Here is a 141,591-nt window from a genome sequence, read left to right as displayed (position 1 = left end):
TTTTTTTAATTCATTCACAAAATGTTTAAAAATTGTTTTGTGTGTGTGCGCTCTGTTCCAGCTTCATCTTTGTCAAAGCACTATATAAATCAATATGTATTGTATTGTATTGTGTGTAGGGTGACTGGTGGGGAGCTGTTTGAGGACATTGTCGCCAGAGAGTATTACAGCGAGGCAGACGCCAGGTGCGTTCCCATTGATGTCTTCGCCCTATTTATGAACCCTTTTCTTGTTTTTGGTTGTTGCACCGTTGTGAGCATGCGGTTCTCTAAATGCCATTTTATGAATAAGTTATGAAGAGCTGGGATTGTAGTTTGTTGACGAGCATATGAACCACCCGCTTGGAACACGCACGGACGCATGCGCATTCACGCAATAAATCAGAATCAGAAAACCTTTATTCTTAGCATATTCTTCACAGCTGAAACATACAAACCTGCTCTATAAATTGAAGTTATACAGTTTCTAAAAAAAAAAATCAGAATTTCTAAATCATGTAGTTGTATCATTTAGATGAAATTTTCATTTAGAATAAAAGTGACGGAAAACAAAACAAAAATTGCTTTTCTAAACAGTGTAGCATCTACTTTTTTCATATGGACTCTCCACCCAAGTATGACATGCATACTATATGTGTGCGCAGCCACTGCATCAATCAGATCCTCGAGAGTGTGAGCCACATCCACCAGCATGACATCGTACACCGGGACCTGAAGGTGAGCCACGATCGCGTTATTCCTTTCCTCTCCTCATCATCCCTCCTCTCCTGTTTTGTCTGCATCCTCTCCTTCGACTCGCCTCGCTCTCTTCTGGTAGCAGCATGCCGACAATGGGACGGATTCTATTTCTGGCGTGGGATGACGTGATGTCGGGTGACGATTTCAACTACCCGCCTCCCGTCAAAGCTAAATTAGTCACCCCCGACCTCATCTATGTACTAATTCTGACCTCATCTATGTACTAATAGCATAGTCAAGGGTGGCAGACAATAATCAATCCCACATGAATCTTCACAAAACTGCCAAAACCCAAGACCCTAAGCAGTCACGTAACAGAGAAAGTGGTAAATTGAGACAATTTTCACTCTTTGCTCTACGCAGACGAATATACATTGTAGCAAAAGATGAAAAGGTTTCTTCAGCCGTCATCTGTACTTCCTTGAAGGTGTCGGACGTTTCGCTTCTTATCCAAGAGGCTTCTTCAGTGAACTAAAGTCTAGCTGGTAGTTTCGGCCCTATATATATCCCTACTGTCCAGACGTGGCGGTGCCGGACTCTGCTATGATTGGTCCCTGCTCTCAGGTTGGGGGAGCAGGGCACTACTCCCTGCGGCTCCACTGATTACTTCTATTGTCCTGACTGACGACTCGCCTGATTGCCCCATTTGCCCTGGTATCACCTCATCAGCAGGACTAGGCCTATGTTGCCAAAGCAGTCTGTTGTACGAACGATCCAAATTGAACCTCACACCACCATGGCGGTTAAGAGCTTACACAGACGTATTGTAGCAAAAGGTGATTTCTTCCTTTCCTCACAAGCATTAAAATACTGTATTTGCATTGTAGCCTCCTTTTTTATATTACAATGCGATTTACTTGCTTTACGGTGCCCCCTATGGATTGTAGTGTGAAATACAAGCTATGGTTTCACCAACATATCATCTAAACCTGTGTTCTGGTATTGACAAGAGCCTGCTTGCTTGATTATTAAATAAAAAACAACAATATATAGATATAGATATAGGGATAGAGAGAGATAATCAGCAAACATGCCATCTGGGCTGGGTTGCCATAGTAAACCAGCGGTGAGGTCACGAAGCTGTCCGCTATTGCAGTAGTGACTCATTATGTCACCTCCTATTCATTCATTTCTCTGCTCCATGCGGCATGGAAACATGCTGTAGTCAACATGTTAGAAATGCATCCGACTGAATGTATACTGACGTGTGTGTGTGTGCGTGTGCATGTGTTTGCGTCTGCTCCAGCCAGAGAATCTTCTCCTAGCCAGTAAGATGAAGGGAGCAGCAGTCAAGCTCGCTGACTTTGGTCTGGCCATTGAAGTGCAGGGGGACCAGCAAGCCTGGTTCGGTAGGTCACAGTTTGGTCCATTTCATTTTTTTTAAGCTGCCCTGATAAAATTATTATTCAAAGTGGGATGCACTGTTGGTGAAAACAAAATAACTTGTGGATGAGGTGTTATTTAAGTTGTCGTCAAAGCGGCTTCTTTTATCATTTCATCACAAAATTTGTTTGCACCTTCATACAAATCACTGTAATTTTCTATTCTGTGTATCTTTAAAATATGCTGCATTTCGATGTTGATATTGACCTGTGAAAGACAATGATTCATCACCTTACTGATATTAAACCCCCCCCCCTCCCCCTCCCCCAATTCCACTTTCACATAATGATATCATGATTTGGTTTGCGTGTGTCCAGGCTTTGCGGGAACTCCTGGATATTTATCACCAGAGGTTTTGAGGAAGGACCCGTATGGCAAGCCGGTGGATATCTGGGCATGCGGTTCGTATGTCGAGCCTTCATCATCCCGATATAACACGAACCCGGCCACTCATTTGCACATGGCATGTATGTGTACATCAGGTGTGATCCTGTACATCCTGCTGGTGGGCTACCCTCCCTTCTGGGACGAGGATCAGCACAAACTGTACCAGCAGATCAAGGCTGGAGCATACGACGTCAGTACATTATATCTGTTTCTGTTGTGAAAATATAGTGTTTCTTGAACTCATTCACTGCCAGACAATGTGCAAAAATGTGTCCTCTCCAGTGCCAGGGTTTTTGTCATTGTCACTCAAATTGCAGGACCCACAGAATATGGAATTTTACAACTACATAAACATTCAATACAGCGTAAGAAACCTTAGACTTTCTTCTTTCATCAGAAAAAAAGTGTTAATTCCCAAGTTATTTGAGTCTGCAGTTAAATGGGGGTGGGGGTGCAAAATACAATACAATATATACATATTCATTTATATAGAGGTTTAACAACAACTGAAACTGTAACAAAGCGCTAACATGGACAAATGTTGGCCCCTCGTGGAGATGAAATACATCGCCAGAGACTCTAACCACCCTTTACAACATAAACTAGGAGTTATCAGAACCCTCCAGCATAGGGCTAAACTAATACCAACTAGCACTGAAGGTAGAGAAAAGGAGTCAAAACATATCAGGAGAGCACTCACTAACTGTGGGTACCCTCAGTGGTCATTCAACAAATGTCAGAAAGAAAGAATAGCGAACGAAACCAATAATTCTCAAGATTCTAAAAGGAGAGGAGTAGCAGTACCGTACATTGCAGGAGTTTCTGAAAAATTACAAAGAGTCCTTTGGCAACATAAAATTCCTACTTATTTCAAACCGATAAACACGTTAAGGCAAAAATTAGTGCATCCTAAAGATAGGCTACCAAATGAAAAACAAAGTAATGTAGTTTATTCCATACATTGTAAGAATGAAAATTGTAAAGAGCAGTACATTGGGGAGACTCAACAAATTCTCAAAAAAAGACTTTATCAACATCGCAGGGATAATACTAGTGGGCCTCAATCGGCAGTACATTTGCACCTAAAAGCTACTAACCACTCATTTGACGACAATGAGGTTAAAATCTTAGCGAAAGAACATAGATGGTTTGAAAGGGGGGTAAAAGAGGCGATTCTTATAAAACAACAAAATCCTTCATTAAACCGGTCTGGTGGTGTGAGGTTCAATTTGGATCGTTCATACAATAGCCTGCTCAGGCAAAACAGGTTAGGCAACTTTCGCAATGCTGATGAGGGTCGTTATGCTGATGAGGTGATACCGGGGGGAGTGGGGGTAATAGGCCAATCGTTAGTCAGGAATGTAGGAACAATCAGTGGGGCCACAGGGGGGGGTCTCGCGCCCCCCCCAACCTGAGAGTAGGGACCTATCATAGCTGTGTCCGGCGCCACCAGGTCTGGACATTAGGGTTATATATATGGGGCCGATACGACCAGTCAGACTTTAGTTCGCTGACGAAGTCTCTTGGATAGGAGGCGAAACGTCCGAAACCTTCACTTTTGTACAGATGACGGCTGAAGAAACCTTCTCATCGATACATCGCCAGAGGTCTGACCAGCGCTTTGTCAGCACCCCCACAAGAAAAACCAAAACCCGAACAAATTTGGGAATGGCGCTGCACGTCATATTTTCAATTCCTGAATAAATTAGTGAATGGCAGTGAATGAATTAAAACAGGACACACAACAACTTCACTGATCGACATGGTATTAAGTGGACCAATCAACTGTAATAGGATATCTTGGAGAAAAAAAAACAAATCAAAATTTAATACATTCGGGAATGGCAGCAAATGAGTTAAATATTTGCTTCCTATCAGACCAGGTTGAGGCATGCCCTCAGAAAAAATGAAGAGTGAAAAGGCCACAGAAAAAAAATAAAAGGAAAAAACACTGGGGGGGTCGCAGAATAATGGGTGTTCTGCCACAAATGGCCCACGGGCCATAGTTTGGACACAGTTGTTTGAACTAGTAAATCACATCTTGAATGAAAAAAAATGTCACGCCTCAAATGAGCCGCTAAGAAATAAGGCGGAAATACTGGATTCTTATTTTTTTCTCCCCAAGTGATTGATTTAAAAATTTATAGCTGCAATAAAGTCAAAAGGATTCATATATCGGTGATTTATATGGCAAGTGACGACTTCTGGTGGAGACTTGTTTTGACCCAGATTGCGGTTTTCCCTGCATTTGAATATGTACCCACCCCATATGAGAAGAAGGCTCGACGACAGAAAATATTAGTTGTTAGTCATTGCAATGATCATTTGAATATTTATGTATTTGTGTCTACAAATGTGTATATATTGTTTTCAGTTCCCATCACCGGAGTGGGACACGGTGACCCCTGAGGCCAAGAATCTGATCAATCAGATGCTAACCATTAACCCCACCAAAAGGATTACTGCCGACCAGGCTCTTAAACATCCTTGGGTCTGCGTAAGTTTAATATACAGCATCTTCTACTTCTTGGACTCTGCCCCCCACCCTCCTAACACTTACCAACGAATGAAGTCATGTGCTGACTTCATTTGAGGGGCAAAGTCCCCAAAACGTACTTTCCATCACTTCATAGGACACGTCACTGTCTCGTATTAATTTTCCTGTTTGTGTTTGTTCCCAATGCGTACAGTGTGGTCTTGTTTTTGATCGATTTATTTATTAATTTTTAAGAAAAGTGTGTTTATTTTTAATCTGTTGCCACTATTGTCGAGCATTTATTCATTTTTTTGTTAGTCATGCTTAAATGGGCACTTGTGCAATGTTTTGAATAATCATTTTATTAAAAAAGAATATTAAAATTGCTGATCGGATTTGGGTGGTGGGCAGTTGTTAAAAGTTGGAGATTTTATTTTCACATTGTATCGCCAAGCCATACACGAGTGCCAGAAAATGAATCTTAAATGTAGCCATTTTTTTAATGTCTGAGTTATGTTTTAAGACGTAAAAGCGCCTCATATGATACTTGCACTATGTACAGTTTTTTAATGAAACGGTTTTGCACATTTACATTTGCACAGTATACAGTTGACATTTTTATTTTGTTATGCTTAGAATATCTTGTTTTCTATCCTTTCATCCCCCCGCCCCCATCCCCTTTCAAATTCCTGCTGTGGACTGCAAATTTCCCGATTGTGGGAGGAATAAAGGTTTTCTGATCTGAGCCATACTTGCCATTGGCCCAAAATTACAGAACAAAGGCGCAAGAAGTGAATACTTATTTGCTTGAAGTTAATTTCAACAAAGCTAGGAAAAGGTTGAACTTTTAGCTTTTTTCCCAGAGGAACAACACCACTTTTCATAGGGCCTTTTTGTCAAAGTGACCAAAAAAAATCCCGCAATACATTTTCAATCCTGTGTCCCCCCATAACCACCTTTACCCACCGTTGTATTGTTAAATTGGAAAATTAAACGTTGTTTCATATGCAAGAAGCTAATGCTAACCAGTTTTATTCGTACTGTACTTATTAAGCTTAAACATAACCCATTTTGACCTGCAGTAAGATTTTGCAAGTCAAATGGAAGAAATGAAAGGGTCTCAATTTGATGGAAGAGGTCTTAAAAAGATCTTCAATTCTTTCATTTTGATTCTACTTGTGTATTTATGTGGAATTCTTACTCGTTTACTACAGCAACGCTCCACTGTGGCCTCTATGATGCACCGCCAAGAGACGGTGGAGTGCCTGCGCAAGTTCAATGCCAGGAGAAAACTGAAGGTGAATGTTCGCACGTACGATCAATAAATGAAATGATGTTCCGGTAATTTCATAGCCCAAATTTCTTTACAGGGAGCCATTCTCACCACAATGCTCGTGTCCAGAAATTTCTCTGGTAAGTTGCAGTCGGTTACTTTATTTTGGTGTTTTTTGTTTGTTTGGTCTTGGATCAATTCAAAATGTCAGAGAAGTTGACACAAGTCTTATTCGTTCTTCGGTCTGAGTAGTGCACATCAGATTGTTGCCTTGATCCAGGTGCGTTAATGCCTTAATGACTTTGACGTTTTAATGCGTCTGTTGCGTCACACGAGTGTATGATTTTGAAGTGCGTCTTTCAACACTTTCATGTCTTTCAATTCCTTGATCTCCTTGTTGTGCGTATCACCCTGACGCATAGCACACGCTTGCAAATTGTATAAAAGGAGCTGTCGCGGGACAGAGAGAGTGTAAGTAAAGTCGTTCCCGTGGGTCCGCTGCCAACTATTTTCTTTTCCTTAATCCAAACGGAGTTATGGGATGCGGCTGAGATCTTGCCTTAGTTATTGGAGGTTTAAAATCTAATGGGAATTACGGCTTTGTTTTGGGTCTATCTTCGTTGAAGGCGTCACAGGTGAATGTTGGTTTTTTTTTGGTGGGGTCTGCGGCCTCCTCTAAAATGGGTTTAGAGGAGGTTTAAAGCTACTGAGCGTCTCATTTGGTCACACAGCACTTGAGTCGTTTCTGTTCAAGTCAGAACACAATCGGCTCCATCGTGTTTTCCCAACTAGTAGGTGAAGCTGACGTTGCAGTTCTTGTCTTTTGTCAATCAATGCTCTTTTTTTGGACAGACATCACTGCATCGCCTCAGTGACACAACATCGAAATTGAAGTCCTTTTGCTCACTCAATCTCGCAGTCTATGAATTCACAGTATGTTATTTCTCCTTCAACACCACCGGCAATTGAGACTGCAATGAGTGATATTGGTCACAGGTGTGAATGAATGTCTTGGCTCGCTGGCCTGTGTGAGAATCAGCTAGCCAGCTAGCTCGCTTGAGAAACTCGCTAGCTAGCTAGCGTTAGAAGCTAACATAATCTATGTTTAGTCAGCGCTTGTTCTTGACGAACCTCACATAGATAAGACTGAAATGCACCACACCAGTCAGAAGATCCAATTTGAAGCCTTTTGTTCAAAGAAAGTTGCGAGATAACCAATCACACAGACATATAGGCAATCCTTCGACAGTTCAATGTCCAAAATTGTATAGATTTTGGTCAGATGGTGCGACTTTTAAATCATTCCAACAAAGGTACAGAATGGAATTTAAACTGTAAACAAAGCTGCCGTCCCATCTCCCCAACCATGATCCCCTTTCCACACCCCACATTGAATTCCTTTCTGTCCCGCCGTAGTGGGACGGCAGCACACCAGTCCCGCCGCCACCACCAGCACTGCTGCCATGGCGCAGGAAGGTACAATTGTGACCCACCGTCACCATCTTTTGCATTTGGGTTTGTCGGCATGAGGTCTGCGGCAATGCCCCGGTACAACAAACCCCAGCCCCCCCCCCCCTGTTACTCGCTGACCAGACCATTTAGATTGGTCATTGTCAGATAAATGGAGGCTACAAAGAAAGCTCCGATGTTGATCACTCCACATTTCTGCATGTGCTGGATTCTTGGATTTCATGCCTACACTTAAACATGCAAGACAGTTCTGCACCATTACAGAGTGAACCCTCACCTGCTACTGATTTTATTTATGTATTTATTGAAAATAATGTCAACAATTTGCTGCAATATACACATAGTTGTGGCTATCCACATATTCTTGTGCTCACTAACATAGTAATTTTATGGCAGATTCTGAGTTTTACAACCTGACCTTGGAACGATTACTCAACTCAGTACACATCAAACAGCAGATAGGAAATAATTCTTCAAAGAAGCAGCTTCAGGCTGTTTGATGTTCCTTCCAGTTGTTTACTGTAAAAATCTGAAAAAAAAGATTATCACATGGCTGGTGGTTTTAAACGACTGCAGATCTTTGCCTTTAAGTCTGCTAGCTTATTGCTAACAAATAACGTCATTGATGGCATTCACGTGGCAACGTCATGACGTATAAAGGAATGTATATTTGAACCCAAACTGTGGAGACAAATAATATAATAATACCCACGGGTATACGTTCTTTATCCTCGGCAAAAATGGGTTCATTTTACATCTGCACATTTTGCTCTTTCCCGTAAATAGCGAGGGTTCACTGTAATATAATTAAAATAATAACTCTTTGTGTCTGAGTTCGAAAACGCTCCCATTCCTGCCACCTTTGCATCAGTTGATAACCCTGACCGGCCAATGCCTGCGTACGTGCCAGTGTGCATGCGACATGCTCCAATGGATGACCGGTGATGACTGCTTGTTTGGTTTGCATGTTGAAAAATGACCATAACATTTCAATTTCTTTGCGGGTATACATTAAAGTGGAAATCAGATAAATATTAATCACCACCCGATCATACAATACACATTTTTTCATCTACACTTACGAAAGGAGCCCTGAAGTACTTGGCTCCTGCTGGTATTCAATGTCAAGGTTTGATTGTTGTCTTTTGAAGTGAATGCTGCATGTCAAAAAGCATGATGCCCACAATGGTGGTCTTGTCTGGGTTCTTCAAAGGCTAACCCGAATCAATTCCTTTGACCTTTTTTTTAACACTGCCACTCTTTCAACTCTTTAACACGGCAGGTAAGGAGAGTACCGCGAGAAGGCGACATTCGGAATGTAATGATGATTTTTGACCACTTTCCCGACTGTCAACCTTGAGCGTAGTTGACATTGCAACTTTCAAAGTTAGATATTTTTTTCCAATTGGAAATCATAGAATACATTGACTCCCTTCAAATAAGTGTCGTTTTTTTCACTATTAAAACATGTTTGGAAAAAGAATGTCAGTACCTATACAAGTGTTTATAAATAAACAATTCTGAAAACTTATATGCAAATTGTACTTTAAAGTTAAAAATAACTGAACTGAAGTGAACAAATTTAATTTACCTATTTGAAAACAGTAAAAACAAAGAATAATAAAAATAAAAATTTACACTGTGCGTAGGTTGACCGTTGGTCAAATCAGCAACAGGCTGTTTATGAAATGTTCCAGCGCTGGTGTATGGCGTAAAATGACAGCTTCAATTCAAAATGTTTGACTTGTTCAATTTCAGGCATGGGTCTTTCAGAGCTTTTTATTTATTGTTTTTTTTTTTTTTTTTGCGCACGCAATTTTGTGCCGTTAGAATATATGGATGTCATTTAATTCCAGGGGGGGGGGTTTCTCAGTAAATCTTGTTGCTGTGTTATACTTTGGGAACCCTTTAAAATATAATACAGTGATACCTCCGCTTAGTAACTTAATTGGTTCCCAGAAAGTGCGTGTAAAGCGAAAAGTTTGTCTTCCAAATAAGAAACCATACAAATGAGAATAATCCATTCCCAGTTTCCTATAAAACCTAATTTTCTACTAAATAAGCCTTAAAACTACACAAAATATACCTTATTTTATGTATAATAAATGTGCTATTGTATTGTAATTAAAGAAATAAACTGTACTGTAAAATAAAGTCGTTTTATTTACCTTTGTGATGGTTGTTGATGTAGTTGTCTCTTGATGATATCCCAGTGAAGTTGCCATTCTTTCTTGGTGATAATACCCTCACTCACACTGTCCCCTGCTAGCTGCTTTTCATTAATCCAAAGTTTTCAACCTCTTCTATTGCCTGAGACTGTTTCTTAGATAATGCAGAAAATCCCTTATCCACACGTCGCAATGGTCGACTTAGCGTACTGGTACTGGGACGCTAAGTCACACAAACGCACACCTCGTTCGTGTTTTTCGATGATCTTCTTCTGCTCTATCGTAATTTTCTTTGATGTCCTCTTCGGCTTAACACTAGCTTGTGGTGGGGTCTTTTTCGGTCCCATAATAGTAAAAGTACACTCGATAACAAACCATGTCCGCACTCAAAGAATGTAGGTGACGAAAACTAGTCCGCCGGCCGCCATGGTGCTTTTCAACCTTGTGGTTTGGTGTTCTTCTGCCGAAAACTAGTCCGCCAGCCACCTGTGTGGTTTGGTTCGTCCGCTGAAAGCTAGTTTGTCAGCCAAGACTATATGCTCGCGAATTTAATGTTCGTGAGGCGAAATGTTTGTGAGCTGAAGCATTCGTACGCTGAGGTATCACTGTACGTATATTTTAAGACAGACTCTTTTCTGTGTCACTTCCATTCTAGCATCATTTCATTAGCCTAATTTTGTATGTTTGTTTGTTTGTGTGTTTTTTCTTTTATTGTTGTTTCAGAACATTTTGACTTAATGCCTATCCTTTCTGTGTTACAGCTTGCAAAACACTCTTAAATAAAAAGTCGGACGGCGTGAAGGTATGTTTCCCCCGAGCTCACTTGGTATTAATAACCTTCAGTGACTTTCTATTTTTCGTTCATATTCTCAGACGTGCACAGATTTTACTTGGTCGTATTGTTTTATGTTTTTGCTGAAGCCAGCTTAGTCCCACTTAATGTTTGTGCATGCAATCGAGAGTCAGCGTTATTTAAAGGGTTGGCGCCAAAAGACTTAAATAGGGATTCAAAACCTGCACGTGCAACTTGTAGAGAAAAAACAAAATTAGCTCTCCGTCGTATTGGATTTATTGAACAATATCTGAGTAATGTAATTCAGTAAAATCCACCACTTTGTTGTGCTTTAAATATTTTGTGCGGCTATTTTTTTTTTAATTTTTTTTTGATTCCCCAGCGTATTTGCTTTTTTTTTTTTTTTTTTAAACCATGACGATTACAACAATCGTCAATTATTCGCAGATGTACACATTTTTGCTTCCGGGCATGGCATCATAACCCCTGAAAAAATATATGATTCATAAAATATTTAGGTAAAAGTAAATATATATCTAAATAAAAGTTTTAAAGCAAACCATTCTAATATTTTTTTCGAGCACATACCAATTGTCAGCTATTCACGGATTTTGGCTGTTAAGTAAAGAAATTAATTGTTTGACTGTCTTTGGCATCAAGTGGAGGCAGCGGCGCCTTCATCCTTCCGCTTTTGTATTTATTTATTTTGTGTAGTTTTAAGGCTTAGAAAATTATAAAGTAGAAGATGATGTTTTATGGGGACTTAGGGACATATTATTCTCATTTTAATGGTTTCCCACGGGAAATTAATTTTTGGGATACACACTTTTCACCTTACACACTGTCTGGGAACCAATTGAGTTTGTAAGCCTAGGTATCACTGTATTTGAGTTACTTTCGGGTTGAGTGAACGCTGGCGCGTGTGGCTGCCGCTGCTTACCCATAGGAAAATTAAGCCTGTGACTTTTAAGTGACCTTGAGAGTTTTGAAAGGCTCTTATAAATGAAATATTATTATTATTATTATTATTATTATTATTATTATTCGTGGTCATCACAGTCCCGTGTCTTTCATTGGAAAAAAAAATTCTAAACAATTTCTAAAAAGGAACTGGCTTGAAGTAATCTATATTTTTAAAATGAAATGACTGAAATAAATGACCTTTTTCTAATTTATTGCGCTGCACCTGAATACTTTCATGACCTGAATGCTTTGAGACTTTTTTTTCTTCTCAATGGCTCACAATTTATTTAAGCACTCAGCTTTTTCTCCGCCTTTGTGCGCTAAAATGTGCCCGCTTCTTAGTTTTGATTATGATTGTCTCGCTCCTTTATTTTCCTCCCCCTCTTCATCGCTGTCTTGTCAGAAAAGGAAGTCCAGTTCGAGTGTTTGTTTGATGGTGAGATGTTGAGCCCTTGTCGCTCGCCCGATCGCTCGCTGTCTATTTGTTCATCCGGTTGTCTGTCTTGATACGTCTTTTAATAAGTCTTCCCCAGGCAAAGACGCTTGAGCCACGTGTCGCTTTTCATGATGTTTCATTCATGTTCTGATGGTCGTCCTCCATCCTTGCATATCTTTGTGCCATTAGCGTTCAAAAACACACACATCTTGTTGTTTTGACGTCGATGACTGGAGGAAGAGGAGATATGGAATAGAAAGGCACTCCCATTTCGCCAGGGAGCAAACCGTGTGCTGTTGTCGTTTCTTTTCTTTCTTTTTTTTGCGATGTGTATGTTGTCATGGAATGCCCTGTTATTCACTGGCCACTTGACCTTCATCCATCCATCATTCATCCCTGCATGGTAAAGTGTTTCCTACCTCTCGCCAGGATACGCAGACCACTGTCGTGCACAACCCAACTGAGGGTACCAAGGTAAGACGCTTGAATTAGTAATAAAATAATAAAATAGTAATAAAATAGAATAAATATATTTTATACAATATTTGTATGTATATTTAAAAAATACCTCATAGGACTCATTAATATTTAATAAAAATTATAAAATCAAATTGAAAATAGTCATGTAAAAAGCTTAAAAATCAGGAATAAATATTTTCTGTGTATTGTAGAATTCTTAGTATACTCAAAAAATATAAATATATATATTTTTTCTCATTAAACAATTCCATAAAATGTATTACCTAAAGTAATAAAAATACGGAGACTAAGAAGACTATTTACATATTACAAAGTAGCCAGATCATAATTTCTTTGTTTTTACCCCGTATTAAACCTGAAAGATAATACACCACAATTGGTCAGCTAAATTTTTCTATCATCACTGTCCTGTGATAAACACATGTTCATTTTTGTCCTGTGATAGACACGTCAATTTTGTCATTGTTTAAAACAAATTATGTTCATGAGGTGTACGCAGTTCAGGTATTCCATTAATGTAAACAATCCCAAAAATGGACAAACATATTTTTAAAAGGGCAGTGACAATATGCTCGGACATTGCACAGGTTCAATAAATATTTTTCTAGAGCCTTGAAATCAAAACATATACACAAATATATATAATATATGTTATCATACAGTCCATCAAACATATACTTGAACACGACCGTGGCTGATTTGTGCTTCCGAGAGGTCTTCGTTCTTTGTGTGTCCATTTGTCCATTCATCAGGTTTGTTTTGTATGGTGTTTTTTTTGTTTTTGTTTTTAAATCTCTTTGTCAAGCATTTGGTGTTGTTCTCCCGGCAGGGCTCAACGGAGAGTTGCAACAATGCCGAAGAGGAGGAGATGAAAGGTAGGAAAGGTAACTTGTCCACTTTCACCTTCTCAGCATGCTGTTTCTCTCTCATCAATTCTCAAATGACGTTGCTAGCCAAAACAACAGCACCCACTCCGGATGGGATCCAGTCTCTCAGTTGGAACTCAAATGTGCTGTCTTGTCAATCAACAATTTGGTTTCCTTTTGCATAACAGACAGTTATTTAGTTTTATCAGCGGTTCCATTGACTTCCATTGTGCGACTGGTTAGCATGTCCGCCTCGCAGTGCAGAGTTCGATTCTGACTCCTGGTTAGAGTTTGCATGTCCACCCGTGCCTGTGTGGATTTTCTCCCAGGTTCTCAGCTTTGCTCCCACATTACATAAACATGCATGGCAGATTAATGTAGGAAACATTCTAAACTGCCTCTAGGTGAGATTGTTTGCATAAAAGCTTGTTCATGTAATTTGGCTTGCAACCAGTTCAGCCGATTGTCCGAGGACAGCTGCGATTGGCTCCAGCATGCCAGCGTGCAACCCTTGTGAGAGACAAGCAGATTTGAAAATGGATGCATGTTATATAGAAACAAAAGTTATATTTTGCCACAGTCAGCAAATTGTTTTCGATTAAATACTGTGATTTTATACTGTACCAGGGGGCAGCATTTGCCTTTTGTCCATGTTAGCGCTTTGTTACAGCTTCAGCTTCTGTTGTTCAAGCGCTATATAAATCAAAATGTGTATATTGAATTGTATTTTGTACAGCCACCCCATTTCCAGCTCGGATAACCACAGACCCATATAATTTAGGAATTAACTCTTTTTTTTTGATGAAAGAAGAGAGTTTCTAAGGTTTCTTACGCTGACTTGAATGTGTATTTAGTCCTAAAACTCAATATTCTGTGAGTCCTGCAATTTCAGTGAAAATGACAAAAACCCTGACACTCAAGTGGACCCATTTTTGCACATTGTAGGCAGTAAATGAGTTATAAATATGCAAGCACTATCTTATAATATCCATACTTTTTTTTTTTTTTTTTTTTTGGGGGGGGGGGGTATTTCCAGTATCAATGCAGACGCTCTTGTCCGTGACCTGGCCACATTAGCATGTGTGTGGTGTCGTGCCTGAACGGCACATGGTGGCACTGTCACTTAATCCTGTAATTAGTCTCAGGACCTCCTGATCTTCTTAGAAAAAGTCCAGGGCTGACAAAGCACGTCATGAAAGAAAATTGCCTGGGAGATCTTGTGTGTGTTCCCTGACGAGGAAGAAACCCTTACATGACAGGACAAGATGATGACAGGTTTCTTCTCTAGTGGTAAATGCTAATATGTTAGCATTAGCGAATGTGAAACATTGTAAAGCGTGTGATGAGGATGTTACTGAGTTTTAGTGCTGAATTCCTAATCTGAGACTTTTACTTCTAACTCATTAAAATTGACTAAATCGTGACACTGGAAAATATGCTGTGATAACCTCACATCCCTCACACCAACCGAGAATCATTACACCCCTCCCCACACCAACACCCCCTGACCACTTCCCAAGTCCCAACCACTTTGTCCTCTCCATCAATCACCTCCTCTTGAATGACACGTTCCAGTCCTCTGCTGCCACCTCGTGGCACTCAGGACCTTTTGCAGACATTCGTCTCGGGACTTTCAGCAGCCCACAAAAATCGATCATGCTGGATGTGTCGCTTCTCGTTTTCCAATAAATCGGTGAAATGATGATGACACCTTTGGTCAACGCATATTTTAAGCTATTTGAACTCCCGTTCATGTGTTTTGTAGTCTTTAATTTACTGTTTAGGCGCTTTAGGGTGTGTAACTTCTAATTGATTTGGGGTTTTGAATCATTGAAAGATGCACACTATACTTACTGTATATACATTTCTATAAATTGTTTAGATGCTGTTCGTTTGTTTTCTGGTTAAGTTGAATTAACTTGAATATTTGGGGCTCTGGTGAGCTTTTATATTTTGGGAAATATTAAGAAACGTGACAAAAACCAGATGATATCAAATTCAATCGTAATTCCTCTGAATCGAATCGAAAAAGTATCATCCTTGAATGATATTGTTACCCATAAAAACTAGAGATGAATTTGTCTTTTTCTTTGTTTCAATGTCATTAACTTCTTGTTTTAGCATCTTAACTTTTGTGTTTTTTTTGTGTCGAAAATATTCTTTGTTGGCTGTTTCTGTTTCCACATCTCTAATTTCGTTTTGTTGTGCTTTGGAAAGTTTTTGAATTCCTGTTTGTCTGCTTTCAGGGCGCAAACAAGAGATCATCAAGATGACCGAGCAGCTGATTGAAGCCATCAACAATGGCGACTTTGAAGCTTACACGTATGTTTTTTTTGTGTTCTTTTTACGATTATGGGTTTATCTCCAAATTTGAAACAAAATTCATGTTTATGACACCGGTTGACCTGTTATTGTACAACCTCTGTCAGATGAAACATCATTTAAATGGGAGTAAATTTACGTTGAGGATACTGCTGGATGCATACAATGTCCGCCTATGCTATTTGAGTGCAAAAATACGCTCCGATAGTGTCCGTGAAGTTTCCTGTATCATTTTTGTTGTCACGTGACAGGAGAATCTGTGATCCAGGCTTGACCTCCTTTGAGCCAGAAGCTTTGGGGAATCTGGTGGAGGGCATGGACTTCCACAAGTTCTACTTTGACAACTGTACGTTTTACTTTTTGCTCCTCGTTTATACTCGTCGATCACAATGTTGGATACTCCTTCATAATTGAAACACACGTTGTTTGTGGACTGTCTTGATTATTCAATGTGGCAACGGAAGATAAATGAAATAAAATTAACACAAAAGTATCTCAAAATCTCTCTCTCTCTCTCTCTCTCTCTCTCTCTCTCTCTCTCTCTCTCTCTCTCTCTCTCTCTCTCTCTCTCTCTCTCTCTCTCTCTCTCTCTCTCTCTCTCTCTCTCTCTCTCTCTCTCTCTCTCTCTCTCTCTCTCTCTCTCTCTCTCTCTCTCTCTCTCTCTCTCTCTCTCTCTCTCTCTCTCTCTCTCTCTATATATATATATATATATATATATATATATATATATATATATATATATATATATATATATTTGCCTTTTAAATAACCTTTATGGGCATCATTAAAAAAAATCTTCCTAATGATTTCATTTCTTTTTTTCTTATTTCTAAATATAAATAAATTTGGAATGTGTTGACTGATTTTTTTTTTAACTTAAAGTTTTTTTTCTTTAACTTTTCGATGCTAAAGCAATAACATCATTAGTCATAATAAAAAATACAATCCAATACATGTAATACTATTTTTTTTTATGACATAACAAGCAAATTAAAAAAAATCAATTTCTCAGTGAATACAAATGTCAATGTTGTCAAATGTAATCATAATAGTACTCGATTGGTGGTTGTATTTGTAATGTCTGATTTCTTTCTCTTTTTTGTATATTTAATTATATGCATTTAAATTATTTCCGACTTCAAGTTTTTTCAAAAAAGTATGAAAAAAAATATAATAATTATTATAATTATATAATATTATTATATAATTATTATCATTAAAAATTATATATATACAGTAAAGTCTCATTATATCGATATCGGATATATCGATAGTCCCGGTTATATCGATACTATTTCTATGCACGCACGGAGAAAATTACATGCAAACAGGGTCGGATATATCGATAGTCCCGGTTATATCGATATTTTTTCGGACTCCCTTGAATATCGATATAACGAGACTTTACTGTAATAATAAATACATTTTTTAAATTCCTTAATTAAATAAACTCCACAGACTCCAGTAAATACATACATAAATCCTCCCTGCTACTATTTCAAAAAGCAATTATAATTTAGTAATATTGTTCTCATCATCTTTGCATGTATTTTGCATGTAATGATTTCATGCTACCCTCTGACTTGATGAAACTAACCTAGCCCTCCATCTGCTTCCTTCTCTCCGATCAGTGTTGAGTAAGAACAGCAAGCCGGTGCACACCACCATCCTGAACCCTCACGTGCACATGATGGGCGAGGATGCGGCGTGCATCGCTTACATCCGCCTGACGCAATACATGGACGCGCAGGGCCACCCGCGTTCCTGCCAGTCGGAAGAGACGCGGGTGTGGCAGCGCCGCGACGCCAAGTGGCTCAACGTCCACTTCCACTGCTCGGGAGCTCCCGCCGCGCTGCTACAGTGAACGCCACGCGTGGTATGGGCGACATATGCGCAACTTCTGTTGATTACCAGCATTTGTTTTCCTCTTGGGGGTTACATCACAAGAAAGGAAATAGTGTCAGGCTGCTTAATTTATGGTTCTATTCATTGTTTCTGTGAAGATGCATTAGTGGCTGCGGTTGCGTTATGCAGCCTTTAGAGCAGGGGTGTCCAAAGTTGGTCCTCGAGGGCCGCTGTCCTGCCTGTTTTGCAGCTCTCCGAGGAGCAACACACCTCATTCAAATGATCAGCTCATCAGCCAGCTCTGAAGCAGCATCAAAATGGTCCCGATGATTTGAATCAGGTGCGTTGCTCCTGGGAGAGCTGCAAAACAGGCAAGACGGCGGCCCTCGAGGAGTGACTTTGGACACCCCTGCTCTAGATGAAGCTCCACTAAAGAAAATGCAATACAATACAGCTCAATTTAATAATAATAATAATCCAACCAATGGCGGCCGTTGTTAACCCGGGCCTCGACCGATCCGGTATGGGATTCATAGGTTTGATTCGCATATTTGTTTTGGCAATTTTTTTTACGTCGGATGCGCTTCCTGACACAACCCTCTGTATTTATCCGGGCTTGGGACCGGCACAATAAGACACTGGCTTGTGCCCCCTTGTGGCTACATTAATTTAATAATAATAATAATAATAATAATAATAATAGTAATGATTGTAATACATTTCATTTATAAGCGTCTTAGAGCAGTGGTGTCAAACTCATTTTAGTCATGGGACAATTTGGAGTTATGTCTTCAATTGGAGGGCCATTGTAACAGTGAAACCAAGTCATTCACTGCCAGACAATGTTCAAAAATGTGTCCGCTCCAGTGATTTCCAGGGTTTTTGTCATTTTCACTCAAATTGCAGAAACCACAGAATGTTGAGTTTTAGCACTACATAAACATTCAATGCAGCGTTAGGAATTAACTTTTTTTTCTAAAAGAAGAAGAGAATCTATGGTTTCTAAGTTATATGGGTCTGGAGTTATCTGAGCTTGAAATGAGGGCGGTTATACAAAATACAATACGTACATCTTGATTTCTATAGCGCTTTAACAACAGCTGAATCTGTAACAAAGTACTAACATGGATAAAAGGCAAATGTTGCCCCCTTGTGGGAGGGAAAAAAACATTGCCAGAGGTCTGGCCAGCGCTATATCTGCACTCCCCGCAAGAAAACCAAAACCCAAAAAAATTCGGGAATGGCGTGCCATGTCACACTTTTCAATTCCTGAAAAAGTTCGGGAATGCCAGCGAATTAGTTAATTGATTACTAACTTTGAAATGAGTCAATTATAATATTTGTTCTACTGAGTCTAAATAAGGTAAAAATATTGCAAAATCTCAACATTATTTGTGACACATTACAATTTAACATTTCGGTACATATAACGGTTGACACACATGATTTGCTTTCGCGGGCCAAATAACACCACTTGGCGGTCCAGATCTGGTCCACGGGCCTTGAGTTTGACACCATGAGATAGAACTTTCATAACCGCTGCCGTTGTGACAAAGTGCTTTACAGGACATTTAAAATACTAAAACCTATTCCTACAAAGTCATGACTATTTTTGACGTTCGTCCTTACTCAGCTCGTCTTCAACTCTTGAAGCTATTTGGTGGAGCGTCGACTCACTGCCGTACCTGCAAGCTTCCCGGCCTGGAACGAGGGTAACAACTTACAAGCTGAATGGGGCACAATACAATATTGATGACAATGTCAAAAGAGGGAATCGACAAACATAAAAACAACAAAACCACTTTGAAAAACAGACAACAACAACAACAAATTAGCTTGACTGAAAGAGCAGGAGGCCCGCTAAAGGACCGCTGTGGTTCCTCCCTGTTGATGGTGCATGTTTGCTGGGGATGCACGGGTTCAATGCCGCCGCCCCACCCCTGTCGTCTTGTCTGCTTGCACACACACACACACACACACACACACACACACACACACACACACACACACACACACACACACACACACACACACACACACACACATAGACATACACAAAGCGAATTATGAGGCACGAATGAGAAAATAGCATAAACGTCCAATTTTGGACTTTGTTTAGCCACATTACTTAAAGGGACCTTCATTTTTTTATGCTGATTATTTTCTACTCTTATTGGTGTTTTTTTTAATGTATTTTACCATACTTTGGGGAGTTTTATTTAATGCGTGAATTGATATAATGTATTGATATGCGAGATGTACAGTGTGGGAAGCCGTTTGAGCATTTATTTTATACTTGATATCCATGTTAATATCGACTATACTCTTTGTTTTCATTAGTAAGGCAATTCAATGTACAAATAGATTGATTGTCTGACTAGTCAAAATATTCCCGCTACTCGTGTCACTTTTGAACAACACTTTTGAACCTGATCGCTAAGGTCCTGTGCTGCTCTAGGGAACACTACTACGCCTATCTAAAAGGCATGTGTTACATACTAGTATTCTTGTGAACTCTACTTGTTGCTCATTTGTAGTTTTGCCACACTAGTGACATGTATCCTAAAATAGTCTGGCAAAGCTTTCCACAGTGTGGGGATGTCATACAGTAGGTGTAAAAAAAAGATTCCCAATGCAGCATAGTTGCTCGAGTAGTCCACTGAATTAATACTACAGAAAACTGCTTGAGCTCCTGTCACTGTCCTTGATATCCAATTTAAGATAGATGCATTAGTACACTCTTTGTCCTCGCGAGTCAGAAAATTCTGCACACTCGTGCAATATATTACGGTACTTTTTTTGGGAGGTCCTCAATGTCATCATGTGGTGTATAAAACTTCACTTGGACATAGTCATTCTGCAAAGAACTAGATTAGGTTAGATTAGATTAGCCTTTATTAGTCATGCAGTTGAGAAATTTACATTTCACAGCAGCAAAGTTGAAAAGTAGAAAAACAAAATACAGGAGCTGCTGTGAAGGTAGCCACTCTCGCTGCGCCGTCTTGAAGTCAAAAGGAAATTGTAGAAAAATCAATTTGATTACTTATTTGATACTCTTGACATCCACTTCAATATAGCTTCAATGTATGACAGTATGTTCACTTGGAAGACAATTCAATGCTCAAGTAAAATGACTAGAACACTTTTTAATCACTGCTTATACCATGTTTAGCCTACTGACACCCAATTAAACCTACAGGGTTACAAAAGTAACATTTTTGGCCTGACTAAAAAGCAGAACTGGAACAAAACAGATGAAAAAATCAGTTGAAAATTTCTTTGATTAAATAATCGACGAAAAGGTTTCTTCAGCCGTCATCTGTACTTCTTTGAACGTGTCGGATGTTTCCCTTCTTATCCAAGAAACTTTGGCAAACTAAAGTCTTACCGGTGGTTTAGGCCATATATATATATATATATATATATATATATATATATATATATATATATATATATATATATATATATATATATATATATATACAGTAAAGTCTCGTTATATCGATATCGGATATATCGATAGTCCCGGTTATATCGATATTTTTTCGGACTCCCTTGAATATCGATATAACGAGACTTTACTGTATATATATATATCCCTACTGTCCAGACATGGCAGTGCCGGACTCTGCTATGATAGGTCCCTGCTCTCAGGTTGGGGGGGAACAGAGGACTACTCCCTGCCACTCCGCTGATTGTTCCTATTGTTCTGACTAACGACTGGTCTGAATGCCCCACTTCTACCGGTATCACCTCATCAGTATTCCTAATCCTATTTTGCCCAAGTAAGCTGTTGTACGAACGATACAAATTGAACCTCACCCCACCAAACCGGTTTAATGAAGGATTTAGTTGTTTTATAAGAATCGCTTCTTTTACTTCCCTTTCAAACCATCTATGTTCTTTCGCTAAGATTTAACCTCATTGTCTTCAAATGAGTGGTTGCGAGCTTTTAGGTGCAAATGTACTGCCGATTGAGGCCCACTCGTATTATCCCTGCGATGTTGACAGTCTTTTTCTGAGACACTCATTTGTCTCAATGACAAAATTTGACGACAATTAGGTTAAAAAAAAGTCCTCTGCTCCCCCCAACCTGAGAGCAGGGTCCTATCATAGCAGAGTCCGACACCGCCGTGTCTGCACAGTAGGGATATATATATAGGGCCTAACTACCAGTAAGACTTTAGTTTGCTGACGAAGTTTCTTGGATAAGAAGCGAAACGTCCGACACCTTCAAAGAAGTACAGATGACGGCTGAAGAAACCTTTTCATCGATGGACCACTCCTGTACGACTGAGAGCTTACACAGACGTTTTGATTAAATAAGTCACAAAAAAATGTTTATGGGTGTTATTATTTTGAAAGGCCTAATATCCACCGATACAATGACCTGGTTTCGTGTTCGTCACGATTGTCAGCTTGCGTCACATCCTATTAGCCTCCTCAACTCTGTTATTAGCACAGCAATGCCGTTTTTTGCTAATAACGGGTTAAGTACAAATACTACATTTAAATTCCAATGTTGCCCTACTTGGGTGCAGAAATGTCATAAAGATTGGGGAGGGGGGTCGCCAAGACACAGTCATTCGAATAGTGCACTGAAATGTCTTGCTAATTAGGGACTGTGTGTGCACTAGCACATGGGCCTTCAGATGGTTATCAAGTAGATGGAATAAATGCTCAAACTATTCTCCGTATACGTTTGCGTCAGCATGATTCCACGTCAACTGGCATGTACTGTTTCTCCGACTGTTTTTCTTCGTACCCCCTCGTCTTAATCGTGATGATAAATGATGATGTCACTCCCCTCTGCCCCTCCGTCTCGTGTTTCTCGTCCATCTCGACTTGCCGTATTTGTGTGTTTCGCTTCTACAAGCATGTTTGTGGACCATCGGGTGAAACACGAGGCAAAGAACAACAAAAGAAAAAGAAAAAAAAATGTTTTAAAAAATGAAGGCATGATGGGAGGAATTTTCCAAAAGGAGATTTTTGTTTTTTATTTTTGTTTTTGTTTTTTCTGGCTGAAGGCAATCGACCGGCAGGTCCCTTCTTCATTGTAAATGTTGTACTTGTTGTTTAGTGTTTTGGATGTTTTTTCAAAGTCAGAACTGGAAAAAGGGTTTTCATGTATGAAACTGCTGCAAGCCTTTGCTACTGTCACACACGTTACAAGAAGTCACATGAGCACATGCAATCCAAAACCGTCCCTTTAAGAGGAAACTGCGCAAACGGTTTTTGTACCGTCGTAACTTGGTCTAATATCATGTCACCGAAATTGTGACACCATCAGCCACATTTTTTATGATGGCTCATCATCAGATCTTTGATTTTTTTTCTGGATATTCACAATCTCAAATCACCTCTGAACCACTCAAATTACTTTATTTGGTAGTTTCTTCACATTTTGTGGTTTTCATTTGTCTAGTATGTTTTTCTTTTGTTTTTTTTCCCCATGATTAGAATAAAAACATTGATTTTTTTATGAAAAGTTTATTCAATAATAATTTTATTCATTTCATTCAAAAAATGTTTTTCTTAATTGTCATTTTTCTTCACTGAATTACTCTTGTTGTCTGTTTCATTTTTATTTTTTTTATTTGTGTTTGATTTCAGGGTTTCAAGATTTTAAAATAATTTAAATCCCATTAAAAATCTGACAAGCATGAAAAAAATACTTTTTTTACATCTCAACATGAGTTATTACTATTATAATTGTTTATTTTACTTCATTTTGACTTCATTTTAACATATTATCAGCCCCCCGCCTCCAACTTTTACGTGATCATTTTAACATCAGGTCAACATCGTGCACTGTACATGTCACTTTTTTTACATTTTGGGAGTGTGATCCCATCCATGATGTCACTCTGGTTTCTTGGCTTCGATTTTCCACCTGACAGAAAAGACAGGGTATGGCTCTACTTTTAAATCTTTGTGTTGTACATAATGTCACGTGACCAAATATAAAGTGATTGCACCAACTACCTAAACTTTAAACACGTTCATCCACTGTGCAGCTTTTGCATCACCTAAATATTTACTGTTTGCAGAGAAAAAAAAAAAGTACACTTGTTGTCCAAGCCACAGCAACCGTAGATAAATATTGAAAATATATGCAGTTTTACACCATGATGATGATGATAATGCTAATGATGAAATATGCATGTGTACTTTCTAGTTATTTTTCACTTTGAACTGGATGGACAATTGAGAATTTCTCATGTCACCGAGTAGAAGAAAGCCTTATTAGCTTTTTGGTGAGAGTATGTTGTTAAAAAAAAATAAAAACGAAAGAATGACATATGATAAAGTCGGATGCCAGGTTTGTTTTTGCATGGGCATAAAATTAATTAATGACAGTGGTACATTTTCAAAGCTGTTTGTGTGGATGGTTGTTCTTCATAGCTTGGTTATTACTGGAATATTGAAGTGTATTTAATAAAAAAATATTTCAACAGTTTGCAGTTTTCCTTATTGTTTTTTTAAACGTTCGTATAAATTGTTGTGAATACTAGTTTTGTCAAAATTATATATATCTTGATTTTAATCAGAAAGTGTGTTAGCATAATGCTTTATGACCGTGTATTGTAGGCCAGAAGGCACATTTCAAATCATTTCATCATCTAATGTTTTTTTTTACCCTTAATTCTAATGATTTGATATTGTTAATTTCTTGTTAATAATTCAACATATTTAGAGAAAATGAAGGGTTCTTTCTAGTGTCTTTTTATCGGGACAGACTATCCCTATAAAAAGCATGAAAAATACTATCCGGTCGAGCGGAGTGTTGCTTTGACACAGGGCACCATTCAAATTCGCCGTAGGGGGGCGCCACAGACAAAATTACTGAAATAGTTTATTTGTTGCCGGAATACTCTATTCACCCCCCATTACCTGATAATTTCAGTCGCAGCTAAAATAATGCACTGCAATTACTGATTCCTGGAGTGTTTCACTTTGAAAAGAGGAAAAAATATTCCTATATATGACAATGGCCTTTGCATTCTTTTTGTTCAACAGGACAATATTTCCCGATGATTAGTCCACACGGGTCTGCATGATTAAACGAAGGGGCGGGGGGGGGGGGGGGTGCGGGTATTTGCTAAACATTGATTTCCAATTTCAGCACCAGCAGAGTGGGAGAACATCAGTGACACCTTCATCGTCCAGGATATTCCCACCAATATTTACTTATTTTCATGCCATACCAAATTGTGATTTTTCAATAGCAAAACTAAACGTTTTTTCAATCATCTCTAAAACAGTGAGAAGCTGCTGTTGGTTTTATGCAATATGTGTGCCATTCGGAATACATACATAAAGCAGGTCGATTTGGTATGTAGTATTTTGAATCCAGTACAAGCGTGCGTCGTTGTAAAAGCAAACCGAAACCAAGAGGACTACTTCTTTGTTGTGCTGAAGGGTTTTTTTTTCGGGTAAGCAATCGTCTAAAAACTCCTGTTACCCTTATCCCAGGTCATGTGTTTTCAATTAAAGAGTCATCCATCACTCGTTGATTATGTGTCTCCTGTGCTCTGGGCAGTGATCTGGAATTAATATACAAGTTGCCGGGCCACCACAAATACCCTCGTGTGCATCCTTACTTGTCAAAGACAACAAATGTGAATTTTATTCACCTCACACTTAAGCTATCGTTTAGCCATTACCACCTTCACACACAAAAAGACCCACACCATTTTGAGTGTTTAAGGTTGTTTGAATAAATATCAATTTCTTGTATATATTATATATGGAATTGGACCAACCTCAAGGAGATTTCACTTTATAAAAATGTATCATCGTACGTGTGCAAAAGTACACAGGTATGTTTAAACAATTGGATCATTTCTGTTAAAATGACCACAAGTTGCTTTTTTTGTTTTCCCATGAGCAACAGAAACATACATATACAAATACATACATATATAAATATATATATTTAGAGACGATTGAAAAAAAAATCATTTAATCATTTAATAACGAGTACATTAATAACCATATGCAATGTGTGAGTGTATTCTAATTAACCCCGCCACCCCAAAAAAACTAAAATAAAAACAAAACAATGACAACAGATTAAATTAGAACCTAAGAGCAATGCCCGAGAGAGAGAGAGAGAGAGAGAGAGAGAGAGAGAGAGAGAGAGAGAGAGAGAGAGAGAGAGAGAGAGAGAGAGAGAGAGAGAGAGAGAGAGAGAGAGAGAGAGAGAGAGAGAGAGAGAGAGAGAGAGAGAGAGAGAGAGAGAGAGAGAGAGAGAGAGAGAGAGAGAGAGAGAGAGAGAGATGGAAGTGGGCGGTGCTTTTGGTCTCCTCAGCTGCTCCTGTTCAGTCCCATTAGCGGCCAGGCGATGAATGGAGTAACACGTACTTTTTTGACGCAAGGACCGAGACGACTGTCTGGAATCTGAAAGGGCTGGATTATTGTTTACATTTGAATTTTTTACATACTTTTTATATATGTTATATTTTTTCGACGATTTCCTTTATCTAGCATCCCAGGATTTATCCTTCATTCGTGGACGCTGCTGGTTTTGAAATGGCTTCGAGAAAACAGCTGGATCGTGTCGAGACGTTTGTGGATTAACCTTTCTCCCCCCCCCCCCCCCCCTTCCAACCCCCGCCCCCAACTTCTGCTCAAAGCCGCCGAAATGTGCCTGTTTTTAAACCAATCAACCACATGAGTCGGCTCTCAAACAACCTCTCACATTCAGAACCACCCACTCCCATTTTCTTTCCATACACTGCAACTAACGTGCTAGTAAAATAATGGAAAGTGAGGTTTTTAGCCCCCTCCTGGAGCATTTTATGCTGTCACCCCTTGTCTGCTGGGTAAGTCAATTCTCCCATCACATTAATGCATTCAAATTAGTGATTTATTCGAGGTGTGGTGTGTTTTTCATCCCCCCCCCCCCCCATTTTTTTTCCTCAGGTGAAGACACTGGGGCAGCCCACAGTGACAGATAGTAGCAAACTGTCCGAATATGTTCAATTGGTGGATGGATTTTACCTCAATGAGGTTATGCTGGAGATGTGAGTACCCTGAATGCGACATCTCTAAGAGTCAGTGTGTCTGAGTGGGTGGGGGGTCACATGGGTTGGAGTGATTTTATATTGGCCATGAACAGTGGCTTTGTTTTGACTTTTTGGGGGAGAGTATTCTTGCGGTAGAGGGGGAGGTGGTGTGCCAGCTCTGTTGGTATATTGAAAGTGGTGCATGGTTCAATTGGATAATGCTAATAAACATGAAGCATTTAACTTGTGATGAACAGCCGATCTTATCGGTCTGAAACAAGTTGGAACTTAATTTGAAAACAGTGCATAAGAGGGAAAGTCCAAAATTTAGGATTAAAAAATAAAAAGCACATTCATACAGATGTACGACAGCTTCAATTAATGCCCTGGCAGTCGACATGTATGGGTATTCATTTACATTTAATGTGTGAACAAGTTGTGAAGACATTTTGAAGCCAAACATGTATTCAACCACACAGATTCAGTGAGGAATATCAAGATGGCCACCCCAAGTGGACAACAACAATACATGTTTCTCATAGACACGTTATATTTTAATATTGCGAAATTATTCTGTATCTGATTAGGGAATGGGCCAATTGGTCAAATAAGTGCTTCAAAATAAGAAAATAACTGCTGAAACACGCAAAAAGCTGTTGTATTCAACAATACTGTACCCAATCAACTGTCCGGTAAGTTGAGTGCATTATGCAGTCTCACACTTTCACCCTTATCTCGCCCCCAAGGCACATATTAGCTAATTCTTCAAGAAATCTTGTCAAAGCTATCTGCCGGGAGCAAATGTCGGCCCCACACAATGGGGCCTCATATGTGGGCCACTGATGGGTCACACTGTCAGACATCTTTGTGGATATTAATGCTTAGAAACAAGTATTAGTGCTTCAAAGTTTGGCCTTGGCAGAGTTCACAGTTAGTCATAAAAATTAAATAAAATGTAATGGTCGTCTGACATGAGGCGGGGGTGGGGCGGATTTCTGAACACTTAAATGGTCCATTAAAACATGTTTTGCATCTAGGCTGGAGAGTGACATAAATATTTTGCTGATCATTTGGAAGGTTTGAAAAAAAATCTCTTCTGACATTAGCTTCACTGATCATCCCATAATACACAGAAAAATGTTTCAATCTCCTATTCCTAAACCCAAACAGGGTTTTTGACATTTCAATTCAAAATCGCCATTTCCAGGTAATGGAACATGGTATTCAAGTTTGATTATTCCCAAGAATGAACGCCATAAAGTGATTGCAAGGGCACATGAGTCGCTTTCTGGCACCTTTAATTCCTCATTTCCTGTGTCTGGTTGGCTTCTTCATCCAGTAGCTTCCTCTACCGACTGCTACTTTGCTCTTCCAAATTGCCTTTTTATAATGTTAAACCTCTCATATGATGCGGGGGGCTCACTGGGCATGTGTTCAGAGCTTGGCAGCTGTGTGCCGCCTGACAGGAAGTGGCCAGTCACAGCAAGCTTTGTGTGTGTGTGTGTGTGTGTGTGTGTGTGTGTGTGTGTGTGTGTGTGTGTGTGTGTGTGTGTGTGTGTGTGTGTGTGTGTGTGTGGGTATATGTGTGTGTTTCCAAGGCTTCAATGTCAGCACGATGCAGACACAATGTGTGTGTTTGTGCGCGCATTTGTTTTTACAGTCGGGCAGCTGTCCGTGGTATTATTGGCAAGCCATCCTCACACTTTCTCACACACACAGGCACATATACAATTGAAGACACACACACACACACACACTCACAGACACACACACACACACACACAACCCACTGTGATGGTCAGATTCTATCATTTGTGTGTCGGCTCTTTGTCTGCTGGCTCTTTATTAGCGTGATAACGACAGCTTGTTTGATTGTCGGAATTGGAATGCGTCACAAGCGACCATATTTATTGAGCTTTGTTTTGCTGGTTGACTATGGCGTGAAATTTAAGAGGTGGGGACATTATTGATATAAGCAAAACAAGATTAGTAGACACGTTTTCATTTGATAAATATTTCTAAAATGGCAGCATCTTGAGTTGACTTGTGAGCAAAGTGTAGTGGAGTACGATGTCAAAGAAAATAAAAACAACAACATATATTTAAAACAACCACAAAGCCTCCTCTAGCTTAATGCTAACACCAAATGCAGAAAGGCCATGTAAGGCCATTTACTGTACAATACAAGACCACAAACAATAAAGCAACGCATGTAGACAGACAGTATAATACCCACCCTCATACATTTTTTTCCACTAAGTAATGAGTATCTACGCTGCATATTCAGAAATCCGAATAATGCTGCCCCGAGGTGCGCACAACCAATTCTTTCTTTCTCTCTATTTTATTGATCATTGTTTTTCCAGCATTGAATTTAAAAAATGCTGAAACACGGTGGCATAGTACGGTTCAGCCTACATCCCCCCCCCGAAGGTGATGTCCAGAGGGCAGCGGCGGGACATCGGGATTATCTAACGGTTTGCCCCCGACACCCAGATGGCAATCCTGCCACCCCCTCCATCTCCCCCATCCTCTGTCCTCTTATGACCGTCATTACCCAGCCAATTAGATGACCTCCTCACTGCTGTCAAACCAATTAGCTCGCCCACTCTGTGAGGTGGAGCCAATTAAAAATGTTGACTGAATGACAAGAACCCTGTTGAGACCCCCGCGGCTCACCGGAGTGGCTTTTATTGGGATATAATGGGGTATTTTCAGAAGGATTTTGCTCTTAAATTGCCCCCGCCACCCAAACACAAGAAATGTTAATTAAAGACTGTTCTTTTATTTTGTATTTGTAGTTTTTAAACATTATTTATGAACACTCCTGCTGATAAATGTAAATAGCATTATGGTCGCATAGTGTATGTGTGCAAGGCATCATTGCAAGTCCCACAGAGGTTTTTCTTCGGAAATTGTTGGACAGTGGTACGTCGACTGACGAATGTCTCTTCATATGAATTTTTCAGGTTCCGAAACACCTCAACAGGAAAACATTGCTTCTTTTTACAAAATAATTTTTTATACAAAATAAATTGCTGTTGTTCCAATATACATTTTAAAAATATTTTTATATGTACATGTTGCATAACTCTCACTTTTTGCCCAATAACATGTATTTGTTACATCTTTTGATGCATTTTTATGCTTTTCAGAATCACAAAGCCTTTAATAGTCCCACAATGGGGAAATTGGCAGTCCCCAGCAGCAATTTGAAAGTGGGTGGGTGGGGGTGAAAATATAACAACATTCTAAGCGTAATAAAAAACTAACACAAATGTTGCATAAAAACTGTACATAGTGCAAGTATAAAAAAGCATATTGATTTTCAAAACATTTTTTAGAATTTTGGAAGGGCTTGGAACAGATTTCCATGGAAAATGCGTCTCTATTGACAAAATTTTCCAGTTTAGAAATTTCTTCCAGAACCAATTAATTTTGTACGTTAAAAAACAAAATCTCAAATTTACAAGGGGATTTTTTTAACACGTGTAAAACAACGTCACCTTTGGTGCCTTAAAATGAATTTGCGGGATGTTAACACCTCTGGGTACGAATGCTTAGGATGGTGAGATATTTTACTCATTTCTCCCACCCTCTTGAGTTTGGCATCACAGAACAAGCTTCGCACTGTGGCGTTGTCACTAAATGTGTGTCTTAATGCACACAATGTAGCCCTTTGATCATCGCTAATATAGTTGACGCTTGACTCCATAAAAAACAAAGGCGACATTGTGCTTAAGCTAACACCATAATACACGGCCGTTTTCATTCCTAGCGTAGCATCAGTGACTTGCTTCACACTCGGCTTATTTTTACCTCCTGTCAGCACTTGCGACTTTCTTTCCCACTTTTCTTCCTTCGCGCCTCATCTCCCCTCTGCCGTTTCCCGTTGTCTTTGACTCCTGTTTTCTTTTGAGCTTCTGTTTGGTGATCTCCAGCTGACATAGTTGAAATTCCAGCTGCGGGAGGGAAACAGGGATGCAGAGATGCTGCTGCTGAGATGCCCCCCACCCGCACCCCTCGCTGGCAAAAACACACATAGTGGGCTAATCTTGGAAGTCTGTTAGGAAGTGCAGACTCTGACTTTGCTCAAACATATATGGGAGCCATCTTTGTGCCTGGCGTTAAGCAATAAAATGTATAGCAATAAAAGGCTTGAAAGTACCACAAACACATGAAAACTAAAAAAAAAGTTACAACTTCAGACACTTCTAGTTGACATTTATTGTCAAATTAAACAAAACAAGAGAATAACCTATTTTGAGTTGAAAACAGCTGGATCACTTCGTCTGAAACAAAGCTCCGCTAGCTTAATGCTAACACACAATGGGAAATGCTATAAACTGTAACAAAACCTGTTTCAATTTTATGGTGTTACAACACGTTTGGCAACAGATACTTTAACTTAGTGTTTTGTAAGATGATATAATAACATGCATATATTCTTTGTCCTCTGTGGAAGAACGACCCGTGTTACATTAGCTCACTGGGCGGTTGCGGCCGTCTTTATGTGATGACATGCCGCGTGAATGCAAAGTCGACACTTCCATGTGGCATCGTCGGGAAGACGTTTGCCGGCTAGCAACTGCATCAGGAGTTGCATTTAAAAACCCATTAGATTCGGGAATGAAGCGCAAAACAAATTTAATTAGCACCTTGTTTTCTTTTACGATGAAGAAATAAAAGCTCCCTTTATAGCCACGACACAACCCTCCCATTCGCTCTATCGGAAAGATGAGGCAATTATGGTTGATGCTGACTTTCTCATCTGTTGTCGGCTTCATTGGTTTAACTTGCGTCTCGCTTTGGAATGTAAAGAACGGGTTGCCTACGGATGCCGCGGTAGGAGAGTGGAATGGAAATCAAACAGATTTGTTGGGAAGGAGGGTGAGATCCATTCAAAGGCAAACGACAAGGAAATTCACAGCATACCAAGTGTCGCATGGTGCTTTTATGTGGCGCGACTGTCACCATGGAGGACCTCATTGCTCCTCAAATATGCCAAAGTACTTCATTGTCCTTCAACGGTAGCAAGATGGATACCTTGACTTTATTTATTTCTTTTTTTTAACCCTAAAGGAAAGGGTAGTTGCACAAATTAACTCGTGATGTCATGATCACACATACTTTTTGACAAAGGTGTCAAAGTCAAGGCGCCGGGGCCAAATCTGTCTCGCCACATCATTTTATTCGGCCCACGAAAGCAAATGAAGCATGTTAAGTGCCATGATGCTTGCTAGAGTCCAAACCAAATTTTTGAATTATCGTATGTAAACCACAATAACAGTTAAAATTATTATTGACTTCTGATTTTAAAACTAGTCATTTATCAATTTGTTGTGTGCTCGATATGTCATATGTGGAGGGGATTAAACATTATAATGGCTTTCTAAAATTCAACTGGCCCTCTAGAGGAAACCGGAACTAAAATGTGGCCTGTGGCAAAAAATGACTTTGACACCTCTACTTTATCACAATTTATAATATCGTTTAGTGTAGTCATTTTGTGTGTTTTTTTGTTTTTGTTTTTTTACTCATTCACTTCTAGACATTCAAAAATGTGTCCACTCCTTTTTGTCATTGCCACTCGAATTCCAGGACCCATAGAATATTAAGTTTTAGGACTATATAAACATTCAATGCAGCGGAAGAAACCTTGGACTATCTTCTTTCATCAAAATAAAAAGTTAATTCCTAAACTACATGGGTCTGCAGTTACGAGCGTGGCATTGTAGGGCAGCTGTCCAAAATAGAATTTATACATTAAATTAAATAAATATATTGGTTTATATAGTGCTTTAACAACAGCTGAAGCTGGAACAAAGCGCTAACATTCAAAAAAGGGAAATGCTGCACCTTGTGAAAAGAAAAACATTGCCAGAAGCCATGGCCAGCGCTTTATCGGTACCCAAACAAGAAAAAACAAAACCCGAAAACATTCGGGAATGGCGCTCTACGTCATATTTTCAATTCCCGAATAAATTACAGTAAAGTCTCGTTATATTGATATTCAAGGGAGTCCGAAAAAATATCGATATAACCGGGACTATCGATATATGCGAGCCTGTTTGCATGTAATTTTCTCCGTGCGTGCATAAAAATAGTATCGATATAACCGGGACTATTGATATATCCGATATCGATATAACGAGACTTTACTGTAAATGAGTGAATATAACAACTTTTTGATTTTAGCCAAATATCACTGATTTAACACACCTCCAACAATCCTGCATTTTTTTCAAACCTTTTTACTGCTGCTAATAATCAAACACTCATCCCCTTGATTCCTCTTGGTTGTTTAGCTTTCCTTCGAGATGTGTTTGTGTATTGGTGGTGTGGGGATGGTACACGCACTGCTGCTATGTTTGGATCGACTCTCGCCCGACACGTGGCCAAACGGAGCTTGTCTTTTCCCTTTCTGCGCGTGTGTGCGTGGCTGATCGTGCTGACTGTAATGCAGCCTGTCATATATAGGTTAACACCTCTGTGCCAAGCGCTCAGCCAATCAGAAAGCGGAAAAAGCCCCGAATGGCTGCTGCGTTGCCGTCTCGGCGGCCATCTCCACAAGAGCCACGGATGGTGTGGCTTATTGACTATCTGTCTGTCTGTCTTGAGACGTCTCTCCTTAATCTATTTGTCTGCCCAAAGCCTTAAGTTTACTTTATCAGCAGAAACAGCAATGGGGGGCAGGTGGTGTTAATATCTGGGATACTTCCACCGCCTCCTAAAGAACTAAATCCTTATTTTGTCGCCTGGTGCTCCCCCCTGGGGTTCAATTCGTGAAGCATCAGCAACTTGGATGGCATTTGGTCGTCCTCGCAGAGAAATGTACAATTTATTTGTGTGTGTGTGTGTGTGTGTGTGTGTGTGTGTGTGTGTGTGTTGTGTGTGTGTGATTTGAAATCATTCCCAGGTATCTTTTTTAAGGGTCTTTAACGGTTTCATAAAGGACATAGAATGAGAGCATTGGATTGGATTGGATTTGCCTTTATTAGTCTCGCAGTGGAGAAATATAGCATATTTTGCATTCTGCTTGCTTGTTTTTACCCAAGAACTTTACCGCTCTTCCTGACAAACGAACGTTATGGGGTGGAGGAAGTATTACATCCCCCACCATTACGTCTGTGTAGGCTTTCAGTCGTACATACTAGTGGGCCTCAATCTGCAGTACATATGCACCTAAAAGCTAGCAACCACTCATTTGAAGACAATGAGGTTAAAATCTTAGCGAAAGAACATCGATGGTTTGAAAGGGGAGTAAAAGTAGCGATTTTCATAAAACAACTGAATCCTTCTTTAAACCGATATGGTGGGGTGAGGTTTAATTTGGATCGTTCGTACAACAATTTACTAGGGCAAAATAGGATTAGGAATACTGATGAGGTGATACCGGTGGAAGTGGGGCATTCAGACCAGTTGTTAGTCAGACAGACAGAAACGTCCGACACCTTCAAAGAAGTACAGATGACGGCTGAAGAAACCTTTTCATCGATCCCCACCATTGCCATATTACCCGATTTTAAAATGTATTATATGTACTGTTTGATTCAAACGAGTGACTTTTTTTCTTTTTCTTTTCACATGAGCTTTAGCTGTCATGGAATGTGTAAATGCCACCATCCCTTTACCCCCCCCCCCCTTCTCTCACTCCACACACCCAGCCCGTCACCTTCCTCGCTCTGACAGGATTACGGCCTCCTTTTTTTAATGAAGTGTTTAAATCGACCCCCCACTATGTACTCATGATGGGGCCCCGCGTCCTTGCGTGTGTGTGTGTGTGTGTGTTGGGGGGGGGGGTCATGTGACTGCAAATTCAACCATTAAAAAGGGTCCTGTGTCTCCGATTAGCATTAATAGCATCGGGCACGGCGGGCCAACTAAAAGAGTAATTAACGCATCTGCAGTCACCTCCAGGTTGAGACAACTTTTATATTTTTTGTTTTATTTTATTATTTTTTATGTTTAACTTTTAAGTCTGAGAGCATAGCGGCAGGAGCCTTCACTTGTGGATCTGTCTTAATATTAAAGACGATCCTCTTGTTTGTGAAAATGTGCCTTAGTCTACATTGGTGACCTATATATGAGGGGGTCAAAGTGTTGCAAGTGTATGTGTGTGTGGGGGGGGGATACAGCAGCTCTTCAATGAATGCATGCATGTGGTGACTCGTGCATGCGTGTTGTCATGCGTGCTCATGCCTGCATGTGCTTTTCTGCCATGTGCGATGCACATGCTAACAGGAGGCAGAGGAAAGCCATTTTTAGGGAGAAAGAGTGAAATTGAAATGATTGTCACATTATGAGTCAGCAATGATAGAATGATAGATAGGGAAGACTGTTTTAGGAAGAGCTTTGATCTGAAGTGGAGGCTGGTGTATTTCAGCTACCGTATATTCTGGTGTATAAGGCTCACTCAAAAGCCTTCATTTTCTTCAAACGATGACCCTGCGCCTTATACGTCTGTGCACCTTATATGTGAAGTAATATTGAGCCGCAACAGGTCTCGCAACTCCTGCCAGCAGCCACCGACTCCATTTCCCCCTGTAGAAGAAATAGTGCGTAACGCTAGCCCTTACAGCGCCTTAAAATGTGGTGCGCTTATATTACATTTTTCTTTCACTTGTCGAAGGTGCGCCTTATAGTCCGGTGCACCTTATATGTGGAAAAAGTTTGAAAATCCACCATTCATTGGGTTGCGCCTTATACTTTGTTGCGCCTTATACAACAGGAAATACAGTAATTTCTGCAGGTATGCAAATAAGTGCTTTGGACATAACTGAAAGTAAATGCTGAAAAAAAGGCATTTAACGGGGTCTGCCATTTAAAGGACAACTGATGCCTCCGGACAAGTTGTGTCCATAATTTGTAAATTCACTTCAAATGACTTCTACTGAGCGCATTTTACATACATTCCACCGCATATAGCTATATTTTATGTTTTAAGACTCGCGCTGAATATTCAGGAAGTCTTGTTTTCGAGTTGATGACGTCCGTCACGTTTGAAACGCCCCTGACCGAGAAAGTGACACACAATGCATTTTGCGGTACTTTGTTTGGTATGAAGACTTCGTGTTGATCCGTGTTGATGGCGAAATTAAAAGGAAAACACATAAATAACGCAATAGTGAATAGTTGTGTGTTGCACCAAGACAACTATTTGATATTCGCTGACACAAATTCCCAGCAGACAAATCAGCCCATTTCCAACGGAGCTTGGGCGCCATCTTCTGCATTTTCTGGGTGCTACATTGCTGTCATTGACGGCTCAAATTGATATGGGTGGACTCCTTTAATCGATTGCAAACATTTATGCTTTCCTCTTCAGAACTATTTGAATCATATTCATAACTGGATGAGTAGCAAGACAGCATCTTCTCCGAATCTGAACTCTGTGAGCCCATTGTTTTCTTTCTTGAGCAAGGCAAGACGACTCGGCGTGACGTCACGTAATGGGGGTGGGACTTTCTGAAAATCCCCAGTTTCGAGCTGATTTGTGGCAGATTTTAGACACTAAGTCATTTTTATTGGTGTTTTGCATTTGACTAAAAATATCAGCCTGCGTGTTTTGGTTATTTTAGATGCTATAAAAAGTTTTTCTGATGTCAGTTAGGAAACAAAAAAAAATGGTGTCGGTTGTCCTTTAATGGAGCGCTAACTCTACCGTCATCGTTCATTGACACCCATATCTCTCACCAGGCCAGGCACCACCTTTTAAAATCCATACACACTTTGAAAAGAGGTTACGATATCTCATCACGATTTCAACATGGTTGTTCATTTGGCTGACATCGTTTTCTCTGTTTTCTCACCAGAAATCCCAAGGCCACGGTGCAGAGGCCGAACAAGAAGGTGAACAACGATCCCATGCTGCGAATCCAAAATCTTTCCATTCTCATCAGGCAGATCAAAGCCTACTATCAGGTAGAACAAGAGAAAAAATTGTTGTCATAGTTCAGTGTCAAGCAATGGCCGAAAACGCCACAATTTTTTCCCTGAGCTTTATTGAAAATTAAATTTTTGAACGATGATATGATAGCCAGGATGTTACATCGTTCCCACACTGGAGACCATGACCCATATCCTCAGGGGGGGGGGGCTGCGGAAAGGTCACTAACTCGTGGAGCGTGAAATGCATGCTTTTAGATAAAGATGAGCATGCAGGCACAACCCGCTTCCTGTTTTGTTACATTTTTTGTGTATCATAAATTAGGGGGGGGGGGGTTGGATGAGCGGTGTGTGTGTGTGTGTGTGTGTGTGTTAGTCTGTTCACGATGAAGATGAAAACTAGCAGTGATTAGTAAAGATGGACAAAAAAACTGGATAAATTAGACCGAGGGTGTTAAACTCATTTCAAATTGATGGACTAGTTTTCGAATCTGAAGTCAAGAATAATGACTGTTATTGTGGTTTACATGGAACAATTTGAACTTTTGGTTCAGACCTGAGCAAGCATCATAGAACTTGACATGCTTGATTTGCTTTCATGGGGCGAATAAAATGATATGGTGGGTCAGATTTGGCCCCCGGGCCTTGACTTGGACTCCTGTGAATTAGGCATTTCTGCCATCTTTTAGCCCCTTGTTTTGATATTTCCAGTAAAAAAGAGACATCTTTAACAATTTTTAACATAAATATAATATTTGTTCAAAAGTTTCCATTTTTAAACAAGGCCAAAAAATACATTTCAAGGATTTTAGTGGACAGTATATTTTCTCCAAATTATTTTGAGATCCCAATTTTTTTTTCCAAAAATATTTCAGGCATGTGTCTTCTGAATCAAATCTGTTGAATGAAATGGCTAACTTGTCGTAGCTCACCGCGGTTTAATCATCCTCTGCCAAAGGTTAAAATTGACATTAACGCCTTATTACTGCCTTCAGTTTCTCTTGTGGTGAATCAAAAAAGTGATTAATATATTTTTGTCTTTTCTTCAATGGGGTGGAACACCTCCGCATGGTTAATCTCATTGAGTGCTTGTTGCTTGACGGGGCACAAGCAAACAAAAAAAAGCGTCGTCTGTCTGCACCGCTTGGTTTAATCCTCTGTGCTCATCTTGCGGCTCACTGAGTTTTAACCACTTACTTGTGTCTGCAAGCTCAACATCACAGAGACCACCGACAGGTTCAAATTCTGCCCCCGATGTGTCCTTCCATAGATTCTTGGAGTGTACCACACGGATTGCATTGAAGCACAAACCAAACCTTCCCACAGATTTTTTTTCTGGATGAATAAGCCAAGTTTTGCTTTCCTGTGCTGATTTTTAACCCCCACCCCCTTATTTCCCGAGCCGCACGGCTGCAGACGGACCTCATGTGCTCTCCAAGCTAATGGTCTTAACAGGTTCGCAATGTAACGAACTGCCCAGCAATCAGAGCCCACTCGTATCCGCTGCTGACTTCGTATACTCGACTGCCGTCTCCGCTTTATGATCTCGTTTTTCAATGTAGGCATTGCGCTTTGATAGCGAGCGCCTCGTCGTTCAAGCCAATCTCCAGGAATGCACGCTTTATTGAATTTGAGGCTTTGTACTGGTGTCGGGAGCAAACCTAATTCATTAACGTCGTCGGAACCGACAGAGGCAGACCGTTGTAGACCTTCGGAGACTTGCTTTGTCGTGACCCTCCCCCGTTTCCTGAATGCCGCCGCTCTGCCCCTTCGCTCCCATAAACGCGAACCCGAGCACACCGCAAATTTCTGCACTTTCCAGTTTCCACGGATGGAGGACCAATCCAAACATTTTGTCTGAATGATTTTTCTGAGCTGCCAGGCGAAGGTTCCATTTCTTTTTCGCTGTTGGGGTGGAATATGAGATGGGCCACGTTTTAATTTAGAGGCCTTCCTCCGGGGATCGTGCGATGATGCAGCTCTGGCCAGCTGAACTACATTCCCGTCTGTTTTTTTTGTGACTTCCCTGATCCCTACATGTCTTCAAAATCACATTCCAATGACACATGTAGCTACTTTCTATCTTGCGGTGTTGCAAGTTGTTTGGATGTGTGGTTTTAATATTTTTTACATTTGTTTTGCGTTACCTAAAAGCCTTAGTAGATGTTCCATTCCCGAATTTATTCAGGTTTTGGTTTTTCTTGTGGGGGTTCCGATAAAGCACTGGTCAGACTTCTGGCAAAGTTTTTCCTTTCCACGAGGACGTAAAAGGATTTGCCTTTTGTCTATGTTAGCGTTTTGTTCCGGCTTCAGCTGTTGTTAAAGTGCTATATGAATCAATATGTATGTATTGTATTTTGTACAGCCGCCCCCATTTCACGCTCAGATAACTCCTGACCCACTACTTCGGAATTAACTTTTTCTGATGAAAGAAGAGAGTCTTTGGCTTCTTACGCTGAATTGAATGTTTATGTAGTGCAAAAACTCAATATTCTGTTGGTCCTGCAACTTGAGTGAAAATGACAAAAACCCTGGCACTTGAGTGGACACATTTTTCCACGTGGTGAATGAGTTAAGAGCTAGCTGACACATTCAATAACAAGGTCGTCCGTAGCTGACTGACCTCTCAAAGATGCTCTGTTCTTACTTGGGTGGGGTTGAGGGGGGCTCCTTCACATTTCCTTGATGCACCGCACTGGAGCTCTGCGCCACATGCATGGTTGACACTAAATTAAAGCTTTGTTAATGCTGTTTTTAGTCGCCGGCAGTTATTTTTACATGGACTCAGTCACATGAATACATAATTCCAGTCAAGCCTGGAATCCCCCCGTCCCCGTGTCCCCCCCACGCTGACTGGATTATTTCGGCAAGTCACAAGTAAATCGGTTTATTAGGGCATGTGTTTGCCCACCGCGGGGCAAATGTGCGCGTTGTCTGTCATGCGCGCTTGCATGGTCCGCACCAATGTTGCCAGTGATGAGGCGGCAAGCAGTGCGGCGCCTCAGACGCTCACTTCACGTTTATGAAGGGTGTGTAGGGGGGTATTATTTTAGATTTTTTTTTTTGTGACAAGTTATTTTCCAACACATAGATCCCGTAATTGACTTCACGATTGTATTCGTTTTGGTTAGCAATAGCTTGCAATCATTTTGTTCCGCTTTGTGCCGAAAGCCAAATGGGCCTTGATTAGACTCCAGATTTGCATAATTGCACAATTTCTGGGAATAGATAACAGGGAAAGAGCAGAAAGTTTACAATGACAGAGGAGAGGCACGTTAGTTAGTTAACGTTAGTCGAGGAACGGGCGAATGGTATCAGGATTTCCCAAGTCCACCAGGCCCTCCCTCCCCCACTTTGGTGAGCAGCAGCTTGTCTAAGCCTTGGTGGGGGGGGGGGGTGTAGGAAGAGCATAATCAAAAGCTCTCTGGGTGATAGATACCACCAAAGCACAAAAGAAATGCCCTGCTGACGGCTGGTTTTTCCTGCCTCTTCATGGAGAACATCTCCGCTCCAGCTGGACCACTCAGGACTTCCCCCTCCCACGTCTGCCGCTCTCTTCAGTGGACGCGCCCACCACATCCGTCGACCTTATTCATTCGTGCACCCAAACGTAACATGGAGTCAGATGTCTTCTCAAAGCAGAGGGAAAAAAGGCACCATTTTATTAAATGATTGTGACAAAAGCCAACCAATGACCATAAAGGCAAAGCGAGGGTGTTGCAACAACCCAAGCGACTTCCACTTGCAAAGTGGATCCCTAAAAGCAAGTGCCTGTAAAAATCTGCAACAGTATATTCAATACCAAATGGTACAAGTGAAGCATTGATGTGTTAAAAAAATAAGAACAAAAACAAAACGCATGTTGAGATGGGAAAAGCAGTTTCACTCAGAGGGCAACACTTCATTTATTATATTTCTACACAGAGCAATTAGTATCACAAGCTATCATAATTCATAACTGTTCACCTCTGATTAGATTGCATGCAGCTTTGACAGCTTTGATAGTGTCATTCATCCAAATCTGGCCCATGATGTCATTTTATATGGCCCCCTAACATTATTTCATTAATCCGTCAATTGTGAGGGCATCATTTTATCTATTTCAGATCCATTTTCAGAAATAGGCAGCTGATTAAAAATTGACTCGATTGTTTCCTTCTGCTGGGTGGGTACACACTCCAGAAATCTGAATATTTGAAAGCACACAATCAAATGTCATCTATATTTTCTTTCATAATAAGCCCCAGACCCATCTTGGATTTCTCTTACGCGTCCAAAAGTAATGCTACATTTTGTGTAGCGATCATTAGATCAGATGTCAAGTGTGGAAGTGTGTGTTTGTGTTGATTTAGACCAAAAGAGGAAGTTCCCTTCTTCCCTTTGTTGGTGGTGATGATGGACTTTACAGAGAGAAGTACCCCAGAGAGGTGTGTGTGTGTGTGTGTGTGTGTGTGTGTGCGTTTGCGCATGTATTGTACTGTATGTATTCGCACATACAGCCTTTATCCGTCTTTTCACCCCTGTTTCTATGGCAACATAGCTCCGCAGGGCTGCAGAATGGGTGTGATTCATGCTTTTAACGGTTTGGCGCACATATATGCACGTTTACTCACACACACACACGTGGAGCGGCACAATTGGCCCCCCTGTTCAAATGTAGGTTGTTAGCGGAAGTGGGTAGGGGGTGAAGCTCAGTATTTGTGTAAGGCAGACAGGGGCTCTCTGTCAGACGGAAACAGTGGAGAACCTGTCCTTGGACACACATTTAATAGCGCAGGCATCCACACACGCGCATATTCAATCAAAACACTTAGGTTTGTATTTTTATAGGTTCCAAATAAGACACCATTAAAAAATTAGTCCAACCAGCGCCATTTTTCCAAATTGAGATACATTCGGAATTCCCCCAGATGGACTCCAATCAAAAGCAGAGATCTCATTTTGATGCTAAAATGACGAATAGCCTCATGCAATCGGATTGATCAAAAATGATTGCAGTAAATGAGTCAGTCAAATCCTGTTTGTTTTTTGAAAAATGTTTACATGCACCATGAGGATTCCCTTTTCGACTGCTCAGGACTGTATGACTATTTTTATCTGCAGAGGCAAAAGGGTCTCCCTGCATCCTCACACATAAATAGCTCCCCCGCTCGAAATGCTGTCAGACAAGGTGATGCCTGACTATATATTTGATTAGCTCGCAGCGTTATTTATTGTTAGCGATTACATCAACTGTAAATCAAACAAGCAAGCCAGGTCTATTGTGTTGTGATACAGTCCTTACCCCCCTGAGCAAACGCGCCTCACCGTCAATATGTCTAAAGGTCTCTGAGGGATGGAAGATGAGCCACAGTGGACGGAATGTGATGCCTTGCTGGGATCAATAACATGGAAATATATATAGTCGGCATGTGGGGGAGTGCAAAAGGGGGAAGAGGATGGGTCGTGCCTTGAGTGGGTAGTGATGGAATCAAGACTTCATCCCCCACGGCCCGCTTCCTTCCCTCCCCTCTGTTTGTTTTGGCGGCTCCCTCCCTTGTGTTTAATAGACGGCATCAATTTGTATCAGCTACAATTGTGTATATATGGGGGTTCGCCATTTTTTGCTGCTTATAAACTGTGTAACGACTATAGGCTTTCCCCCATCTTATATTACAGTAGTGCCATTAATGTATTCACAATATCTCCTCAAAAGTAGCCTTAAGCAGTGGCCACTATCAAATAATTCAATTCAGGGTTATCGTTATTTTTCAAACAGTTGCTTCATCAATATTTTCATACTAATAATTCATCAAAAACGTTGCCTCAAAGCATTTTACATGTTGAGCAGGTCAAGAACCCCGCTTCTCATGCAGTACAGTAACACAAGCAAGCACTACACAACAGAGAAAAAGGCTTTGTGAGAGAACAATGGGCACAGAAGCCTTGTCGGCAACAGTGGAAAGTCATTTTAGGGTCGCAAGAAACCTGGCCCAAAAATGAATAGAAATTGAGCAACATGTCACGCGTTGCCGTGAATTGATTGAATTTTTTTACATTTATTTCTGTATTTATTTAGGTATTTATTGAGTGTATTTATTTAATTTGTTTTATTTTGTTATTTGTTATTTTATTTTGTTTATTTATTACTACCTTTGGGTGCTTTTCTTTTATTTTTATTTTGTAGATATTTATATATTTTTTATTATTTTGTGTTTGTTTATTTGATTATTTGTTTTATTTATTTATTTGGGGTGCTTTTCTTTGTGTTTATAGGTCCACCAGCTGATGTCAAAGGACAACCGACACCATTTTTCTGTTTCCTAACTGACATCAGAAAAACGTTTTATAGCATCTAAAATACCCAAAACACGCAGGCTGATATTTTTAGTCAAATGCAAAAAACCAATAAAAATGACTTAAAGTGTCCAAAAACGACTTCAAAATGGAACCGGAAATCACCAGTTTCAGACAGTCCCGCCCCCTTGTTCGTGACGTCACGCCAAGACGTCTTGCTTTGCTCCAGAATCAAAACAATGGCTTCAGATTCGGAGAAGATGCTTTCTTGTTACTCATCCAGTTATGAATATGATTCAAATAGTTCTGAAGAGGAAAGCAAACATGTTTGTAATCGATTAAAGGAGTCCTCCCATATCAATTTGAGCCGTAAATGACAGCATGTAGTGTCCCAGAAAATGCAAAAGACGGCGCCAAAGCTCCATTGTAAATGGGCTAATTTGTCTGCTTGGAATTTGTGTCAGCCAATAACAAATAGTTGTCTTGGTGCAACACACAATGATACACCATCGCGTTAACACAGATCAACACGAAGTTTTCAGACCAAACAAAGTACCGCAAAATGCATTGTGTGTCGCTTTTCTCTGTCAGGGGGCGTTCCAAATGTGATGTCACGTAGGGGATCATCATCAACTCAAAAAAAAGATGCCTTGAGTCTTAAAACGTAAAATATAGCTATATGCGATGGAATCTTAGTAAAATACGCTCAGTAGAAGTCATTTGAAGTGATTTTACAAATTACGGACACAACTGTTCCGGAGGCGTCGGTTGTCCTTTAATCCAGCATATTGTACTCATGGCACAGTGGCGACGTTTCAAAAATAATTTTCATTTCAAAAGTGAACAATAATGTCAGGATGTAAAAATATTTTTTTTTCGTAGTTATTAGAGGGGGTGGGGGATGAGTGAATGATAGCGAATTAAGACCACAAGCAGGAAGAGTGGCACTGCGGCGTGAAAAAGGAAGGTCTGTGTGCACACGTGCTTGCCTTCTTGGTATTAGCTGCGCATCGCCATGGCGCCCTCACTTCTCTCTCTCGCTCTTTCTTCTTCCCGCAGTGCCATGTTTTATGCATGAGAGCCGCTAAACCCGCGCCCCACATAATCCAAGAGGAATATTAGGCAGCTGTGTTTTAGCTGTCGTATTAGCTCGCTGCTAATCCTTAAAGCATTTTATTCCTTCCTGCCTTTCACGTTGCAAGTGCACCGGATGATGGGTTTTGAAGCTGCTGCATCAGGAGATGTATGAGACATTTCGTCGATACAAAATCATGCCCGGCGGATGTTCATTGTGTTCCTTAAGTAGTCAGAGCTATGCATTTCTAAAAGAAAATGCACTTTGTGCACCGATTACTTAGGTGGACTATGTAATGGAAAATAAATTGGTGTCTTGTGTTCTCTGATGATTGAACGTGAAATAAAGCAAAACTATTTTCAACTTTGGCAAATCCCAAGTGAAATTATGTTGATCCTAAAGCGAGGTAGTAATATCGGCCTGAAGTCAATGATGCTTGGATGCTTCCGAGTGAGTCTCATTTGAGTAAATCCCCGGATAAAAATCCGGGAATTAGCCCAACATGGCTGATTTCCTGTTCACTTTCAGGCGCCGTGTCCTTGAGAGTTTTGCGTAATCACGTATTCTTCTTTTTTGGTAGAATTTGTGAGGGCAATTTGAAGAAATATTGCAGTCATTATCATATCACAGAAAAGAAAATGCTGTTACAAAGTTTAACCAGCCTTGTGTTCATTTTTTGGAATTAAATCACTCTATATCACAGGTGTCAAAGTCAAGGCCCACTACACCATTTTATTCGGCTGGAAATTCCACAACGCTTGATGAAGTCTGAACCAAATTTTCAAATGGTTCTATGTAAACCACAATAACAGTCACTATTTTTACTTAAAATTTGAAAACTAGTTATTCATTACAGTAATTTGTTGAGCACTCTATATGTAATATATGGTGGGGTTTAAATATTCTAATGGCTTGTCCAAATTCGTAACGGCTCCCGAGAGAAAATCGCAACTACAATGTGGCCCGGGGCAAAAAAATGACTTTGCCACCCTTGCTCTCTATCACATCTAAAATGCTGGCAAGAAAGCCAAATAGAGGTTCACCATATTAAATCGAGAGCAAACATACGAGCTAAAGTAAAATTGCAAATAACACTTGAGAGCACTTTTGCTTATATAAGTAAAGAACACTGATTAAATTATATGATTATTTGGAATCAATTCCATGGCCAATACAAATTGGAATGTTTTGAATTTTGTCATGTCCACAACTCAATTTGGGTGCCGAGCAGGATCACAGGACATGCTCCCAATGGAGTGGACAGGTAGGACTGTTGACAGGTTGTGGTTGGCACCCCCCCACCCCCCCAAAAAAAAGGTTCAGTTGGAGTATTCTCGTCTGATCTTTGACTCAGCGTTTTCGCTCTAGCAGCCATGAGTTCCTAGCAATAATGTTTTATTGAAAGAAATCTACTTCTGACTGTTACTCGGCTTAAAGTTTGATTTATTGCATCACTCATGGCTCTTTGAAAAAAAAAAGATTTGAGAAGATCATGTAAGCACTCTGTGGTCATGGTGTTCAAGTCCGGCCATAGAACAATCCGCAGGTTGCCAAGATGCCGAAAAGAGTGCAGGGCCGCTCGGTTCTCATGCCAGATAGTCCTCGTCCATCTGTCGCTTGAATGTAAGTGGGGCACAGAGTTCCACTTCTTATGCAATCAACTGCTTTTTGTTGATTTTGTTTTATTTCCGTCCCCGTGTCAAGTCCTAACGGAGGATTTTTTTAGATGGTGACAGAGTGAAGTGTTTTTTTTTTGTATTTCAATGATAGGAAGTGAACACTCGCCATACTGTATACAGTATAGGTGGTCCAAACAAAACCCACTTAGGTGACCAAGCTCTGGGAAACAATGTCATTTTCTGCCATTTCATTTTCTTTGAGGTAATTTAATAGGCTATTGTACAGAAAACCTTTTGAACTGTTGTTTGTACTTTGAGTGTTTCTTAGTCACCACTACTTTGCTCCAAATGTTATGCTTTGATATATTTTGACTGAAAAAAATACATTTTGACAGTAGGCATAACTTTTTGCAAGCTGGCGTTCACCAACTGTCAGAGATGTTTGTTTCGACACTGAACAAAGGCTCGAACACAGGAAGATTGTCTTTTACTGCCGGCAAGGGACGCGCCATGACCGACGCCCAACTTCTGTAGCCCTCTGCCAAGCTATTTGAGATTATATGCACATTTAAGTGATACATTAGTAAACAAATTAGTAAACATAGTCTTCTTGATTTAAATACCACACCCCTGGACATCCCAAGCACCAGCATCCATAAACCAACAGAATGTAGACATTTTAATGCGTGGCCTTTTCATGAACTGATAGATTTGCAACCTGGCTAATGAGCTCTTCTCGTACAAGAGAATACCAAGTACAGTGATACCTCAGTTTACGAATGAAACGTTTGTAAGCTAAAGTATCTTACAAACATTTCGCCTTACGAACATTAAATTGCAGGAATATAATCTTGGCATACCAACTACTTTTCGGGAAACACACGGAGCGCCACAATGGCTGGGGGACTAGTTTTCGGCAGAAGAACACCAAAGCACATGGTCGAATATCGTCACTGTGGCTGGCGGACTAGTTTTCCACACCCACTTTCTTTCACTGCACTCAATACAGACATGGTTTTTATCGAGTGGAGTACTTTTGCTTTTTTAGGACCGGAAAAAAACCCACCACCGGCTAGTGTTAAGCTGAAGAGAACACAAAAGAAAATTACGGCCGAGCAGAAGAAGGAGATCATCGAAAAACACGAACGAGGTCTGCGTTTGTGTGACTTGACGTCCCAGTACCACACAGGTGTCAAAGTCAAGGCCCGCGGGCCAAATCCGGCCCGCCACATCATTTTTTTCGGCCCACGAAAGCAAATCAAACTTGTTAAATTCCATGATGATTAGTAAAATCTGAGCCAACATTTCATATTTTTGGATGTCAACCACAATAAAAGTCATTATTCTTGACTTCAGATTTGAAAACGAGTTATTCATTAATTTGCTGTGTGCTCTATATGTAATATTTGAAGGGATTTAAACATTCTAATGGCTTGCCCAAATTCATAACGGCCCTCGAGAGGAAACCATAACTACAATGTGGCCCACGGCAAAAAATGACTTTGACACCCCTGCAGTACCAGTATGCTAGGTCGACCATTGCTACGTGTGGCTAAGGGTGTTTCTGTGTTGTCTAAGCAACGGTCTTAGGCAATAGAAGAGGTTGAAAAACTTCTGTTGATTTACGTCATTAAGGTACATTTAGGTTTTTGCGTTAGACTTCCATGTTTGCTGTTGTGTGTCCGGCAGGAAGTACCACCTTCCCTATTCCTTGTCGCATATTCCCACGCATTTCCTGTTTGAATTGTCCTGACCAGGGGTTAACCTCCCTCCCAACTGCCATGAATGGACAAAAGGAAGGTTCTGACTCACATGTGTTTGGTTTGGAAGGTTGTGACGGTAAACTGGACAGTATAGTCATCTTTTGTGTATGTGTATGTCATCTAATGGCTTCCTTTGATTTGACTTGATTGACATGCCAATTAAGGGGAGGAGGTGTGTGTTGTCGTGTCAAGTGTACTGAGTTTATTTTAATCTATCCATGGAGGTGTTTTGCACATTCATATTTCAACCCCCATTTCTTGAACCTGTGTATTACGAACAATACCTCCGACAACGTATTTTTCTTCTGTAACAGGAGACGCTCCAGCAGCTGGTGATGATGCCTCTACCCGATGTATTGGTCTTGGGCCGGAACCCTCTCACCGGTAAGCCTTTGCACCAATAACACCCGCTTCATCTCGGATGAAGCCATAAGGAGATGGCGAGAGAATTTTAGGAGGCTCAAGAGTTCACTCGGCGGTCATGAGCAATTTCGATGCGGCTTCTCGCTCGACACATCGCTACAATATGCCGATATGGGGGCTTTAGGTTTTTTTTACGGTGCTTTGATGTTTCAAATGGGTTTTCCCCCCACAGACTCTGAGACGTTTTTTTTTTTGCTGTGCTCCCCCCTTAAATCCTTCAGCAATTAAGATGGCTGCTTCACATATGATGACAAAGGAAACAGCTCTGTAGAAAGTAAAAAAAAATAGCTTTGACCCACTGAACCCGCAGGCGACATGGGATATGTCTCAAAGCTCTGCCGTCTTAACGTGTTGAAATTTCACGCAGATGCAATAGTGATCGGTTTGACCTCCGCGGTGATCCAAATCCGCTACTTGATATAGGGGTGTGACCTTGAAGAGGGACGATGACGAGTGGCGGCGACGGCAGTGGACTTGAAAAAAAGTGCTCATTTGCCCACTACTCATTTTTGTTCTATTTGTTTCTGTGAATTTGAATATTCATTGAAGAAAGGGAATGACCGCTGAAAATAATTCCGAACATTTGCAGATAACTGCCGCTTTTTTTTCATTGCTGTAGATTACCTTAATGTCACACGTGATGGGCATGTCTATGAATTATGGCCACATTTTATTCCACCCAAAACATTCTCATCGAGCTAACTCCAAATGACTGCTCTTCCTCATTCGGCTGCCTTTATCTCTCTTTCACCGCTGCCTTTGCTATCCCGTCAGCCCTTTCGTCACCTTTCTGTATCCGCGACGTTAATTTAAATGCGCAGCCGTGAACATCTGCAGCCAAAGGCTTCTCGCCGGAATACTGTTTGTCCTGCGCAATGAAAATAGTTTGACGTTGGAAATGAACGTATTTATAGTAGTCATCACTACTACTAATTGCTGATATGGCCTAAACCATTGTCACGTCATTGTTGAGTAGATTGAGCCTGCCTGTGTGCCCAAAATGCTAATGTTGTCTTTCCTTTTGCTCTTTTCTGAAAATCTGTCGCAGCCACTGAGTTAATTTCTTTCTTTATTTTGCCACACACACAATTACTGAGTAAAATTCTATCTAGCAAATTCTTTCAAAATAACATAGTTAGCCTGGGGGTTGCTTGGAGCAAGTGGATCAAAGTGGGCAGAAATATTGAGCCCAAATTCTGCATTGTATTTGATTTTTTTTTTCAGTCAAGACAACAAGCCTCTGGGAGCACATGCATTTTGGTTCGGCGTCATCCAACATGTGGCTTTTATTATGCTCTCGTTGGTGATGTGCGTGTGTGTGTGGTGGGGGAGGTCTAACAGGACTTAAAGGACAACCGACATCACTTTTTTGTTTCCTAACTGACATCAGAAAAACGTTTTATAGCATCTAAAATACCCAAAACACACAGTATGATATTTTTGGTCAAATGCAAAACACCAATAAAAATGACTTAAAGTGTGTTGAAACTACAAAAAAGTACAACCGGAAGTGGCTAGTTTCAGAAGGTCCCGCCCCCTTATTCGTGGTGTCTCGCCAAGACGTCTTGCCTTGCTCGAGAATCAAACCAATGGCTTCAGATACGCAAAAGATGCTTCCAGTGATGAATATGATTCAAATAGTTCTGAAGAGGAAAGCATACATGTTTGCAATCGATTAAAGAATTTATTCCAGTGATTTTGATGCATCTGGAGAGAAATGTAGTGACAAACTCTTTAGTACTGACAGTACCCAAAAATAAGGCAGAAGATGGCGACAAAGCTCTGTGGAAATTGTCTCCTGGGAAGTTTTGTCAGCGTGCAACACACAACGATTCACCATCACGTTATTTATGTTTTTCGTCTAATTTCGCCATCAACACGGATCAACACGAAGTCTTCAGACCAAACAAAGTACCGCAAAATGCATTGACGCCATGGAAGGACTGCTACAATGTGTCCTTTCTTGGTCAGCGGCATTCCTTCTGTGACGTGACGTGAGGACTCGTCACCAACTCAAAAACAACACTTCCGGAATATTCAGCGCAAGTCTTAATGTGTAAAATAGAGCTATATGCGGCGGAATCTTTGTAAAATACGCTCAGTAGAAGTCATTTGAAGTGATTTTACAAATTATGGACACAACTTGTCCGGGGCGTCGGTTGTCCTTTAAGGGAAGGAGCTGTGCCTCCCCAAGGTAGGCGCTCACTGTGCCACCCGAAGGACTGCGCCGAGCTTGTATGTCGTTTTGATAGCCGTGTTGGCATGCAAATGTCTACAGGCATGCACACTACCTCATTTGTGTGCTCTTAAAAGTCAACAGTCTCATATTTTGGGTCCCAGTGGTGTTTTTTTTTTGACAAACCCCTCCAAACTGATCGCTGTGATGGACTGTGCCGCTGTGGGGTTGTAGAACTATTTGAAGATTGTGTAAAAAATATCAATAAGTCTTTAAAAAGGGATATAGTGAATGCACCCAAGAAATAAATGGAGTGCTGACAAGATGGAACCCAAACCTGTGCGAACCTTTTTCTGGAATTCAATACTTCAGTGATAGATGACATATTTGAAATGCTCATAATTGTTGGAACTCAGAGTGCCTGTCCACCGATCAGATGAAATTAAACAATGGGGTAAATATTTAGTTAGTTAACTGCCCCCCCCTCTGTCTGATTAACCAACGTATGAGGATGACACCCCTAAGCCCCCATATTAAAATAGACTACATTTCAGGGGGTTTGAAGAACATGGTGTACATTGCACAGGAATTCTTGATCATTAGCGTAACAAAGATATGCTATTAACATGATTGGGAACTGTTCAAGTTGTAAAAAAACAGACCAGTGTGAAACAGGCCAATATCCCGAGCCAATATCTCTACTAGAATCTGAAATGAGAGAGAGAGAGAGAGAGAGAGAGAGAGAGAGAGAGAGAGAGAGAGAGAGAGAGAGAGAGAGAGAGAGAGAGAGAGAGAGAGAGAGAGAGAGAGAGAGAGAGAGAGAGAGAGAGAGAGAGAGAGAGAGAGAGAGAGAGAGAGAGAGAGAGAGAGAGTGAGAGAGAGAGAGAGAGAGTGAGAGAGAGAGAGAGAGAGAGAGAGAGAGAGAGAGAGAGAGAGAGAGAGAGAGAGCATGCGCGTGCGTTCGTGTTCGTGTTTTCTCCCAAACGTGCAAGTCATGCAATCCTGAGTGACTGTATTAATCTTGGCAGTTTGTAGCGATAGCTCACAAATTGTCATCATCGCTACGCTTTGAAAGAAGGTGTGAGTCAATGTCCTTGACGATGGTGAGGGGAGGGAGGAGAGGAAGAAGATGATTCATAGGAAGGAAGGATGATGGATGAATTGAGAATGGATGTGCTTCCAGTTTAATTTTTACTCTTCTGTCTATCTCGTCATCCCAGTTTGTTGCCTGCTTTGTCTCACTGCCTTTCATCTCTCCCTCCTGCAACGATTGCTTGCTCCTTCGCTCTTGGTTTCTCTTTCGTTGTTATTTGCCCATGTGGCGGCTGCTTATCTTCGCCTACCTTGTTGACGCGCTAAATCCGCTCCCCGTCTCGAAGCGGACGCGCTAATAGAACTTCCCGCTGAGCTGACTTTTGTCACACAACAACTCACCAAAGTCCCGCCGTGCCTCAATTTTCTACTTAACAATCAGGGGAACCGTAAATTAGGTACATTTGCTCAACCAGTTGGCATTTTTGTGAATGTTCTTTGAATATCGTGGCATGGCTGTGTTAGAGCGCCCCATTGAATGCCATAAGTGTGTGTGATTCAGGAAGAAATGGCATAAGAGGGCTTTTGTCTGGGTGGTGGAGTTCAGCTTGACTGCCAATTTATGGACCCGGGCTTTGGGCAGGAGTAGCCACATTAGAGCGCCTCATTGTTACAGCATGGAAAAACACATCAGACATATGAAACATACACAGAAAAATTAAAGCATTCTTAGGGTTGGTGTCCCAAATGTAGTGGCCTGAACGAATCTGTTACCGAACACAATTGTGACCGTTCACACACCTTTAATTTGGTGAGGCTTTCCAAAAGCAAGCAGTGCATTGCCTCTTTTGTTGTCGTCTTCTTTCTCATGTTCAAAAGGGTAAAGTCAGAGGTTAATAACCTCTTTCATCGTCCGCTTGTGCTTGTTTCACGTTCACATAAATCACAGTGTCGCCACTCTACACCCACAACAGCAACGTAGTCACGGTACCTTGCACTTATTCACTATGACACTCACACACAGACTCTCAACACCTGGTGAAAATCCAGCGGATGAGTTGAAGCCTGTACAGCAAGCTGATGATTTTGCAAGTTACAGCAACTGTACCCAAGGTCAAATCACCCAGAGACAATATTGATTTGACTGAAAAATAATATAAAGAGGGGCAGGAGGTTAAATGGGAACACAAACATGTGACACATGAGGATTCGCGGCTTTGTTCTTCACTGGACATTTTTTTTGTTCTTCAGTGCGAGGTCTGGAGGAGATGAAGAAACTGCTGCTACTGCTTCTTGGCTGTGCTGTTCAGGTAAGGTCCCATATTTTGACTCCAATGCGTGTGTGAATGAATTTTGGTTGAAACACAAATACACTGACATCTGTTCCACACAAACTGCTTGAACAGAGCAAAAAATGTCGTTTAATTTGTTAGCTTACAAAATAGCATTTGATATGGTTTTGTTAAATCCGTAAAAATGTGCCTTTCTGATTTTTTGTTGTTGTTATTTTTGGTAGCAGTAGCTTGAAAATACTAAAAACAATAAAGCACCCAGTCAAATTTACAACATAGTGTAAAAAGCCACAAAAAAACTCCTGGAAAGAATTACCCTCATTCACACTGTGTTAAGTACAGTGGACTGCAATTTAGAATGCAGATTTTATATATATATATATATATATATATATATATATATATATATATATATATATATATATATACATCACTCACGATCAGAGATTGATGCGATGCAGTCACGGTCATATTCTCTTCCACAGTCACTTAATTCTTCAATAGCCATCTTGTAGATTTTTCTCTCTTTTGTCAAATAATTTCATATAATGCACATACTGTAATAGCAACAACATTGCAAGTGAACAAAATTACTTTCTTCTGTCTCCAGTGTGAGAAAAAGGAAGATTACATCGAACGCATCCAGACTCTGGATTTCAACACCAAAGCTGCCATCGCTTCCCACATCCAAGAGGTCAGTGTCCCTCATGTTCAATCTCACGCGGTCTAGCCGCTATCTTCTCACTGATGTTAGAGTGGGATTTAAAGGTAACGCACAACCCGGAGAACGTCGTGGACCTGCAGTGGCTGGAAAGCGGGGAGCTGCCCGCCGAGGACCTAGCAAGCTTGTCCAGGAACTTGGCCTTTCATCTCAAACACGTAGTGGACGACAGGGACACACAACTGGAGGTATATCATTATGGAGAATGGATAGTGTTGTGTTAACTCAAACGGCATTGATTTCAAAATCACAAATTAACCACCCAGATGCTAAGCATTGAGCTGACAACAGACAAAATGAGACACACAATGTTAGACTTCAAGGTGGACACGGTAGCTAATAGCTGCTAATAAGCTCAACAAGGACAATTTGAATCCGTAGTTCATGCAGAATGCATGGCACTTTGTTTCGTGGTGGGGAAAGTTTACCACAAGCAAGCGGCCCCAGGAAGGAAAAGGCTCCAGATTGTTAACTTTTTCGGGTAAATGATTGGAGTGTCTGTGTGACTGTTTTTCCTGACAAATCATGCATCACTTGTGTTTCCAGCCAGAGGGGGCAGATGCCGACAACTGATACAAAAGCTGTGTGTGCATGTGTATGGTGTGCGTATAATCGCCTCCAGGTTACCAGTGTGCTATCCAGAAGTTCTCAATTAAAAGTCCATTTCCTGTCACAGCCTGAGGATCATGTTGCTGTCATAAAGACTTTTATTTTTCTAGTTAACATACTTAATTTTCATATCAGTTTAGAACAGTTAACCAACGATGAGAAGGTTTCTTCAGCCGTCATCTGTACAAAAGTGAAGGTTTCGGACGTTTCGCCTCCTATCCAAGAGGCTTCGTCAGCGAACTAAAGTCTGACTGGTCGTATCGGACTTAGGAACAATCAGTGGGGCCACAGGGGGGGGTCCCGCGCCTCCCCCAACCTGAGAGTAGGGACCTATCATAGCTGTGTCCGGCGCCACCAGGTCTGGACATTAGGGATATATAAATGGGGCCGATACGACCAGTCAGACTTTAGTTCGCTGACGAAGCCTCTTGGATAGGAGGCGAAACGTCCGAAACCTTCACTTTTGTACAGATGACGGCTGAAGAAACCTTCTCATCGATGGACCACTCCTGTACGACTGAGAGCTTACACAGACGTAACAGTTAACCAAGTCTGGTTTAGTTTAATTTGTGCCAGTTTAAACTCATCTCCTTTTTGGTCTAGACCATTGTGGAACTGACCCAAGAGCGGGACTGCATTCAGCTGTCTCCACTGGGTTCTGGTCCGGCCCAGTCGCCAAATGGCTCCCCCAGCATGAGAAGGACAGAGAGCCGACAACACCTCTCCGTGGAGTTGGCTGATGCCAAGGCTAAGATTAGACGTCTGCGCCAAGAATTGTGAGTCACTATTTTGTTTCTGTATAAACTAGCTAGGTAATTATTTGTTACAACACAGTTGATGATTCACAAAGTGTACCATTCTGCTAAGATGACTCAAATGAACAACTAACTGTGAATTCACGAGCTCATTATTCAATTATTTGCTACTTCCTGATTCGTACAGAACTGAAGGCGCAGTTTTGATTTCATTCAACTGTAGCAGTCCTAACATTCCAATTGGGAATGACTTAGTCTCACCAACTAAGTAGCTCATTAATGTTGTCCTGCTTCTAATTGTAGTTCGTGGAGAAAGCTAGGCGACATTTTGATTCTGTGTTGGTGTGTATTTTTTTGTCCCTAGGTGTGAGTGTGAGAGCTCATGGTTATTTGTCTCTGTGTGTGCTGCGATTGGCTGGCAACTAATTCAGGGTGTGCCCCACCTGGGATACCGCCCGGTGTATGTATAAGCATTTCAGTGTTGCACATACAATGGGTTTGTTTGTTTCTTTCTTTCTTTATCGTGAGGCCAGCGAAAGGGACATAGACTCCCTGATCCACACAACCAGCATCTACAGCAGTGATATCGGAATGTCATTCGGGCTGGAGAAATGTAGTCGGATGGTGACTAAGAGGGGCAAGGTAGTCCACACTGAAGGGGTCTCACTCACTGAAGGAACAATAGCAGACATTGAAAACAGCTACAAGTACCTCGGTATACCACAGGCCAATGGCAACCTCGAATTAGCAACAAGGAAAGCGGCTACGACCAAATACCTCCAGCGGGTGAGGCAAGTCCTCAGAAGCCAGCTCAATGGCAAGAACAAGACCCGGGCAATAAACAGCTATGCCCTGCCAGTGATCAGATACCCTGCAGGAATAATAAGGTGGCCAACGGAAGAGATTCAGACCACGGATGTTAAGACCCGAAAACTCCTCACCATGCACGGAGGGTTCCATCCCAAGTCCAGCACCCTGAGACTGTACACAAGCCGTAAGGAAGGAGGCCGGGGACTAGTGAATGTGAGAGCCACTGTCCAGGATGAAACATCCAAGCTCCATGAATACATCAAAGAGAAGGCTCCAACGGATGATGTACTCAGAGAATGTCTCAGTCAATGGGGAACAGAGGATGAGGTGCTGGAAGAGGGACAATCATGGGAGGAAAAGCCCCTACACGGGATGTACCACCGAACCATAGCAGAAGTGGCTGATCTCAAGAAGTCCTATCAGTGGCTAGAGAGGGCTGGCCTAAAGGACAGCACAGAGGCACTCATCCTGGCTGCCCAAGAGCAGGCCCTGAACACCAGAGCCATAGAGGCAGGGATATACCACACCAGACAAGACCCAAGGTGTAGGTTGTGCAAAGAGGCACCTGAGACAATCCAACACGTAACTGCAGGGTGTAAGATGCTGGCAGGGAAAGCCTACATGGAGCGCCATAACCAGGTGGCTGGCATAGTCTACCGAAACATCTGTGCGGAGTATGGACTGGAAACCCCAAGGTCAAAATGGGAAACACCTCCCAAGGCAGACAGTCGATAGTCCTTTTTAATGAGATCGTTTTGTTCCGCTTGCAACGATGGACCGTTTTAAAAGCTAAAATGGATGACAACAATCAGAATCAGAATCATCTTTATTGCTCCTCCAGGGAAATTGGACTCCTTTGTTGTGGCGTTCCATCACTGCAGGCGCCACTCTTTGCTTGGAAATGAAGCTGGGTATATAAACCATGATCAGTAGTTGCTGTTGTTTGGTGGTTGATGGCAATCCCGTACCACGTAGCTGCCAAGAGCCTAATGCCCGATCATATCAAAGTTATTACAAAGGAATAAAGCTAGAGTTTATTTTCAATATCGCTGTGCACACCAGTGTTTGCTAAGATGCAAAGTGTGTTAAACTGTGAGTTGCGCTGCCAGCTGCGTGCAAAATGTGAGCCTCGAGCTAATCGGCAAGGCAGGATCTGACAGGTGTTTGTGATTTGGGGAAAGAGTTGGAGGAGGGGATAACTGCTTAAATGAAAACAGAAGTATAATAAATGGAACTCCATGATAGTACGGCATTGCCTTATTGAGATTTTGTCGTGAAGCTGCAGACGCATTTGCATATCAGTTGATGTTTATCTTGGAGCTGTAACGGTCGTTTGTCGAGTGTGACGCTCGCCAGACGCAGGTTATTGCATATAGTCGGAGTCAAATTTAGGTCAGGAACACTGGGAAATATACGTATGAGCTACTGTGTATTTCCACGAAATTTTATTTGGTATGCTGTAACCTAGGCCATTGTGTAAAGCACTGGTGTCAAACTCAAGGCCCAGGGACCAAATCTGGTCCGCCACATAATTTTATTCGTCCTGTTTGTAATATGTGGAGGGAATTAAACATTGTAATAGCTTCCCCAAATTCATTACAGCCCCCGAGAGGAAACTGTAACTATATGTGGCCCGTGGCAAAAAATGGCTGAAACCCTTTTTATTGCACACTTATTCGCAATGTTGTTGCCACCTCAGTGGAATAAAAAAATAGAATGAACAGATCAGGACATTTATATGGAAAACATGTCTCTATTTACAAAATCATCCCATGCTTGCGATCATGTGACCATTTCAAAATGGTGACCAATTTCCATACCTAGTCGAGAGAGGCTAAAAGGTAATCTTCATCACTTTAGTCCGCGTGTGCTTGCCCTTGAATTCTGGGGACCCGACATTCTTGAAAGCGGGCGTAATGTTGCGCACACACCGTGGGTAACGCCCGCGTCCATTGCAGTTTCCAGATGCCACTGTTCACACCTGTACATTAGAGTTAACGACTAACGACAAACTGAACGACTCCCACAAATAGAACCATCCTTTTCACGCTCACTTTGTCTTTCCACTCATTTAGAGCTACCAGCTTATATCAGACGCTCGCTCGGTCAGGGCGTACCGCGACGAGCTGGATGCCCTCCGAGAAAAAGCCATCCGCGTAGACAAGCTGGAGAGCGAGCTGTGCCGCTACAAAGAGAGACTACACGACATTGAGTTCTACAAGGCCAGAGTGGAGGTGCAGTGATTTAAATCAACACTAAAATATGTGAACAAGCACATAAATGCTCATACGGGGAGATTGTGTTGTTTGTAATCACTGCAATAAAATTGTGTAGGAGTTGAAGGAGGACAATCAGGTGCTTCTGGAGACCAAAACCATGCTGGAGGAGCAGTTGGATGCCAGTAGGAGCAGATCTGACAAACTGCACCTCCTTGAGAAGGAAAATCTCCAGCTCAAATCCAAAATCCATGATCTGGAGATGGTGAGAGAAACATGTGGAAATTAGTTGGATTGCTGTTTTTCACACTTTAAAATCATGTTGTTTCCTTTAGGAGCGAGATTTAGATCGTAAGCGAATGGAGGAGCTGTTGGAGGAAAACCTGGTGCTGGAAATGGCCCAGAAACAGAGCATGGATGAGTCCTTACACCTGGGCTGGGAGCTAGAACAACTGTCCAAAACACCAGACCTGACTGAAGGTAAGAAAAAGCAGGCGCCACAAGCATCCTGGCCAACTTCCATTGGCTAGGCCTCATCTCTTGCTCAACATCTTGTAATTAATATGAAGCGGCTCTTGGAAGATAATCTGTTCTTTTCAGTTATTAAAGCTGTTAAGAGCTTTAACCAGCCAGGGATCTGGATAATGACTTGTTTGTTGAAATAACATTTAACATCTTTTACACCTGGAATCTTACCCCATGCAGCTTTGTCTCAAAGGGGAAATGTTATGGGGAAGAAAAACAATCAGTTATACATGCTTGCATTGTGTAAAAAGGGTATTATAAATCTCCTTTTAATTTACATGTTCTTGACAAAGCTGCATTTAATTATCTGCTCATTGCTGCCTCAGCCCCTCAGAAGTCCCTCGGCGAAGAGGTGAACGAGCTGACATCCAGTCGTCTGCTAAAACTGGAGAAGGACAATCAGACGCTGCTGAAGACTTTGGAGGAGCTCCGGGGAGGCACTGATGCAGACTCAGTGGTCAAACTCGGCAAAGTCAACCAGGAGAACCAGAGGCTGTACCAGAAAGTGAGTAATGTCGTTATTGCTTTGAGGTACACAACATGGTTCTGTCATTGATCCTATTTTTCTTAATTATATATATATATATATATATATATATATATATATAATATATATATAATATTATTATATATATATATTATATATAATATTATATATATAATTATATATATTTTGGCTCACTTTCAGGTTGCTAAATAGAAAATGCTCATTTTACTCTGAAACAAATCCATCTGATGGATGGTTATTGACCTTTTCGCACACCACTAGAAGTATCAGAAAGAAAAGAGCAGAAAGTATTTGTAGAATGAAAGAAAAGGACCATGCAAGCAAAGCTGTAAATCCCACGTGCTTGACTTTGCCTTTTCTTTTTCCAGTCAGTGACACCCTAAATACCCCCCACCCAGAAAAGCCTTTTTGCAGGGAGATACGCCTCCTGCGGCATTGCTCTATTACAATTCTATTCTTCTTCCCACACAAAAGCGTGGGGTTAATTCAGGATGCATTTTGGCATCAACATAAATGGAACTCGGAGGCAGATTACCCAGTTTCACACCACTAACATGAGTACAGCACACATATTTGTCTTTTTGGGGAAATAATGTTTTTCAATTTGACACCATAAACAAGCGGCATTGTTGACATGTTAGCCTCTCCTGGTGACACGAGACAAAATTCCTTCACAATCAAAGTGGCACAAAATGAATACCCCTGATTATTTTAAAATAGATGTGACTGATTTGTGTGCAGCTAGAGCTTCTGGAAAGTGAACTTGCGACCGAGAAAGAGTCACTCCGCATCGCAGAGTCTCTGAGCACCGATCTGATGAAGGAGAAAGCCTTACTGGAGAATACGCTGGAAACTCTGCGAGAAAACTCTGAGAGACAGGTACCAGATCACAAACGGTTTCTGCATGACTGTTTCAATAAGACCTCAATCCAAGTCTCACTGGAATGACCTCAATTGTATGAAATGCCCTGAATTGATCTTGTGGCTTATTTGATCACATGAGGCAGCATGTCATTCCTCCTTTGGGCATGTGGAGCTCGCAAAAACAAAATGCTCATTGATCATTTAATTCTCCTTAGGAAGCTACTTTGGAAAATAATGTGTGTCATTTGCAAATGTACTAAAATTGAGCAACGACTATGCATTTTTTAAGAGTAGCTGTTTTAAAGACTGCTGGGCCCAGATGCAGGCACTCTGATTCACTGTCAGGGGACCATGGATAATCTGTGTCGCACTTCAACCCAAATAGGACATTTTCGATTACTTCACGTGTTTGACTGATGAAACACAGCGTCAATGATGCCACATGATAGCTTCCAAGATGACTGTGGTTAAAGATTGACACTGCGAATCAATAAAAAAATGTATGTTTCGGCGTTAGTGCTTCCCGATAAATGTCTGATTCGTATCTGAAAATGAATCACATAACCATTTCAACCAAAATTAGCCTGATGCTAGTACTAATCATGATAGCTACATTCCTTTCTCATTCAAGTCATTAATGTCACATTAAAGTAGAACCTACTGTCTATTTCTACTTTTGAAAAGCGCTCTTGTTCTCAAGTGCCTTTTGAAGCACAGAATACTAAATTGAGTGCTTTTGTCTCCCCAGCTGAAGGGTTTAGAGCAGGAGAACAAGCATCTAAGCCAGACGGTGTCATCCCTGCGTCAACGCAGCCAGGTAGGCGCCGAGGCTCGCGTCAAGGACGTAGAGAAGGAGAACCGCATCCTCCACGAATCCATCTGCGAGACCACAGGGAAGCTCAACAAGATGGAGTTTGAGCGGAAACAGCTGAGTGAGCCAACGTCTCCGCCGGCACTTGCTCGCATGGCTGTTTTCTTTTCCTCTGGCGGATCAACACGGCGGCTGTTTGTCTGCAGCAAAAGAACTGGAATCTTTGAAAGAGAAGGGCGACCGAGCGGAGGAGTTGGAGATTCTGATACAGAAGTTGGAGCGGGACAATGAAAGTCTGCAAAAGAGAGTGGCCAGTTTGGGAATCACCTGCGATAAAGTTAGTCCATGTCATTTTTTGGAAGGGGGGACAGAAAAATTGCAAAATTTTATTCTTTGGATTAAAAAAACAAAGCTGTACTTTTCCCATCCCTAGTTTTGCCTCTGAACTGTGAATTTCTATGTTTTATCATTTTATTTCTTTCACCTGAAGGTATCGGCGTTGGAAAAGGAGAACACCGACCTGGAGGCGGAGAGCCGGCGCCTCAAGAAGAAGCTGGACAGTCTGAAGAACATGGCATTCCAGCTGGAGGCTCTGGAGAAGGAGAACTCGCAGCTGGAGCAGGAGAACCTTGAGGTGCGACGCTCGGCCGAGAGCTTCCGCTCAGCCGGGGTCAAGGCCGTGCAGCTCGAAGCCGAGAACAGGGAGCTGGAGAGCGAGAGGAGCCAGCTTAAGCGCAGCCTGGAGCTCCTTAAGGCAACCTCCAAGAAAACGAGAGATTAGAGGTGAGATGTTCCCGACAAACCGGGGTTAGTTTTAATGGTGCCTCTGACTCCCCACAAGCAGTCCACTTTTTTTATGTCTTACTCTAACTGCTCCCATCATCATAGGTGAGCTACCAGGGCCTGGACACAGAAAACCAGCGCTTGCAGAAAGCACTGGAGAACAGCAGCAAGAAGATCCAGCAGCTGGAGGCAGAACTTCAAGAGGTAGAGTCCGAGAACCAAACCCTCCAGCGCAACCTGGAGGAGCTGAAGATCTCCAGTAAGCGCCTGGAGCAACTGGAGCAAGAGGTGGGTGGACAAATGAGGCAGCGATTTTAACGCAAGGTACATTATTCGACTAATCTACATTATGGTTTCAGAACAAGACGCTGGAGCGGGAGAGCTCCCAACTGGAAAAGGATAAGAAGCTTCTGGAAAAGGAGAATAAGCGGCTGAGACAGCAGGCTGAAATCCGCGATTCCAAGCTGGATGACGGTAACCAGCGAATTGCCATTTTGGAGAAAGAGAACCGTACCATGGGGAAGGAGATGATCTTTTTCCGGGACTCGTGCACACGTGTCAAAGACCTGGAGAAAGAGAACAAGGAGCTAGTCAAACAAGGCACCATCGATAAGCGGACCCTTATCACGCTAAGAGAGGTTTGTTAGAAGAAATGGCCTGTTTAAGACAGAGTGAAATTAAATGTATCCTCCCTTTATGATAAGGAATTGGTAAGCGAGAAGCTGCACACTCAGCAGATAAACAACGACCTGGAAAAACTGACGCATGAGCTTGAAAAGATCGGACTCAACAAGGAAAGGCTGTTGCTCGACGAGGACTCAGATGACAGGTATCTATCTACAAGTTCATTTCAAACCTGGTCTGTCATATCGGGTCGTGCAAACGGGAGTCTGAATAAATCAGGTCTGTGACCGTTTTAGATTCCTGTGCCGTCTATTTCAATAACGGCTCATGCTGATGGGATAGTGTCAGGCAAAAAGCAATCTTGCTACGACTTCTGAAGGAATAATGTTTTTTTTTTATATTGTGAGCTACTTTTGCAAATGGAAAGTAAATCTACACTTATTCGCAATGTTGTTGCCACCTTAGTGGAATAAAAAAATTGAATGAACAGATCAGGACATTTATATGGAAAACATGTCTCTATTTACAAAACGTTCTTGTTATGAAATTATCTTGAAAAAAAGTAGAGGTTCCATTGTATTGTCACCAAAGGAAGTTTTGACACATTTGTATGCACAAGTTCACATTGGTTTCTTATAACTGAGGCATAGGTGAATGCTGATCTGCAAATTAGAAGGATATGAAGTACTGACCCGTGAACGAAAGTGCTTTTATTGTTTTTACAGAAGATCACTTGTTCAATGTTTCACACGAGTCAATTCTATTATCTTAACACGTCTGATTAAACGTCTTTGTTGCTTTTCCAGGGAAGAGAAGAGCGAGCAGCTTCTTGACACACGGCAGGAGTTGGAGAACATGGAAGTAGATCTCAGGAGGATACAACAGGAGGTAAGTGGAACACAACGTAGTAGTACAACTCCAAATACTCGCATGCGTTATCTCTCTGGCTCTTAATTGGCTCTCGCTCTTTAGCAGTTGCTATAATTGGCCCTGTCTCTAGCTTGAAGCAGCAGCCTCACGCTGTTTGGTAGATGCCACAGCTAATTGAGGTGGATGAGGTCAAGGCAATGGAGGACACTTTAGATACTTAAAACCCAGCACACGAGGCGCCGTTGGCATAGTGCCATAGGCTTTGGGTGAAAATGGCTCCTGATAGCCAATGGCCCTGTAATCCCTTTGTATAACTGCTTCAAATTGCCTTCATCCCATGCTTGCGATCATGTGACCATTTCAAAATGGTGACCAATTTCCATACCTAGTCGAGAGAGGCTAAAAGGTAATCTTCATCACTTTAGTCCGCGTGTGCTTGCCCTTGAATTCTGGGGACCCGACATTCTTGAAAGCGGGCGTAATGTTGCGCACACACCGTGGGTAACGCCCGCGTCCATTGCAGTTTCCAGATGCCACTGTTCACACCTGTACATTAGAGTTAACGACTAACGACAAACTGAACGACTCCCACAAATAGAACCCTCCTTTTCATGCTCACTTTGTCTTTCCACTCATTTAGAGCTACCAGCTTATATCAGACGCTCGCTCGGTCAGGGCGTACCGCGACGAGCTGGATGCCCTCCGAGAAAAAGCCATCCGCGTAGACAAGCTGGAGAGCGAGCTGTGCCGCTACAAAGAGAGACTACACGACATTGAGTTCTACAAGGCCAGAGTGGAGGTGCAGTGATTTAAATCAACACTAAAATATGTGAACAAGCACATCAATGCTCATACGGGGAGATTGTGTTGTTTGTAATCACTGCGATAAAATTGTGTAGGAGTTGAAGGAGGACAATCAGGTGCTTCTGGAGACCAAAACCATGCTGGAGGAGCAGTTGGATGCCAGTAGGAGCAGATCTGACAAACTGCACCTCCTTGAGAAGGAAAATCTCCAGCTCAAATCCAAAATCCATGATCTGGAGATGGTGAGAGAAACATGTGGAAATTAGTTGGATAGCTGTTTTTCACACTTTAAAATCATGTTGTTTCCTTTAGGAGCGAGATTTAGATCGTAAGCGAATGGAGGAGCTGTTGGAGGAAAACCTGGTGCTGGAAATGGCCCAGAAACAGAGCATGGATGAGTCCTTACACCTGGGCTGGGAGCTAGAACAACTGTCCAAAACACCAGACCTGACTGAAGGTAAGAAAAAGCAGGCGCCACAAGCATCCTGGCCAACTTCCATTGGCTAGGCCTCATCTCTTGCTCAACGTCTTGTAATTAATATGAAGCGGCTCTTGGAAGATAATCTGTTCTTTTCAGTTATTAAAGCTGTTAAGAGCTTTAACCAGCCAGGGATCTGGATAATGACTTGTTTGTTGAAATAACATTTAACATCTTTTACACCTGGAATCTTACCCCATGCAGCTTTGTCTCAAAGGGGAAATGTTATGGGGAAGAAAAACAATTAATCAGTTATACATGCTTGCATTGTGTAAAAAGGGTATCATAAATCTCCTTTTAATTTACATGTTCTTGACAAAGCTGCATTTAATTATCTGCTCATTGCTGCCTCAGCCCCTCAGAAGTCCCTCGGCGAAGAGGTGAACGAGCTGACATCCAGTCGTCTGCTAAAACTGGAGAAGGACAATCAGACGCTGCTGAAGACTTTGGAGGAGCTCCGGGGAGGCACTGATGCAGACTCAGTGGTCAAACTCGGCAAAGTCAACCAGGAGAACCAGAGGCTGTACCAGAAAGTGAGTAATGTTGTTATTGCTTTGAGGTACACAACATGGTTCTGTCATTGATCCTATGTTTTCTTAATTATATATATATATATAATTATATATATTTTGGCTCACTTTCAGGTTGCTAAATAGAAAATGCATTTTACTCTGAAACAAATCCATCTGATGGATGGTTATTGACCTTTTCGCACACCACTAGAAGTATCAGAAAGAAAAGAGCAGAAAGTGTTTGTAGAATGAAAGAAAAGGACCATGCAAGCAAAGCTGTAAATCCCACGTGCTTGACTTTGCCTTTTCTTTTTCCAGTCAGTGACACCCTAAATACCCCCCACCCAGAAAAGCCTTTTTGCAGGGAGGTACGCCTCCTGCGGCATTGCTCTATTACAATTCTATTCTTCCACACAAAAGCGTGGGGTTAATTCAGGATGCATTTTGGCATCAACATAAATGGAACTCGGAGGCAGATTACCCAGTTTCACCGCACTAACATGAGTACAGTACACATATTTGTCTTTTTGGGGAAATAATGTTTTTCAATTTGACACCATAAACAAGCGGCATTGTTGACATGTTGTTAGCCTCTCCTGGTGACACGAGACAAAATTCCTTCACAATCAAAGTGGCACAAAATGAATACCCCTGATTATTTTCACAATAGATGTGACTGATTTGTGTGCAGCTAGAGTTTCTGGAAAGTGAACTTGCGACCGAGAAAGAGTCACTCCGCATCGCAGAGTCTCTGAGCACCGATCTGATGAAGGAGAAAGCCTTACTGGAGAATACGCTGGAAACTCTGCGAGAAAACTCTGAAAGACAGGTACCAGATCACAAACGGTTTCTGCATGACTGTTTCAATAAGACCTCAATCCAAGTCTCACTGGAATGAACTCAATTGTATGAAATGCCCTGAATTGATCTTGTGGATTATTTGATCACATGAGGCAGCATGTCATTCCTCCTTTGGGCATGTGGAGCTCGCAAAAACAAAATGCTCATTGATCATTTAATTCTCCTTAGGAAGCTACTTTGGAAAATAATGTGTGTCATTTTCAAATGTACTAAAATTGAGCAACGACTGTGCATTTTTTAAGAGTAGCTGTTTTAAAGACTGCTGGGCCCAGATGCAGGCACTCTGATTCACTGTCAGGGGACCATGGATAATCTGTGTAGCAGTTCAACCCAAATAGGACATTTTCGATTACTTCACGTGTTTGACTGATGAAACACAGCGTCAGTGATGCCACATGATAGCTTCCAAGATGACTGTGGTTAAAGATTGACACTGCGAATCAATAAAAAAATGTATGTTTCGGCGTTAGTGCTTCCCGATAAATGTCTGATTCGTATCTGAAAATGAATCACATAACCATTTCAACCAAAATTAGCCTGATGCTACTTATACTAATCATGATTGCTACATTCCTTTCTCATTCAAGTCATTAATGCCACATTAAAGTAGAACCTACTGTCTATTTCTACTTTTGAAAAGCGCTCTTGTTCTCAAGTGCCTTTTGAAGCACAGAATGCTAAATTGAGTGCTTTTGTCTCCCCAGCTGAAGGGTTTAGAGCAGGAGAACAAGCATCTAAGCCAGACGGTGTCATCCCTGCGTCAACGCAGCCAGGTAGGCGCCGAGGCTCGCGTCAAGGACGTAGAGAAGGAGAACCGCATCCTCCACGAATCCATCTGCGAGACCACAGGGAAGCTCAACAAGATGGAGTTTGAGCGGAAACAGCTGAGTGAGCCAACGTCTCCGCCGGCACTTGCTCGCATGGCTGTTTTCTTTTCCTCTGGCGGATCAACACGGCGGCTGTTTGTCTGCAGCAAAAGAACTGGAATCTTTGAAAGAGAAGGGCGACCGAGCGGAGGAGTTGGAGATTCTGATACAGAAGTTGGAGCGGGACAATGAAAGTCTGCAAAAGAGAGTGGCCAGTTTGGGAATCACCTGCGATAAAGTTAGTCCATGTCATTTTTTGGAAGGGGGGACAGAAAAATTGCAAAATTTTATTCTTTGGATTAAAAAAACAAAGCTGTACTTTTCCCATCCCTAGTTTTGCCTCTGAACTGTGAATTTCTATGTTTTATCATTTTATTTCTTTCACCTGAAGGTATCGGCGTTGGAAAAGGAGAACACCGACCTGGAGGCGGAGAGCCGGCGCCTCAAGAAGAAGCTGGACAGTCTGAAGAACATGGCATTCCAGCTGGAGGCTCTGGAGAAGGAGAACTCGCAGCTGGAGCAGGAGAACCTTGAGGTGCGACGCTCGGCCGAGAGCTTCCGCTCAGCCGGGGTCAAGGCCGTGCAGCTCGAAGCCGAGAACAGGGAGCTGGAGAGCGAGAGGAGCCAGCTTAAGCGCAGCCTGGAGCTCCTTAAGGCAACCTCCAAGAAAACTGAGAGATTAGAGGTGAGATGTTCCCGACAAACCGGGGTTAGTTTTAATGGTGCCTCTGACTCCCCACAAGCAGTCCACTTTTTTTATGTCTTACTCTAACTGCTCCCATCATCATAGGTGAGCTACCAGGGCCTGGACACAGAAAACCAGCGCTTGCAGAAAGCACTGGAGAACAGCAGCAAGAAGATCCAGCAGCTGGAGGCAGAACTTCAAGAGGTAGAGTCCGAGAACCAAACCCTCCAGCGCAACCTGGAGGAGCTGAAGATCTCCAGTAAGCGCCTGGAGCAACTGGAGCAAGAGGTGGGTGGACAAATGAGGCAGCGATTTTAACGCAAGGTACATTATTCGACTAATCTACTATTATGGTTTCAGAACAAGACGCTGGAGCGGGAGAGCTCCCAACTGGAAAAGGATAAGAAGCTTCTGGAAAAGGAGAATAAGCGGCTGAGACAGCAGGCTGAAATCCGCGATTCCAAGCTGGATGACGGTAACCAGCGAATTGCCATTTTGGAGAAAGAGAACCGTACCATGGGGAAGGAGATGATCTTTTTCCGGGACTCGTGCACACGTGTCAAAGACCTGGAGAAAGAGAACAAGGAGCTAGTCAAACAAGGCACCATCGATAAGCGGACCCTTATCACGCTAAGAGAGGTTTGTTAGAAGAAATGGCCTGTTTAAGACAGAGTGAAATTAAATGTATCCTCCCTTTATGATAAGGAATTGGTAAGCGAGAAGCTGCACACTCAGCAGATAAACAACGACCTGGAAAAACTGACGCATGAGCTTGAAAAGATCGGACTCAACAAGGAAAGGCTGTTGCTCGACGAGGACTCAGATGACAGGTATCTATCTACAAGTTCATTTCAAACCTGGTCTGTCATATCGGGTCGTGCAAACGGGAGTCTGAATAAATCAGGTCTGTGACCTGTTTTAGATTCCTGTGCCGTCTATTTCAATAACGGCTCATGCTGATGGGATAGTGTCAGGCAAAAAGCAATCTTGCTACGACTTCTGAAGGAATAATGTTTTTTTTTTATATTGTGAGCTACTTTTGCAAATGGAAAGTAAATCTAGTGGGTTTACCCCCCATTCCCTCAACCTTACTCCCACCCCCAAAGGTTTAAGCTCCTAGAAAGCAAACTGGAGTCAACGCTGAAGTCCTCATTGGAGATCAAGGAGGAGAAAATCGCAGCCCTTGAGGCCAGACTGCAGGAGTCGTCCACTTTGAACCAGCAGCTTCGCCAGGAGCTCAAAACCGTACATATTCACACACACAGAAAAAAATATTCGAAAAGCCTTCTTCATTCATCTTGTGCGCTTTCCTCTCAGGTGAAAAAGAACTATGAGGCTCTGCGGCAAAGGGAGGAGGAGGAGAGGATGGTGCAGAGCTCGCCCCCTAGAGGCGTGGAGGACCCGCAGGCGGTCAGCAAATGGGAAAAGGAGAGCCATGAAGCCACCAGGGAACTACTCAAGGTCAAGGACAGACTCATCGAGGTGGAGCGGAATGTGAGTCAGCCAACACGCCTCTTTGAATGCCTCGCACAACATCACTGGTCTTCTGACATGAATATTTCTTTGTTTTTCAACCCTTTCCTACTAGAATGCCACGCTGCAGGCGGAGAAGGCGGCGCTGAGGAGTCAGCTCAAACAACTGGAGACGCAGAGTTCCAATCTGCAGGCGCAGATCGTGGCCGTGCAGAGACAGACTGCCTCCCTGCAGGAGAACAACACGACGCTGCAGACTCAGAACGCCAAGCTGCAGGTGTTGTACGCAAACAATACAAAACACATAATCGTAATATGCAACAAGGTATCACTTCATTTATTGATGAATTTAAACATTTTATTGATGAGTTTGTGTATTTACATGGGGGGAGAGCCAGCTTTTATGAAATGGTATTTGCACTAATTGGTGGCCATGAATACTTTAAAACAAGGGTATCAAACATTTTTTTTGCCACGGGGCACTATCTGGCCCCCTTGAATGTTGCAACTTTGTTGATTCTTGACAAAAAAAAAATTTTTCATATCTGTATGTTTGAAGCCTGAAAGGTTGCAAGATTCAAGGGGGCCGAATAGTTTTGCAAGGCACCGTAGTTACGTCGATGAAAAGGTTTCTTCAGCCGTCATCTGTACTTCTTTGAAGGTGTCGGACGTTTCGCTTCTTATCCAAGAAACTTCGTCAGCAAACTAAAGTCTTACTGGTAGTTTAGGCCCTATATACAGTAAAGCCTCGTTATATCGATATTCAAGGGAGTCCGAAAAAATATCGATATAACCAGGACTATCGATATATCCGACCCTGTTTGCATGTAATTTTCTCAGTGCGTGTGTAGAAATAGTATCGATATATATACTATCGATATAACGAGATTTACTATATATATATATATATATATATATATATATATATATATATATATATATATATATATATATATATGCATAAGTGAATGGGAACCTGTTTTGTGGCCTACGAATTTCAAATGTAAACAGCCCAATTTGATGATCAACATTTCCCTCCCAGTAATTTCAGTGCTTTGAAAAGAAAAATGAACTGAGGAAGCGTTTGCATTTGGTTGCGAGCCAAAAGGGCCGGCCTCTTTAAAAGCATTTCATCGACATTAGTCAGTCTCGAGCTGACCCTCTTTGGCTCTCTCCCAAGCCTGCCAGCCTGCTTAGCTCCCCCACTATGGATTTAGACCTGGATTCCTTGTTTGGCAGCTTTTCAAAGCCAGCTTATGGGACATGGGGCTGTCACTGACTGGCTGTGGCATCTCGCATGATGTGTTTTTTTTCATGGTGAATGACACGTAAAGTTGACCTTGCTTGTCCGTCCAGGTGGAAAACTCCACGCTGAGCTCGCAGGGTGCCGCCCTGATGGCGCAGAACGCTCAGCTGCAGGTCCAGCAGAGCAGTGTGGAAAGCGAGCGGGAAGGAGCCCTGCGGGAAAAAGAAGAGCTCAGGTCGACGTACGAACTGCTCTTGCGCGACCACGAGAAGCTGGCGACGCTCCACGAGAGGCAGGCGTCCGAGTACGAAGCGCTCATCGGCAAACACGGCGGTCTGAAGAGCTCCCACAAGAGTCTGGAGCAGCAACATCGCGACCTGGAGGACAAGTGAGGAGGAAATCGGCATCGGAAGCAATATTTCATGTTAGAAGAGGACATTAGGATGAGAGTGATTTATTCTTTCAGGTACAAGCAGCTCCTGCAGAGGAAAGGAGATCTGGACAAACTGGAGAAGAACCTCAAGGAACAACAAGAGAAAATGTCTGAAGAGAATCAGGGCCACAGAGCGACTGCTGACAAGTGCAAATTTCTCAAGGAGGAAAACGACAGGTCGGATAGCATGTCCAAATGTGCTGTTACAGATAGAGTTTCAAGCTTGGCCATTGTAAATATCGAATAGATTTCACGTATACGATTGTCGGCCCCGTACCCACCCCCCCCCCCACTCTTTTTTTTTTATCAACAGACTAAACACCACATACCGCCAACTGCAGAAGGACAACGAAAACCTCCAGCTGGACCACAAGAACATCAAGAGTCAGCTGAACGGCGCCAAACTGGAGCAGACTAGGCTGGAGGCCGAGTTCTCCAAGCTGAAGGAGCAATACCAACAGCTGGACATCACCTCAACCAAACTCACCAATCAGTGCGAGGTGAGCACCAAGTCAACAACCGTGGATGATCCAGAAAAGCTCACGTGGTGAAGACAGAACAACAGCAAAGGGATATTTGACAAATGGCAAATGTGCTTCTCAGCTGTTGAGTCAGCTGAAGGGCAACCTAGAGGAGGAGAACCGACACCTGCTGGACCAGATCCAGACGCTGATGCTGCAGAATCGTACGCTGCTGGAACAGACCATGGAGAGCAAAGACCTGTTCCATGTCGAGCAGAGGCAATACATGTAAGATCAGAACAGATTTTTTTATTTAAAAAAACAAAAACAAAAAAGCTGGTGACAGCCCTCGTAAGAAAATTTACGCCCGGAATCTTTTTAAGTGACAAGTTGAATGAACTGAGGAGGCAGAAGGAGAAGCTCGAGGAGAAGATCATGGACCAGTACAAGTTCTATGATCCTTCACCTCCACGGAGGTGAGTAACATCTTTGAAATATGCATCACAAGTCCATGAAACAAACGTCTCTTTCTTCAGAATTTAAAACTCACCACATTTGTCTAATGAAAATGTTAATAAAATTGGAAAAAAAATCATTTGAATACGTTTGTATTTTGCCCAATTGAATAGTTTGATACTAATAAGAATGATAATTGTATACCTTGAATTTATTTTTACATTTATTTAAGTTTGAGATCTCTTTTAATGGATTGAATGTCATTACTTCAATATAATTGTAATTAATTTTATATCATATCTTAAAATTAAATTTAAAAATATACAGTATTACAATTTTAATGTTCTTATTTTACATTCTTTTGTGAACCTTTTAAAATAAATTATTCTATTTTAATAAGTCTTATTCCTTGACTTGTGTGTGTGTGTGTGCGTGTGTGTGTGTGTGTGTGTGTGTGTGTGTGTGTGTGTGTGTGTGTGTGTGTGTGTGTGTGTGTGTGTGTGTGTGTGTATATATATATATATATATATGTGTGTGTGTGTGCATGTCTGTCTGTATATATATATATATATATATACGTATATGTGTATAATATATACACACAGTCAAGAAAATATGTATTTGAACACCCTGCCATTTTGCTATTTCTCCCAGGCGCATGTCCACTGTGAGAGAGATAAAATAAAAATCCAGAAATCACAATGCATGACTTTTTTTAACAAAAGAGATGTAAAATGTTCATTTTTGACCAATAACAAATGGTTTGTACTGGAAACAATTGAAAAACCTCAAGTATTTCGGCACTTTAATGTACATCAGCGACGTGTGTCACCATCCCAGGCGCGGCAACTGGATCACGCTTAAAATGAAGAAGTTCAAGAGCAAAAGCCGCGAGCGAATGCGCTCCCTCACGTTGACGCCGTCTCGCTCCGAGTGCGGTGACGGCTTCCTGTCCTTCCCCGTCGACAGCCAGGACAGCTTCTTCGGTTGGGTCCGGGTCCAACTCGCTGGATGATGTGCTCACACACAAGAGGAGCAGCAGTGAGTACAAGCAGACGTGGAGGTTCTCAGATGATTCCCAATATTTCAGCCCTTTCCCCCAAAACCCCCCACCCCCATCCCTCCCGCTGTAATTCCTGAATTTTTAATATTTCTCTGTGCGTAAGGGAGGAGAGGTCAACGGTGCCTTGCTCAAGGGCAGGGCTCCAGCAATGGTATGCTGCGGACGGGGAGGGTGGGCGGGGGTTGCGAGCCAACCCAAACCTCTCTCGGGGCATGTTTTCGTGAGTTCCATTATTTGTGTGTGCCACTCGTTTTACGGCTGAGCTGCGCGCTAGGCCATGAGGTTGACTCAACCAACACTCTGACTATTTTATCGAAAGCTTTCAATTGCCTGTCAGTCAACCAAGCCGATGTGTGCAGTTCATCTGTAAAGTGGATTCAAACCATAATGACATTGGCCTCCGTTATTATTTTTATTATTACCAAACGGGCCAAAGTATTACACACGACATCCCATGAACCAACCAAAAATGTATTCTCAAACTAGAAAACTAGAATGGAATTTAGTTATGGGTAAAAATCCACCAAAGGCAAAATGATTCTGATATAACAAGTCTTTTATCCCGATTCTCACCCAAAAGTAACGGCATCCGTTGGCAGGCATCAAAATCAGTCTTTTGCAACCAAATGTACTACATCATCCCCGTTGGGCATGATACACGAAGTGTTGACAGAATTGAAGAAAAAAACAAGATAAAAAAGATTCAGACTTGAAATCTGGAGGTGACAGCTGCACAACTGTTTGGGGGAGCACATCTCACCAAACTTGTCATATACTGTACTTTGTGTTCAAATGACATTTTTCCCCTAACTCTTAAAAATGGTTAATGTTTAAAAATAAGAGGTGAGATGGAGTTAAACCAATGCTGTTGATTTGGGGAAAATGTGACCTTGATCATATTTGGACATAGCATGTTTATGAAACCAAAATAAGGCCAGCAAAAGACATTTTCTGTATTGTTTTAACTCCCTTTTCTTTTAATCATACATATTTTGTAAACTCTCAACTGGATTAATTAGAATTTAGATACAAATTGTGTATCAAGGCTGTGTTCAAACTTTGTCCGATTAAATTAAAGCAAAATTCTCATCGACTATCAACCGCTCAGCTTCTGAAAAAGTTTGCGTTCATATACAAACAGGATGCCAACGACAAACACATTTGTGCTAACCCGTCCCGTTCATGGATTGCCGTCGTCTGGTTGTGTCATGTTGCCGTGGCAATGCAGTGGATCGTTTGGCGCGGGGGGTGTCCAAACTCAGGCGACATCGCCCCTTTGAGAACCAGATTTTAGCGTGTTGAGATTGTGATGTTTCAATTAGAAGTGAGCCCGTGTGAGAGTTTACTAGTGTGTTAGACACTTGCCACTTTGTATGATGTGTTGTTGTAGTGACAAGTGTTCTTTTTGTCTTTTGATGACGAGAGCACATTTTGTTTGTTTGAAATGTGCAATGTATGAGGTGTGCATGACAAGTGGTCTTCATAAATTTGTCGTGGAGGCAGATGCATGGAGAATACGGATAAAATCCTTTGTGATTCCAAAAAAATAAATGGTAATGTTGAATTACCACTTCTTTTTTGGAGGGTGATACCAGTGTTAATATTCACAGCACATTCTGAGTCATTGAAAATTGCATTTGTGAAAGTTAAACAATTGAATCCACCCCTTGAGTCCTTGCATTTTAAATCAATATATCTCACACGACGACCATTTTGTCATTTGGGGTCAACTGTATTGAATAATTATTAATTTTTCTTAACGTGCAATTTAAAAGCATAATTTGCCTTTTTTGCGATACATTTTTTTCTGACATTTTATACATAAATTAAGCAACATATTTCATCTCTTTTTCACATATTTAATCATATTCAATTTTTTTTTTACTTCTAATTGCGTTTCGCTAAATGCTATTGAATCTATTTTTTAACAAGTTTTTATGTTTTTTTTAAACTCCCCACCCCAAACAAATACAATTCTAGTCATTTGTCAGCTGTTCTTATTGTTATACAGTAAAGTCTCGTTATATCGATATCGGATATATCGATAGTCCCGGTTATATCGATACTATTTCTATGCACGCACTGAGAAAATTACATGCAAACAGGGTCGGATATATCGATAGTCCCGGTTATATCGATATTTTTTCGGACTCCCTTGAATATCGATATAACGAGACTTTACTGTACTTGTAACGTAATTTCCCCATGTCATTTTGAACTTCAATTGTTGATTACAAAATACAAACGGTCATTCATTTTTATGCAAAAACGTTTCATGTATGTCTTTGGCAACTATGCAATTAATGGAGCAAATTCGAACAGACGCTATCCTGCAAAAAGGGATAGTTGCCATGCCGTCGTATAGATCATAATACATAAGTGACTTGCGATGTGGATGTATTAAAAAAAAGACATCCCTATAGTTTTGGGATGTCTTGTTCAGTGTGCAGTGCCTCAGCTCGTTCCCTTTGGCCTCTTGTCACATTAACAACATACCCCCCCCCCCCCTTTTTTTTACCCTCCCTTTGCCTCATTCTGTCACCCCTCTGCTACCCCCCTTGTCTGTTTATGTGACCGCGCTGCGGCAGCTTTAAAAAGGTTGCCTTTCATGAGGAACAGATCCAAGGACAAAGACAAGGCCAAGGCCATCTACCGGCGCTCCATGTGTAAGCCTGCCTGCCGCGCTTGGCCATCATTTTTCCTTCTCATTCTCCTTCCTCCCGCTGCCAGCCAAGACCCTCAATGATCTCATGTGTGTGTATGTCAGTCGAAGGGCACTCTTTAATTTCCCTACGCCAACGCCGTTAACATCAGCGTCTCGTCTTCCTATGTGACCCATCTTTTTTTTTTCATCACTCATGTAGTGGTTCATGTAGCCGAGAAGATATAGTCAGGACTAACCCATGTTGAGTTTTTGTTTTTTATTATAATTTATTTGGGGCTGTTTGATTGAGTGTCACCTGTCAGACTTTGCATTGCTAGAATCGCTGAGCAGCTTTGTGCAATGAAAGGTGCCTTGTGTGGTGGTTCGTGAGGGTCAGGGGTTTGGGGGAGTGGGCGTGACTGTGGCCGTGGGTAGGCGAGTGTCAGAAAGAGTGAGTTTAATAGTGTCCGTTCATCTTTGTGTGTGTCAGTGTTTGTGTCTATGAGAGTGTTCTCGAGTGTGTGTTTGGGTGAGCAAATGTTTTGAATAGGAGTGTATGTGTGTGTCCTTGGGTGCGTGTTTGTCTGAAGGGAGGTATTTTTGTATGTCTCGCTTGACTCGCCAGTGGGACGACTTGAAAAGAGGCCTTGAATTGATTTTGAGCATTTATTTACTTGGTTGATGTATGTGTGAACATTAACACGGCTTTCTGCCTACCATCATGTTGCCTTCAGGTGCAAGAGAAAAGTGCCATCTCAATTGCACGTCACACTCACCTCACAAAACTTTAGGCGCATTGACGAGATCCAATACAAAGAGACGATTTGGAAAAAATAATGATCAGGTTTCATTGAAAATGTCTTTGACATTTTTGGGCCTTTTTTCTAAATTTGTGTATTTTCATACAGGTTTTGATTAGATATGATATGTCATTGCTTCAATTCGAAGTTGCGAGGTCGCACATTTAGTTTAATTCCATATACCGTGAAGCCGCTGTGGGGAAAAAGTCGAAGTGTAAAAAAATGTGAACATAGAAAAAAAATCTCCCACCATCCATTCTCTAGTCTACAGCACTCTTCTCATGAAATTATTTTGCTAATTCCTCTGGATCGTCACCCAAATCGAATTTAGCCACACTATAAAAAAGAATGTATAACATTTTGAGCCTTTAGTTCAATACATAACACATCATTTTCATAATTAATCGAGATGTCATTTTTACCTGATCAAGGCAGAATGTTTTGTTTTGGATCTCATCTGATGACTATACTGTACCTAATGCTTCGTCCGTGGAGTGCTGCTAACGTGTATCTTCTTTTTGCCGTGAAACTAAACGCCTGCATGTGCCATCGCTTGGTTGTGTCGTGCGTTGACATGAGCGGATATCATCATTTTCTTTCCACATAAAACAATTGAAATATAACAAAAGTTTCTCAAAATTTCATGATCTTTGAACAATCCCTTACATCCTGATCTATCCATCTGCAGCCATGAACGACCTTCTCCAGACCATGACGGTGGCCGGCGTTCCTGGCGCCGACTGGGCTGGCAGCACGGAGAACCTGGATGGCAGCGAGGCAGGAGACGTGGGTGGTGGGCGCCGCGAAGGACGTGGCGGACAGCGCATGAAGGAGCTAGCCTTCTCCACCAACGCCATAGACTGCGCCAACCTCACGCTGCCCCCCTCCTCCCACAGGAGGGCTGCCCAAAGCCTTCAGAGCAAAGGTTTGCAACCCTCTTTTTTTTTTTTTTTTTTTTTTTTTTACGGTGCGGGTCAAATTGTTAGCATTAGCATCTGAGACATAAAAATGTTAGCAGGCATATTTTGCATACATGAATGGAAATGCTCCTTTAATTTGATTTTCATCAATAGACGATGCTTCCTGCGAGGATGTCGCCGGCTCCTCGGATGATCCAAAGAGTCACGGTAAGCCCAGTGGGGAATCAGAAGTCATTCAAAACCAGGTCAGGAGGTTCTCCCCAGCTGATAATCCTTTGGCTTGTTTCTCTGATTGAAGCCCGGCGGCAGCCATTTTGATGGCGAGTCCCATCCAGAGCGGGATTGACTGTTGCAGTCTGCAAGACGCTATTCAGGCCACATGTTCATTAAGCGAGATGTACAGAACTTGTTTTATCACTATTTACATGCGTTCTTGAGCTTCTTTTGACACTCTCACCGGGCCTCCTTAATTACGTGATGGTCTTGGGCGCATTAGTGACTGCTTGGCTGATGACTTCCCAGATTGTACGAATAAAGCCCCATCCGAACCTGTAATTAGTCCGCCGAGACATTTCACTGACTGCAATTTCACCCATGAGACAAATCTTTCTTGGCAGAAGAGACCACTAAAGTGGTCGGTCGTCTTTTTTTCCCTCTTTATTATGAAAATATATAGCTACAATGACGTTGTTAATCAAGAATAGAAAAAAAATCTGTGTTGTTACCGCTAAGAGGTCAATGTTAATATGTAGTCACCTCACATAACATGGTTTAAAATTCGCTTAAAATCTGGTAGGTAATGCCACGATGTCGTAGTCAATGAGAACAAAATCACATTTTCTTCCTCTGTAATGCAAAATTTGGCCAACGGTTTAGGTCTCTGTAAATCAAGGGTATCAAACTCATTTTTTTGCCGCGGGGCACTTTGTAGTGACGGTTTCCTCTCGGAGGCCATCTGTACTTAAGGAAGCCGTTAGAATGTTTAATCTCCTCCGCATATTAAATACAGAACGCACAAGTTGATGAAAAACTAGTTTTCAAATCTGAAGTCAAGAATAATGTCTGTTATTGTGGTTTACATTGGACAATTAGAAATTTTTGTTTGGCCTCTCGCAAGCATCATGAAACTTGACATGCTTGATTTGCTTTTGCGGGCCGAATAAATTGATGTGGCGGGCCAGATTTGGCCCGAGGGCCTTGACTTTGACACCATGCCGTAAATAGAGTGACATAAAATATACTTTCTGGCCTGCCTCTTCTTCTTCGCCGCGGGTTGTCTTTGTTGCGCCAGCGGCCATGTTGGCAGCCGGCCACGCTTACTGTCCATCCGCCTGGCAAATGCCATATGCCTCCCCGGCAGGGGGGTGGAAGTCTTGTCAGCGCACAATGCTGACAAGCCTTCACGTTACTTCCTATGTGTGTTACTACATGTCTTCCTTCCCTCTTTGTCCTTTCACCCCTCCCACCAGCCTCCAGACCCTCCAGTCTCCATAGCAACAGGACCATCAGTAGTAATAGTAACAATAACTCCCAGCTCACCTCTCCCCTGGAGGGAAAAGGTATGCTCCTCCCTCGACCCTTCCACCTTATCTCCTCTTCCTTTTCTCGACCTGTTTCATACATGAATCTGCATGGTTGCCCGTCACTCACCGTTCAAGTCCACCCCCTATAGATCCTAAAAGGTTTAAACCATGATCATTTCTTCATCGATATTGATGTGACGGTGTCTCGATCGATGCTAACGTTGTGTGCGTTCACATCACACACAATGAAGTTCACAACCCATTATGACGCAATTCATGACATCATGTGATAAAATAATCTCATATTCCAGCAAAGTCAACATGGATGCGCGTTTGTGGTCCTTCCCGGTCAGGCACGTTCAACGGCAGCACAAGTCGTCCCCACAGCGAGAGCAGTGGCGAGTTCAGCTTGAGTTTGGAACAAGAGGCCTGGTCCAGCAGCGGCAGTAGTCCCGTCCAGCATCCTTCATCGTCCCGCTCGTCCCGCCAGAGCCCCGGACCCACGCGGCACTCCCTGGAACCTGCCGCCACGCCAGGTCACATCAGGAAAACGGCATCCCCGGGCAACGAGGTGCTTTCTCTGCAGCAGTTTCTGGATGAGGGAATCGACCCTGCCGAGGTGAGCTCTTAAAGATGGTGCCGTAAACCTATGATGATGTAGTTTTATATAGTTCATACAGAGTTGTGCTTTTGTCATAAAATTTATAATCCACAGAGCCTTCAGAAATCTGCAAAACGACAAGTAGAAACCCCCCCCAAGAAAAAAATTCAAGTCTCATCATATGTTCAAATCTGCTTGAAATGAGTGTCGCAACCATTGTCACAGAAATCAATCAATTTCAAATGCACACCTTTTCATCAGAATACACAAAACTATTGATATGAGAAAAAAAACATTTGTCTTCTTCTATTCGGACAGTGCTTCTCGGTGTGGGTCATTCGCGCCCTCTAGTGGTAAGATAAAGAATCACAGAATCAATGTTTTAAATTTAAAACGTTGCATTATCTTAGAGTGGGTCCAAATGTTGTTTGTTTTCAAGCAGGACAGTTACATTACAGTTTTTTGTTTAATTTCTACATGCAACGCATTGTAATTTAATAATTACTGAGGTATGATTTTATTTAATGTTGTTCTACAATACGGAGTCACTATGAGCGAATTCTAACGGAGTTTGAGGTCCAAGTTCGAGCCCTGGAATTTCCCCAAAATGGTTGCTTCAAATGAAAATAGATGATTTGTTGATCAATAACAAGCATGAAATGTTGAGACTGTTTTGTGCATGATGATAAACGTTTACACCAAATTTTGAATTTGGGCTTGCGGCATGACCAAACTGCACTGTTTCCTGTCTCTCATTTAGTCGGGCAGTCAGGAAAACCTGACGGTGGAATCCCCCCGCCTCACCGTTTCTTCCGAACGCACGCAAAAGGAACGCCCCGCCACCAAGGGGCGCGGCATCCTGCGCTCCTCCAGCGGCAAAGCGGCGCCGGTCACCGCCGACCGACCGCCGCGCTCCACTGGCCAGCCGGGGAGACCCAGCCTGCGCAAGACTGAGAGCACACGCGTGAGGGGCTCGGTCCGGCCCGCCCTGTCGGCCCAGGCCAGGGCCACGTCGGTGTCAGAGCGACTGGACCAGGCGTCGGCATCCACGTTACCCCGCGCCAGTAGTGTTATCTCCACGGCCGAGGGCAGCTCGCGCCGCACCAGTATCCACGACATGCTGTCCAAGGACAACCGGGAGCCCGTGTCCGTGGACGGGGTTCGAACCCCGCCCGAACCCAGTGAGTACCCCTCCAAGGGACCCTCTTGTAGCGCTCCCTTGCCAAAATCCCTCAGTTTACCGTGCCCGAGCTCGGATGAAGCCGAGCTCCCCACCCTCGAGTCTTTCCTGGGTCCCTCCTTCACCGCCGAGTCGGTCTTCATGGACTCCATCTTTAGCGAGTCGGCGGGCAAAAACCTCCCCTTCCTCTCCCTCAACCCAACCCTCGTCAGCGACATCAGTGGACCCCCTGTGGTGCCTTACCAGCCGAGCCGAGAGGAAGGTTCGCCGCGGTCAGGGGCCGAGAATTTGGATGGGGAGGAGAACCTGTGGTTCGAGTATGGGTGTGTGTGATGGAGGGAGAGGTTCTGGCCCGCCGATATCTATTTTTTTTGGGAATGTGTGTGTGTGTGGGGTAGGCATGTTTTCCTCTTATGGTGCTACCCATGGTGTCGTTTTGGGGCTTTTTTTCCAATCTGTTTTTTTTGTATCTGTGTTGTTGGTGCTTTCTTTTTTTCTTTTTTCTTTTTTTTTTTTTTTTTTTTGTACACCGTCCACCTCTGATTTCCCCTGAAATCACTTGACTATGAACTGGATGCCCAAGTTCATAGCCTGCACCCACCAGTGAATATGACACTCTGATTGTGTTATCCTAAAATTCAATTCAAAAAAGCAAATGAATGTTGCATTCATATTCATAGTACAGTGGTACCTTGACTTATGATTGCCACATTTTAGAAACTTTGCAAAAACTGTTCTTTTGGTCGAATGACATGAAGAAGAAAAAAACACAGACATGAAAGCACAATCATCTATGTTGGAGGCCTACCAAAGGCACCAATCGCCTCTTTTTTGAATGGTACAAATACTCACAACACACAAATACAAAACAAGAGCACTCGCGGGGAGCTGCGACTCGCCGCCGCTCAATCCCAGACACACACACATAAATTTACCAGCTAACCCAATTACATTTTATGACAACACCTACGAGACCGACCCCCCTTGCAGGCATTCACATAACACACCAACACCACAGTATGGACAATAATTAATTTATGAAATTTGTTTTATTGCTATTTATTTTTTTATACACAGTGTATAACTATACTCAAGTCAAGGGACAAATACAAAAAGTCAAGGGCCCACTGTATTGACATTCCACCTGCTGTTTTTGTCTGCATGTTTCACTTGGCTGGAATCAAAATGGTGGTTTTATTTTGACGATTTTTTTGTACATGTACACTGCCCTTTCCTATGTTCCTTTGTGTTATTTCCTCTGGAAAGCAGGCTTCTTTGATCGGACTCGCTTCGTGTTGTCCAATGGACAAAAAAAATGCTAATGGAGAGGACGGGGTGAAGTTAGTAGTTTCATAGTTTCCCCGGGTCCCCCAAAGCGGCCATGGTGTCAGTGTGACCTGTGCCATGTGTCGTTATCTATAATCAAATGACAGAACGCGTACAACACATTTAAATCAGCGTTTTTAATTTTTTTTTAATCAGGTCACACGGTTTCCTCGGGGGAAGTGGGTTGCTTCTTTCGGATGGACACGTGTCACAACCGTTTTTACAAAAATAAATGATGATGACATAGATAGTTTTATGATAAACGATGAGCATTCGAGGAAGGCTCAGTTTCCCCATCCTTGCATTAATTACCAAAGGGTGGACAGTTTCACAAATGGGTCGGGGTCAATGTGACCCGCCACATACGTATTCATCAAAAATACTTTGACTTTTTCTTTTATTGTATTTTATGAAGTTTTCTGCCACCACCTGGCCCTCATATCTGACATTGCACTGTCTACGAAAAAGTATAAAAATGAGGCAAGCATAATAACTAGCAGTGCCAAGTTGGCGCTCATGTACATATTAACTTATAAACGCATATGAGCAGTGTTGGTTGTGCGACTTGCTTCATGCTTATTTATTCCCTCATGTACTCACTGGCTTGTTTTGTGTAAGATTTTTAAAGTGTGCGCGCTTCTTCTGTGTGTGCGTGCATGTGTGTGTAACGACGTTGCTTTATTCCACAGATGTGGAGTGCAGAAAGTCAAAAAGCAGAAGTGGCGAGTGCTAAGCGCCACATGTGGTGAGTGAGCGCAGGCGGGATGGGGAAAGGGATGGTTGGGGCGCTTGTTGCCATGGGAACCTCACACTTGTTGTAATTGTCATCCATGCGAATCACCACCACTCCTCCTCTGACCCCAAAATAATCAAATGCAGGTTTTTTTTTTTCTTTTGCCTGTCGCTTCCCTGCCTCCTCCTTGTTGCAATGGCAACGCATCTAGTTCCCGGCTGGCTTCTGCTTCCTGCTTTTTGCGCTTTTGTCATCAACTTCTTGCCTTTTCCACTTCCTGTGTGTCTCTCCAGCACAGGGATTCCCAAAGCTACTTCTTCCTTTTCCATTAAATTGTGAATCCAATTGAAACAATTAGTGAGTAATAACTGGAATATATTGATTTTTAAAATTGTATTGGACACATTATAGGAAATAGAAATAAATTATTGGGAGACACTTCTGGCTCATTAAACATGCATTGGTCAAATTGACCCTGGAATCAAGCATGAATATTAAAAGTAAAATCAAGAAAATGTTTTGTTAAAAAAAATCAAACTGAAAAAGCGTCACCAACTTTTTTTTGCGATTGAGTTTTTTCTAGAGCACTGATAAATGCTCGCATGAAATTTTTTTTTGCATTTTCAAAAAAAAAAACACTTCCACAATGTTTCTTACAAAGGTAGCTTTTTTTCCAGATTCAAAAATGGCACCTTTATGAACAATTGAACATTTTTAAACCTTAAATCCAAAATATACATTAACACATTTTGTCGGAATAAAATTTCGTTGAATTACACTTTTCAAAAACTAAACAGGTCAATTTGACCCAGGAAACACACAAATGACAACTGGCAAGAAACATATCTCAGTCAAATTTACCACAAAACAACAAAAATAAAACACTTAGTTTATCTGAACCAGAAAAACGACTGGAAACATGCTTGCGTCAAATTGACCCAGGTGTTAAAAAATACTATTATACTATACTATACTATACTATATACTATACTATACTATAAAAAACTATTTTTTAACTTACTTCCACCCAATTTGTTTTGTTTGGCCCTTTTCTGGAATGTCCCCAGTCTCCATATATCCTCCCATGATGATTCTAATCTGCTCTCTTCATCTTTCCACTCTTCTTTTTCTCTTTCGTGGCTTGCCGGGGACTCACAAGGTGGTTTTGGAGGTCCAAAGCCTGGTAGGCAAGACGGCGTGTATACCATGTGGAAAACGATTGTAAACTCCCCGCCATTTTGTTTTGTTCCCCCCCAACCCAACAGTCGAGAAAATTGCTTCCTTCTGTTTTGTTTTTCTTCCTTGAATCAAGGACACGGATGAAGATGTATCAATTTTTTCCTCCATTCTTTTCTACCCTTTTGTTTTTCTTTTTCTTTTTTCTCCCTCCACGTGACCTCTGCTGTGATGTGCGCTACTCTTTGTAAAGATAACAATTTAAGTGCCAAATCACAGTCCCCCTATCTCCCCCAAAAATACCTGGGTGATTCCTTTTAGATCTTCTGTGAACTTGAATCAAAGAATGACTGCATGTACACGTGTGTTTCATACATTTGGCATTGTGGACCTCAGAAACGTGCACGACGGCGCAAACAGCGGACCAAAAGCAACGCTTCCTGTTCTATTGGCATTTTGGGAGACAAGCCATGAATGTGTGATGTGAAAGTTTGCACACCCCTGTTCAAAGACAGTTTTTTTGTGATTCATATTGAAAAGATGCCAATCAATCATTTATAATTGTTCCCCCTTAGTGTTACCTGCAACTGAAAAATGTGGTTGCGGAAGTGCGCACACCGTCTTATCACTGCGTTACGGCATTGTTCCAAATTAACATTCAAACTCGTGATAAATGGGAGTCAGCACACATCAGCCGCCATTTAAAGTGCCTCTGAGGAACCCCAAATAAACTTTGGATGTTCTATGTGGCTCTTTCTGGCATTTTGTGGTCAGTTCCTACAGCACAAGTGATTATTTTTTGTGATCTATCTTAAGTATAAAAATAAGCATGTTTTTGAACAAGGCTGTGTAAAAAAAAATCTGGACTGTGTGAGGGATGCTTCGACAATAATGTAACATCTTAGCTATCACACAATTAATTCCATTTTTTTTACCTTACCAAAAGCACACACACATACACCACATGCACGCACATTCTCTGAACGAGGGGCACTCTTGTTGTTATGGCAATGACTTTTCCCTCAGTTTCCATTTCTACACAAACCCATTTGTTGTAATTAAAATTCACCAATTAAGAGAAATATTTGTATGTGTTTTTTCTTTTCATTTTTGAATATACATTACTACATGGTATGTGTAAAAGTAAATTTATCACTGTAGGCTTTTAAGTTATTTTATCATTTCTGTGCATTTTTATAAAAAATATTTATTTTTCCCAAGTGTTTTTGAATTTGACCATTTTTAATCGGCCTCCAATAAGTGGACTTTACGTAACTTGTTTTGAGAATCAGTGATGTTTAGCCCTCTATTGTTCCACACTTTAATTTTACATATTTTATTTAACCATTTTATAATATGGATCGAAAGCATACTTATGGTTTAGATTTTCTCTGAATATAAATGCACCAGTCTATTTTCAAATGGTGATAAATATTACGAGTTAACTAATTTCAAATGTCTAAATTTAAGATCTTTCCATCACGTCAAACATAATGCCATACTGTAGAAGTATGTGCTTGTTACTCTATTCGAAATCCTGTAATTAACTTGAGTGTGCAGATGTGTAAATCTATTTCAGGGTGTAGAGAGATTGTCTTTAATATTCGTCTGTTTCTATGGCAACGGCAGCATCCCCGCTGCTTTCACCATCTGGCTAACTCCAGTATACTTCAGTGGTAAAGTATACAAGAGACGAAATACTTCATCTGGTAGCATGCACAATATTATTAGATCCAGGCGTGAGTGGAAATTAAGTCTGACGCCATGTTATGTGAAGATAACACGAAAAAAATATATACCGGTACGTATAGGTTTTATTGTGGTAATTTTTAAAATGTGCACGACACCGTAATACGTGTTTTATTTTTTCCTTCATTCAGTTCAATTTATTTGAAGTGGTACAAACCAACATCAACAAAAAAAAACGTAAATGATTTTGTTTAAAAATTTAAACTGGAAGTAGTATGACGTTGCAATGTTTTGCTTGCGGAATAATATTGTCCGTACATAGCGGCTAATTTAGTCGCTGTCACAGTTGGCGCTTTTACTTCACAGGCTATAACAAAGACGATATATTAATGCAACATCTTTTAAATATATTTTAATGTTGGTGTTTGGTTGTCGCATCGAAGGAAAATTCGAAGTATTTTATAAATTAAATTATTTTAATTGTTTTGCCGTTTCCTGAGCCGCTGTTGCAAGCCGGATATTTTTCCTGTCGCACGTTAAACCACGATATCCAATCAGAAACCAACATATTGACATACTTCCGCACATGTGACCTACTGTCATGGAAGCCCCCGTGCGCACATCTGCGGCGTAAAATCTGTCGCCTTTTCCATTCTGTCCTACTTTATATTTCCTGTTTCATTAAAATTGAGCCATGAGGCGTCTACTACAGCTTGGACGTTCCTTTTCTCGCTGCCGCGCGCGTCTGTGCCACCAGAGCGTGTACAAAAGTCACGCCAATGTACGAAGTGTGGGAGTGGACCTCGGAGACAAGTGAGTTGATTGCAGCCGAGTTTCGATTTTTGCGGAAGTCCTCAAAAGATGGAGCATGATAAAACCATGAATTAAGATCGTTTCGTGATTGCGATGAAGGGCCACTCGGAAAAGAATGGCAGACATGGGACTACGAGGTTCAGTTGTTAAAACGATCCCAAAAGTCGCTGCTTGAACACTAATTAGTTTTCTAAAAGAAAACAGAAAAATATATGACGAGCCTTGTAAGATTAGAAAGGGAAATATTTAGTCCCGCCAATATATCGGCACGACATTTCTTCGAAAAAAAGGCTTGAATCCTTTCAGGTTTTTGTAAGTAAGTTTTTATATGCTTGTAACTGGCAGAAAATTGGAGATTTCCTCTGGGAGGTTGGCCAAGTTTGCTGATGGCTCTGCTGTAGTCCAGGTAGAACCACAACTTATCTGTTAAAAAGCAAAGCTGCGGTGTTGTTGGATGCACACAGTCATTGCTTGTGATGTGCACATTTTATTTTGTTTAACATTTCTAACTGTCTTTCCGAAGCTGGGTGACACCTCTGTGATGGTGACGGCTGTGAGCAAAACCAAACCATCTCCCTCTCAGTTCATGCCGCTGGTGGTATGTCATTTAAGCACAAGGTCAATATGTTCTGCTATTCTGGTGAGTAAAATCTGCTCTTTGATTGATTGGTTGGCAGGTAGACTACAGACAGAAAGCGGCCGCCGCCGGCAGGATCCCGACTAACTATTTGAGGCGAGAGATGGGCACCACCGACCATGAGATTCTCACCAGCAGACTAATAGGTAACCTTAAAAACACAACCAATATTATGGTACTGCGCTTATACATGGGACCCAACTTCCTTTTCCTCCTGAAAAACGGTTTAGTAATCTGTTAATGACATTTTAATTCATATCAATTGGGAAAGATGATTTGGGATAAGAATGTTTGTGTTCCAAGCTTTGTTGATGGAATGAAGGAAATCTGTCAATCAAATCACCATTGTATATTTTTTTTTTTACAGACAGGTCCATTCGACCTCTTTTCCCAAGCGGGTACTTTTATGACACTCAGGTTGGTTCTACTTATTTTCAACTTGTAGCATCCAATATATTTTTTTAGCTCATTCACTGCCATTCGTGAATTTATTTGGCAATTGAAAATATGAGGTGTAGCACCATTCCCGAATTTGTTTGGCTTTTGGTTTTTATTGGCACGATAAAGTGCTGGTTAGGGCTCTGGCAATGTTTTTTCCCTTCCACAACGGGGCAGTATTTGCCTTTTGTATAGACGCCTCCACTTGCACCTCATATTACTCCAGAACCAAATAAGATAGAAATTAACTTTTTTTCCTGATAAAAGAAGAGAGTCCAAGTTTTTTTTACGCTGCATTATGCTTATATAGTCCTAAAACTCAATATTCTGTGGGTCCTGGGATTTGAGTGAAAATGACAAAAACCTTGGCACTGGAGTGGACACGTTTTCGCACATTAATCCCGTTAATCCAGTTCTCTCTTTAATATTTAGGCATTAACACGATGCTGGTGTATTTTTATAGATTCTATGTAACCTGCTGGCTGTGGATGGCGTCAATGATCCGGACGTGCTGGCTATTAACGCAGGTGAGAAATAAATATTTTATCACAAAAATGACAGTTGATGGTCACCGTTTTGCTGTCTTTTCTGTTCAAGCCTCAGCTGCTCTCGCTCTCTCGGACATCCCTTGGAACGGACCCATAGGTGAGCGACGTGCACTTTACACATATTTGAACATTTTGGAACAGTGAGGGAATTTTTTGTCACTCCAGCAATGACGGAATTTATACAGATGCCAGTTTGTACGTATTGACTGCAGGTGCTGTGCGTATGGGAATGGTGGAGGGCGAGCTACTGGTCAACCCCACCAGAGCGCAGATGGCAACTAGCACGCTCAACATGATCGTGGCAGGAGCCCCCAGCAGTCAAGTGGGTCAGTCAAGCATTACGAATAACATTTAAAGGACAACCGACACCATTTTTTTGTTTCCTAACTGACATCAGAAAAACGTTTTATAGCATCTAAAATACCCAAAACACACAGGTTGAAATTTTTAGTCAAATGCAAAACACCAATAAAAATGACTTAAAGTGTCCCAAAATTACTTCAAAATGACCTCAGAAATGGCAAGTTTCAAAAGGTCCCGCCCCCTTATTCGTGACGTTATGCCAGGACGTCTTGCCTTGCTTGAGAATCAAAACAATGGCTTCAGATTCGGAGAAGATGCTTTCTTATAAACTCATCCAGTTATGAATATGATTCAAATAGTTCTGAAGAAGAAAGCATAAATGTTTGCAATCGATTAAAGAAGTCCTTCTGTCTCATTTTGAGGCATCTGGACTCCAATGTAGCGCCAGAAAATGCACAAGATGGCGGCCAAGCTCTGTTGGAAATGGGCTGATTTGTCTGCTGGGAATTTGTGTCAACTAGTATCAAATAGTAGTCTTGATGCAACACACAACGATTCACCATCACGTTATTTATGTTTTTTCTTTCTACTTTCGCCATCAACACGAAGTTTTCAGACCAAACAAATTACCAAAAATGTATTGTGTGTCGCTTTCTCGGTCACGTGACGTGACGTCAGGCATCGTCCTCAACTCGAAAACAAGACTTCCTGAATATTCAGCTCGAGTCTTAAAACGTAAAATATAGCTATATGCCGTGGAATCTTTGTAAAATACGCTCAGTAGAAGTCATTTGAAATGATTTTACAAATTATGGACACAACTTGTCCGTAGCCGTCGGTTGTCCATTAAGTACCCAAGCAAAACTTCTCCACTACAGTGTGGCACTCCACTGTTACATTAGCTTTTATCCACTCATTCCTGTTGTTTACAAGTGAGGTCGAGTGGCAAAAATGTGGGAAAATACCAGCTTTTTTTATTATGTTGATGATGATGATGATAACGTTATGTCCGGATGCCATTTCTGATGGGCAGTGATGATCGAGGCGTCTGCAGAGAACGTTCTGCAGCAGGATTTCTGTCACGCCGTCAAGGTGGCCGTCAAGTATGCGCAGCAGATCATCCTGGCCATCCAGCAACTGGCGCGGGAGCTTCAAGTCACCAAGCGCACGCCACCCAAAATGTTCTTGGCACCCGCGGAAATGGTGGCGCACGTGCAACAGTAAGGACGCACACTCACCGCTCTCATATTGATGTGTCATGTGGTGGCCATGGAAACAACTTGTGGTTCTATCATGATGGATATAGAACAAGGGTGTCAAACTCATTTGTTGCCGCGGGCCGCATTGTAGTTCTGGTTTCCTCTCGGGGGCCGTTATGAATTTGAGGAAGACATTAGAATGTTTCATTCCTTTCACATATTACATATAGAGCGCACAAAAAAATTATGAATAACGAGTTTTAAATTTTTAAGTAACAAATAATGACTGTTAGTGTGGCTTACATGAGACGATTTGAAATTTTGGTTCTCACTTTAGCAAGCATCATGGCACTTGATATTCTAGATTTGCATTCGCGGGCCGAATAAAATGATGTGACCGGACAGATTTTACCCCCGGGTCTTGACTTTGACACCTGCGCTCTAGAAGGTCACGTCGGCTCTGTTCAAAAATAAAAATAGATGAAACAGAGGGGTCTTGGGTAGTGAATTTAATGTACAGTAGATGTAAAACAATGAATTCTTTTGACATACACTTTATATTCTTTAAAAATACATGACTAATGTCATGATGCCAAAAGAAATATGATATGAATAATTTAATTAGTGAATGAATAGAAATCATATCTAGTTGTACTAACTTCATCCTGTCTACTTGGTATCTCATTCTTTTCTCAATACTATAGAAATCATATCTGTTCAAGTTGTACAATGACTTAAAATCATCAGATTAAATTTATATTTGTTTAATTTGATTTTTTTCTTTTGAAAATGATTCATAATGTCATAGCTTTGATGTATCTTTTATTCATATGCAAATGTGGTGTTGTTTCTCATATGGGGTAACAACAATGTAGCATATTTTTATGCATCTTGTATTGTTTGATGTCCATGCAGATACGCCACCGATAAAATCTACGCTGTTTTCACCGATTACGCGCATGATAAGGTAAGCGCCAAATTTGCCAGGGATGCTCCATTTCAACCCGTCCTGCCTATTTGTTTTATTTATGTGCTTATTTATTTTTTCAACAATGCTTTGATTCCAGATTTCAAGAGACGACACCCTCAACAAGATTCGTCTGGAAACCGAAGAGCACCTCAAAGGTAAACGTCACTCTTTGTCCTGGACTTTCTTTGTCACGATTAAAGAATAAAAATTGTAATTCACTTGTTTTTATTTATATATTTTTTTTTATTCAGAGAAATTTCCTCATGCCGAACCTTTCGAAGTCATCGAGTCCTTCAACACTGTGAGCAGGGACATTTTTCGGAATTTAGTCCTCAATGAATACAAAAGGTGCGCATTTACAATGGATTATATTTTATGATCTACATATGTTAAAGATTTATGATTAAATTATGCGCGCTTAGGTGTGACGGCAGGGATTTAACGGCTGTGAGAGACATCTCCTGCGAGGTGGACCTCTTTAAACCCCTTCATGGCTCTGCATTGTTCCAGAGAGGGCAAACACAGGTGTGCAGTCTAGAAGATTGTTGTATTGCAAAAAAAAAGTCCATAAAAAAATATTTTCTTTAGGTGCTCTGTAGCGTCACGTTTGATTCACTGGAATCCAGCATCAAAGCAGACATCATCACCACAGCTTTAAGGTGAGAAGACAATTACGGAGATCCCTTGTGATCGCTTAAAACAGAGACTCCTTCACCTCCTGTCGTTTCCAGTTGACAAACAGAATCCATCCACAGCAGGGATTGAGAAAAATAGACCAAAACGTTCGGTCAGACCATATGAAGTCACCCCTACTAGCTTCATGCTAACATATAATATGAAAAGCCTCAGACCAGCTACCGCAAATTAGCATACGGTAGAATTCTCTATAATTCTAAACCATGAAACAATTGCTGTTGTCACACATAAAAACTAAGACAAAATGATCACTTATTGAAGCGTTTAGTTGGGGACCTTCTTTGCCTTTTCTTCTAATATATTGCATTTCCTCATATTAAATTATGACACTGGATTATTTTTTTTTTTGTCCGCAGTGGCATCAAGGACAAAAATTTCATGCTACATTATGAGGTGAATGTTTTGTTTAATAAAAAATAGAGCAAGTTTTTATTTTTTGTTTGTTTGTTTGTTTGTTTTTGGGTAATGCAGTTGAGTCATCAACACTGGTTTTCGTTTCAGTTCCCACCCTACGCCACCAACGAGATCGGCAAGATGGGCGGTCTCAACAGGAGAGAGCTCGGACACGGTGAGTTTATAATACAATACAATAGATATAGATTTATATCGAGCTTTAACAACAGCTGAAATTTTAACAAAGCGCTTAACATGGACAACTATCATATACAGGAAATATAGTAATACCTCGTTTATCGTGGTTAAAGCGGACTGGGATGATGTAGTGAACATATTTAATAGGCCAAATTTAGTGGAACACAGTACAGGACATGCATAAAGAAGCAAAGTAAATGTTTGTAGAACAGGACAAAACTTTAATGCAATCAAGTAAACAGTTTGCATGAATTCCTCAAGCTTTTCCCTTTTTTTCTTATGTTTTATTTTTTGAATGTGCCCGTGCACTTTTGGGTTGTGGTGATTGGCAAACGGCACCCCATATTGGTTGCTGGTCAATTACAGGCAGCGTTGATTACGGATCTCATTTGTTTTAACAAAATACAACAAATAAATAGATAAATAAATAGATACATGAATGAATTAATGAATGAATACATAAATAGACATGAATCTAAATTTAAATATTTTTAAATAATGAAATATAAATATATAAATAAATCTACAAATATAAATACATATCAAAATATAAATAAATATCAATATATAAATACAAAAAAAATTATATATATATATATATATAAATAAGAAAATACATGTTTGGATGGTGTGTTTGTTTTGCTAGGGGCCCTGGCTGAGAAAGCGCTGCGGCCTGTCATCCCCAAAGACTTCCCTTTCACCATCAGGGTCACGGCCGAGGTGTTGGAGTCAAACGGTGAGAAGGGAATGAGCAAAGACGGGTGGAGAAGGGGGCAAAATGATTGGCTGGCTGACTGTTTTTTGTTTTTGCTCATCAGGGTCTTCATCTATGGCGTCGGCATGTGGGGGCAGCCTGGCGCTTATGGATGCAGGTAGTCAACGCAGGCCTTCTTTGTTTTTGTTTTATTTAAGACATTAATGAAGCATCTTTGAGTATGATTAGAAAAGGCTCAGATATAATCCCATTAAATAATGATGCCATAGTAAATGAAAAGATGTCGACATTCGGTAGCTAGATTTATCATTCCGCTTCTGACTAGCGTTCTAAAGTTTATTTGTTGTCTCAGGGGTTCCAATCTCGGCGGCTGTGGCCGGCGTGGCCGTGGGCCTCATCTCCAAATCCAACCCCGACAAGCCCTCAGAGATCCAAGACTACAGATTGCTCACTGACATTCTTGTAAGGTGCCATTTGTCCAAGCCAAACTGGTCGAGTGATGGCGAGTGAGCGTGACTCCGTGCCATCTGTAAAAATGTGTTGATGTGCAGGGAATTGAGGATTACCTCGGAGACATGGACTTCAAATTGGCAGGGACAAATAAAGGCATCACTGCGTTACAGGTATAAGCAGATTACTTGAACATGGTGGAACTGCATATTAAGAAAATATCAAATCCATTTTTGGGCTACATATTATTCGTGGATAACAAATTATTTCTCCAAAGAAAACCTCCTTTATTTATTTTTGTTGACCTTCCAGGCAGATGTGAAGATTCCCGGTCTGCCGCTTAAATTGGTCATGGAGGCCATCCAGCAGGCCACAGGTACCACCGTCATATCAATGTGCGAGAAACTGCCTCAATGACATTTTATTTTCTTCTCATTTGATGTGACAAAAATGACTTTTTAGTCGCCAAGCGTGAGATCTTAGGCATCATGAACAACACTCTGGCAAAACCCAGGACGAGCAGAAAGGAGAACGGGCCGGTTGTGGGTAAGTTTGGGATCAAATTTAATTTGTTGGAGGAATAATGAACTCATCAGCTGCCATTCTCGAATTTATTCAGGAGTTGAAAAGCATGACGTGGAGCGCAGCTCGCGATTTTGTTCTTTTTTTTTTTTTTTTCTTGCGGATGTGCCGATAAAGCGCTGCTCTGAAATCTGGCAATGTTTTTTCTCTTCCACAAGGGGGCAGCATTTGACTTTTGTCCATGTTAGCGCTTTGTTACAGCTTCAGCTGTTGTTAAAGCGCTATATACATCAATTTGTATTGTATTGTATTTTGGGCAGTTCCAGACCCGGTCTGGCCACCCTGTGTGGAGTTTGCATGTTCTCCCCGGGCCCATGTGGGTTTTCTCCGGGTTCTGCGGTTTCCTCCCACATTCCAAAAACATGCATGGCAGGCAGATTGAACACTCCAAATTGTCCCAAGGTGTGAGTGTGACTGTTGTATGTCTTTGTGTGCCTTGTGATTGGCTGGCAACAAATTCAGGGTGTCCCCCGCCTAGTGCCCGAAGACGGCTGGGATCGGCTCCAGCACCACCCACACCCCTAATTAAGCGGTACGGAAAATGGATGGATGGATGTGTCTTGGACAGCCGCCCTCATTTCAAGTTCATATAACTCCAGACCCATATAATTTAGGAATTAACTCTTTTTTTTCTGATGAAAGAAGAGAGTCTAAGGTTTCTTACGCTGAATTGAATGGTCATGTAGTCCTAAAACTCAATAATCTGTCGGTCCTGCAATTTGAGTGAAAATGACAAAAACCCTGGCACTGGAGCGGACATACTTTCATCGTCTGGCTGTGGATGAGTCAAGTATCCACAACAACCGTGAAAAAAAATGGGATTGAAACTCACTCTGAGTTTTGATTAGAGGGCTATCAATAAATTGAGATAAATAAAAGGAAGAATGACTGAAAAACGAAGATCATGGTTAATGTTGTTTTTTTTTGTCCCTCAGAGAACGTGCGCGTGCCCGTGTCCAGACGGGCTCGCTTCGTGGGGCCGGGCGGATACAACCTTCGCCGGTTACAAGCTCAGACGGGTAACGCTAGGCAGTTTTTTTCGCCGTTTTGATGGGAAGTTGATGCGGAAATTCCAGGAAATTGCGTTCGGTGTCTCTTACAGGCGTGACAATCAGTCAGATGGACGAGGAGACCTTCTCTGTGTTTGCTCCCACACCAGGAGCGTTGAATGAGGCGCAGGAATTCATCAGTGAAGTCTGCAAGGATGATGTGAGTGACTTTTTGTTTTGTATTGATTGTTGAATTTGTATGCAATTCGAAATGCGCCATCAAAAGTATTTTATGACATCACAGTTATTGTATTTTTTTACTTTGCAGCTCTAATAACAGCACAAATTACTGTTTAATGCGGATCGAATAACGTTTCCTAAGTATGTTTATTGTCCTTTATTTTGCAGCAAGAGCAGCAGCTGGAGTTTGGCGCCATTTACACTGCCACCATCACTGAAATAAGGTCAGCATGGAAAATATAGGGACTTTGTGCTTGTTTTGTTTTAAATTGAGAACAAAACTTCTTCTTTCTTTTAAAACTATACTTGTTTTTTTTTTTATGACGCAGAGATATTGGCGTCATGGTGAAGCTCTATCCCAACATGAGCGCCGTCCTGTTGCACAACTCCCAGTTGGACCACAAACGAGTGCGTGTGTGCATGTGTCCCTTAGTTGTGTATGTTCGAGAGAGAGCGAGACAGAGAGAGAGAGAGGCTGCAAAAGAATATAAGAGGATGATTGTGTGTGAGAGAGAGGGCAAAGTGCGTGTGGAAAAAAAAGCATGTGAGAGTCAAGCTACGATTAAGATATTTCTCCTGTTGTTCCTCCGTATTAGATCAAACATCCAAGTGCTTTGGGGTTAGAAGTGGGCCAGCAGATTCAGGTTTGTGTTCCCCCAGGCTAATTTTCACAACATGGTTGTTGCAATTCAACAAAAATGGAACCTCTTCTTCCGCCAGGTGAAGTATTTCGGACGGGACCCCACGGACGGCAGGATGCGCCTCTCGCGCAAAGTGCTTCAGTCGCCAGCCGCAACCGTGGTCAAGACATTGAGCGAGAAGCAGAGCATCTCCATGGCGACCGCCGCAAACAACACAGGCAATGTTGAACATTGAACAAGGCGAAAAACTCCCCAACGGTCCAAACACTATCGCTGGTCTTGACCCTTGGATGCACCACCGTGGAAAGTTGGACACGTGTTCACTTTGCTGTGGCAAAGAAGGAACGTGATTTAAATAAAAAACAATAGTGTAAAATATCACTTCTTTATTGTAAAATGTCTCAATCGCAATACAGTATATGTGAGGCCGAACTTTGTAAATAATGTTTTAGAATAGCTCTGTACGGTGAGTGTGTCATACAGTAATTATGAGGGTAACTCAAGATTTTAAATATGAATGGCATCGCAAAAAGTGAACCATAATCTCCGAATTTACTGTCACATTAAACAGAAAAAAATTAACCAATCTGTATTTAATACAACCGCATATTTCTGCATCAGCAAAGTTCACTTATGTTAATGTTAACAAACAATGCAAATGCCGTTGATGTTCAATGATTAGATTTGGTATTTGCAATTTTGGAAGCCACTGGAACTGGAATTTTGGAACCCGTGGCCTCCATAAATGTAAAATGTCATTTCAGTTACTATTTGGACAAAACATTTTTCATGAAGGGTGGTTAGCATGCAGAGATTGGAAGTTCAAGACCCGATCCGGCCTCCCTGTGTGTGGTCACTGGTTTGTATGTTCTCCCCAGGCCCATGTGGATTTTCTCTGGGTCCTCCGGTTTCCTCCCGCATTCCAAAAACATGCATGGCATGTTTGAACTCTAAATTGTAACCGAGGTGAGAGTGACTGATTGTTTGTCTCTGTGCCCTGCGATTGGCTGGCAACCAATTCAGGGTGCCTCGTGCCCGAAGACGGTTGGGATAGGCTCCAGCACTCCAAGACCCTAATGAGGAATACGTGATACGGATAATCGTGGATGGGTGGATTTTTCATGAATACAGTATATGAATAAGTAATAACTCCTGAAGGTTTTACATTTTTTTAGTTATCTTATTTTTCATTAACTATGCTAACATTGTTTACATTGTAATGATGTGGTTTCGCTGTTTGTATAAAATGGAACACGTATTACAGAATCTAGTGCATTTTTCCTCGTGGAAAAAAATATTTTGTGTTTTTAAAGGCCCTCCCTTTAAAAACACAAAATATTAAATACTTTGATGGCATTTCGATACATTTCAATAATCAAAAGAAATGACAAATTCGTTGCCTTAAATTTTGTTAATCTTCTCTGCCACTTTATTGGTTAAGGTATGTAGCGTTGATGGACTTTGTTCCTCCAGCACCCTCTAGCAGTTGTGTTACTCACTTCGACCGAAAAAAACCTCACGAGATCGGATTACAAGATGGCGCCCCGTGGCCGTTAGCGAGGAAGGAGGCCGTCGGAGTTGTGTTTCCTGTGTCCACCACCTCCTCTCCTCCTTCAAACGAGGGGAGGGGGTTTATCTTTCAACTTGTGCGCCGTGGCCGCGGGCATGCCGATTAAGTAGCAGTAGTAGTCACCACCGCCGACTTTTCGTGCCCGCCGCTTCCGTGCCGCGGAACATGCGGGCGGCAATAAAGTTGTCAGGCTAGGGAGGAAAACACCGAGACGCCTCGCTTAGCTTGTTAGCATCCAGCTAGCTTAGCCTGCTAGCTCCCCCTTCCCTGTTCACAATGTCGGACACTCGGCGGCGGGTGAAAGTTTATACGCTCAACGAAGACCGCCAGTGGGACGACCGGGGCACTGGGCACGTTTCGTCGACGTTTGTGGAACGACTGAAGGGAATATCTTTACTAGTTCGGGCTGAATCGGACGGTGAGTTTCCCACCACACCACCACCACCACTACAGACTGGTGGTAATAGCATCGCCACGCTAGCATTCGACGCGATCGGAGTAGCGTGGGGGTCCTCGAGTCACATGAAATTAATTAATTATTTTTTTCAAAGAATCACACTTGTTTTTTTAACAAGCGGTTTAATATTGTGACGTTTAGTCTTCTTTCATATTGAAAGACGCTCGTGGTGATTTAACACGTCCACTCGCCTTTTGTCCGATGCTATTTATCGTTTGTGTTCTCTCTCTGACTCAAAAGTGACTCAACTACCCTAAAAGTGCCGGAGGTTTGTTTTTAATCACAAGTCACATCGATAACATTGTTCTATGCATCTTACTTTAGGGTCACTGCTGTTGGAGTCGAAGATTAGCCCCAACACTGCCTATCAGAAACAGCAGGTAAGTGTCGTTGTTGCTTGACCGAGCCACAAAGGCAGTAAAAGACACATTTGCTGTGTTTTATGTCTACGTTAATCTATTATTAACAAGATTTGACTGTGCTTAAGGCTGTATTGCAAGTCAAGGGTGAACCACATGCAATTCATTACGAATTACATTAAACTTACGAGCAAGACCTGTCGAGCACAGTTAGATGCCCCTCGTAAAAATGTTCATGATTGACTGTAGGAATAGTTCAATGACTTAATATACCTATGACATCAAATCAAGCGCTTTCCTCCTTATTCGTGCAGGACACACTGATTGTCTGGTCCGAGGCGGATAATTATGACCTGGCTTTGAGTTTCCAGGAGAAGGCGGGCTGCGATGAGATCTGGGAAAAGATTTGTCAGGTAAACTGGAGTCGGGTGGAAATATTGTTTGGGGTTAAAGAAAGTTAATGAGATCACTCCACGCTTGGAGTTTTAAATTCTCAATGCGGCAGTTGTTTTGCTCCGTGGTGTGGATGTTACAAATTGTCCAATATAAATCGCCTTTGAAATGTAGTAGAATGCAATTTTCAAATTGCAATGGTACCTGTTTTTGCTGCTTAATTTCATTTTGTTAGTCAGGAGGCTTTAATCCTTTACGATATTGAAATTTAATTTCTTTAGTGTCTCTGTAAATTGATTGCTTAAGACGTGCTGTCGACGTGTTGACATCAGTTTTTCATGAGCCATGAAAAGTTACAGCTACAGATTTCTTTGCTGTTTTGTTGCAATGAGATTATGTTTACATCACACTTGCTCAGTAGAATTTTTGTGAAGTTGTGGGCACGAATGCATAGAAGACCGCAAGTCAAAGTTTTGAAATTGAAATACACTAAAGAAAGAGTCGTTCACACCAGTTTATTTGCCAGAAACAATCCGATCAAAACCATTTACAAATTAGATACTCTGTTATTTACCACAACACAGATTAATGTATTCCTTGTGTTTGTTTCATCCATCCTCATGTAGGTACAAGGGAAAGACCCTGCGTTGGACATCACCCAGGACCCCATCGACGAGTCAGAGGAGGAGCGCTTTGAGGAGATCCCAGAGACTAGCCACCTGGTGGAGCTGCCGCCCTGCGAGCTCAGCCACTTGGAGGAGATCGCCGACCTGGTGACGTCGGTGCTGTCGTCGCCCATTCGGCGGGAAAAATTGGCCTTGGCCCTCATGGGCGAGGACTACCTCAAGAAACTGCTGGGCCACTTCCGAGTTTGCGAGGACCTGGACAACCGGGAGGGCTTGCACCACCTGTACGAGATCGTCCGCGGCGTCCTTTTCCTCAACAAGGCCGCCCTCTTCGAGGTGATGTTCTCAGACGACTGCATCATGGACGTGGTGGGCTGCCTGGAGTACGACCCGGCGCTGGTCCAGCCCAAGCGACACCGCGAGTTCTTGACCAAGACGGCCAAGTTCAAGGAGGTGATCCCCATCACGGACTCCGAGTTAAGGCAGAAGATCCACCAGACGTACCGAGTGCAGTACATTCAGGACATCATCCTGCCCACGCCGTCTGTCTTTGAGGAGAACTTCCTCTCCACGCTCAACTCCTTCATTTTCTTCAACAAGGTGGAGATTGTCAGTATGCTGCAGGTACGAACTCGTTATTTCGCAAATATCGATGCCCACGAATGTCTGCAGAAACTGCATGAAAGTCTGGTGGAGCAGATTGTTGCCTTCCTTTTTTTTTTTTTTTTTTTTTGCAAAAAAAGCACAATGGCCCCTTTGGTGTCCAGCGATGGCAGTCGAATGGCACCGACATTCCTCCCATTCAAAAACAGCACTGGCATATTATTACTGCCAAAAAGGCGCAACCGCTCTGCACAGTCTCCTCCTTGATGAATGTCGTGGCTAAAAATGCTGAAAAACAATCCATATCTGTTCCACATGACGCACAACAACACAAAGTGACAAAAGAAAACACACAAAAAAGACAAAAACAACAAAAAAAGCAAGGCTCATGAGAGCACTTGCTGACGGCTGCCTCCTCAGACGCCATCTTGGGAAAAAAAACAAAAAGCGTTCAATTAAATATTCAACGCAGCGCAAGAAACCTTAGACTCTCTTCTTTCATCAGAAAAAAAAGTTCATTTCTACCATATTTATTTCTACGTCTGTGTAAGCTCTCAGTCGTACAGGAGTGGTCCATTGATGAGAAGGTTTCTTCAGCCGTCATCTGTACAAAAGTGAAGGTTTCGGACGTTTCGCCTCCTATCCACGAGGCTTCGTCAGCGAACTAAAGTCTGACTGGTCGTATCGGCCCCATTTATATATCCCTAATGTCCAGACATGGTGGCGCCGGACATATTTTGTTCTGGAATATGAGGCGCAAGTGGGTGCGGCTGTACAAAAGGCAAATGCTGCTCCCTTGTGGAAGGGAAAAAAAAAAACATTGCCAGAGGCCTGACCAGCGCCTTATCGGGAATGGTAGTGATTGAGTTAAAGATTACTTTTTGTGACCATCATGAGCCGAGGACCCATGTATTGACTTTTTGTCACAAAACTGTTTCACCTTTCACACCCAGTCAAGTGCAATAAAACAAAACAGTAATCATATTATGAAACAAATGGTTAGCCCATTTGCCGTGTTAAGCACATTGGTGCATTTTAATGATAGATTGATCCACTCCGTGGCAGTACTGTTATTTGTTGCACCTAAGCTTTAGATATTGGGAAGCCTGATTAAGGCGCAGATGACCGTTGCAGGTCGCCGTTCCAAATTCATCAATCCTGCTTTTTATGCCCATAAACAAGGCCGCAATGACGTCGATTTATTATTGTGAGATGGAGGAAGCCTTTTAACTGCGTTTTCTTTTCTGCTCGCCGCAGGAGGACGAGAAGTTCCTCACAGAAGTTTTTGCACAGCTCACAGACGAAAGCACGGAGGAGAGCAAAAGGCGAGAACTTGTGAGTGCCAACAAAGGTTGTTTTTAATTCTCACTTAGGTCACATTGTAATATCCCGCGTCATTTCTACCTTCGACCATATTTTATTTATTTATTCGTAGTCATCGTGCCTCAACTCACAACAGTTCAGAAGATACTAAACAATTATTAAACTATCTCACCGGAGCGGGTTGGATTGATGCTAATGAAAACCAGTATGGGTCGCGCGACGCGGCAGTGGTCAACCTCCAAGTGTAAAATCACTTCCCCCGTTTCTCCCCCGCAGGTGAATTTCGTCAAGGAATTCTGCGCCTTCTCGCAGACGTTGCAGCCCCAAAACAGGGACGCTTTCTTCAAAACGCTGGCCAATCTCGGTATTTTACCCGCGCTGGAAATAGTCATGGTGAGCAAAATCCGGTGCTGATGGGAGGAGAGGGTGAAAAGAAATGTGCGTTTTTATTGATTTTTTTGGTTTTGTTTTCTCACCTCAGGGAATGGACGACCTGCATGTGAGGGCGGCAGCGACGGATATCTTCTCCTACCTGGTGGAATTCAGCCCCTCTATGGTCCGCGAGTTTGTCATGCAGGAACTACAACAAACCGACGACGTAAGCGTCTGACCGCAAACAGTTTGTTGAAATTGAGAAAAGTCACCTGAGAACATTGGAAAATCACGGCTGACTTAATGTTTCGAGTGTTTTTCAGTCCAAGAATGCACTCCTGAAATAAGCTAGATCTTGTGATTGATTCAAATTAGAGATGCACTTTATTTAGTTCTTTTTGAATATGCATATGTTTTGACAGGATGTTCTGCTCATCAACGTGGTGATCAAGCAGATGATCTGCGACTCTGACCCCGAGTTGGGCGGCGCCGTCCAGCTGATGGGTCTACTCAGGACGCTCATCGACCCCGAGAACATGCTGGCCTCCACCAATGTCAGCGCGCTTGCAGATTTGAAACCTTTCAAATGATTTTTGACCCATTTGTGAGGCCATGTGCGCATCCCTTTGCGCAAGTTTAATGAACCTTTTCGCGCAGAAAACGGAGAAGACGGAGTTCCTGAGTTTCTTTTACAAGTACTGCATGCAAGTTTTAACGGCACCTCTGCTGGCCAACACAGCGCACGACAAGAATTCAAATGGTAAGCTGGCGACAGCCGTCTTTTAAGAGTCATTAGAACACGTGTGACATAAGGAGGTTCTGACTCGCCGTTCTCTTCAAAAGATTTGCAAGAGGCATCCACCAAGATCAACCCCGTGTGTCCAGGTGAGAGCGGTTATGATAAAATGTTTTTTTTTTTTTTACTTGTCCTTATTGGGGGGAGAAATGGGGGCGTGAGAGTTAACTGGAGCTAATTCAAAATACCGTAGTTTCCGGCATATAAGGCACATTCAAACGCCTTGATGTTCTTCAAAAGATGACACATTGGCTCGATTTTCCCCTGTGGAAGATGTGAAGCGCGTAACCCCAGCCTTTGCAGGAGCGCCTTCAAATCTGGTGTGTCATATATTTGGAAAACTTTTATATATTTATATATTATATACAGTAAAGTCTCGTTATATCGATATTCTCGGGAGTCCGAAAAAATATCGATATAACCGGACTATCGATATATCCGATCCTGCGGCATGTAAATTTTCTCCTTGCGTTCATAGAAATATTATCGTAATAAGCAGTACTATCGATATAACCGATATCGATATAACGAGACTTTACTGTATATGGACATTTTTTTTTCATTCGTTGGGGGTACGCCTTATACTCCATTGCGCCTTATGCAAAATACAGTACAAACCAGAAACTCACAACGACGTTGAGGTTAAAATAGTCTTAATTGAAGGTGCCCCTTAAACTCCGGTGCACCTTGTATATGGAAAAAGATTGACAATGTACCATTCATCACCTTATATACTGGAAAATACAATAACTGCTCACCGTTGGATGCCATATAGACCAGGATTGTTGAACTTTGGAATCATTCGTTGCAGTTTAAATTTTATTTAGATTTTTTATTTTAATCAGGTTTTAGAGCGAGTGTGTTAGTTATTTTTGAATACTTCATTTAATGTTAATAAAATTAATGAACCCATTTACTCCGAGCGTGTTCATATGGACACAGATAAATTCCTTTTCAAATGCATTAATGTTGTTTCTTGCCACATTCATTATTGTTAATTACATACTCCGTTTGAACCTATTTGATACTGTTTTGATTTTTCACATGAACACGTTTGGCATAAAAGTAAATGAATGCGGTATTTAGCAGGTTAAATGTCATTAGGTATTATGCAAAGTATGTTGCAATGTGAGGTCATTTTTCAACATTGTTCAGGTGTGCCTATCAGTTCCAACATTTGCATCTTGTGCCTTATTTATTTGTGTATTATTATTTTTCTATGTTATTTATTTGTGCGTGTAGGAAGGTACAGGTAAGGCCTTCGTTTGTTGTTGTTCTATTCATTCATTCATTTATGATTTTTTTTTTTTCGTCCACCCCCGTAGATAATTTTCAGACAGCCCAACTGCTGGCTCTGATCCTGGAGCTGATGACCTTCTGCGTGGAGCACCACACATACCACATCAAGACCTACATCATGAACAAAGACCTGCTGCGGAGAGTGCTGGTGCTCATGAACTCCAAGCACACCTTCCTTGCCCTCTGTAAGCGCGCACGTCAACAAACGGACCCCCCCCTCCCCCCCAATCGCAGGGTGCTCCTTTACCGTCTTGTTTGGGTCTTTTGCGTGCCAAAGGCGCGCTGCGTTTCATGCGGCGGATCATCGGGCTGAAGGACGAGTACTACAACCGCTACATCATCAAAGGGAACCTGTTTGAGCCGGTCATCAACGCGCTGCTGGACAACGGCACGCGATACAACCTCCTCAACTCGGCCGTCATCGAGCTCTTTGAGTTCATCAAAGTGGTGCGTTGCGTGTGAGAAAGGGGCGTGTCTGATTTGTCGAGGGTTTGGTCTCACGTCTTCTGTTCGCAGGAGGACGTCAAGTCCCTCATCGCGCACATTGTGGATAACTTCTACAAAGCACTTGAGCCCATTGAGTACGTGCAGACCTTCAAGGGACTGAAGGGACGCTACGAGCAGGAGAAAGACCGACAGAGTCAGAAACTCACCAGGTGGGCACACGCTTCATTTTGCGGCTAAACGTTTTGTACGATCAAGAGGAGTTTTTAAGATGTCGTGGTGTTGGATGAAATGTCAGGACGGACCTCAAATACGTAATAAGCTTTACCGGTCGGTGAACTGGATTTGACCTTAACATTATCTCATTCATTTCAAAACTCCTTTTTAAACAACAAAATTCAAGTGTTTTTTTTTTTTAAACCATGATTTTTGTTTTTCTGTCGTTCTTTTATTTATCTCAACTTGTTGTTGGGCCTTTAATCAAAACTCGTCGAGTGCGTTTCAGTCCTATTTTATGTTTCAGGGTTCTTGTCGATCCTTAACTCATTCACTGCAAGACGATGCGCAAAAATGTGTCCACTCCAGTGCCATGTTTTTTTGTCATTTTCATTCAAATTGCATGACCCACACAATATTGAGTTTTAGGACTACAGAAATATTCAATTCGGTGTAAGAAACCTTCAACTCTCTTCTTTCATCAGAAAAAAAGTTCATTCCTAAGTTATATGAGTTTGACGTTATCTGAGCTTGAAATGGAGGCAGCTGTACAAAAAGTGCAAAAGCTGCACCCTTGTGAGAGGGAAAAACTTTGCCACAGGTCTGACCAGCTCTTTATCGGCACCGCAAGAAAAACCAAAACCCGAACAAATTCAGGAATGGCACTCCACATCATGCTTTTCAATTCCCAAATAAATTCAGGAACGGCAGTGAATGAGTTAAAAGTCCACAAAGGCACTTGACTTTCTTTAATCATTCAAACACTAAGTTATTTTTCACCTTGTGAATTTTACTAAATTGTCTCAAATCTCAAAGTAAATTAACATTCTTCAAAATGTAATTGGCGGATTGTGTCTTGTGGTATCGCCACACGATCAGTGTCTGAAAAAACAACCAATGAGGTTTTTTTTTGTTGTTTTTGTGAGAAATCCAATCCAAAAATGAATGCAAGTTGTATCCTAGTACTGTATTTTCGGTGTATAATGCACATCCAAAACCCTTCATTTACTTGAAAAGATGACCCTGCGCCCTATATGCAGGTGCGCCTTTTACGTGAAGTCATAGTGAGCCACAACAGGTCACTCGCAACTACTGTCAGCAGCCACTGAAGCCATTTCCCCCCAACTTCTACTGTAGCACCTTATAATGAGCTTTGCCTTATATTTGGAAAACTTTTATAGTTAATTGAAGGTGTGCATTTTATTTTCTTAGGTGCACATTTTATATGGAAAAGGTTTGATTTCATTGGGAGTGTGCCTTACGCACCGGAAAATACGGGACTCTGGGATGATTGTTGAGAACCTCAATTAAAATATGACAGGTAGGTACTTGCCACAACCCTCATGTCGATGTACTTTTTCAGATACCGGCGAGAGGCTCGCTCGGTGGACGAGGATGAAGAGCTGTGGTTCAACGAGGACGAAGACGACGACGAGGCCGAGGCGGTGGACAAGAGCCGCATGGAAGACGACTACTCGGACGACTACGGCAAGTACATGGAGGCCAAAAAAGGTCAGCACACCATCCGGCTTCTTTGGATTGCGATCGGCCGGGACACGTCGAGCTAACGCTGCCCTTTCCTCTCAGCCGGCGCGAACAACGGCAAATCTGCAGCGCCGCCTCCTACCTCGCCCCCCGCGCCGCCCAACAACACCTGCGCATCATCGGTCAAGACAGTCACACTTCCTGCCTCGCCGGTAGTCAAGGTAATTAATGACACACGCTCCAAAAGTCATTTGGCGATTGTTGGGCCAACTTGGATGTTGTTCCTAAATGTTGGCTCAATTCTCAGAACAGTCAAAGGAAATTTGACAAGCAATCATTAGCTTCCTAGCTCCAGCGCAAATTGAAATTGCCACAACGTTGACGCCGCAAAAAAAGTCATACGAGATGATGTCTTTCGAAAGCATTTTAACCATAGCAGCAGCTGTAAAAACATCAATACATTTTTTAAAAAAGCCCTCCCTCCCCTGAACATTTCACGTTGCGCCTGTCTTTCAGACCCCCCTTGTCGGTTTGGTGGACTATCCCGATGATGAGGACGAAGAGGAGGAAGACGAAGAGGAAGAAGAAACGGAATCGCAGAGGAAGCGCCCGCGTCTAAGTTCTTAACATCCCAGAAGTCTGCCACGCTCTTGGCCTGCTCGAGAATAGGATGGGGCCCCACCCTCACTAACCATTAACTCATCATCAAAGTGCCAAGCCCCCCCGGCCCCCCTTCCCTGTTTCGGCTTGGTTGTGATAGTTACAGAAGCCCGGAGGGAAGCGCCTCACTGATTGACAAAATGGAGGCCGCCGGTGAATGAACTGAGCCACAGGCCAGTCAAGCTAGCAGGACTAGCCCCCTCCCCCACAGACCGCCTTACCCAACCCCTCCTCACAACCCTGTCGTTGTTAGGACGCTTGTTCGTGGAAAGGAAGGCACACGTGCGACCAATGAGCTCAGATGACTTTGAAAAAGTACTGTACAGATGTTTTTTCTTCTTTCCACCCTTCCGTTTTAACATTGCCCCCCCCCCCCCCTGTGATCTCTCTCCCAGTTCAAAAGAAAGACAAAAAAAGGAAGGGGGGGGCGACAGCCGCACCCACCCTGCATTTTTAGGGGGGGGGGGGGGGTAGGTGGTGTCGCTGTTCTCTCCTTTGGTCCTGTTCATTCGATTCAATGTAAATCTGCAAATGCTGATTTAAAAAAAGAAGTAATCACGTTAAAACGACAGTAAAGTTGTTTTTGCAGCGTAATTTTCGGAAGCCAACACGGCTCAACTTCTATGTCCTTGTCACCAAGGGGAATTCATTTCAAAGCAAACTGTTGATTCGTTTTGACCACTTTGTAACTTGACATGAATTTCAATCTTATTTGATACACAATTTTTATACAAATGTCACCACCGAATGGACTCTTATTTACGTGACCATAGCTTGTATCATTGTGCTTTGCGTGCTTGGGAAGCAATTTGAAGGCGGCAGGATGGGGAACACTTCAAGTAGAAACTCCTAAAAACATTTCAGACCGGTTACCTAATCCCACTTCTGGAGCGTAACCAGAGGGGGAAGAAAGCATTACATGACGCAATTCACTTTACAAAAGGTGATATATTCGAGAGCATAGTATGTGGAATCTTGCATGAGTACTTCATGGTGCATCATCGGGGCTTAAAAGTATTGTATATTCTTACGCCATTATGCACAAAAAAACACGTAAAAGCACAAGCGTATTACCGATATAATGTAACATCGGGACTAAGCGTCTTCTGATGCAGTTGCGCTGTTGCATCTACAGCACTACATGCAGTTTACACGATGTACTTCTTGCGACACGATTAATACAAACATAGTTGGGTCCATAATTGGGACCCATGATGTTTCTAAAACAGCAGGGGGTGGCAAACATGTGGCTCCATTTTTTTGTTTTTGACAACCGCTTTCACGCTGGCCTCTTTTAAGTACTGCCTTGGTCTTGACTTGTTGCCATCTGTGTAGCCGCAGATGGATAGATAGATTTTTCCGAATAGCGTGCATCTCTAGCTATACAATATTGGTGTTAACTATTTTGCAACATTAATACTCCACTATAATTTAGAATTTCACACAGCCTTTAGAATATTTACAACCAACTGCTTATTTATCTGACAATCGCGCCATGGTTTTGTTGTTCCAAAAAGGAAAGAAAAATACAGCGTCGAAAATGCTTATGTGGAGCTGGATCGAATTGGCATCAGCTTGTGGTCCTGCCTCCTGAATCAAGCTTCTCTGCGTGGCAAATAATTATCCGAAAGCGTGAATACGCACCTCCGAAAGATTCAAGTGACTCAATTCCCAGTTCTACCGCCCAAAGTGTGAAAGCGTCTCTCATCCAGGAAGATCTGTGCGAGGTTACTGCGTCTAACGGGAGAACAAAGGTGAGCATTACCACTTGTGTGAAAATAAATACATGCGACTGCATTGGTATTGCACACGGAGCTCATTTCTTGATGACTTCCTCTTTCAGCTTGTCGGCCAGGTGTTTTCTCTTCTGCAGCTTCTTGCGCTCCTCCGTCGAAATCTCCTGGGAGAAAGAAAAAAAAATGTTGTGTCTCAATCAACTGTGACCAGCATCGTGTCCGGTAGGACTCACAGAGGCTGGAGGAGGTGCAGGCATGGGAGGAGGGCAAGGTGTCTCTTGCTCGGGCCCGCAGGTCTGCTTGGTGGTCCGGTCTTTCTTGAGAGCGTGCAGCTTGTCACGCTGCTGCCGCAAGTAGGCCGCCCTCTGCTGGAGACGCTCTTGCTGTGACACCGACAGCTCCTGTTGACGACAACGAATTGCTGGCATGTGTGTGGATTGGACAGACGACGCACAACCTTGGATTTTTTTTCCGAACATCAGGTGCACTTACACGAGAGATGTTTTAAATGGTCCGTCTTCAGAAAGCTATTCCGAATGTTAATGTAATTGCAGATATGTACAACTTCATCCACTCAGTCACAATTATGGAGAGCTGTTTGTAATATTTTTCTGTGAAGAAAGGTTGCCAGTGACTTGAAAATAGCCCAAAATAAGGTTATTTAATGTACAGTATTTTTAATAATTTAAAGTTGAAGGTTGATTTTATATATGTTTATATATTTTAAAGCCATACATTGAAATGAGTAAGTGTTAGAGCCATAAGAAATTTCATTTAATGATAGATTTTTGTTGTTGTTCACAATTGTATCATTACAATTTGAAAAAGGTGCAATAGGTATTGCTGTTTTACTTAATGTAAATTTATTAGCGATATTGAGGTAGATGGGCTCCATTAGTCATCCTGTCTTTAGTCCGTTAAAAAAAGGCCACGACGTGTTGAGGTAAGCACTATGCGGAAGACAGTCAAGCACGGAGCGACAACTTTTCTGATCGGTACGTCTGAATTCACTTCATCAGATCATCTGAATTCAGCTAATCGGGACGTCTGAATTCACCTGATCAGGCCGTCTGCAGTCACCTGAACAGATCGTCTCAAGTCACCTGATGAAACTGACAGATCTTCTGAAGTCATGTGACGTTTGAAGTCACATGATCCCATCGTGTTTCGTCACACGTTAAGATCGTGTTCTGAATGTGATCAGAGCATGTTCACATTGTGTTTCGTGTTAGTATAAAAGGCCAGTGTCAAAGTTATATTCACTCACTCACTTTTACTCTCTTCTTTTGATGAGCCTTGATTCAAGAAAATAAAGCGAACATTTTTTGGATCAACGATGACAGCCTCGTCTTTTTGTCGTCATTAATAATAAAGGAAAGGAACGCGTCATTACAAAACCAAAGAGGACTCACGTTATAAGGCTGAGCAAAGCCGGCCTCCCGGTGCGCCTCGTCCAGCCAGGCTTGCTCAGAGCTGATGGATGCTTTCACGGGCGGCAGGACTCGTGGCTCGACTCGTGGCTCCTTGCTCAAATTAGTGCCGTCTACGCGTGCATTTATCCCACATATTACCACATATTACGTCGAATCAACTTGAAATGTGACTAACTTTACCGGAGGTTTGTGTCGAAGATGAGGACAAGCTGCTTTTTTCTAAATGCTTCACATCAGGCGTGACGGCCAACTTGGTCTCGGCTTTTGTGGATGCTTTACCGTTGACCTGGAAAATGACGACAAATATTGTCCTCAAAATATGTATAATTAGCGTAGATGTTTATTTTTTGGGGGTGCAAACCTGATTGGACTGCGCAGCTGCACTCTTCCCATCTGTCATTTGTGCTCGGTGGGCATTTGGGCCACTCTTGTCAGCCTGAGAGGTGGGGGGGGGGGGAATATTCAACCAATCAACACCGTCCGCTCAATTTAATTGATTTGAGGTTGGCGTTTGACCTGGCCAGAGCCGCCATCTTGTGCTTCACCAGCAGACGTCGAACACGCACGCTCCTCATCCAGCAGCAACCTCCACGACATTTCCTCTTCGTACTCCTCTTTGGACTTTCTGAAAAAGGAACGAGGAGGTTGTTGAGATAAAACAGCATCAGATGCGGGAAAAAATCTTGTTTCTCACCATGGTAATGATGGGAAAATGAGGCCTCATGAAGCAATAAGGCTTTCCACCCAAATGGTTCACTTTTTGGCCAATACATTATGGAGCTTCACTCGCTCTACTGCGCCATCATGTGGATAATAAATGTCATGACAGTGATAAAAGGCAGGGAGTTGTGATGTGAATGAATGTGCGTGTGTTACTTGAAAGAATAACTGCTTTACTTTAGACATTGACACACAAACAAGGAGCAAGTCACACCCTTTGTTCACTGATGTTGAAGGAAAGGTGTTCTGTTGGTACCCAATTTCTTGAGAACTAAATTCACACTTCACCTTTTAAAATATCAGCAAGTAGAAGAACGACATTAAAATGAGGGATACACCGTGTTGTCACAGTAATTGACATTATATATTCACACCATTTTGGCTCAAATCCCGTTTGTATCAACTGCTGGTAGCCAACGACAATGCTGCCGCCGATCGCTACTATCGTCACGGCAAACCAGCAAAAGTCATCCTCAATCGTATATTTTTTTTTTAATCGCTGCATAAGGTCGGATTGATAAAAGCATAACGTGCGCATGCGGCGTCAGCTGTTTACATTTCTGCCCAATTTAGCGTTTTTTTTTAAATCATTTAAAAGAATGTATGGCGTACTAAAACTTGTAGACGGGAATTGTAATACAGTAAAGTCTCGTTATATCGATATCGTTTATATTGATAATACTGCTTATTACGACACTATTTTCCTTTCCCGTGCGCATTTCTAGTCTTTTTATGTATAATTAGTTCCATTTAGTACGATTCGTGGTTTATACGATAATCCGGTTACTACGGTGCTCTTTTTCATCTCCCGCCGGCCATTTTGCTATGTTTATATTGATACAAAAGATACTTAAGGTGAATTGATATTTGCTTAGGGGTTTCTATACAGTACCACCATTATCGAAATCTGTATCGGTCGCGCCGTTGGTCGACTTGGTCACGTGACGTGGTCACGTGACTTGGTTACGTAACCAGCTCCCGTGTAGCAGACGCCATTTTCATTTTCAGACGCCAGCTCGTGTGTAGCAGACGCTGATAAATTCCTTATTATTCCTATAAAATTAATAATCATAATCATAATAATACATTGCATTTTAAGTACCTTTCAAAGCTCTCAGGACACTTTACAGTCACAGACAAGCATAGGTACTATAATAAATAAAATATAATCACAAATAGAATACAATTATAAATAGAAACAAGAGAAAGAGCTCCACAGAAAAAGCAATTTTAAGTAGGTGGGTTTTGACATGGGACTTGAAGGTGGGAAGAGAATCAATGTTACGAATGTTTGGAGGAAGTGAGTTCCAGAGTTTGGGGGCAGAGCAGTTAAAAGCTCTGTCCCCCATCGTGCGATAAATAAATAAATATAAATGTTTGTTTTTAATGGGATTTTCATTTAGTCAAAAAAAAATACAGTGATACCTTGGCTTACAAACTTAATTGGTTGCCAGACAGAGTGTGTAAGGCAAAAGGTGTGTATCCCAAAAAATTATTTCCCATAGGAAACCATTAAAATGAGAATAATCTGTTCCCAGGTCCCTATAAAACATAATTTTCTACTTTCTAATTTTCTAAGCCTTAAAACTACACAAAATATACCTTATTTCATGTATAATAAATGTGCTATGGTATTATAAATTCTCAAAAAGACTTTATCAACATCGCGGGGATAATACTAGTGGGTCTCAATCGGCAGTACATTTGCACCTAAAAGCTAGCAACCACTCATTTGACGACAATGAGGTTAAAATCGTAGCGAAAGAACATGGATAGTTTGAAAGGGGAGTAAAAGAAGCAATTTTCATAAAACAACTAAATCCTTCATCAAACCGGTTTGGTGGGGTGAGGTTCAATTTGGATCGTTCGTACAACAACTTACTTAGGCAACATAGGATTAGGAATACTGATGAGGTGATACCGGTGGAGGTGGGGCATTCAGACCAGTCGTTAGAACAATCAGTGGAGTGGCAGGGAGTAGTCCTCTGCTCCCCCCAACCTGAGAGCAGGGTCCTATCATAGCAGAGTCCGACACCGCCATGTCTGCACAGTAGGGATATATATAGGGCCTAAACTACCAGTAAGACTTTAGTTTGCTGACGAAGTTTCTTGGATAAGAAGCGAAACGTCCGACACCTTCAAAGTTTTTTAATTGAGTTAAAAAAACTAGGGTTCCAATTTTAAAATAAGGTTTCAAACAAGGGGTATAATCTCGTATTATGCATTCAATTTGGGTTTTGAAGATGGGTAGTGTTGGTGTTATTTCTCCTGGAGTGTTGTCAGTCATCCCAAACCACTCCAGAAGATGGCGCACCTAATCTTTACCAATTAACCAATTATCGACGGTGCTGTTTTGGATTTGGGGAGGCTCCAGTATCAAAATAACCATTCTTCCTCAGTAGCGGCTTGCTACTGGTGTCAATGGCGCCTCCTGAAAGTAGCCTGAGCCTAAGTAGCTTAATGCAGACGTTTGTTCTGGGTCAGGATGCTGCTCGCCAAATCCTATCTGGAGAACGGGACAGCACTGTGGCCGACTTAGATGAGATCATGACACATATATTAAGTGTAATCAACGCACCCACGCACAACGCATCAGCTTTTTTGGGGAAGTGGGGGGAACATTGATTTGAGCTGTAATTGATATTTCCGCTTTCATGTTAAAAAAAAATACTTGTGGAATTACTATGACTCAATTCTTACTTGAGGACCTCCTGCAGGATCTTCATCTCTTGCTGCTGCAGCTCTGTCATCACGTCATCGCCATCAGTCAAGCAATCGGGGAGCGCTCCTAGAGGGGTGGGGGGGGGCATGTTTGTTTACCAGCCACATTCACTCACTTTCTGTAGATTTACGTGTTTTTATTTATATGGAAAGTGGGGAGGTTCAACATATAATTGTTGATAAACCATTGTAAATGTTTATTAGGATGTATCTGATTAGGATTTTGCTAATTTATGATGCTTGTCAACTGATTCATTTCTTAGCATTGTTTGGGTTTCAACTAACTATCATTGGTTCAAAAAGAATCTTAAAGTATTGTTCAAAGTGTGCGAACACCTAACTTACCATTCCTTTCTTTAATGACCCGCAGAGCCTGAAGCTGTAACTCCATATTCTTCTGGACCATCAGCGTGCGAAAAATTTGGAAGTCATCTGTGGCAAGGACTGGCTGGAACACAGACTGAAGCAGAATAAAAAGCAAAAAAGGTATGTCTTTTACTTTTCCCAGTTATTGTCACAAATACAGCTCTCGGGTTTTGTGCGAGAAGGAATTTTGTGGACCTGCACAGTTTTAGACTTGGCAAAAGGGGAGGTGCATGCATCCAAAAACTGTTGCTCATTGATGCCCACATCCTGCATGTAATTCTCCAATAGCTTCTCAACCTGTGGAAAAAAAGTCCAAAGTTGTAGCTCAATACTTTCGGAAATTTATATTGAGTAGTTTGACTCAAAATGTAAAACCTACATCGATTCGTACAGTGACACATTTATTGATTGCCGTTTAATCATTTTAATTTGTGTTACTTTACGTTTACAATTCCATAGAAATGTTCATAATTAACTTAAGAATGAAAATAACAAATGCATAAGTTTTGCTAAAGTCTTATTTGGATAATTATGACACGTTATTTTATTCATGTATATTGTTAATAACATTAGATTTTTGTGCTCAGGAAGTTTTGTCATTTAAAGTTTTTTGTGTATATTTCGATATAGTAATTGTTAGCATGTGGAGAAACAGCTGTACTCACCAACTTTTTATACTGCAGATGGATTTCCGTGTACGCTAACTTATTTTCATCTTCATCATCAAACACTGAAATGCAACGACATGGACATTAGTCAATGAGGGGTGTCCAAATTCACATTTTCTTTCCGTTGTTTTCTTCAAAGAAAAACAAGACACTTTTGATCATTATATCTCGTAAGTGGTATCACTATTGCACGATGATTGTAACAATTAACTGCTACTTTTCAAACTGACGTCACTTGGGTGGGGAAAACGTTGAAAAACAGTTCAACGTTTTAAGAACGCTACATTGTGTTAACATTAGTTTTAGCCACTGAGGCCAAGATGGAGGATGAAAGAAGTACTTTTTCCTCTCTTAATTTCAACTCTTAATTCTTGTCTTTATCACGCGCCTCTTTCAGCAAAACGTAAGATATGTTTTAACTTGAATTACAATGTCAATTTATATCACAATGTACATCGTAAAACAAAACATGTTGGCGTGTCACCATAGAGACCCCATAAAAGCTAAGCTTTTGTTTACATCGGCCATCAACATTCAGTCAAACTGCTCCGTACCCTCTTATGTCAGTCACCTTACTCCCCGCTATGCCATTGCCACTCAGACGCACACAAAACCTTACAGTTGAACGGCTTTTGAAAGTTTAGTTCAAGTTTTGTGCAAGTCTTTTTCTCAATGTGGCGCGGCTGTATCCAGTCGTGCTAATGTTAGCTAGGTGGTGCTAATGCACCACTTAGTTTACGTTAAGTCGACAACAGTCTTTGTTGCTCTTTCTGTGTTACATATAAATATGCAATTTCGTTGCTTGTTCTGTGAGAATTTAATAAATTCCAAGTCGACAACAGTCTTTGTTGCTCTTTCTGTGTTACATATAAATATGCAATTTCGTTGCTTGTTCTGTGAGAATTTAATAAATTCCCAGGAGACTGGCGATACCTGTTCTTTCCCTCCTCCAACACGCCTGATTCAAATGGTCAGCTCATCAGTAAGCTCTGCAGCAGCCTGAAGATGATCAGGTGTGTTAGAGGAGAGAAACATCGATAACATGCAGGAAAGAGACCTCCGACTACCAGAACCTGAGACATATTTATTATAAAAATAGAAAATAAATACGTTACGAAAACTGAACTAAAAGCGTCTCAATGAAGTCAAAAATGTACTTTCTTTGAATGAAATCTAGGTTTGTTTCAATGAGCACAACACTGACATATATTTCTGTTATAATTCCACAGATATATCGGAGACATGGTTTCGTTTATCATGGTAAAATTCTGGAAAAAAAATAATGTTTATGTGGCAGGGTGAAAAACGTGCAAATATTAACATACAAAGCCAAACTAATGGAAAATAATTGAGTATTCATCTCGTAACTGCTGCATTTATTCACTCAGGTTTGTTTCATGGCTTTGGGAAAATAATGTTTTGTTTTGAAAACTAATATTTTCAATTACAATGCGCGTACGTTAGTAGACACACAGATAAAATATGCGAACATGCCTCTTGCCATACAGACAACTCACGTTAGCCTTAGCTTGAGCCAAAATGGAGGGTAGTAGAGGTAGTAGCTAATGACACTTGATTTTTCCAACCTAATTTTATTCATTTACTGCTACCGCTAATGACTCTCACGCCGTTATTGGTTTAGAGAAAATAATCACATGGTTTTTTTTATATCTCGAATTTACAATACCGATTGGCGGCAAAATTTCTACAATAGTCGAGATGTAAATCACTTGACGCGCATTATTAGCTTTCCCCACTGAAGCCACAATGGAGGCTGATGGAGCTTCCGCGCAAACGTAAACAAAACTCACAATATGACCTGCTGTGTCTGTGTGTGCAAAATGTCACCTGTGCATTTGTGCTCCATGAAATCCGCAATAGGGATGACCCATTCGGGACTTCCCAGGTAGCCCACGATGCTCTCCACGACCCACTCGCTGTCGTCCTCGGCCATGTTGGGTCCAGAAATCAGCGATGGTTGCGGCAGTTGCTGGCCGAAGACGAGCGGCGCTCTTGCGGGCTTGTACGCTTCCAAATTCGGCTACTGTTCCTACGTACGTTGCCGGCAGTTATGCAAGTATATGTTGATTGTTGCGCTCCATAAACAGCCCCCCATTGCACACGTGTGCATTCGCAGCGAATGGGGCCTTTTAGTTTTTTTTTTTCACCAAGAGGAGTGAAGAATTGCTGCGCACTCGTGGAGTCCAGGGTGGCGACGCCTGGTCGTTGCCAAGGAACCAATGACGTCACATGCTTTTCTCAAGTCAATTGAAACTTATGCTACTTACTCCCCGAACTGTAGTCAAGTTGTAGTAATAATAATAATAATAATAATAATAATAATAATAATAATAATAATAATAATAATAATAATAATAATAATAATAATACACATTTAATTTACAAGCGCATTTCAAAGCAGCCAATGACACGTTACAATTAAAAGAACAATAATTACCAGAACAATAAAACCATAAATAAAATGTCTGTGTAAGCTCTCAGTCGTACAGGAGTGGTCCATCGATGAAAAGGTTTCTTTAGCCGCCATCTGTACTTTTTTGAAGGTGTTGGGCGTTTCGCTTCTAATGACCCGGAGAAGCGAAACGTCCGATACCTTCAAAAAAAGTACAGATGACGGCTGAAGAAACCTTTTCATCCATAAATAAAATGATAATAAAAGAGCTCATTAAACTAAACTGTGATTTAAATTTTAAATGAATGAATGAATGAATGAATGAATGAATGAATGAATGAATGAATGAATGAATGAATGAATGAATGAATGGATGAATGGATGGATGAATGAATGATGCCCCCTTTGGGCATTCTTTTCCGAATTTCAGCTTTGAGTGTCATGATGAGGTTGCAAGAGAACGACTGGAAGAATCAAAGAGGTGCAAAAGCGGATAACTTTGTAAACTTGAAAACCACAAAAAAAAAACACTAAATTGTGCAAAATAACCCTGCAGAAGTCAGACAACAGGGGGAGCCAAACTTCAACCATTCATAATTTTAAATGTGTTTTTATTTGGACTTTCAAACCCTTCCACAAAAAACACGTCACAGTTTTGCCGTTTAAGATCAACATGTAAAAGTCATGTTAACAATGCTAAATCTAATGCAATCACACACGCAGTTAACATCAGTTAAGCAAGAAGCCAATAGGCTTTGGGGAAACGCTTGCGCACGCACACGCGCCACATAATAAGGACTTCATTCATTGACACGCGCCATTTCCACGATAACTCGACTGGATCTCTGCACAGTGAGCACATAGGCGCAAACGCGCGCACTGAGCCAAACTCTTCCTGCAGGCGAATGTGAACCAAACTTTCATTTCATCTCTCTGTAGGTGCAGAATCCCTGCAGCCAAATGTCCGAGAGCAGCCCTCATGGCAAGAGCGCTGGTACGTCGACGGAGGATGTGTTTGGTGACACCGACGTGGGGAAAGGAGGACTCAGCCTCCCCAGGACGCTGGTATGGAGGAACATCTGGCTCATGGCCATGCTACATGCCGGAGCTCTCTATGGAATCTACCTCATCCCGACCGCTTGTGCACTCACCCTCGCCTGGAGTAAGTAACATGAACACATTGTATAATTTTGATTAAGAATGTTGGTTGAAGGCGTGTGGATGGGTTGTACATTTACAATATTCAAAATGGATGAGAAGGTTTCTTCAGCCGTCATCTGTACAAATTTAAAGGTTTCGGACGTTTCGCCTCCTATCCAAGAGGCTTCGTCAGCGAACTAAAGTCTGACTGGTCGTATCGGCCATATTTATATATCCCGAATGGCCAGACATGGCGGTGCCGGACACAGCTATGATAGGTCCCTACTCTCAGGTTAGGGGGAGCAGAGGACCACTCCCTGTGGCCCCACTGATTGTTCCGACATTCCTGACTAACGACTGGCCCATTTGCCCCACTTCCACCGGTATCACCTCATCAGCATTACGAATGTTCCCTAACCTGTTTTGCCTAAGCAGGCTATTGTATGAACGATCCAAATTGAACCTCATCCCACCAGACCGGTTTAATGAAGGATTTTGTTGTTTTATGAGAATCGCTTCTTTTACTCCCCTTTATGAAGACAAAATAAACAGGTTAATCATTGATTCTAACACTTATGAGCAACTAAACCCTTCCAATAGATACAAGAAAGAAATGATAGACTGTCTCCAAAAGTTAGAGAAAGGAAAACACATAGACAAACAGATGTATTTTAGATTATACCCGGGAGAGGCCACGCCTTGTATCTATGGCCTGCCAAAAATACATAAAGAAGGGTTCCCCCTCAGACCCATTGTTTGGAGCATTGAGTCCGCTACATACAATGTAGCCAAATATTTAAAAACTATCTTAGCTCCGTTGGTTGGTAACACAGAATATCACGTAGAGAACACCACAGGGTTTGTAGAGAGGATCAAAGACCTCATATTGGAACCTGAGGAAACTTTGGCATCATACGATGTGACTTCTCTCTTTACATCTGTCCCAACCCCAGCAGCAGTCTCAGTGGTGAGGACGAGACTGCTGGTGGACGTTTCTCTGCATGAAAGAACCAAACTTAAACCGGATCACATCTGCCAATTATTGGAAATCTGCCTTAATACTACGTATTTTCAATTTCGGGAAAAAAATTATAAACAAATCCGTGGTTGTGCTATGGGCTCACCAGTTTCACCCATAGTGGCTAATTTGTACATGGAAGAGATGGAGAAACAGGCCCTCACATCCTTCCCGGGGACAAAACCTAGACACTGGTTTAGATATGTGGACAATACTTTTGTCATAATTAAAAAACAAGAAATTCAATCCTTCACAGATCACCTCAACTCGGTAGACATCAACATTAAATTTACTTGTGAGGACATTAAAGAGAACCAACTCGCCTTCTTGGATTGTAAAGTAATTATAAAAGAGGACAGAGCGCTAAAAACAGAAGTCTTTAGGAAGGCTACGCACACTGACCAATACTTACTTTTTGACTCTAACCACCCTTTACAACACAAACTAGGAGTTATCAGAACCCTCCAGCATAGGGCTAAACTAATACCAACTAGCATTGAAGGTAGAGAAAAGGAGTCAAAACATATCAGGCGAGCCCTCACTAACTGTGGGTACCCTCAGTGGTCATTCAACAAATGTCAGAAAGAAAGAATAGGGAATGAAACCAATAATTCTCAAGATACAAAAAGGTAAGGCCTTATACCTTATATTGCAGGAGTTTCTGAAAAATTACAAAGAGTCATTTGGCAACACAACATTCCTACTTATTTCAAACCGATAAACACGTTAAGGCAAAAATTAGTGCATCCAAAAGATAGGCTGCCAAATGAAAAACAAAGTAATGTAGTTTATTCCATACATTGTAAGAATGAAAATTGTAAAGAGCAGTACATTGGGGAGACTCAACAAATTCTCAAAAAAAGACTTTATCAACATCGCAGGGATAATACAAGTGGGCCTCAATCGGCAGTACATTTCCACCTAAAAGCTAGCAACCACTCATTTGATGACAATGAGGTTAAAATCTTAGCGAAAGAACATAGATGGTTTGAAAGGGGGGTAAAAGAAGCGATTCTTATAAAACAACAAAATTCTGGTCTGGTGGGGTGAGGTTCAATTTGGATTGTTTATACAATAGCCTGCTTAGGAAAAACAGGTTAGGCAACATTCGTAATGCTGATGAGGTGATACCGGTGGGAAATGTGGGGGAAATGGGCCAGTCGTTAGTCAGGAATGTAGGAACAATCAGTGGGGCCACAGGGAGTGGTCCTCTGCTCCCCCCAACCTGAGAGTAGGGACCTATCATAGCTGTGTCCGTCACCGTCATGTCAGGACATTAGGAATATATAAATAGGGCCGATATGCCCAGTCAGACTTTAGTTCGCTGACGAAGCCTCTTGGATAGGAGGTGAAACGTCCGAAACCTTTAAAAAAAGTACAGATGACGGCTGAAGAAACCTTCTCATCGATGGACCATTCCTGTACGACTGAGAGCTTACACAGACGAATATTCAAAATGTCATTATATAATAATAATAATAATAATAATAATAATAATAATAATAATAATAATAATAATAATAATAATAATAATAATAATAATACATTTCATTTATCGTCTTAATGTTAATGCGTACACGCAGACTGATGAGGGGAAAAGGGATGCTTCTTAATTATTGATGAAATATATTTTTCAAGTTTTGTTTTCAAACAATGAATAATAATAATTATACATTTCATTTATAAGCGCCTTTCAAAACTCTCCAGGACACTTTACAGACACAGGATATTTTTCCTGTGGGTGAGTGAGGTTACTGCGGTTGTATTTGTAGCCTACAATGTCCATATTGTACACAATAACTCTGCGTCATGCAACATTGATGATATCAAATAATAAAAATTTTATTATATTAACATGTGCTGCTGCCAACTACAGCTCACGTCCAGATATTTGCTCACATCCTCCCGCACGATCCCACCTCTTAAAGGCGCACATCTCACAGAAGGATACTGCGGTTTGCGCTTTTTTTCAAAATAATGTTGCATTTTTTTGTGCAAAAACAAAAATTAAAACAAACGCAAGGGGTTTCTGTGTACCACAACTCATGCTCAGCCTCGCACACGCAGACTCGAGTTCCTGATAACACTCACACCAAAAATAAATATACAATAACATGATTTAAAACCATGCAGCCCACACACGGATATTCTACAGCACAGGTGTCAAAGCCAAGGCCCGGGGGCCAAATCTGGTCCGGCATGTCATTTTATTCGGTCCGCGAAAGCAAATCAAGCATGTCAAGTGCCATGATGCTTGCTAAAGTCCCAATCAAAATTTCAAATTGTCATATGTAAACCACATTACTCATTATTCTTGACTTCAGATTTGAAAATTAGTTATTCATTAATTTGTTGTGCGCTCTTGATGTAATATATGGAGGAGATTAAACATTCTAATGTTTTGTCCAAATTCATAACGGCCCCTGAGAGGAAACCGTAATTACAATGTGGAGCACAGCAAAAAATGACTGACACTCCTCCTCTACAGTATGCACAGGACTTAAACTTTCTAAAAGTAGGTTATATGGTGATATTCTCATTGTTTAGATTTTATAAGATGCATGTAATGTACAACACCCTTTTTTAAAAAGAGTTATTTTTAGGTGCGCTGGAATGAATTTGCTGCCGCAAAATGTTCCCAATTTTCCAAATCATTTTGGAAAAGTTGCAGCCTCCATAGCCGACGGATGGGTGCATTTCACAAATTCCAGAACAGTCCTCACTTTGTCGCCAGTCTCCCCCCTCCACACCCACCCTCCCTTTCCCGCCTCCCCCTCTTCCCCCTTGTCTTTGCAATGCCGGGCCGCACATCATTTCACAGCGGAAGACAAAGCACAATCAACACTCTCATAGACATTCCATTGTGGCCCTCGTGGCACCACAAGACAATTTGTCTTTGGCTGCCAGATGGGCCCCTGCATTCTTGCGCCCGACGCATCCAAACAACAACAAACTGCACACCTGACCTCATAGTCAGTCCAACGATGAAACGTTGTCTTTTCTCTTTCCGCCAGCTGCCGTGTGCTTCTTCTTCAGTGCCCTCGGCGTAACGGCGGGTGCACACAGGTTATGGAGCCACAGATCGTACAAGGCATCAGCGGCCCTAAGGGTCTTCCTGGCTCTTGCAAACTCAATGGCCTTTCAGGTATTAGACTCGCTAACACTGTGAGGCATGATTGCGATGAGGTGGTGGCAAAGAAATGATATGCAGACATGCACGTTCGTGAAATTTGCCTGGATTTAACATATCACGGTCGTGAACGCAGTAAAAAGCGATGATGAGTGGAACCTTTGGTACCTAGAACCCCGGAGAGGATTTACAGGACTTAATCTAGCTAAACGTGACCCATAAATTATCAATAAAAAATATGATTCCTGTTCCATCCTGGTCATTGTTTTCGATGGTTCTTGGTTGAGTTGTTACTGTTAAGAAAATTTCTTTTTTTTGGTAACCCTGAAGTGTGCATTGACACAAAATTTTATTGCATTGCATTCAAGCCAATCGTTTAATTTCCATATCATAAATTGGTATTGTTAACCTCATGAACTAAGAGCCGATTTCACCAAAACATAAATTAGAATATATAGATGTTTCGATCATTTTAAATCATGAAACCGATATGTCGCTCTGCCTTTTTGTTCTCGCACTCAGAACGGCATTTACGAATGGGCGAGGGACCACCGTGTCCATCACAAATATTCGGAGACGGACGCTGACCCGCACAACGCAAAGCGGGGTTTCTTCTTCGCTCACATTGGATGGCTGCTGGTTCGCAAACACCCCGATGTCATGGAGAAGGGACGAAAAGTGGAACTGTCTGACCTGAAGGCTGATAAAGTGGTCATGTTCCAAAAGCGGTAAGAACTCGGTCCGGTTGTGAAAAAAAAATACAAAATAATAATAATAATAATAATAATAATAATAATAATAATAATAATAATAACGAACATTACATTCGCGAGCATATAGTCTTGGCTAACAAACTAGTTTTCGGCGGACAAACAAAACCACACAACGCCACAGTGGCTGGCGGAGTGGTTTTCGGCGGATGGACACCAAACCGCACCGTCAAATAGCGCCACACCTCTTTTGTTTGAGTGCAGACGTGGTTTGTTATCGTGTGGAGTACTTTTGCTATTATGGGACTGAAAAAGACCCCACCACAGGCTAGTGTTTAGCCGAAGAGGACACAAAAGAAAATTACGGTCGAGCAGAAGAAGGAGACCATCGAGGTGTGCGTTTGTGTGATTTAGCGTCCCACTACCAGTACACTAAGTCGAACATTGCTACGTGTGGCTGAGGGTGTTTCTGTGTTGTCTAAGCAACGGTCTCAGGCAATAAAAGAGGTTGAAAAACTTCTGTTGATTTGGATGAACGAAAAGCAACTAACAGGGGACAGTGTGAGTGAGGGTATTATCGCATCACTAGGATATTATCAAGATGCAACTACATCAACGACCATCACAAATGTAAATAAAAAGACTTTATTATATAGTACAGTTTATTTATTTAATTACTATACAATAGGACATTTATTAAACATAAAATAAGGTCTATTTTGTGTAGTTTTAAGGCTTATTTAGTAGAAATGTATGTTTTTTTGGGGACCTGGGAACGGATTATTCAAATTTTTTATGTTTTCTTATGGGAAATAAATGTTCGGCAGAAGAATATCTCATCACTCGTGATTTCAGGCACTACAAGATCTCCGTGTTGATCCTGTGCTTCCTGGTGCCCATGTTGGTGCCCTGGTACTTCTGGAGCGAGTCCCTCCTGGTGGGCTACTTCCTGCCCGTGTTGCTGAGGTACACCGTTGGGCTCAACGCCACCTGGCTGGTCAACAGCGCCGCGCACATGTGGGGAAACAGGCCGTATGACCACACCATCAACCCCCGGGAGAACAGGATCGTCGCCTTTAGCGCCATAGGTGGGACATTATTATTATTATTATTATTATTATTATTATTATTATTATTATTATTATTATTATTATTATTATTATTATTATTTTAACGTCCAAAAGGCCAAAAGAAAAAAAAGAATAATGCTTCCCTCCTCTTTTTTTTCTTTCTGTTTTATGCAAATATATGAACCGTTTTAGTGTCTCTTTACATGTGTTGCTCTGCCATTTTTATTCCTACATAAAAATAACAGTAACCAACTGTTTTTATACTGCTTGTTGTGAGTATCCCCACACCCGAGTCGTCGTTCTTGACTCCCTCTGTCCCTTTGCCAGGCGAAGGCTTCCACAACTACCACCACACATTCCCCTTCGACTACGCCACCAGCGAATTCGGCTACAAGCTCAACCTCACCACCGCCTTCATCGACCTCATGTGCTTCCTGCGTTTGGCTAGCGAGCGCCGGTCGGCGTCCAAGGAGATGATAGCGGCCCGCGTGCAGCGGACGGGCGACGCCAGCTTTAAAAGTGGCTGAGCCGCAACGTCGCATTCTGATGATGATGATGATGATGATTAGGAGACACTGCGTGCTACTGACTTACTTTGATCACTTTTCTAACAGGTAGCATTTTCAGTGTTTGGTCATTCAGTGCATTATTGTGGCGCAACATGGTACTACAACACTAAAGTCGCACACCCCTAAATTTCGACACGCTTGTCTATTGTAAAAAGTCATCTGAATCGACTAGCTTCACGTTTGTCGTCTTTGGGGTTAAAAACATAATGCGCGCATTGTGGTTGGAGGCCCGGGAGTCAATGGGTTTTTCTGCACACACACGCATGGGAACCTCTCCCTGATATGTTTATGCTGTTGTTTTTGATTTGAAGATAATGTTGGCCCTCAGATAAAACTGTCAGTCAAAAATGCGCTGCGGCAAAACATTTCGGAGTCATGTGTAGGGGGTGGAGTGGGAGGGGAGTTCATGTCTTACAAAGGTGACCACTAATATAACCGGAAGCAAAAATCATCCTAATAGACTGGTGTTGTATCATTATTGCTTTCTTACACCGATTTGGACGTGACTTGTAAGTCAGAGTTAGACAGTTGTTTTTTTTGACAAATATATGTATATATTATACCGTATTTGGAAAGCTTTTTTCATTCATTGCCTTACATTCCGGCGTGTCTTGTATGTGGAAAACGTTTGAAAATACACCATTCATTGGTGGTGTGCCTTATACTCCGGTGCACCTTATATACCGGAAAATATGGTACCTTACATTTGGAATGGTAGGATAACACTTAGATGAAATTCAATGTTTTTTTAGGTATAATCATCTCATCATATAATTAAATATTCTGTACACACCCAAAAATGTGAGCGATTAACGACTAGAATCACACATTTGTCAAGTATTGGACAGTTTTGGCACAACAACCCAAACATATAATAAGTAGTTATTGTTATTCTTGAGTTTTAATAGCATATAAGCCAGCTAAATTATAATAACAATACATTTTATTTCTAAGCGTCTTTCAAAACTCAAGGACAGTTTTATTAGAATTAGGAGTTAATAGTGATAAAAACATGACGATTAAGACGCGGTCACACTTCGCTTAGACACAGACAGACGTACAGTAAGACAGGCAGAGAGACAGACACAAACACACGCGCGTCGTGCTTTTTTCACTTTTTGTTCTCTTTTTTCCAGCCTTTCAGTTTCAGTGTTTTTGTGGGACACCTTGTACGTTAATTGAGTGCCCCGTCCTCAACCTTGTGATTGCCATCTGGCTAACTCATGTTTGTCGCACGCACACGCAAAAAGAATTGTGCACACTTGCGTCACTATCTCGCTGGGCATTTTTAAGATAGCGCCGCACGTCGTCTGAGTTGTTGGGACATTCCTCGTTTGACAGTTCGTTGCGGTGCAGCCAGTGTGTATCAACGTTTGTCGTCAAAGCAGCAGCGAATTGAACGAGTCTTTTTTTCAACACGTTGGAATGAGATGTAGAGTAACAAAAAGAGGCGGGGAAATATATATAAAAGGTTAATGGAGCTGTGAACTACATTACCCCCTGCTGGACAAATAGGGCTAATGGCAGAAAAAATGAAAAAAGAAGCACAAAAAAGTAATTTGTTGCCATAAATTACTCCAAAAAACATTTACGAATGTCAAGGGCATATTATGGAATATCACACATCAAATACATTATTAAATGAACAAGTCCAATAATTAAAATGGTCGATTCAAATTAATGTGACGGTTTACTAACTGTCGTTTTAAGACACAACAAAATACTACACACTAAACCGCCCGAAAAAAACGGACTATGATTTATCCTCAATTTTTGAAATTACCCTAGGGTAAAAAATAAATACTTACGTAGTGAGAATGTACGTATAGGTAACGTCACTAAATATTCATAAAACTTCCAGAAATATATTTCCATTCATTTGGGTGTACCTAATGAAGTGGCCGAAATCTGACCACCTCATTTCCATTATATTACACACACGCGCGCACGCACACACACACACGCACGCACACGCACACGCACGCACACACACACACACACACACACACACACACACACACACACACACACACACACACACACACACACACACACACACACACACACACACACACACACACACACACACTAGGATGGAACCCTTCTTTTAACCATTCGTTTGTATCTTAATCCAAAAACATCCTTTGAAAGTATTTTGTCCTAATCCTAATTTGCACACAAGAAGGTTGTATTTCCAGGGAGAGAGACCTGCATGCATGGCAGGATTTATTTGGGCACATGAATTGTCCCCTCTTTTGGGATGCAAATGTCAAATGTTGACTGATTGGCAGTCCACGACGATTGCCACCTACTTTGATTTGAGGTTACGAACACGCCGATATATTTTATTATTTTTTTAAACCATTTCTACACAGCCCTCGTTTGATCCCTTTAATTAATTATATTGCCAAAACGTGCTTTTCTTCTTGCTGTTATTTTGTCTCTAATTCGTTGTCTGTGGTACGCGTTCCGATTTGCAGACTGTTTAGTCTGTTTACTTTGCTGCAGTGTAAATTGAATTCAGTCGTAAATCAATAATAATAATAATAATAATAATAATAATAATAATAATAATAATAATAATAATACATTTCATTTACAAGCGCCTTTCAAAACTCTCAAGGTCACTTTACAGTCACATGATCAGTTTTTCTGTGGTAGATAGCTAAATCAAGGACGGCAGGCAAAAATATGTCATTGTAAAATAAAAATAACAAAATTCTGCGGATGGACAAATGATATATATATATATATATATATATATATATATATATATATATATATATATATATATATATATATATATATATATATATATATATATATATATATATATATAATCAACAAAATCTGTTGAAGAATCAAGTTTAAGTAACCTAATTATCAAGTTTAAGTCATCTGTTGAAAGTAAATACCAGAATATAAAACATTTTAATCGTGGAAATTGTTTTTCCCAAACATCAAAAACTGATTTACACGGGTTTAATGCTCGTGTTTTTAAAATAAAGAATTTAAGCACGTTTATTCAAATTGTTCTCAAACGAGGACGCAACGCAAGTGGTTATCTTGCCAGTAGAATAAAAAATGTATGTTGATCATGACATTTTACATAAAAACATACACATTATTGACAATTTGAAACACAGACCCGAACTCTTCACATTTAAAACCCGATTATTTTACATGAAGAAATAAAGTTTCAATAACAGAATTCCGTCATCAACTGTTGACCTGCTTATGTTCCCCCCATTTTCCAATTAATCACATGATTAATCAGAGTGCAATTTTCGAAGAAAAACAACTTGACCACTTGGATACATTGACGTAACGACGCCATTACTGATTGAATCACAAACGTATTTTGTGTCATATCAACCTAACACGTATGTCCCCAATCCCCACGGAAGTCAGCTCCAGTGTTTTGTTTTCGTTTGTTTATTGTTTAGTTTTTCAGTCTTTTCCCCTTTCGTCGCAGGCGAAGCAGATCGTCCGTCTCTCGAAGCCCCCCCCCCCCCCTAGTTTTTATAATCTCGGTCTCCTCTCACTGCCACCACCGTCGCGACTCTTTGGGATTGACCGCGAGGGGGAAAGAAGATGGGGGAAGGTGAGGGAATAGGTTCAGGGGTGTGCGGGGCAATCTTTAATTAAGCAGATAATCTCTTGTTGAGGAAGAGAGTGGCTCCATTTCAGAGCGCCCCCCCTCCTCACCCCCCACTTTCCTCATCCTCGTCCAGTTTTGCAGGAGAACCTCTTCAGTCTCCATCTCCTTCGTCACCTGTCAGCATGTTCGTGCATTGGGAGGTTCGCTTCTACATTTTCATCCTACTAGCTCACATGAGGTCTTACTGCTGCTGGTGAGTGCAGTCCGCCCCATTTCCTCTGCATGCGTTTAATACACGCACTTCATTTTTGATTGAGCTATTGAAAGGAGGATACTTTTTGAGCAATATTCGTTTTTGTAGTTTATAATGCTTGGGTCACATTCCAATGGCATTTTTGGAATAGTAAATAAGGAAGATAGGGAAGAAAATAATTACATAAAAACATTTACAAATTAAGTAAATACATTAGTATGCAAAGAGAGAAAGCTATTATGTATAGCTGCAAATAATACGTGAGAATGTAAACAACCAAAATGTTCCTGACTAAGGAATTAGATAACTATCCGTTAAAAAGGGAGCAAAGCAGTCTGTCTGTCTGTCTGTCTGTCTGTCTGTCTGTCTGTCTGTCTGTCTGTCTGTCTGTCTGTCTGTCTATCTATCTATCTATCTATCTATCTATCTATCTATCTATCTATCTATCTATCTATCTATCTATCTATCTATCTATCTATCTATCTATCTATCTATCTATCTATCCATCCATCCATCCATCCATCCATCCATCCATATATATATATATAATTCCAACTAATTTATATGTATTATAGTTGGAACAAATTAAGTAAGAACATTTCCATTAATTTCAATGGGAGGAGATGCCTTGAGATACTTGTGCTTCAATTCTTGACATGGTCATCGAACTTTTTAAATGTATTGCTTTTGCTGATCCCACCAGAGAAATTGTAGTTTCTATCACACGCTGCTAGTTGTTTGTTGTTCGCAGTTAACCAACGTCACCTTTCTTCACTTCAAATGACTTGAAATGATTTCCCGCATCCATCTATTCATTTCCTGAGGGATGTAACTGAGCTGTCACTCGTGTATAGAAATAGCATAAGTACAGTGACTATTATGGGATATTTCCATCCTTATCGGTTGTGTGTGATAGTTTCCCATGCGCTAATGAGTGGAATGTGTTATGGACACTGAGCTTCCCGGAGTTGAATAAGCTGTCTCCGTTTCCAGGTCAGTGAATAATTTCTTGATGACTGGACCCAAGGTAAGCCAACTTCCTTTTGATCTCTCCTTCCCATCCCCAGGAGAAAAAAGGACAAAAAAACATGCTCCCACTTTTACTTTTTCCTCACTGTGTGTGAGTGTGTGTGTTTCTCACTCCTTCACGTTTTTGTGTGGTGTCCATGCAAGGATTAATGCACCCATATTCTTCCTCATTCTTTCCCCTCCTGCATGCGTACACTTGACCTTATTGGGGAGGCTGTGTGTGTGTGTGTGTGTGTGTGTGTGTGTGTGTGTGTGTGTGTGTGTGTGTGTGTGTGTGTGTGTGTGTGTGTGTGTGTGTGTGTGCGCGCGCGCATGTGTGGGTGTGTGCGCATGTGCGTTTGTTTGCAGCAACGGGTTAATGTGTTAAGACGCAAAGGCGGCTATTGCTTTAGTGGGTGGTCATCATTAGTGAGACCCTGGGCCCCGTGTGTGTGTGTGTGTGTGTAGTGCTACTCGAAAAAAAGCCACTTGAGAAATATTAGCCGTCTGATCATTCACACACTCATCGTGGTGGGCAGTGCAATTTGTACCTGATCCACCACAATTGCATCACATTTGGAGAAGAAATTCACAAAAACAAATTTGATTAGCTGAGCCTTTATTCGTCTCACAATGGAGATATTTACATTTCACAGCAGCAAAAACAAAATGCAGGAGCTGCTGTAAAGGCAGCCACTCACGCGGCACCTTCTTGAAGTAAAAAGCTGAAGAGTTTAAAGTTGGAATGAGTTGATTCTGTCAAGAAATGTGAAAATTAGCAGCAAATATTTGAAAGACATTTTAAGTAGTGGCTATTCCAAAATTTGAAAATAAAAGCTATGATCTATGATCTGAACGGTTTAAATTTGGAATGGTTTGAAACGGTCAAAAAATGTGCGAGTCAGAGCTAAAATCCCCCACATTATTATTATTTTGAATATGTGAAACAAAATTGTAATCAAAATGATGTCAATACATTAAACGTGTGACGGTTCATCAACATGTGTGGAAATCAGAATTTTTAATAACAGGCTTTTATAGTGACAAAAAAATACAATACAATACAGTATAGCGCTTTAAAACAGCTGAAGCTGTAACAAAGCTCTTAACATGAACAACTATCATATTCAGGAAATAAAGCAGTTACAAAGATAGAAAAAAAGCAACAAGAACTTTTTTTTAAAATCCAAACAGTATTTATCATACACTCACTAAAGCACAGATTGGGCATGCATTTCCACACACGTAAAAAAAAATAAAAAAAATAAAATTGTCATGTTGAAATATTTTTATAGGCTAAAAAAAATTGCTGTGTCTGGTTCTGTCAGGTTCATGTGCATTTAAGAGGCAGGGCTTGATGAGAGCCTTGCGACATTAACTTCTCTGTGCGAGTGTCTAGATGTGAGCAGTGCTCAAGTATCCTCATTATGTCTGATTATTCTCCCGGCGTCCAATAAATGGCCCAAAAGTAACAACTGCTGAATTTGGCTCTCCTTTGCTACACGATAAGGGCATCCACCAAATAACTGTACTGTAAAACCCTTTACAAATCTCTAATCATGGATTGGTTGTGCCTCTGTGCAGGCGTACCTGATCTATTCCAGCAGTGTGGCGGCGGGGGCCCAGAGCGGCATTGAAGAGTGCAAGTACCAGTTTGGATGGGACCGCTGGAACTGCCCTGAGAGAGCCTTGCAATTGTCCACACACAGCAGCCTGCGCAGCGGTAAGTGTGTTCATTATTTGAACGACTCGTTGAATTTTTAACATGTGACAAGTACTCGTGTGCAGTTTTCCCCCTTGTTGTTGAGTTGACTCGACTATTAAGGCAACTTCAAATAGGGAGCATAAGTAAAGGGAGCACAAGTAAAGGGAGTCACTGGTAATGCTCTTTTTTTCGTTGCTTTGTGAGATTTCTACTTGGTCGAAAAAGCAAATTTGAGATTGAGGTAGAGCAAACATTGGTATATTTTTGGGGGGACGTACCATTTTAGTACAGTGGTACCTCTAGTTGTGAAATTAATTGATTTTGGAAGACATTTCTTAACTAGATTAGATTAGATTAGATTAGTCTCACAGTGGAGAAATATACATTTCACAGCAGCAAAATTATGAGAGGATCTAGAAACTAGAAAATCTTAGTAGAGTAAATGCCCTTATCCGTTCCCAAATTCAGACATAAATGGATCAAAATATGTCACCAATACATGTTCATTCACAGTTACATTAAACAAGGGTGTCAAACTCATTTTTGCCGTGGGCCACATTGTAGTTACAGTTTCCTCTCGAATGCCGTTATGGATTTAGGGAAGCCATTAGAATGTTTAATCCCCTCAACATTTTACATAGAGAGCGCACAGCAATTCGTTTTCAAATTTGAAATAAAAAATAATGACTGTTTTTGTGGTTTACATATGACAATTTAACATTTTGGTTTGGACTTTAGCAAGCATTATGGCATTTAACTAGCTTGATTTGCTTTCGCGGGCCGAATAAATGGATGTAGTGGGCCAGATTTGGCCCCCAGGCCTTGACTTTGACACCTCTGATGTAAAATTTCATGCTTCATGGCCCGAGTGGCGAATGACATAGACACATTGCTATTCACACACATAGAAATGCTCTTAGCCAATGAGACGCCAAGAAGATGTTTGGTCACAGCCAATGGCAGAGCAGCTTTAGGTGTGGTGTGTTCATGAAACTCTGAACTGCTATTATCAGCCCATACTCTATATTTACCTTTTATATCTTATTTATTTATTTGTAACAAGAGGAAATATTTTCCTGTTGAGGTATTTCGTAACTCGAAATGTTTTTATGAAGAGATGTTTAAATAGAGGTACCATTGTATTAGTATCACACAGTTTTTAACTTGACTCAGTGGTAGACCAAAGTGAGCCTCACTAGTAAGATAAATTATTGTGCAGAATTGGACTCAAAGAGATTTTCATCGCCGCTATTCACGGTATGAGACTGTTGCATTTCCTTTTGTTGCACGTGCCAAAACAAACAGACTAATCCAACGTTCTCACCGGATCACTGGTGGTCGTGAATGCGACGCACTAAGCCAATTAGTATTGGGAAGAATGTGCATGGAATTGAATTGAGCAGACGTTTGATTCAGGGGACATTTATGTTGTTTTTTTTGAGTGTGTTTCAATATAGTTTAGTGTATTTGGTGTAAATATGTCAAAAAGTTTTTGGACTACAGTTTCATGATTTGGTGAATTTTAACTTCTCATCGGTGGGTGTGGAATGTATGGAGGTTTGGAGAAACAAACGTATAAACTTAAAACAGCATCATATGGCGGGCCGTGATATTTCCATGATGACGATGATAAAATGAGTCTTTCTGCCAGCTAATCGGGAAACGGCATTCGTGCACGCCATCAGCTCAGCTGGTGTCATGTACACACTGACCAGGAACTGCAGTCTGGGCGATTTCGACAACTGCGGCTGCGACGACAGCCGGAACGGGCAACGAGGTAAGAGACTTCTGATTAGAATGTAAAATATCATCCATCATGCCTTTTTTTAAACTTTTCAGTTTATTTCAATGGAGTGGACAGGTTATCATGATCATGATAACCTGTAACCTGATAACATGTCCATTGCAGTAACTGCTTTGCCTCAAAGGGTTTGAATTTCTTTTGGCAAGACCTGTACCTGTGGTGACGGCAAAAAAATAATTCAAATACTCATGTCTGTCATTTTTCTTAAAGAAAACTCACTGGGGTATTCCCTGATTGCAATGGCGGGCCGTGGATTTCATCGCTAGGCCTTCAGTAATGCTATGTCTGAATCAATACCATTGGAATTTCAGAATTCATGGTCTAAATAACTGCCCAATCTTTCTTAATAATGTGTATCTTTTCTTGAAAAGTCCATCTTGAAAATGCCATTAATGGTAAATCTCCAACCTAATCCGTTTCTTCTCCTCCTTCACCCATTGTGGGTTGACAAAACTGCGATTAAATCAAGACAATATATTTGTTTATGCAGCTCGCTACCGATACAGTGTGCTAGCTTGGGCCAGAATGCGCTTGTCACTAGCATCTAGTAATACTATGATTGGCTAGTAACTAACCAATCACGGTTTCCGAAAACTCTGACACTTCCAGTCCTTTCATGCAGTCCTTGCGTTGCCAACTCAAAATCTGATTGGGTAAAACAACAGTTTGATTGACACATTTGATGCGACAGGGCGCACAGAACTGATTGTGAAGGCGTCCAGATAGATTTCTGACCCTGAAAACAAATGATGGCTGACATGTGATTGGTTAAATGCTTAAATACGAAAATACGAGTTTGGAAGTAGCACAACAGGGGAAAAGCAATGACAGGAAGCTGAAAGACAATTTGGAATAATTTAATACGAATTCATGGACACAATATAATTAACATCAATCTGTGATTCAGATATTTTTAGGCCAGCAGAGAAGGCCTTGCAGGCCCTGACGGCCCACCACTGATCAAAGGATAAAAAAATGTCAATAGAATACAGTACACCGTGATCTTAATATGTTATCGTAAATGCCCTGAATATTTTTTTCCTCCCTTCCAGGTGGTCACGGATGGTTGTGGGGCGGCTGTAGCGACAACGTCGGCTTTGGCGAGGTCATCGCCAAGCAATTTGTCGACTCTTTGGAGACCGGGCAAGACTCCCGAGCGGCTATGAATCTGCACAACAACGAAGCTGGCAGGAAGGTACGCTACAACATCCACTGATGTCCTTTGAGTTTTCTATAACAAGCCATAGAGATGTTGATATTTTTGGGACTCCTTCTGGTCCCTCCAGTTGTTTCCACCCCCCTACCTTGCAACACTTCTCCGCGAGTGTGCCACCCAAGCATCCTCTTTCACACGGCGATAAGTGAGGTGCCACTCGTCCCCGATCATAACAGTGTGTTCGCTGTACCAGAAGGGCCTATTTAACCGACCCTGAATGACGATCCCTCAACTCGAGAATCGCAGGCATGCAAGCCTAATTGGAGATCCAGGGGAGCCAGACATTGCGCAGTATTTCTGTATTGTAACCCCCCCCATCCCGTTTTTTTAAAATAAGTGTTTAGTTTTATTCTTGCAATAAGGAACCCACGTTTATGTTGGTCTTTGTCCGTCTCTGGAGGTATTCCGAGGGGACCACAGGCATGCAGCTGAAGTACTCTTTGTTGACGGTGCCTTTGCAACCCCCCCGTCGGGCCTCGGGATCCCCATGGCACCTGGAGCATCATTGTAACAGAAAAAAAGGCATAGAAAAAAAAATCCTTTTTCATATCCTCACTCAATGGGAGTCTCGATTGGGTCTTGTCACTCTCGGAAAACATGATGATAATGAACTGGCTAAATAAATACTGGCGTTTCTTGAAAGGGCGAGAGAGGGGGTGTTCAACAGGGGGCTCAATGTGAAACTTTTGGAACGACAAAAAGGAAGAGGGGGCGTCCTCTTTTCAAGCGCGAAATGTTTTGTGTTGCTTAAAGTCAGGAAGTGCCAACGACAACAAAAACACAGCCGAGGACCTGGAGGCGGTCACCTCTTTCTTTGACTATGAGTTCACGCTTTTGTTTTACTCGAGTATGGCGTCTTGAGAGCACCATTTGTTTTTTGAAAACACCCCATTTAGGTGACACTGAACGTTCCCCGTCTGTCTGGGGTGGAGTTTTCGTACCTTGCGGTTATTCTGCTGCGCTCTAATCTAGGTTAAATATTGACAACATGCACTTGATTCATCTTCCTGATCCATGACTTTCAGTGGAATACATTTGGATTTTTTTTCAAAGTAAATAAACATCCTTTTGGGATATATCTTGGTGGCCACGCCCGGTTTAGCTGTAGTCTACTGTTTTAGATGTCTCGCTCTTCCAATGCACCAAAATCAAATGATCAGGATTGTAAAAAGCTTCACTCATTCACTTCTATTCACAAATTTATGCGGGAATTGAAAATGACGTCGAGTGCCATTCCCGAATTTGTTTGGGTTTTGTTTTTTCTTGTTTGGGTGCCAATAAAGCGCTGGCATCTGTTTTTCCCCCTCCACAAGGGGAAGTATTTGCCTTTTGTTCCATGTTAGCGCTTTGTTGCGGCTTCAGCTGTTGTTAAAGCGCTATATAAACCAATATGTATGTATTGTATCGTATTTTGGACAGTCGCCCTCATTTCAAACTCATATAAGTCCAGACCCATATAGCTTAGAAATTAACTCTTTTTTTCTGATGAAAGAAGAGAGTCAAAGATTTCTTACGCTGCATTGAATGTTTGTGTTGTTCTAAAACTCAATATTCTGTGAGTCCTGGAATTTGAGTTACTATGACAAAATCTCGGGCAGTGCAGTGGTGACATTTTTGTACATGACTGGCAGTGAATGAGTTAATGATGAACTGATCAATTGTATCATGTATGTTGGAGGAGGGAGATATCAAAAACAGGCTGGATATGGCTTCTGGAAGACCAGACTTGGGCACCTCTGGTTTAAAAGAAAGCGGGGACTCGAATACAAAACAAACTGAGACAACAGGGCACTCCTGGGCCACCTGGACAACACTCGAGTGACTAGAGGAAGTGGAGGCAAGGAACATAAATCTGATGAGAAAACCCAAATAAAGAAACCAAACTTGAACAAAGGACATGGGAAAAACGCTAACAGTAGTTAAATGAAATCCAACAAAAACGCAAATCGTGACAATTTGCCCTCAACCATATTTTCTGATCAGATAAGTGAAATTCTGGACAGTCGTCCTCACTGCAGCGGGCAGGTTTTTTTTCCACTCTTTTTTACAAGATTTCAAGATACACCAATCAGTGCCCAGAATCACTCTCAACACAGATTCCAAGTCACAGATACAACAGTGGAGAAGGTGGGCACAGTGAGCTCAAGTGAAGCTAACGCGCAATTTATTGATTCATTTTTAACTAGCGCATATGATTTCCCGAGATACTCCTGACAACCTCTCCCAGGTAGGAAATCGTCAACCGATTGAACGCTCACCGGCCGGTTTATCTCGACTGCAGGCGGTGAAGGGGACCATGCAGAAGATGTGCAAGTGCCACGGCGTGTCAGGCAGCTGCACCACGCAGACCTGCTGGCTGCAACTGCCCGAGTTCAGGGAGGTGGGCAACTACCTGAAAGAGAAATACCACCGAGCTCTGAAAGTGGACCTCCTGCGCGGGGCCGGCAACAGCGCGGCCAGCCGGGGGGCGGTGGCCGAATCCTTCAGCTCCATCTCTCGCAAGGAGCTGGTCCACCTAGAAGACTCACCCAACTACTGCTTGGAGAACCGCACGTTGGGTCTGCCGGGCACCGAGGGTCGCGAGTGCCTGAAGAAGGGCAAGAACTTGAGCAAGTGGGAGAAGCGCAGCTGCAGGAGGCTGTGTGGCGAATGCGGCCTGGCCGTGGAGGAGCGCAAAGCCGTGACTGTGTCCAGCTGCAACTGTAAGTTCCACTGGTGCTGCGCGGTCAAGTGCGAACAGTGCAGGAAGACGGTGACTAAATTCTTCTGCGTTAAGAAAGGAGGCGCTAGGGGGAGGAATGAGAGCGCGGTCGGACGGCGTAAGACCCTCAAGACCAGTAAGAAGCACTGAGCCTCCCCTTGGAATACTTTGGGTCACATGGGGGTCGGAGCGGGGGGTTGGTGTACATTTCCAGTAACAAAATAGGCGATTTCAAGCGAGTTGCTTGAAATATGCTCGAAGAACTCCTCCGTCAAATTCAGACACATTTTCCATCCGCCTATCCTCACAAGGGTCACAAGATGTGTGCTGGAGGCGATCCCAGCCGTCTTTGGGCAGAAGGCGGGCACACCCTGAACCGGTTGCCAGCCAATCACAGAGACAAACAATCATTCACGCTCACACCTGGAGACAATTTACAGCAGGGGTGGCCAACCAGTCAGAGACAGACATTTTTTACTATGTTACTGCAAAGAGCCACATCAAGATGGCGGCGCGTGAACACACAGCGGCTCCCCTCTCTCTCCCGGGAAATTGGCGTTTTTGCGTTTATTATGTTTGTTAAAGTCATTATAAGTGCCTTGCACGCTGGCTCCGAGAGGACAGTAATTTCATCTGTGCTGTATGTCATGAATATGCGCATATTTGACAATAACGCTGACTTTGATAATCATGGAAACACATGAAGACCCCATCGCCCCATCCCTCACACACACAGACCTCTGCTCAGACAGATTTATTATAAGTATCACATTTTAAAATCAACAAATATATCGGAAATGGACTCCTAGAGTACTAAAACCACAGGCAACAAAGAACACTGTCTTTACACACACAAACTCAGTTCAACCAAGTCCACAAAGAAAAATATAATAATTTACAATCGTGTGCATGTTGCTTCGTGGGACTTCTGGCATTCTTTGTCTTGGACAATCCTCATTAAATCTGGCTTGCATTCTGTTGTTGCCACTCGAAGCAATTCTTTTACATGAGTGTCAGTCAGAACCAATGGATGCTTTGATTTCACATGTTTCAGGGTAGAAAACATAGACTCGCAGACGTATGTTGACCCAAACATTGACAGTATCTTAAGCGCAGCCAGTTTGACATTGGGGTATTTTTCCATTGGCACGTGTTTCCAGAACTCAATGGTCCCTTCCCTCAAAGCAGGTTTTAATTGACCTTCCTCGCAAAGATCGATCATCTCTAATTCAGCCGCAGCTTCATCTGTGACTAGCGGGTCTTTCATACAGTCCGTCTCCGCATTAAACGGGTCGACAAGGAACGTAATCTGCGGCCTTTTCAGTTGTAGATCACAGAAACGGGTCACAAAGTTTTCGTGCAAGTTTTCAACCAGTGTTGCATATCTGGCTCTTTGCTTATCCAGGGCGGCGCTGGTGACTTGCCCACTGGCTTTTAGCAGAGTTGAAAAATGTGTTAAATTTCCCTTTTGAATATGCAGAATTTTTGACTTACCCTGCAGGGTAAGGTTCAGTTTGTTCAAGTGACACAGCATGTCGACTAAAAAACCCAGATCCATAATCCACTCATTGGTATGGGCAGATTTGCTTTCGCAAATGCAGCCATCATTGTTTCCTTCACATCTATGCCACTGGTTCTGTCTTTTAATGGCACAATATCAAGGAGTTCTTCTATGATCACACAATCCTTTGTCCCAGAAAGTGCAAATATTGCCAACTGAGGCTTGTCTTGAATGTCACAACTTTCATCCAATGCGACACTAAAGTACTCACATGCTTGAAGGTCAGAGTACAGCTGTGATTCAATAGCGATGCTAATGTCTGAAATTCTGCGTTTAACAGTGTGGCGGGACAGTTGGACATCTGCTACCATTTGTTTTAGTTTGTCGTTTTCAGGACACAAGATTTCAACAGCGTCACTGAGGCATTTCTTAATAAACTTCCCTTTGTTGTATCGCTTTTTAGACTGTGCAATGTTCCAAGCCAGTTGGTATGATGCAAGCGTTACGGTCTCTGGGTGCTTTGTAAATTTTCGTTAAAAAATTATTTGCTGTTCAATCTGAGTTTTTAAAGTGACCAACTTGTGCTTGCGAAGTTCAGTCCCTTTGGGGAATTCTTGGTCGATGTTCGCGTGGAGTGAACTGAAGTGGCGCTGAAGATTTGACGCTTTGAAATGCGCCAATGACGCCTTACATATAAGGCAGAATGGCTTGCCCTTACGCTCAACAAAAAATATATAAACTCTCCCACTCTGTTAAAAACGTCCTGTGTTCGTCTTCATATTTTCGTTTTGCTGTGCATTTTTTCCTGCCATTTTGAGAGCGAACTGGACGCAATTGAATTTTTTACGTCATAAACAATTTGTGTCAAGTGTCTGACTGTTTGGCCACCCGTGGTTTACGACATTGATTTTCATCTCACGCACATGCGTGTTAACGTCACATGGTCAGCTTGATACTGTAATTTCACGACTATGAGGTGCACTTAAAAGTATTCACGACTCTCAGGTGCCCTTAAAAGTCTTAAATTTTCTCCAAAATGTGCAGCGCGCGCTATGGTCATGTGGACGCCCCTTAAGAGCCGGCCCCTCAAAGGACAACCGACGTGACTTCTTTGTTTCCTAACTGACATCAGAAAAACGTTTTATAGCATCTAAAATATCCAAAACACGCAGCATGATATTTTTAGTGTATTTAAATGTATATAAGATGAAGCACTTTGTACTGTACATTGTTAATTTATTGCACCGCCTTACCGTAGTTGTTTTCTTATTAGCTTTGTTTGTTTTTTATTTGGCCGTAAAGAAAAAAGAATAAATCCTTGCTTGGCATCATCCTGCCTCATCTGGCGACTGTCGTTTTTCAAGTAAACATAGCGCGACTCCTCGCATTGTTCACTCGAGGGGAGAGGGTCCGGGTACTCAAGGTGGGGTTGGCAAAGAAAGGAAAACCATTCAACTTTTCTCCGTCATGGCTTTCTCAATTTCGCTCGCACAACAACCCCCCCACGCCCACCCCCTATTCCCCTTCCCTCCATTTTGGTAATCCTCAAAAGAACGCCTGAGTTTCTTTACTGTTTAATACTAGTTTAATTAACTTTGTCCAGACGAAGTAGTATACCCCTGGAGGGAGGAGGGGGTGTGGGAGGGGATTTTTGGAGGAGGCCATGAGGCAAGTCACCGTTATAAAAATCATCCCGCCTCTAATTTTGAATGCTAATCTTCTTTTTCACACCGCGCCTCCTTAGTGTTCAGGCAGGAGCAGGGAAGGTGGGGTGGGATCGGGCGGGGGGGCGGGGGGGTAATGTTGGGGAAACTTGTGCAAGGCTTCCTGCGGATGTTTTATCCCACCGGGCCCACCTATTTGGCTCCTTTCACTTCTCTAGGGCCAGCCTTTGCTCGATTTAACAATGCGCGGCGAGCTAATCAGCTCTCTCGGAAATGCGCCGCTGTCGAGGAAGGTAATCCCTCCTTCTTCGGGCGCTCTCAATGGCCTGTCGCCTCCGAAAGGACTTTGGGAAAAGGCTTTACACAGATTCACACTGTTCCCTGAAAAGAAGTTAGTTCGCATATTGTGCCCCAACAAGTGGCTTTTCTAAACACATGCCTGCCGAGCCAGGGAAGAAGTGCCAGGGCCGACATGGCAGGGGCCAGCGCATGGCAGCCGAAGGCCAACCCCTTGAAACGAGAAAAGAGAAGATTAGAGGTCCCCATTGAGAAAGAAAGGGTGGAGCGGTTTCTGCACCTTCCTCCTTTGGCTCAATAATGTGTCAAGGAAACACCTTGTTGACATCTTATTTAAGCAAATCATAAGAATCAAAAGACCACCCCCTCCCTCCTTTCATAGGATCACTCAGCCCGGCATGAAAAGCGAGCATTCCAGACATGTTACCCTGTGGGCCTGACCCTCCTCCCAATTACCCCATGCTAAAATCTAAAGCTATGCAAACACAAATTAAAAAAAAAATACATAACTTGCTTTTTTTGGGCTAGTTTACATTCGAACAACTACAAAATAGAAAGTTATCAAAATAATGTTACTTAGCTCAACAATGCAAGCTTGTGGTTTCCTGCTAGTGAAGAGCCACTTTATGTTGATCAAGACTCAGACACACAAACATTTGCCCCCACCCAAAGGGCGCCGTGACCTCTGAACGAAGGGTCTGAAGTTCCATGTTCGCGGGGGCAGCCCTGCCATGTCCAATTTGTCGCTGCATATGAGCACAAGGTGGCGGGGAGAGATGGACGACAGCAAGCAGGAAGTTCCGGATTTCAAATACGCTCTTGTTCACAAATTTTTGTTAGAAGGCAAAAGTGGTCACGATCTGCTTGATGGGGGAACACAATTCTCAAATTTAAAAGGGAAGTGTTGAGAATGTTGAAACAAGGTGAATTTAAATTGCTAGTCAGCCATGTTGGGGGCCCAGATTTAAATTAAGCGAGGGAAAGTGTATTTTATTTAGATTTGTAATGAAATCCAAAAAATGCCATACTTCTTTTCATTTCGGCTTTTCCCTTCAAGGGGTCACCACAGCGAATCAGTGTGCTCCATTTTCATATAGGTTTGATTCACGTTTGTTTTGGCCAAGCTTTTACGTCGGATGCCCTTCCTGACACAACCTTCTGTATTTATCGGGGCTTGGGACCGGCACAAGAAGACACTGGCTTATGTCCCCTTTTGTCTACAGAACAAGCAACTCTATGTATTTAATAAAGATGAAGATGCTCAGTAAAGGCTCCCAAACACAAAATGGTCATCGGCATATACTGTATTTTATAAAAACATACAGTCACAATTTAAAATCATAATCACATTACCTTTTTTGGTTTGTTGTTTTTTTTTTCTTGCTTAATCTTATCATAACAGTTAGCATGTTACCACTTGACTTATTAATATGTAAAAATATACGGACGTTCCCCTACTTACGAACATTCGAGTCATGAACAGCGGTAAATACCAACATTTTTGCGGAAATGGCGAAAAATGTTGGAACGGAGTTTCTGTCTGTTAGATTTTGTGTTGCGCACATATTACCAAGTACAGTAGTACTTCTTTGCGCCGCTAATACCGACGTGGCGCTGTTAGAGCTATCTCTCTCTCTCTCTCTCTCTCTCTCTCTCTCTCTCTCTCTCTCTCTCTCTCTCTCTCTCTCTCTCTCTCTCTCTCTCTCTCTCTCTCTCTAACATGTAGTATTCTCTCCAGTTGTACATGTCTTTATAGAGCATATATTTTATGAAATGTTTTTTTCTTCAGTACAAACCAATACAGGTTACTTATACAAAAGCGTTAAACATACTTATATAACCCTTAAACATGCATTCCATACAAAATATAGCACTGAAGCAACTTACGAACATATCTCGTTCGTAAATTGGGGAGCGTCTGTACCCAAATGGGCAAAATTTCAAATTCTTCTCACTCTGACTGCTTTCTGTGGTTATAGAGTAACAGGAGTCTGAGAGCGTGTCTGTTTGGAGAGGATTAGCGCAACCGTTAAGATTTTAGCAACAGTCATGACAAATTGGAAATATTCTTCTTCGCCGAGGCCAAAGATTAAATATTCTACAAGCCAAAGCTAATTTGCCACATTAATCATTCATAAATACAACAGCTGACCTGCCATACAAAAATTTTGCATAGCCTTTTCTGGTTAAAAAAATACACAAAGATGGTTTATTCTTCTTAGGTAGCCAGCAAAATGTAGAAGAAAAAAACTGATTCTAATGCTTGAGACAATCCTTGACTAATAGGATTTAAGGCTTAGGGGTTCTGGACCTACAACACCTAGAGGGGCGAGGGTCAATATAAATGTGAGAGAAAGCCAACATGGATGACAAAGAGGGAGGGAGGGAAGACGCAGAACGCACTATCATGTGCTCCCATTACCCAAAAATCTGTGGAATCCGCATGACAAATTCCTTGAATGTCTCTCTGACTGCATTCAACTACCATGGAGAAGATGAGGAGAAAAAAGAGCAATGGATAGAGAGGAGACACTTGTGGTGCATTATCAGTCGGGATTGAGACACAAGCTTCTAGAGGGGTGGGGGTGGCGGGAAGCTCACCAGGGTGCTCAATATCCCTGCTCATCCACACGAGAATGGGGAAGGAGAGTAGCATCAGAGGGATCAAGCTCAGCTCATCCCACTGATGTGCACAGGAAACACAAGAGCATGGGAACCAACCGGGGAGCCCAAAGCAGTCATTGAGGTGCCCTGCTGGGTGGAGGTGACTGCAGACTAAGTCAGGAGGAAACAAACATTGCGCTTCACTTTCAGGAATGTGTTCATTTATGTTGCGTTCGGGATGTTTTAGGGGCTTTTGATCCACTTGCCCATGTTTAACAAATTTGCTTAGCTCAAGGCATTAAAAGAGGAAGTCAACCTCAAAAAATTTATTCATACGTTCTGTGTCTCCACTCATTTAAAATGAACTTCTGGTTAATGCGTTTGTGGAATATGAATGAAGCATCAAAAGTTGCTGCATTTATAGCAACGTCATGGGGCGGCCATTTTGTCACGTTGGTCATCTATTTCTTTGAGCCACAGGTTGGCATGCCGTTGGATGGGTGAGCAGTACAGAGGTCGAGAGTTAGAATGGGATTCCTCCTTCTGTGTTGATTTAACATGTTCTCTGTCGCTTGATGGGTTTTTGTGAGGACAGTATTCTGGTTCCACCTCACATTCCAAAAACATGCAAGCTAAGATGTGCGACTTGCATGGTAAAAGCCTTATTCTGTCTTTGTTTACTCCCTGGTGATTTCTACTATCTTTGTGACTATTTTATTGCTTCTGTATGATAGTTGTCCATGTACACCACTTTGTACGCACCATTGTTTAAAAGTGCTTTATAGGTACAGTTGAGTTAAGAACATGAACAGTACCCTCTAGTGTTTAAAAGCGTCTTAGCACTTTGTTTTATTCAAAAGATGAACGAAACAGTCTACCAGCAGTAGTTTTTATCCAAATTCCTCTAGTTGGTTTCTTCAAAAAGCTTATTCAGTAAAATAACAAAAC

At 41.7% G+C, this 141,591-nt stretch overlaps 9 protein-coding genes and 1 long non-coding RNA gene across 23 annotated transcripts in view; 8 read left to right on the top strand and 2 right to left on the bottom strand.

The window, feature by feature from the left end:
* The window catches only part of LOC148889213 (calcium/calmodulin-dependent protein kinase type II subunit gamma), a 30,909-nt gene extending 11,275 nt beyond the window's left edge, over positions 1-19,634 (top strand). Inside the window, exons 5-21 of one of the 12 annotated variants that reach the window (XM_089011654.1) lie at positions 120-185; positions 644-716; positions 1,984-2,086; positions 2,438-2,521; positions 2,603-2,697; positions 4,882-5,004; positions 6,198-6,281; positions 6,354-6,396; positions 7,673-7,732; positions 10,656-10,696; positions 12,054-12,086; positions 12,516-12,560; positions 13,396-13,441; positions 15,679-15,754; positions 16,006-16,100; positions 17,386-17,630; positions 19,233-19,634. In XM_089011654.1, coding sequence (XP_088867780.1) covers positions 120-185; positions 644-716; positions 1,984-2,086; positions 2,438-2,521; positions 2,603-2,697; positions 4,882-5,004; positions 6,198-6,281; positions 6,354-6,396; positions 7,673-7,732; positions 10,656-10,696; positions 12,054-12,086; positions 12,516-12,560; positions 13,396-13,441; positions 15,679-15,754; positions 16,006-16,100; positions 17,386-17,618 — 1,300 coding nt within the window. In that variant the 3' untranslated portion in view covers positions 17,619-17,630; positions 19,233-19,634. Of the gene's footprint in view, positions 1-119; positions 186-643; positions 717-1,983; positions 2,087-2,437; positions 2,698-4,881; positions 5,005-6,197; positions 6,282-6,353; positions 6,397-7,672; positions 7,733-10,655; positions 10,697-12,053; positions 12,087-12,515; positions 12,561-13,395; positions 13,451-15,678; positions 15,755-16,005; positions 16,101-17,385; positions 17,631-19,232 lie in introns of all 12 variants that reach the window. The other 11 variants (XM_089011647.1, XM_089011645.1, XM_089011648.1 and 8 more) reach the window with 11 other exon arrangements.
* A 6,315-nt stretch (positions 19,635-25,949) lies between these two features.
* ccdc88ab (coiled-coil and HOOK domain protein 88ab) lies at positions 25,950-82,298 on the top strand. Its single transcript, XM_089012188.1, is given in 37 exon segments — positions 25,950-26,427; positions 26,528-26,628; positions 36,426-36,534; positions 47,546-47,615; positions 52,114-52,172; positions 52,765-52,848; positions 52,923-53,063; positions 54,088-54,260; positions 62,187-62,268; positions 62,891-63,049; positions 63,150-63,296; positions 63,367-63,511; positions 63,887-64,065; positions 64,736-64,873; positions 65,610-65,793; positions 65,879-66,009; positions 66,163-66,456; positions 66,562-66,744; positions 66,817-67,095; positions 67,162-67,286; positions 67,563-67,701; positions 67,774-67,950; positions 68,045-68,206; positions 69,286-69,563; positions 69,642-69,785; positions 69,922-70,108; positions 70,212-70,357; positions 70,453-70,545; positions 71,366-71,504; positions 71,506-71,566; positions 71,692-71,739; positions 74,177-74,254; positions 75,721-75,957; positions 76,106-76,159; positions 77,422-77,511; positions 77,829-78,094; positions 78,837-82,298. Coding segments are annotated over 37 exon segments (5,898 nt in total). The 5' UTR covers positions 25,950-26,364; the 3' UTR covers positions 79,590-82,298.
* Positions 57,015-60,988, top strand: LOC148889212 (girdin-like). The gene is made up of 10 exons (XM_089012593.1): positions 57,015-57,032; positions 57,125-57,283; positions 57,384-57,530; positions 57,601-57,745; positions 58,117-58,295; positions 59,040-59,177; positions 59,911-60,094; positions 60,180-60,310; positions 60,464-60,756; positions 60,862-60,988. Exons 1-9 carry the CDS (start codon positions 57,015-57,017, stop codon positions 60,752-60,754), a joined length of 1,392 nt encoding a protein of 463 aa, XP_088868719.1. The 3' UTR covers positions 60,755-60,756; positions 60,862-60,988.
* Positions 60,762-61,701, top strand: LOC148889211 (protein Daple-like). The gene is made up of 6 exons (XM_089012592.1): positions 60,762-60,780; positions 60,818-60,831; positions 60,862-61,044; positions 61,116-61,394; positions 61,461-61,585; positions 61,677-61,701. Exons 1-6 carry the CDS (start codon positions 60,762-60,764, stop codon positions 61,699-61,701), a joined length of 645 nt encoding a protein of 214 aa, XP_088868718.1.
* Positions 82,299-84,782: 2,484 nt separating the features above from the next.
* Positions 84,783-94,373, top strand: pnpt1 (polyribonucleotide nucleotidyltransferase 1). The gene is made up of 28 exons (XM_089012191.1): positions 84,783-84,993; positions 85,339-85,399; positions 85,517-85,591; positions 85,671-85,776; positions 85,998-86,047; positions 86,532-86,595; positions 86,666-86,713; positions 86,829-86,942; positions 87,953-88,139; positions 89,034-89,085; positions 89,186-89,243; positions 89,340-89,436; positions 89,511-89,613; positions 89,677-89,747; positions 90,141-90,177; positions 90,286-90,352; positions 91,022-91,111; positions 91,194-91,247; positions 91,443-91,552; positions 91,642-91,713; positions 91,853-91,916; positions 92,003-92,086; positions 93,058-93,141; positions 93,225-93,331; positions 93,520-93,575; positions 93,681-93,759; positions 93,948-93,995; positions 94,072-94,373. The coding sequence occupies exons 1-28, from the start codon at positions 84,875-84,877 to the stop codon at positions 94,225-94,227; spliced, it is 2,313 nt and encodes a 770-aa protein (XP_088868317.1). The 5' UTR covers positions 84,783-84,874; the 3' UTR covers positions 94,228-94,373.
* Positions 94,374-95,512: 1,139 nt separating this feature from the next.
* ppp4r3b (protein phosphatase 4, regulatory subunit 3B) lies at positions 95,513-105,335 on the top strand. The gene is made up of 16 exons (XM_089012190.1): positions 95,513-95,980; positions 96,344-96,399; positions 96,693-96,791; positions 97,398-98,021; positions 99,258-99,335; positions 99,600-99,716; positions 99,805-99,921; positions 100,118-100,249; positions 100,353-100,455; positions 100,539-100,580; positions 101,817-101,975; positions 102,068-102,237; positions 102,307-102,446; positions 103,814-103,962; positions 104,038-104,156; positions 104,452-105,335. Exons 1-16 carry the CDS (start codon positions 95,839-95,841, stop codon positions 104,560-104,562), a joined length of 2,358 nt encoding a protein of 785 aa, XP_088868316.1. The 5' UTR covers positions 95,513-95,838; the 3' UTR covers positions 104,563-105,335.
* Positions 104,801-114,462, bottom strand: cfap36 (cilia and flagella associated protein 36). 2 transcript variants are annotated; one of them, XM_089012192.1, is made up of 11 exons: positions 114,088-114,462; positions 112,237-112,301; positions 111,767-111,868; positions 111,551-111,665; positions 111,185-111,272; positions 108,281-108,389; positions 108,126-108,200; positions 107,945-108,050; positions 107,744-107,874; positions 106,565-106,732; positions 104,801-106,495 (listed from the first exon to the last, which is right to left on the bottom strand). In XM_089012192.1, the coding sequence occupies exons 1-11, from the start codon at positions 114,191-114,193 to the stop codon at positions 106,412-106,414; spliced, it is 1,149 nt and encodes a 382-aa protein (XP_088868318.1). In that variant the 5' UTR covers positions 114,194-114,462; the 3' UTR covers positions 104,801-106,411. The 2 variants fall into 2 exon arrangements, with proteins under 2 accessions (XP_088868318.1, XP_088868319.1); XM_089012193.1 differs by lacking the exons at positions 104,801-106,495; positions 106,565-106,732 and adding an exon at positions 106,804-106,942.
* scdb (stearoyl-CoA desaturase b) lies at positions 112,625-122,992 on the top strand. Of its 2 annotated transcripts, none has more exons than XM_089012195.1 (6): positions 112,625-112,642; positions 115,592-115,814; positions 119,825-119,955; positions 120,463-120,668; positions 121,506-121,738; positions 122,048-122,992. In XM_089012195.1, exons 2-6 carry the CDS (start codon positions 115,613-115,615, stop codon positions 122,245-122,247), a joined length of 972 nt encoding a protein of 323 aa, XP_088868321.1. In that variant the 5' UTR covers positions 112,625-112,642; positions 115,592-115,612; the 3' UTR covers positions 122,248-122,992. The 2 variants fall into 2 exon arrangements, with proteins under 2 accessions (XP_088868321.1, XP_088868320.1); XM_089012194.1 differs by lacking the exon at positions 112,625-112,642 and adding an exon at positions 115,382-115,504.
* Positions 122,993-126,040: 3,048 nt separating this feature from the next.
* Positions 126,041-137,386, top strand: wnt8b (wingless-type MMTV integration site family, member 8b). Its single transcript, XM_089011679.1, has 6 exons — positions 126,041-126,143; positions 127,137-127,170; positions 128,736-128,874; positions 130,508-130,633; positions 131,713-131,855; positions 134,158-137,386. The coding sequence occupies exons 1-6, from the start codon at positions 126,073-126,075 to the stop codon at positions 134,725-134,727; spliced, it is 1,083 nt and encodes a 360-aa protein (XP_088867805.1). The 5' UTR covers positions 126,041-126,072; the 3' UTR covers positions 134,728-137,386.
* LOC148889205 (uncharacterized) lies at positions 128,686-134,542 on the bottom strand. Its single transcript, XR_016116854.1, has 4 exons — positions 134,405-134,542; positions 134,135-134,268; positions 132,247-132,370; positions 128,686-128,864 (listed from the first exon to the last, which is right to left on the bottom strand). It is a non-coding gene; the product is annotated as an uncharacterized LOC148889205 (long non-coding RNA).
* Positions 137,387-141,591: the final 4,205 nt, after the last annotated feature.

Source organism: Hippocampus bargibanti, linkage group LG13 (assembly GCF_051943395.1).
Source record: "Hippocampus bargibanti isolate YZ-2025 linkage group LG13, ASM5194339v1, whole genome shotgun sequence".
Lineage (NCBI taxonomy): Eukaryota > Metazoa > Chordata > Actinopteri > Syngnathiformes > Syngnathidae > Hippocampus > Hippocampus bargibanti.
This window is presented reverse-complemented; position numbering and strand designations above follow the sequence as displayed.

Bases quoted from the DNA above. Each gene is read 5' to 3' on its own strand.
- LOC148889212 (XM_089012593.1), top strand. The intron at 59,178-59,910 runs GTACCAGATCAC...TTGTCTCCCCAG, and splicing joins GAGAAAACTCTGAGAGACAG to CTGAAGGGTTTAGAGCAGGA. The intron at 60,311-60,463 runs GTTAGTCCATGT...TTTCACCTGAAG, and splicing joins TGGGAATCACCTGCGATAAA to GTATCGGCGTTGGAAAAGGA.
- LOC148889211 (XM_089012592.1), top strand. The intron at 61,045-61,115 runs GTGGGTGGACAA...TTATGGTTTCAG, and splicing joins TGGAGCAACTGGAGCAAGAG to AACAAGACGCTGGAGCGGGA. The intron at 61,586-61,676 runs GTATCTATCTAC...TGACCGTTTTAG, and splicing joins GACGAGGACTCAGATGACAG to ATTCCTGTGCCGTCTATTTC.
- pnpt1 (XM_089012191.1), top strand. From the start codon at position 84,875: ATGAGGCGTCTACTACAGCTTGGACGTTCCTTTTCTCGCTGCCGCGCG. The intron at 84,994-85,338 runs GTGAGTTGATTG...TGTAACTGGCAG, and splicing joins GGAGTGGACCTCGGAGACAA to AAAATTGGAGATTTCCTCTG. The intron at 86,596-86,665 runs GTGAGAAATAAA...TTTCTGTTCAAG, and splicing joins CGTGCTGGCTATTAACGCAG to CCTCAGCTGCTCTCGCTCTC.
- ppp4r3b (XM_089012190.1), top strand. From the start codon at position 95,839: ATGTCGGACACTCGGCGGCGGGTGAAAGTTTATACGCTCAACGAAGAC. The intron at 96,792-97,397 runs GTAAACTGGAGT...ATCCTCATGTAG, and splicing joins TCTGGGAAAAGATTTGTCAG to GTACAAGGGAAAGACCCTGC. The intron at 98,022-99,257 runs GTACGAACTCGT...TGCTCGCCGCAG, and splicing joins AGATTGTCAGTATGCTGCAG to GAGGACGAGAAGTTCCTCAC.
- cfap36 (XM_089012192.1), bottom strand. From the start codon at position 114,193: ATGGCCGAGGACGACAGCGAGTGGGTCGTGGAGAGCATCGTGGGCTAC. The intron at 111,869-112,236 runs GTGAGTACAGCT...TTTTTTCCACAG, and splicing joins ATCTGCAGTATAAAAAGTTG to GTTGAGAAGCTATTGGAGAA. The intron at 108,390-111,184 runs GTAAGAATTGAG...TTCCTTTTTCAG, and splicing joins ATCCTGCAGGAGGTCCTCAA to AAAGTCCAAAGAGGAGTACG.
- scdb (XM_089012195.1), top strand. From the start codon at position 115,613: ATGTCCGAGAGCAGCCCTCATGGCAAGAGCGCTGGTACGTCGACGGAG. The intron at 119,956-120,462 runs GTATTAGACTCG...TCTCGCACTCAG, and splicing joins CAAACTCAATGGCCTTTCAG to AACGGCATTTACGAATGGGC. The intron at 120,669-121,505 runs GTAAGAACTCGG...TCGTGATTTCAG, and splicing joins GTGGTCATGTTCCAAAAGCG to GCACTACAAGATCTCCGTGT.
- wnt8b (XM_089011679.1), top strand. From the start codon at position 126,073: ATGTTCGTGCATTGGGAGGTTCGCTTCTACATTTTCATCCTACTAGCT. The intron at 126,144-127,136 runs GTGAGTGCAGTC...CTCCGTTTCCAG, and splicing joins ATGAGGTCTTACTGCTGCTG to GTCAGTGAATAATTTCTTGA. The intron at 127,171-128,735 runs GTAAGCCAACTT...GCCTCTGTGCAG, and splicing joins TCTTGATGACTGGACCCAAG to GCGTACCTGATCTATTCCAG.